This window comes from Tachypleus tridentatus, chromosome 3, assembly GCF_004210375.1.
Source record: "Tachypleus tridentatus isolate NWPU-2018 chromosome 3, ASM421037v1, whole genome shotgun sequence".
NCBI lineage: Eukaryota > Metazoa > Arthropoda > Merostomata > Xiphosura > Limulidae > Tachypleus > Tachypleus tridentatus.
In genome coordinates, this window is record NC_134827.1 from 108,255,303 (window position 1) to 108,377,487 (window position 122,185).

At 34.9% G+C, this 122,185-nt stretch overlaps 3 protein-coding genes across 3 annotated transcripts; 1 reads left to right on the forward strand and 2 right to left on the reverse strand.

Annotated features, from left to right (window-relative positions):
* Positions 1-10,868: 10,868 nt before the first annotated feature.
* Positions 10,869-35,771, reverse strand: LOC143247714 (clotting factor B-like). The gene is given in 9 exon segments (XM_076496131.1): positions 10,869-11,591; positions 12,941-13,104; positions 14,703-14,861; positions 14,864-14,961; positions 16,059-16,171; positions 16,659-16,813; positions 18,683-18,943; positions 21,713-21,806; positions 35,545-35,771. Coding segments are annotated over 8 exon segments (1,200 nt in total). The 5' UTR covers positions 21,783-21,806; positions 35,545-35,771; the 3' UTR covers positions 10,869-11,411.
* Positions 35,772-41,785: 6,014 nt separating this feature from the next.
* Positions 41,786-65,292, reverse strand: LOC143247715 (protein SLC31A2-like). Its single transcript, XM_076496132.1, has 4 exons — positions 65,171-65,292; positions 52,212-52,298; positions 48,618-48,825; positions 41,786-48,120 (listed from the first exon to the last, which is right to left on the reverse strand). Exons 2-4 carry the CDS (start codon positions 52,294-52,296, stop codon positions 47,913-47,915), a joined length of 501 nt encoding a protein of 166 aa, XP_076352247.1. The 5' UTR covers positions 52,297-52,298; positions 65,171-65,292; the 3' UTR covers positions 41,786-47,912.
* Positions 65,293-66,857: 1,565 nt separating this feature from the next.
* LOC143245944 (uncharacterized) lies at positions 66,858-121,343 on the forward strand. Its single transcript, XM_076492194.1, is given in 34 exon segments — positions 66,858-66,985; positions 69,115-69,685; positions 70,545-72,507; positions 73,279-73,374; positions 73,906-74,055; positions 78,529-78,768; positions 79,376-79,443; positions 79,892-80,033; positions 80,334-80,464; positions 81,985-82,160; positions 82,390-82,526; positions 82,834-82,916; positions 84,174-84,398; positions 85,121-85,316; positions 87,718-87,791; positions 89,156-89,356; positions 90,549-90,743; positions 90,904-94,203; positions 94,205-94,503; positions 95,717-96,005; positions 96,241-96,350; positions 97,421-97,610; positions 98,908-99,100; positions 100,506-100,660; positions 102,277-102,429; positions 103,091-103,263; positions 111,506-111,614; positions 113,686-113,886; positions 114,637-114,831; positions 115,045-116,605; positions 116,608-117,341; positions 117,735-118,636; positions 120,311-120,602; positions 121,188-121,343. Coding segments are annotated over 33 exon segments (13,593 nt in total). The 5' UTR covers positions 66,858-66,985; positions 69,115-69,181.
* The last annotated feature ends 842 nt before the right edge of the window (positions 121,344-122,185 follow it).

Below are 122,185 nucleotides of genomic sequence, written 5' to 3' on the forward strand. Positions count from 1 at the left end.
ACATGACTCCAGTCTGTTGAATCAGGTCACAAGTCAGTGACATAACTCCAATCTGCTGAATCAGGTCACAAGTCAGTGACATGACTCCAGTCTGTTGAATCAGGTCACAAGTCAATGACATAACTCCAGTCTGCTGAATCATGTCACAAGTCAGTGACATAACTCCACTCTGCTGAATCACGTCACAAGTCAGTGACATGACTCCAGTCTGTTGAATCAGGTCACAAGTCAGTGACATGACTCCAGTCTACTGAATCAGGTCACAAGTCAGTGACATAACTCCAGTCTGCTGAATCATGTCGCAAGTCAGTGACATAACTCCAGTCTGCTGAATCAGGTCGCAAGTCAGTGACATGACTCCAGTCTGTTGAATCAGGTCACAAGTCAATGACATAACTCCAGTCTGCTGAATCATGTCGCAAGTCAGTGACATAACTCCAGTCTGCTGAATCAGGTTGCAAGTCAGTGACATAACTCCAGTCTGTTGAATCAGGTCACAAGTCAGTGACATAACTCCAGTCTACTGAATCAGGTCACAAGTCAGTGACATGACTCCAGTCTACTGAATCAGGTTGCAAGTCAGTGACATAACTCCAGTCTGCTGAATCATGTCGCAAGTCAGTGACATAACTCCAGTCTGCTGAATCAGGTTGCAAGTCAGTGACATAACTCCAGTCTACTGAATCAGGTCACAAGTCAGTGACATAACTCCAGTCTACTGAATCAGGTCACAAGTCAGTGACATAACTCCAGTCTGCTGAATCACGTCACAAGTCAGTGACATAACTCCAGTCTGTTGAATCAGGTCACAAGTCAGTGACATAACTCCAGTCTGTTGAATCAGGTCACAAGTCAGTGACATAACTCCATCAGTGACATAACTCCAGTCTACTGAATCAGGTCACAAGTCAGTGACATAACTCCAGTCTGCTGAATCAGGTCACAAGTCAGTGACATGACTCCAGTCTGTTGAATCGGGTCACAAGTCAGTGACATAACTCCAGTCTGCTGAATCACGTCACAAGTCAGTGACATAACTCCAGTCTGCTGAATCAGGTCACAAGTCAGTGACATGACTCCAGTCTGTTGAATCAGGTCACAAGTCAGTGACATAACTCCAGTCTGCTGAATCAGGTCACAAGTCAGTGACATAACTCCAGTCTGCTGAATCAGGTTACAAGTCAGTGTCATAACTCCAGTCTACTGAATCAGGTTACAAGTCAGTGTCATAACTCCAGTCTACTGAATCAGGTTACAAGTCAGTGACATAACTCCAGTCTGCTGAATCAGGTCACAAGTCAGTGACATGACTCCAGTCTGTTGAATCAAATCACAAGTCAGTGACCTAACTCCAGTCTGCTGAATCACGTCACAAGTCAGTGACATAACTCCAGTCTGCTGAATCACGTCACAAGTCAGTGACATAACTCCATTCACTTTTTTCAGGGATCTTGATCCGAATGCTTCATGTGGTAGCTAATGGTGCTACCTTCATCAAGGTATACAGCTGACAGTACTAAAATCTCTAACCCTAATACAGCTAGCCTAGAAACATGCACCTCACAGTTCACCTTTTCAAACTGTGGCCTGCGGTCATTTATATCTTTTAGGATGACTTTCACAGAAATTTCAGATTCTCGCGCAAATGGTGAACCCTAGTCTGATGCACGGACTTTTAGTAAGTACTCTCTCCTCATGGTTTCGTAATCCAGAAAGTCCGTTGTTGTAATATGTCCCGAAAAAAGATCGATGTCAAATGACACAGAATTAATGTTTGCTGGACTGTAGGAAACGTGACAATTAATTAATGTTTGCTGGACTATAGGAAACGCGGCAGTTAATTAATGTTTGCTGGAATATAGGAAACGCGACAGTTAATTAATGCTTTCTGGACTATAGGAAACGTGACAGTTTTTCTCTCTCGCCAGACTCTAACACATTAACTATATACACTACACTTCCAATGGGCCAATTTTCTTTAAAATCAACTTTTAAACCTGACGAAGAATTAAAGATGGGGTCATTGTCGTTACTATCAAACAATGTTGACAATTGTGGTTCCCTCCTTTCTACTTGTTTTGGAATACTGGTCGGTGGTCGTAAGGAAAATGGAGTATTTGGATTTAGTTTCTCTGTCCAATGGCTATCAGTCCTGTTGTCCAACTGGTATTGAAAACCTCAATGTAATTGCCACCTTTAAGGTTATACTTGATTTGAACGTTCTTAACATCACTGTAAGCTTTGACTTTTAGTATTGGCGAGTTCACGGGTGCCACCTCATCACCTCAACCCCGTAATTAGGCTTTTCAAAGATGAGTGGGTCATCACTGGCATCCATCATCTGAGCAGTTATAACCTTTGTGGATGATTGCGGTGGTGTTTCTCTACCCGTGACCTTTAGAGTCAGATTGAAAGTAAAGGGAACCTTCTTGCCAACGAAATATCCAGATCACTGAATGTTAAAATTATTCTGGAGACGTGAAAATATCCATGTGGATCTCCATAAACAATGTAAAGACTCCCAACCTTTCCATTAACGTCACTGTCTTCATCTGTGACTCGAACAATGGCTTATATGTTAGACATGTTACTTTCGGTCACTACTGGAAAGTACCCTACAAATATTTGTGGGACGTGATAATTAACGGACGTTATAGAAATCTTCAAGGATGTTATGCTGGTTTCACTTGTTTGTCCAGTTCGTGGTTTGGGTCCCCTCTCCTGGGACACGATGGTTAACATTCCTGCTGCTTCCTATAGTCTAACGGACGAGTTAAAGAGACAGTCCCAACTGTTGGATGGATGGCATAGTCTAAAGCGTGAGTTAAAGAGACAGTCCCCACTGTTGGACGGATGGCATAGTCTAAAGGACGAGTTAAAGGGATAGTCTCCACTGTTGGATGGATGGCATAGTCTAAAGGACGAGTTAAAGGGATAGTCTCCACTGTTGGATGGATGGCATAGTCTAAAGGACGAGTTAAAGGGATAGTCTCCACTGTTGGATGGATGGCATAGTCTAAAAGACGAGTCAAAGAGACAGTCCCCACTGTTGGATGGATGGCAAACTGAAACGTGGGGCTCTTGAAACTAAAGTAAACCTCCCCACTAACACCTACGTCTGAATCACAAGCGTCATACTTTACAATATTTTGGTGCGATGGGGTATTCTCGGGTACGGTTATGTGATACTTGTTACCAGTAGGAGGGAACCAGAATCCTAATATGAACTTCGGCTGTAGCTTTCTGTCTAAACCTTACGTATTCCTAATTACTGCTTTCACTTTCAAAATATAATAGTCAATATTTTCCTCTATTAAGTATATTACTTCCGGTCCTTGTTCGAATACGAGGGAACCAGAAGTCCTCAATGACTATTTCCTCTGCTTTAAAAATGTTATTCTTATTTCTCGATATTATTTTATATTTAACACTCAGTTCAGGATCCGAAATAAATATACCAATTATTTTCAGAGGAAGTGACGTAAACTTTTCCAACTACATTTTCCGGAATTGTTGTATTATATAATTCTGGTGAAACTTTGTTTTCGCCAATACTCTTTAGTACTCCGGATCCAGTTAACGCAAGATATGTTATCCAGAAGGATAGCTTCACACGATTCTCCTTCATGATCGGCTAGAAAAACTGTATGATGGTATTGTTTAGTTACCAAGTGAAACACCTACAATCTCTACACCTACAGTCTCTTATCTGTAACTTGAAAAACAATGAACAAACACGATGACAAGAGTTCACGCAACTTTTGTAAATTATAAATACAAAACCTTATATGCGTGACGTCACGGAAATTAACGAATTTGTGGGAAGAAAATTCATTTGTCTTTTGAATTTTCCGCAGTGTTTTATTTAACCTTGTGTAAATACTTTTTACGACAACGGACAGTTCATAGACCCACAGGAGCAGACAACTGGAATTATATGAAAAACAATGCTGGTATTGGTAACTCATGTTCTTATAAACTGATAAAAGATTCAAATCCTATCGATTTGAGTGTTTGTTTTGAATTTCGCGCAAAGCTACTCGAGGGCTATCTGCGCTAGTCGTCCCTAATTTAGCAGTGTAAGACTAGAGGGAAGGCCGCTAGTCATCACCACCCACCACCAACTCTTGGGCTACTCATTTACCAACGAATAGTGGGATTCACTGTCACATTATAACGCCCCCACAGCTGAAAGGGCGAGCATGTTTGGTGCCACCGGGATTCGAACCCGCGACCCTCAGATTACGAGTCGAACGCCTTAACTCGCTTGGCCATGCCGGACCCAATCCTACCGAAGAGGAAATCTTAGAAAGCGCACAGCGTGTTCTGTTAGTATAAAACAAGCAACTGAAAGTGTGGTCCAAGGTTAGAAATGAAAAGAACAAAGTGCCTTTCATATTGAATAAAAATCTTCAGTGAAGTCGAAATCGTTAAATGAAATTAAAGCTTTACAAACATTTCCGATATAAATGTAACAAAATGGTCAATTTGTCAAACTGCGGAGATAGCTCACGTAAAGAACGTTTATAAAGATGTTTTGTTTTTAGAAAGTCTAAAATCAGTGGCGGTGCCAGGGGGACTTGAGCCCCCCAAATGAGCCAAGACCCCCTCAGCCCCCCAATATTGTTACCTACATATATTCATAAAGTATGGAAAACACTTCCTCTTTTACATATACACATATTTTCATAAACAGATGATTTCTAATTTGTAACAATGAATTATTAATCACAGTACGAGTTTCCAATGAAAACTGCATTGAAAACACAGTTCAAAATAGCACACCTTTCTGAAATGTACCTTGGTATTTACATTATTATAATTTACCATCTATACTTCATATTGATGGCATTTGGGGAAGCCCCTCCACAGTTTTCCTCAGCCCCCACCCGACTGTCTAAAATCAGGCTAGCTGTCATGAACTTACCCTTACACTCAGAATATAAACTGGTCTAATAATAACAAAAAGTGTGTGGCATATAGTGAAAACAACCCACGGTATATAAAACAAACAGTCATATGTCTTAATATTATAAGAGATAACTATGACACACTCGTGTATCCTCTTCAGACAATGTGGCCCCAGTTGACCGTATTCCTGTTTTCCAAAGCCGTTGGATACAAGAGATAGCTCTGTCTTGAAAGATCCAGATCTGAGGCTATCCTCATGATCAGGGTGAGTGAATATTTTGCGTCTGTAAAGCTAAAACGGAACTTACAGTAACAACGAAATGTTCAACAATGTAAACATGTAATTCTGATACATTCTGTTCCACTGCGACTTTATATCGGCTATGTTTGTCCCATGACCTTGATTTACATATTCGAAATTATTTAAATAATTACACAATAATCGACATTCTGTTATTGTTTTAAATTACAAATATAAATATATACAGGGGTGGACAAAAAAGTGAACCCTCATTGAAAATGTTATTAATTTGTTAAATATTTTATTAGATAACATAAACATATGTAGCACTATATGTTTTTAGAATGCACCCGACGAGATCTATTTAAATATGATCCCAAATCATAACTTTAACACTGATTTAGTAAATATCTGAGCTTTTCATGATTTTAAATTACATTTTCTCATACAAACTGTTGTGTTAAAACTTTAGTTAAATTTATGTATTATTTTAATAGTGGCAGCCATTTTAGTTTATCATTGAAATAACACGTGTAATAAGATTAGACTGTCGTAGCTAGCCCACAAGACACAAATATTGCATGTGTACTTTAATCCAAAGGATTGGATTGACTGCATATTATTAGCCACTATTTTTATGAAACTTACCGTTGAATTGTTTAAACGGACGCCTATTGGTATAATACAAACACAAATATTTCAGTTGTAGTATTCTCCAATCTCAGCTTTACATGTAATACTACACTAGCTCCCTCTAGGAGCACTTACATGAACGAAATTATAAAAAAAGGCGATTTCATGCGTTTTAAAAAATTAATCTTCAGAATAACATCTTTCCTTTGGACATTAACTCATTTTGATGGTCATGGGAAATTAAAGGCAATTTTGCAAAAAAGTGAGTTGTGATCTTATAGTTGAACTGCGTTTCGTTTCAAAATAAGTTTGTTTGTTTTTTCAATTTGAAATTAGCTTCATTACAGACCATGTACTGGACTGCTACTGACTCATGGCTTACTTAGATTTACACGTTCATTAGTTTCGGAAGCGACTCCCCCTAAAAAATTATAGTTGAGTCCGTGCTTGATACACAATAATTCTGTACTGTTCAATTTTTCTCAAAAGTAGGCGCTATGTGCAGATTTGGTTTGAATTTCGTACAAAGCTACACGAGGGCTATCCGCGCTAGTCGTCCCTAATTTAGCAGTGTAAGACTAGAGGGAAGGCAGCTAGTCATCACCACCCACCGCCAACTCTTGGCTAAAAGGGTGAGGATGTTTGGTGTAATGAGGATTCGAACCCACAACCCTCGGATTACGAGCCGAGTGCCTTATCTACCTGGCCATGCCATGCCAGGCCCTCAGAATTTAAAATAAACTGGAATGTGGTTGTAATGTTGCAGCCAGTAGCATGATTACTAGTTGCATTTTAAAGCTAGCAAAGCATTAAAAACAATTCTGTATTGTTAATACATGGAGGTCCGTGGGTAGATACCCGAGGACTGGGGAAATAGGAATTCAACTTTGTTTTTCTTTATAGGGATGGCAGAAACTATTGTGAAAATTAGGCCTATCATATTACTTGTTTGGACAGACAAATTCTAAATATTCTAACAAAATACACCTTCATTAAGGAAAGCGTGTGCTTTTCTTGTAGTAAAGCCACATCAAGCTATCTGCTTTGTTCACCAAGCACCTAATTTTAGCATCGTAAATCTGAAGACTTACTACTGTCCCATCATTGAGGAAAGTAAAAAAGTTGTGTCCTCTAGGCAGTGCTCTATTGCTAGTAGCAAAGATGACAAAAAGTGTCCAAAGAAGTAATTATCTATGTATAGAAATCATTGATCAGTTCTCCTAGAAATTATATAAGAAAGGATATTGACTTATTGAAAAGAGTTCAGAGGAAGGAAACCAGATTGATTCCAGGAATGGAACATTTTCTTATAAGGATAAATCATGATTTTTTATCTTTGTTCTCTTGCAAAGATAAGGTTAAGAGGTGTTCTTATTGGCATTCACGAGATCATTTGGGGAACCAATAGGACACTTGACTCTGATTGTTCTGTGTGACGTTTTGAAGACAATAAGACAATGGACTCTGATTGTTCTGTGTGACGTTTTGAAGATAATATGACAACGGACTCTGATTGTTCTGTGTGACGTTTTGAAGACAATAACACAACGGACTCTGATTGTTCTGTGTGACGTTTTGAAGATAATAAGACAATGGACTCTGATTGTTATGTGTGACGTTCTGAAGACAATAAGACAATGGACTCTGATTGTTCTGTGTGACGTTTTGAAGACAATAAGACAACGGACTCTGATTGTTCTGTGTGACGTTTTGAAGACAATAAGACAATGGACTCTGATTGTTCTGTGTGACGTTTTGAAGATAATAAGACAATGGACTCTGATTGTTCTGTGTGACGTTTTGAAGATAATAAGACAATGGACTCTGATTGTTCTGTGTGACGTTTTGAAGATAATAAGACAATGGACTCTGATTGTTCTGTGTGACGTTTTGAAGATAATAAGACAATGGACTCTGATTGTTCTGTGTGACGTTTTGAAGACAATAAGACAATGGACTCTGATTGTTCTGTGTGACGTTTTGAAGATAATAAGACAATGGACTCTGATTGTTCTGTGTGACGTTTTGAAGATAATAAGACAATGGACTCTGATTGTTCTGTGTGACGTTCTAAAGACAATGGACTCCGATTGCTCTGTGTGACGTTCTGAAGACCATAAGGCGCGAACACACAAGTTCCATTTTAAAAATAAAGAGAGGCTCCTCTTTAAGAAAACATTTTTAACAGATGGATTGGTTCATTAAATTAATATACAGTCCAGAATGTGTTGCACCGTCCTTATTATTAGATATCGTATATCGCTGATTTAAACATTTAACGCGCAGATAAACTCATTGCTTTGCGCCATAAAACACCAAACCAAACATTTCACACCAGTTGTCCATTGTGAATATTCTATTACCACGGACCCTCTCTCCTACACCAGGTCAACGTCCACTGAATCTCTTCTTCCTCAAGTAAACATTCTCTATGTCCTTATGGTTTCTAATAAAGACGGTTGACAAAACAGAAAACATTTTATTTATAAGTTCGAAACAAATTATCCCTTCATCATTATTAAGAAACTTGTAATTAAAATGTTCTATCGGCCGTCTTTATTACCAAACTTCTTACAGCTAGAATGTCCAATTAAATCTGTACCTGTCCCTTCCACATGCCTGTTTTCACAGTTTCCTTCAGTCGTCTAGTATGATTTCTGCTTTCCTAGTGTGCAAGTTCACTGGCCTATATCATTCAGAGATCTCAGCAGGTCGCTGAAAGGTTACATCTAACCAGTTATTATTATTATTATTTTTTGGTTCAAGGATAAATACTAACGTACGTAAAACTTTGTTAAATAACGTAACAGTACGACCACGGTACTAATGTTTATTTATCTCTGAGCAAATTACTTCATAAACAGTAACAAAACGTGATAGAAAGACTGTACTTATGTCACGTGAAGGATTGAAAACTACCAACAGTTTCGGTAGTAGAATTTTCCATGGGAAGGACTTAATTAGTAGAATGAAACTATGCTCCACGGAGTTCTCTCATAGTTTCGTTTCTAAACAGGCCCCGGCATGGCCAGGTGGTTAAGGCATCGACTCGTAATCTGAGTATCGCGAGTTCGAATCTCCGTCACACCAAACATGCCCTTTTCTGCCGTGGGAGCTTTATAATGTGAGAGTTAATCCCACTATTCGTTGGTAAAACAGTAGCCCAAGAGTTGGCGGTGGGTGGTGATGACTAGCGGCCTTCCCTCTAGTCTTGCACTGATAAATTAGGGACGGCTAGCGCAGGTAGCCCTCGAGTAGCTTTGCGCGAAATTCAAAACAAACAAACAAACTGTTGGTAAAAATAGTCCAAGAATTGGTGGAGGATAGTGATACTATCTGCCTTCCTCTCTAGTCTTAAACTGCAAAATTAGGGACACATAGCCCTCGTGCAGCTTTGCGCGAAATTAAAAACAAAAGTTTCTAAACATACTTAAAAGAACGTATATAAAAATGCTAAATAGATAAATCTTGTTACAAGTTATTTCTCTTATCTTTAACACGATATTCTTTTAATGTTCCAACTGAATCAGAAATAGCAGAATAATTCAACATATTATTACAGTCCGTTTCGAAATGTCGATGTTGCATTCCAAATGTTTGTCGGTTTTCGAATTTCATCAATATTGTTGACAGTGCAACGGATTAATGTAATGGGTCCTTATTTGGCAAAATAAGAAAGAAAAAAAACAACAGTATTATTAGTTGTTTCTTTAGGTGATGTGAATATAAAAACATTATTCTCAATGCATTTCTAGTAACCTCCCCTTTTAGCCGAAGCAGTTTTTAGATAGAAGAATATATAATCACACATCGACGAAAGACTTGTGATAATTATACAAAAATTAGATTTGTCTTCGAACTTCGCACGAAGCGACTCCTTATTAGCCGTTCTAAATATAGGTAATAAACAACAGGGAAGGCACACACACACACACCACCACCACCAATTCTGAAGTTACTCTTTAAGTACAATATGATTAACCATTACATTATACCATCCTCACGACTAAAAGGACGAAAAGGTTTAGTTTTGTCTTGAATTCCGCGCAAAGCTAGACGATGGCTATCTGCGCTAGCCGTCCCTAATTTAGCATTGTAAGACTAGAGGGAAGGCAGCTAGTCATCACCACCCACCGCCAACTCTTGGGCTACTCTTTTACCAACGAATAGTGGGATTGACCGTCACATTATAATGCCTTCACGGCTGAAAGGGTGAGCATGTCTGGTATGACGGGGATTCGAGCTCGCGACCCTCAGATTACGAGTCGAGTGCCTTAACCACCTGACCACGCCAATCCAACAGGTTTAGTGAATGAACGTGAAGATGTTATACATGGATTGTAATACCCTAACCATCATGAAAAAAAACAACAAACATGTTTGTTTGAAGTTAAGCACAAAGTTACACAATGGACTATCTGTGTTCTGTGTTCCGATTTCTAGCGTTGCAACTGTACAAAACGCGTCGCTGTGCCACTTGGAGCTGGAAGAGTTAGGTTAAAGACAGTTAAGGTAAATGCTCGACTTGTCAGCATTTCGTTTATATTCTGCTAGTATTAATCTTCTTTTTGTTTGTTTGTTTGGGAATTTCGCACAAAGCTACTCGAGGGCTATCTGTGCTAGCCGTCCCTAATTTAGCAGTGTAAGACTAGAGGGAAGGCAGCTAGTCATCACCACCCACCGCCAACTCTTGGGCTACTCTTTACCAACGAATAGTGGGATTGACCGTCACATTATACACCCCCACGGCTGGGAGGGCGAGCATGTTTAGCGAGACGCGGGCGCGAACCCGCGACCCTCGGATTACGAGTCGCACGCCTTACGCGCTAGGCCATGCCGGGCCAATTAATCTTCACACAGCTTAAGAAAATTTATTCACGAATTATAAAATACAGTACGGGTTACATTCGTATAATTTAAACTCTAAAAGGAGTTCATTATTTGACGATTAATAATTATAAGTTTGATTCTAAAGGGCAATACCATTGTGAAACACTTAATCAAAGTTAAGTTCTCATAAGAACAAACTCTGTGTTCAAACCTTTGTTCAATAAAAAAAACAACCAACCACAACTGTACAATGTAAACATTTCAATCAAACTTTAATCAATTATAATTCACATTTACATTACTGGCTAAACACGCTGAACATTAGAGATAAATAACTACAGTCAGTAAAGATAAAATGTTTAGGTGTAAGATTTTTCTTCAAAATTCACGGTCAGATCTTAACGTACACTCTACTGATAATATAACTTATTAAACAACCACGACTTATTATACAATTTACATGGCAGCCCAGAACAAAAACGTTTTGAATTAATGAAATATAAAATTAAATATTTTCATTCCGGTACTTCAAAGTTAAAATAAAAAAACAGATCACACAAAAATTGTAAAAACAATGAGAAAATTACGAATAACTATTATCTACAAGTTTCACAAGCTTATAGGTGCGAAAAAATATTCTTCAAAAGAAATAAAGCTGTTGGACAATACGAGCATTTGCGTCATCTAGTGGTTGAAACCAAAACTAGAACTTATAATACGTTAATACATAATACAAGTTCAAAAGTTACGTTTGGACAGTATTTCTTCACAACAAAATATGTTGTTTAACGCACAATCAGTTAGTGACGGCATGATCTAACGAGTTCGTAACTTTCGCGATCCAGTCTAGGTAACTCGCTACGCGCGAGTACACACCAGGATATCCTTCCTCGGCACACTTGTGCCCGAACGACACAACTCCTACTACTATCCACCTAGTGTTGTTCACTAGCATCAACGGTCCACCAGAATCGCCCTGCGTTGGAAAGAAAAAGTTGTTACGTAGGAATAAACTTGTTTGTAGTTAAGATCAAAGCTACCCGAGGAGCTATCTTCGCTCTACCCACTATGGTTATCAAAACTTTAATGAATATGCAAAGGATTTAGAGTTTATCTAGAGAATTTATATCACACGCATACATAAACAGCACACACACACACACACCAAAATGGCCCGGCTTTACCAGATGGTTAAGACACTCGACTCGTAATTTGAGGATTGCGGGTTCGAATCCCCGTCACACCAAATATATTCGCCCTTTAAGTCGTGTCGGCGTCATAATGCGTCTGTCAATCCCATTATTCGTTGGTAAAAGAATAGCCCAAGAGTTGGCGGTGAGTGATGATGACTAGTTCCCTTCCCTTTAATCTTACATTGCAAAATTAAAGATGCTAGCACTGATAGCCCTCGTGCAGCTTTGCGCGAAATTCAAACCAATACACACTAAACGTTTATAAATATCAACGGTATATAAATTCTCCATACAATAAGTATTATTCTGGAAAACTTCTTAAAACAAGAATATTCGCAGTTTGTTTTAACAATTTTCTAACCATACGTTTCTATATACAAGGTTTAACAAAGAAATATATTATCCTTTCCCTACCTAGCTGGTTGTTGCTCATACTCGGTCACTTTTGTTAGTTAATGTGGGCTTATAATACAGTTCCACATAATTTCGACCACTGGTCAATAAATTACAATTCTAAGTATTCTTTGCTTGGGTTCTTCTTTTTGTTCTTTTAGATATTATTTTAAACGCAGCGTTTATTAATATAATTTATATTCCCTTCCAAACAAATAGATACTTTATCCTGTTAACACAAAAGTTATTTCCAACAATGTGGTTGTACTCTAACTTCAAAAGCTGGCTTATTAAATAATTCAGAAAATCAATTTTATAAAAATTATTATTAAGTGAATTATTTAGACCTTGAATCACATTACAAGATAGGATTCTCCAAAAATTAGATTTAAAAGCGTTAAATGAATCGATAAATGTAATGTAGGCTTAACTCACATTAAGCCTATTTCACACTCGTTAACGGCGTTTAATTTGCAAGTACGTGAGTAGCTAATTCAAACCGAATTTATGGCGCATCGTTAAATAATTCTGATTAACCAAGTGAACTAAATAAAGAAGGCACCAGGTATCTCAGAAATAACTTTAAACGAACGTTGGGTTTGGAGCATGTTTACGAAACATTTTCCATTAACTGTGCCTACTAAAGTACATTTAAAATGCATAAACTACACATTTGTAGGCCTTTTCAAGGTAACCAATGACTGTTCGCCTTAACTATATTTACAGTTAAAACACTTACTTGGCAAGCGTCTTTCCCTCCTTCTTCCAATCCAGCACAAAGGAAGTTATTCGTTATCCCATTTTTTAGTGAAGGGGTGTTGAGTTTCTCATAGGCTTGATCACATTTATCAACTGGAACAACTGGGATGCTTACCTCACGTAGAACTTGGCTCCGTGGACCGGCTGTGCGAAATTACAATTGTGTTAAAAATAATTAAAATAAAAAAAAAAACGATTACATTTTTAATTACAACTCTTAGAGCTAAAATTAAGATAAAACATTTGCCAAGCATTTGAACGAAAAGTTACATCGTTATACTTAAGACATTAGTACAAGGCCTATATTTTATAACACTATTATATTAATATAGGCCATTAGAGATTTAAAGTATACCAACAGTATTCCAGTCACATTATATTTGCCTTGCCCAATGCCGACAAAGCGTTTCTCTGAATCCAAATCTCATTAGACCGGTTAGTACAGAACATACATTAGTGGTCGAAACACTACATTGAGCTACTTGTTATTTACCTATTGGGCCCGGCATGGCCAAGCGTGTTAAGGTGTTCGACTCGTAATCCGAGGGTCGCGGGTTCGAATCCCCGTAACACCAAATATGCTCACCCTTTCAACTGTGGGGAGTTATAATGTGACGGTCAATCCCACTATTTGTTGGTAAAAGAGTAGCCCAAGAGATGGCTGTGGATGGTGATGACTAGCTGCCTTCCTTCTAGTCTTACACTGCTAAATTAGGGACGGCTAGCGCAGATAGCCCTCGAGTAGCTTTGCGCGAAATTCAAAAAACAAACAAACCGGATGTTTGGCACAGATAGCCTAGCTGCTTTGTGCCAAAAAAACACTAAACTAACCAACCAACCCGCCCTGGATATTTCATTTCGGATGACCAAATCATTCGACAGAAATAATACAGAAATGGCCACTCGATAATCAATAAATCCACTTTCAACAAACAACGCGATAAATTATGAAAATACGAGAAAAGAGCGTAGCCGGTGTAACAAAAAGATAAGTGTCATGAACTGCACAGGTCTTCGACCGAAACCTTGACCTCTTATCTCTCTTTCAGTGCGGTGATCTCAGCAGATAGCCAGATGTGGCTTTACTATAAGAACCCACACACACCCTTTGACATTTTTTGTTGTAACTGTTCAGGGTGTGGGATACTGTAGGTCTTACTTCTGTTACTTAATATAAATAACACAAACAAACTCTCACTTTTCACGTCAGACTTAGACAGCTCCACCAGCAATTAGTAGAATTAACTAATATTTTGTCGTTCATTTCGTACGTTACTAGAGATACTGTAATATACAATGTCATGCACTAAGAAGTAACAGTGTCCAGTGGTCAGGGCGCTGGACTAGAGGTATCGAAACCTGGCGTTGAACACATGGGCGTCCGAAAAGGGCAATATGACTAAATGATATCAAAGCTACAACGAGGGAAACAATTGCGGGCGCCCATAGCTGAAGAAACTGGCAATTACATTTTTGAGGGCGTCACCATCTATCTCACTATTCAATGACACAAAGTAGCCAATGTGACGGCAATGGGCGATGGCGGCTGGTTGTCGTTCATGTGGTCAGTATTTTAAAATTAGGAACGGTGGCCAAAAGCCATAGTTTTACCATAAATGAAGAGAAAGAGGAGATTTGAATAAAAATTGATAAAAGGGAACGTTGTGTATAAGTCCTATCGGTAAGTAAGTTTACTACAGTGTTACCATCATCTGCTTCCTTTTAAAGTTATTTGGACTTACAGAAATCCAGATCGCCCCATCCCGCTGCAGTCACAATTCTGTCTTTTAATGGATCCGTTACTGTCTCTGGATCAGGGAGACATATAGGATTGACCAAGTCCGTAAAGTTCAGTTCCTCTTTTAACTCGATTATGGCTATATCATTGTAGTTCTCCTTTCTACATAATGAGGATGGATAATCACGTCTTTCACTGGATACTCTTGACCCCTCTTTATGTAGTGGCCTCCCACACGGACAGCTAAGCGAGTTGGGGTCAACCTATGTGGATGAGGAAGATAAACATTACAGTGAATGTAGATACGCTACAGCAAATTTATAACGTTTAAGGAAAAAGACAGTTATTTAAATATAATATTAATATACGGTCGCTTTAAAAATGAAATAGGTGTAGATTCTAGGTAGTTAATGTAACTGGTTGAATTATGGCTAAGAGGAGCGACACTTAAAAATAATTACTCTTTTATTAGTGTAATTCAAACACTAAGCTGTTCATATAAAAAATGGCAATTAGTTTGTTTTTTAGCTAGTATACAATGTAGTGATATGATTTTGTGGTTTAAGTACTGGGGGGGGGGTAGAAATGGAGGAATAGTTTATTAAAAGGCTCCAAATAATCAAATATCATGTTGGATCTTAGACGACCCACACAAAGAACATTATTGGCTGTTGGTTTGGGGGGGACATCGAGAAGGGGAAGAAATCAGACAATGCAGATTCGAAACGAAGCACCCGACCACTGATTACTTATTTTTCTATCATTTTAGGGCAAATAAATCTCTAAATTAATTTCAAAAAGATAAGAAAATTGTTATAATAGGCGTAATTCTCATGTCTTACGAAGAGTATACTTAACTATTGTTTTATCAAAATTACACATTTCATAATAATAAAATGAGTTTGTTTCAAAATGTAACTTAAAGCACACAGGAAAAAAAAAACAACCGAATACAGAACAGAAACGTAACATTATGACAATAAGAGGCCCGGCATGGACAGGTGGGTTAGGGCGTTCGACTCGTAATCTGAGGGGCGTGGGTTGGAATCCCCGGCGCGCCAAACATTCTCGCCCTTTCAGCCGTAGGGGCGTTATAATGTGACGGTCAATCCCACTATTCGTTGGTAAAAGAGTTGGCGATGGGTGGTGATGACCAGCTGCCTTCCCTCTTGTCTTACACTGCTAAATTAGGGACGGCTAGCGCAAATAGCTTTCGAGTAGCTTTGCGCGAAATTCAAAAACATAACAAAACAATGACAATAAGTAAGAGCAGATAGCCTAGTTGCTTTGCGCCATAAAACACTAAACCAACCAACAATAAGAAATTAAACGGAATAACAAAAAAATGTGAGTGACTTACTTTCGACCTCCGATAAGGAAGGCGTGGGCAGCTGACAAAATGTACTTGTTACTGATTATGCTACCAGCACAGTGGAATCTGCCAATGCCAAAGTTTTTCACAAAAACAGCTGCCTATGAAAATGTCAAAACGTAAGTTAATTAATGAAAAATTATCTTAACTTAAGATTAGGCTTACACACTGCCAGTAATTTGACTTCAGGCCACTACTTGTTCAACTGTTAAATTACCCTGCGTTTTGTTAATATTACAAAATATAATAACAGTAAACGAATAGAACATTATTAAAATAAATAATTTTCGTACTTTTTTAACGTGTATTATTTTCACGTGAGAACTTGATAATACCGTATAATAGATGTAACAATCAGTCGTGCACTGTAGCAGGTTTAAATATACTATTTTAAAAGTTAGTGAAATATAATTATAACCGACATTTATAGAATTAAAGTATTTCATAATTTGTTAATGTGCCTCAGCCTCATTTCACTTGAAGAGCAACACTTGCTGTTAAAAGTGGTTCACATTCTCCCTGCACTGATTCCAATTGTAATATTTATTTATTAAAATTCAAGGCTTGAAACATAAAAGAGCGACTCACCATCCAAGGCCACGCGCCAATTTTGGCTTCTACGCCTCCAGCAATAATTCCTCTCCCACCTGTTGAATTTTGAGGAGTAGATATCGGAGGAAGTATTGGTGATCCAGAGCGTCCAACAGTTGTAATATCTATTTTGACTTTTCTTTTTCCACAACCTGTTGAACCAACAAACAGAGTACAAAGTTAGTGCTTAATTTGGTTTGAATTTCGCGCAAAGCTACACGAGGGCTATCTGCGCTAGCTGTCCCTAATTTAGCAGTGTAAGACAAGAATGAAAGCAGCTAGTCATCACCACCCACCGCCAATTCCTGGGCTACTCGTTTACTAATGAATAGTGGAATTGATCGTAACATTATAACGTCTCCACGGCTGAAAGTTAGGAGTAGAAAAACAACCGACATTCAAACCTTTTTTTATGTGTGGATTTTTGACAAAGAATTTCTCAGGCCCGTTTTCGTTTATTAAAATATGTAACAAATACCGTTAACTGAAAGTAATATTAGCAAGAAAGAATGTAACGTCATCTATTACACACAATAGGTGAAAACTAAACGTTGACCCCTTGGCTATAAGTCTGGCCTAATAATAACTTAAGAAGTTGTAGGCTTGGCTCAAAAGTTTAAATTAGTCTTAAGTCATAGAACAATGAAACAATGCAAAATGAAATTACGCAGGCGAAAAACAACAAATAAATATATTTCGTGTGTCATATTAATACTCAATAGTCAAGTGAAATAAACCAGACACAAAAGTAATGCATGCGTTATAAACAGTGAATTCAAACCTATGACTACTGATATTTTTAATAAGCCTAAATAAAAATATTTTGACTGATTTAAATATCTTGGCACTACTTTTATGCGGATTAACACCTTATCGCATATAAAGGCTTATTTAGAGTCTGAAAACTGGTAGTTACAGTGGACTTAATGTGTAGTGGTTGGGAGTTATACCAGTTAGTTTAGGTAACTTGATTGGAGCCTTTTATTACTAGTATAAAGTGGGTACTGTGCTACTAATTAGGGCCTTGCCGCCATAAAGTAGGCTACAATGCCAGCTTCAGTTGGTAAGTATCTTACCGCGAATGGTAGTACCTTATTATTACTCCTTTCCTTAGAAGGCAGTCGCCTACCTACAACTGTCTGCAGGCAGTGAAGGTTGATATAGACGTGGAACATTGTGGGTTTGAGAACACACATATCACGTACCTAATTTCTATTTGTTTTTATTATTTAAGAATTTTTTCATGCGATATTGGCGAATGGAGGTTAAAACTGATAGATGGTGTATCCCCATCGCAATGTGGGTCTTACTTCGAGAGTCACCTCCAAACCCTAGGATACATTTTTACACGCCCCGTTACAACATGTGGGCCGGGAATCCTTTTGATTTGTGTAGAGCTTCTGATTTTTTGTTTAGGCTTGTTTTCGTTCATTAAAATATATAACAACATATACTGTTAAATGCTATATTAGCAAAATATTAGTAATATTAGTAAAATAGAATGTAACGCCATCTATAAAACACACAAATTACATGTCGTATATTGCGAATTGTATTTTATTTCTTTATAACAACGTGTTACTTCAGTAAAGAAAGAAACTTCATAAATGATTACAGGTCCAGGTTATTCTTGTATACCGACTTACTTTGCAGTAGACTAGTTTCGCCGAATTCACGTCTCATCAGCACTGTGTATGGGATAACAAGTAAACAAATACATTAGGACTTACACAAGCCTAAAACACTTGCTGCTTTGGTTAATCACGAAATATTTTAGTTAGAAATTAAACGCTAATTATTATTCAACGTCATTATGAGTCACGTACCTGATATATGTAATATTGGAAGCTTTGATTCTTACGTACCTGATATATGTAATCTTGGAAGCTTTGATTCTTACGTACCTGATATATGTAATCTTGGAAGCTTTGGTTCTTACGTACCTGATATATGTAATCTTGGAAGCTTTGGTTCTTACGTACCTGAAATATGTAATCTTGGAAGCTTTGGTTCTTATGTACCTGATATATGTAATCTTGGAAGCTTTGGTTCTTTTGTAGATATTACAGTTACAGCTGTTGTGGTTACAGGTGGTGGTGCTATTGCATCAGGACAGCAGACAATAGGCTGAAATCGACCATTCCAAGAGCAAACGACAGGAAAACTGTCCTTCAACGTAGCCAAGACACTAGGACAGTCTATGAGGGATTTGCAGGATCCTTTCAATCCCCCTCTTGCTGTACACTCATTGTCGTTCCGTGTCTTGGGGAAGAGGACCCCCACTGTAAAGTAATGAAACGTTACTAATACGAGACGAAGGTTCCTCGCTACATGTAGTTGTTTAAAAATATATAAAAACTGATGAACATTAATTTCTCCAAACTCTTATGATCCTAAATAATGTATCATCGTAATAAATCTTGGCCACTGTTTCCCAAGCGTCACAAGATCTTGGTCACAAAGCTACGAGATATTTATCCAAGTTTGGTCCATGGTATCTTAAGATTTTGGTCACAGTGCTTTAATGTGGAGTTTACAGTGTTCCAAAAGGTTTGATCCAAATGTCCAACTTAAGTCAACGATGCTAAAATATTGGTTACGTTGTCCCAAGTGTAAAGCCTGCAGTGTCCTAGAGATCTCGTTTGAACTAAAACTAAACTAACGTGGCAGGGGTTCAGTTTAGAGAGAGAGAAATCAGAAGAGTTCTCTCTCCAACTGGGGTGTTCAGGAACTTTGTAGTTCCTCTTCGTCCCCTTAAGTGAGAAATGTTTTAAAATATCCATGGAATTTTTACTTTATTTTTAACATTTCAAAAATATTTGTGAGTGAGAGGAAGGACGGGAGAACTGGACGAAAGCAGCGAAAGTGAAGTGAGCCAGACCTTGGCTCGAGGATGGAGAACCCTGGCGGCTGGCGAATTGGTTTTTAAAATTTACTGTAATTGATTAGATACCCTTGACTGGGTAAACGGCCCTTTTCAGAATGAGGCTGGGACCTACAGGTCCGATGCCAGAGATTTTGCTGTGGGGGGAAACGGGAGTACCCCGAGAAAACCCACTTTCACGGCCTGGGCGCCGAATAATCTACCCAGACCGTGCCCGGAAGTAGCTAGGAAGAAAAAACAACAACAAAAAAAACAACAAAAACTGATGAACTATGTTGGTGGTATACTTGGAAACTGTTAGCTGCAGTCTTGTAGATCGGGTGGTAACTTCATCATGAACTTGTTTCCACACTTGAAGCCCATTGGTGCAACTGAGAAACGTGGTCTTGCTGGTGGAACTACTGGCTGTTCTTCGGTGAGTTGTTCTTCGCTGGTCTGTGATGCTTTGTTTCTTCTCGAGATTTTGGTTTGAGTTTTCTGCGCGGAGGTAGATTGTTTTTCAGTTTGTGCTGTCGCGTCGATGGTTATCTTCGTAATGGTTTGAGTCTGGCTGGTTGTTAAATTCTGTGGAACTAGGATTGAAGTCTGGCAGAAACTGTCCTTTTTTTTTTCTTGAACTACTGGAACTTGGCGTGTTGCTAACAATGGGTGTTGTCGTCTTCTGAGTTGGGTTGTCTGAATCCGTCTTCATGTTACTTTTAATACGGTCTTGACTCGGCGGTATTTTGGTATTTTCCTGTTGGAAGATTTCCGTTGGTTGTTTGCGATATCTGGGTGCTTGGTTTGAACCATTCTTGAGTGGTCGTCGATGTGGGTGCTCGGCTCTAAAATGAAATATATGATAATAGCAGCCATCTCGTAAAATACAGTCGGCACTGTACTTCGATGTTGTCACTATCTTCATGAAGTGTGTGGGATGATTACTGTTCTTAGAATAAATTCGATGAACTGCGTATACCTTGGCTTGTATTTGTGCATGTATTAGCTCTTATACTATCGGTCTCGTGGACGTATTTAGCCTTAGGTGGAGTTTACCACCCACTTAGGGCTGCACTCTCAAGCAACCCGACTCCAGAGAGGCGACCTCCGCCGACGGCACCGGCAACTATGGGCCTTGCACCCGCTACGGGGTCGCCGCCGACCGTAAGCACCTCCTCGCGGAAGCTTCGCCAGACCAACGCCGCCAACCTTACACAAACCACGCGCTGGGTGGTTAGTCTCGGGTCGACGACTGCCGACGAGATGCCGCTCCACGTTTTACGGGAAGGCACGGCCAGGCCCGCACAGGGCCTAGAGTAACCTCGGTTGGGTGGCGCGTCCGTTCGGACGGGCTGGCTGTAACGCCATCGACGGAACGTGCAGCTCCGACATATTTTTTTTTTTTTTTGTATTACGAGGAAAGCTAACTGAGGGCTATCTGCGCCAGCCGTCCCTAATTTAGCAGTGTAAGACTAGAGGGAAGGCAGATAGTCATCCCCACCCACCGCGAAATATTGGGCTACTCTTTTACCAAAGAATAGAGGGATTGACCGTACCATCATGGTACCTCCACGTTTGTTTGCGTTTGTTTGTTTGTTTATATTGAATTTCGCGCAAAGCTACACGAGGGTTATGTGCGATAGCCGTCCCTCATTTTGCAGTGTAAGATAGAGAACTAATCATCATCGCCAACTCTTAGACTACTCTTTTAACAACAAATAATGGGATTGACCGTCACATTATAACGCCCCACGGCTAAAAGGGCGAGCATGTTTGGTGTGACGGGGATTCGAACTCGCGACCCCCGGATTACGAGTCGAGTGCCTTAACCACCTGGGGCCACGGCGGGCCCCCTAAATATCTTGATTAGTGTCCAAGTTTGGTCAATAGAGTATTGTAACAGCTATGTGATAACGTCAAGTGAATCTTACTTAGCTCGTCGAAGGCCTTGAGAGGATAAAGTTAAAGGATTCGTGTGAATACACACTGCATTAATTTTGTTGAATAAAAAAAATTCCTTTAATACTTGTAACTACTACAGCCCTCACACGGTATGAAACGATTACTCATAAATATTAAAACTTATGTTGTAGATACCACTGTTATAAAATGTATTGTAATACGCTAATATCTTTCTCGAACAGAGAAATCGATTGCAAAAGATTTCAGGTGCCAAGGTGTGACTTACCTCTACTGACTTTGTTACCCAACGTAGCAGAAGCCAGAGCAAACAACGTTATCACACATATCCACGTCATTCCAGAAAATGGTTAGTTGTCTGGCTACAAAAGAAGGAACATGATCAAACTTCTAAAAACCACATCAGTGGCAGAAGTGTTAAAGAAAATCAAAAATACCAATTGTACTTCACATATACAACCTGATTAACAGTAAATTAAAACAGCACGTGCCTTACTGTGATAAGATATATGTTACTGATTCGTGTAAGTTTTGATGCTAGTCATAAAGCAACACAATTGGCTATTTGGGTTGAGCTCAGTAAGGCTATCGAAAAGTTTTCTTGTAGAGGACTGGTTTGTGATTGTTCTTTTATGGCTATTGGTTAAAATGACACATTTAAGAAGTGCTAAACTAGCAGTAATGTATTCGAATAATTAAGTAAAGTAATTTTGTTTATTTTGATAAAGTTACAGGAATATTGTAAACAACATAATAAATATATAAAAATAAATAAATATAAAAATATAAGACATGACTCTTAAGCGTCAATTCTTGATGACGAGAAACCCACTTGATATATAAATGTATCTCAGAACGGCTGGTATTAACACTTATTGATACCCATACCAGCCGTTCTGAGATACATTTATATGCTTTGTAATTTATTATCCGTCACGGATCATTCACACACGAAGACCGAGACTTCAAGACCTCTGGTCACCATAAGATTTAGTTCTTGGATATATTTCCAAGAGGAATATAGATTCCTTACTTCATTCGTTTTCTCACTTAAGAATTTTGACAACCAATAGAATGTCTACTGGAATGGCATGCAGGGGCGGATCCCTCCCCAGAGGACCCGGCATGGCCAAGCGTGCTAAGGTGTTCGACTCGTAATCCGAGGATCGCGGGTTCGAATCCCGGTCGCACCAAACATGCTCGCCCCCTTTCAGCCGTGGGGGCGTTATAATGTTACGGTCAATTCCACTATTCGTTAATAAAAGAGTAGCCCAAGAGTTGGCGGTGGGTGGTGATGACTAGCTGCCTTCCTCTAGTCTTACACTGCTAAATTAGGGACGGCTAGCGCATATAGCCCTCGAGTAGCTTTGCGCGAAATTCAAAACAAACAAACAAATCCTCCCCAGAGATATCAGGGTTTCTCTTTCAAGGTTTTTAAATTCTCCTAAGACTTCGATTCCCACTGACACGAACGTGTTGGAGGTATGTGGAGGTATTATATAATATATAATATTATATAAATTGAATTGAAAGACTATTTTTTCAACCAGACGAGAACTATGAGGCACTAAACCACCGTGAACATTCTTGATATAACAAGTATCCAACAAGAAAATCAGTTTTGTGCTTAGAAACATGGTTTTCTCAACTAACTCTTTGCTTCCTCACATTCCAGCAACTCAACTTTCGCAGCTATTTCAATCTAAGGGCCGGTTTGTTTTTGAATTTCGCACAAAGCTACTCGAGGGCTATTTGCGCTAGCCGTCCCTAATTTAGCAGTGTAAGACTAGAGGGAAGGCAGCTAGTCATCACCACCCACCTCAAACTCATGGGCTACTCTTTTATCAACAACTAGCGGGATTGACAGTAACATTATAATGCCCCCACGACTGAAAGGGCGAGCATAACTGGTGTGACGGGGATTCGAACCCGCCAACCCTCACCTGACGAGTCGAGTGCCTTAACCACCTGGCCATGCCGGGGCCTTTAGGCCGGTGACTTAACTATTTATTAACTACTCCCCACCCCCTTCTCTAGCCAGCCAATTCTAAGTTTTAAGTAATCCTTGTTTGATTATAAAGAATTCTTTCAAACAATAAAGATTGGAGATGGTTTGAACTGGTGGGAAAGAAGCGTTTGGAGGCTTGTTAAACTCGCAACAGTTTTCTTTGTTGTCCATTCTACCACTCCACAAATCCTTGTCCTAGATACTTTGCGAAGTCGTTAAGTCAACAGGCCTAGTAGTTTTCTTTAGCAAGCATACATTATTATAATGAAACCGGACTGTTTAAATAACTAAGTTATTTCGGTAAGAAAATACCGTTAAGGAATTACTTGTTGTTTAAAAAAACTAACCAATTGCATTTATAACGTCACCACACTGTTTTGTCAAATCCTGTAATACGCATGCGTGCAACATTAAGGTTTATACGTTCAATAATATAGGATAACATGCCTACAACCTCATTGACGTACATAACCTGTTTGGTTAGATTGAGAAGTTCCATAAGGTGTTAACTATCGTCATATTATTATTAGAATTAATAAGAATGGTTAACATCTGTCAGAGTTACATAACAATGACATATAGGTAGGATTTTACGACGCAATGTGCGTTTACTTTAACGTTAAATAATTTAATCGCGACTGTATTAACCTATTACCCGCTTCCTCTAGATAGCACCATCTGGTGGTATATCAAGTAAACATACTACTATATTGTTCAGTTTCGTTCATTTATTATTGTATTCCGTGCTATGACGAAATCGTCAAATATGAACATAACCAACGCAGAGCGTAATTTATAAAAGATACGAGGACAGAAATAGAGAGAACATAGTTTTGAAATACGAAACAAAAAATGAACACGTAATGAAACTCACTAACATTACGTCATTGTTAACCGTACACGCTCGTGCGACCCTAATGAAACTAAAAAACTTAAAACCAAAAACCATCAATAGAAGCAACGACATTTACTCCAACCAACAGTGAAGAAAGGAAAACTAATCCATAATTTTGTGAAGATAAAACTATCCAAGAATTTTAATCAGTGCACAAACATTATCCATAATTTACAGAAAAAAAACAAAAACTACTAAAAGCCACGTTAAACTGGAAATATAAAGAACTAAGTGACTTACAGAAATATTTGTTTGTTTGTTTGGGAATTTCGCACAAAGCTACTCGAGGGCTATCTGTGCTAGCCGTCCCTAATTTAGCAGTGTAAGACTAGAGGGAAGGCAGCTAGTCATCACCACCCACCGCCAACTCTTGGGCTACTCTTTTACCAACGAATAGTGGGATTGACCGTCACATTATACACCCCCCACGGCTGGGAGGGCGAGCATGTTTAGCGTGACGCGGGCGCGAACTCGCGACCCTCGGATTACGAGTCGCACGCCTTACGCGCTAGGCCAATTACAGAAATAAAGAATGAATCTAGACTATCAATTGGCCTCTGTATTCAACCAGACTTGTACAACGCAACATCAACCAACTCAATAGTATGAATGACAAGGAAAGTAAAACCCGTTACAAGAAAGATGGCGACAAACCACCCACCAACTTTGTAATTAACTAATCAGTGTTTGCCTGGCATGGCCAAGCGCGTAAGGCGTGCGACTCGTAATCCGAGGGTCGCGGGTTCGAATCCCCGTCGTGCCAAACATGCTCGCCCTCCCAGCCGTGGGGGCGTTATAACGTGACGGTCAATCCCACTATTCGTTGGTAAAAGAGTAGCCCAAGAGTTGGCGGTGGGTGGTGATGACTAGCTGCCTTCCCTCTAGTCTTACACTGCTAAATTAGGGACGGCTCGGTGGAGTGGGCTAACAACCTACTCACTTAATTACTTGTCGAAGAATCCGCAAGCGATTGCGGCCCTATGTTCCAAGATGGAATCTAATGGTGATAGTTAACCAACTAACTAATCAATGTTTGGTATACTAGTTTATAAATTATATACACTAGAAGTCCATGATTAATGAAATAAAACGTCCTCAGTATGTGCAGAAAGAGTTGGAAGACCGTGTCGCCAACTGGCTGTATTTCCAAACAATTACAAAAAATCCTGGCCATCTTATGAAACCACAAGCTCACTTGTTTATTTGCTGTACGACTAACAAAGAAACTGCAGTTTCGTCTTTGCAACTTGGTAAATCCCCCTTAGACAACTTTTACCGAGGTATTTACCTCAACAGTCATGGGTACTGCAAAGATTATCTTCGTGGTGGGGATTCCTTCGTGGTCATTTCAGGTACTTTGTTTATTTGTTGTTAAAACACAAAGCTACACAATGGCCTATCTGTGCTCTACCCACAACGAGTATGGAAACCCAATTTTTAGCGGTACGAGCTCTCAGACTTACCGTTGAGCCACTGACTGCACTCAAGGTTCAGCTACTTTAGGTATAGGTATATATACATATATAAAACTGCACGTCTTATGGCGAAAACACCACGAGAAATAAGTTAATATTTAATTGTATACGTCACAATTAAATGTATGCAAAGACCAGTTTAATACAATTTTACACTTTATTATAAAGGTGGACATAAGATCGTTCATTTATTCATTTTATGCATCCCGTATTGAACAGGTTAGGAGTAGCATGCAGGTGAGAGCAGAGAGCCACGAGTCTCTAAAGCATGTTTAGTTGTCCTAGTCACGTGAAGATACAGAACGTGATTTTATAACATGGCGTCTTCCTCGTTAGTACCACGTGGAATGCTATGGTACTTGGCCCAATTCACGTTGCACTGAGAAACAGGGCCACAAACCTTTGAATACGGTTTACCTGTATTGTTAATTAAGCTGCAAGTAGGTACAATTTATTGTTGCTACTCGGTAGATGGCGCTAACTAAACAATTATCTCGTTCACTGGTCTAGAGTTTTCCAAGAACAAACTGTTAAGTACAAATCACATGTTTGTGTAATAATGTGAAACTGACACTATTATTCTGATCTGCTGGGACAGTCTATCGATTTAACAGGAATTACCTAGTTTCGAAACAGGTTTAGAAGGAAATTCAAAACGTGTCAAGGTTACAACAAATGTTTTGAAGTTTAGGGGGGCACGACCTTATATTTAAATTGAAATAACGTAGCGTCTGTTTCCGACGGCAGTTTAGAAGAAAGTCGTTTAATTGGTTCCATAATAAGTCCTAAACCGCATCTGGGTTCTATTACAAAGGAGTCAGGGAGGGCCACATACCTCAAGTCTGAATCTCAAAGAAGACCTCCGATTTAGATAATATTTATTTCTCTTGCATTTCTTAAGTTTCTCGTCTTGTTCAAGGACGTGTACAAGTATACGTTAAGTAAATAACAATGTTATCGTCTTCTCCTGTTTCATGTTTCTTTTTATTATAACCAGGGTGTGTGTAAAAGGAGAGAAATTGTCCGGTTTCTCTGAACCAACGAAAAGACTTGACCTCACGAGTTCTTTATTTATATCATCCTAGTGGCACAGCAGAAAGTTTGTCGACTTCTAATGGTAAAAACCGGGTTTTGATTAACGTGGTTGTCAGAGCACATATAGCCCATTGTGTAGCCTTGCATTTGAAAACAAAACAAATTCACCTAATAAATATTAAAGGGGGGCAAACTGTTAGTAATGTCCAAACTTCGAATGAAACTTACCGAGTTTTAAATTGCCTCGTACTCCTCGTTTCTTATGTGAATTCTCTCTTTGGTATTTTACCAGCAAAGTCATAACCTCAATACTTGAGGTCACTCAGTGTCAGAGAAGGGTTAATTGGTTGATTCGACGTTTTATGGCGCAAAGCAACTAGGCTATCTGTGATAAACATCCGTCAGAAAGTTAAAATTAAAAGTAAAATTATTAAACTTCGTGGCCCGGCATAGCCAGGTGGGTTAAGGCGTTCGACTCGTAATCAGAGGGTTGCGGGTTCGAATCCCAGTCGCACCAAACGTGCTCGCCCTTTCAGCCGTGGGGGCGTTATAATGTGACAGTCAATCCCACTTTTCGTTGGTAAAAGAGTAGCCCAAGAGTTGGCGGTGGGTGGTAATGACAAGCTGCCTTCCTTCTAGTAGCTTTGTGCGAAATTGAAAAAAAAAAAACAATTAAAATTATTAAAAGGAATCATGGTAAAAACAAAGTTTATTTTTTAAATTAAAAACATAAATAACATTAAAACCTATTTTTATATCTACCTTACAACAGTAAGAGAGAAACTACAGTAACACAACTTGTAAAGGGCTTTCTGTGGCGTCATTGTAATTACCATAACTCGCCAGGATGACTAACGGGTAAGTTCAAACATCAGCGTTAGTCACCTGAAGTTGGCCTTTCCAGTCCTGGTTTCGAATTATTTGACGTCACGACCGTTTTCTAATTTCAAATCGAACTAGTTTTACGTGAATTCTTAAAATGGAATCATATTTAAAATAAGGTCTAATTTATAAATAAAAAACTTAAATAGTGTTAAAAAGGTCAATGGCCTTTGAAAAACTAAAAACATTTTTAAGGTTCACAGTGTCACCATCACCAATAACACCGTCTAACGTTATGGATATATCTTGAGACAAAACAAATTTAAAATGGTGCCGTTGTTCCGAGTGTCACACAGACAAGCAACACACTGATGCATCAATTCCTGATAAAAGAAAATGATAAGTTAAAAAACTGTGACCAATGCATTGTCTAGTTAGGACAACCCTCTATTTCTGATCCCATCTGAAGCAAGATGAACAAAGTCCAATAGAGGGTTTTATTTGGAAAAGCTTGTTTTCACGTTGCTCACTCCAAATCGACTGCCATTTGGGGGGGCTCAAGCCCCCTGGTACCGCCACTGATACAGGACCATAGTCCATGTATGGAACAGGCATAGTAGTGATAGTGCCAGAACAGACAGATTTAGCTGCGGTGCCGGCGAGCTCGTTCCCGCGAACACCAACGTGGATTGGTATCCAGAAAACCTGAATAAAGTAAGTGATAAATAGAAATGAGCCAGTTAGGTTTGAATATCGGTGAGAATATGGTGTGAACTAACATGAAGCGATTCCAGGGTCAGTAGAGAACTAAGCGAATAGTTATAAATAGTGCAATTTGAGTACTGCTTAGCTTTTATGTGATCCAGGGCAAGATAAATGGCGTATAGTTCAGCAGTGACAGAAACTGTAAACCAAAACAAACAATGGCAGAGCCCACACAGTCATCTTATTTCGAACAATCTGTATAAATTGGAATGGAAGGGTGTTTCGAAAGATGTTCAGAAAATAAGACAGTATTTCCAATCGGGAGTGTCTGCTTTTCTCAGATGACTTAAAGATAAATCACATTTGGGGACTGTAAGAAGCCATGGTGGGATGAACTGACCAGTGGACACAGCAGTGTTATTCAAGGACAGACCCACTTCATCCAACTGCACCTGCATACGAAGACCGAAAGGAGCAATGGCAGATCATCTGTTTTGAAATAGCATGGCCCACCGAGGGAGGAAAACACAACTTCAGGTAGGATGCTTTGGTAAGGAACGAAGTTTTGAAGCATATAGTAAAGATAGTTGTAAACAGCAGAGGTGCAAAGAAGGTTCATGAGACTCTATGTATAAGCTCTGAACTAGGGAAGTGCAGAAAGCCCCAGTGCAAAGCCGAAATTCTTGATGATAAACAGGGTCCAGCATCTTTAAGGCCGAGGTCCTGGTAGACTAGGTAGAGCCATAGACCAGTGATCCATATTCTAGTTTTGATCGACTAAGAGCACGATATATCTTTAGCATAGCACATCAATCCGCTCACCAAGTGATGGAAGAGAGGACACGGAGGATGTTCAGTGCTCTTGTACATTTGACCCATAGCTGCTTGATGTGTGGTATAAAGGTCAGCTTACAATCAAAGATAAGCCCCAAGAACTTTGTGTCAGGGACCACAGGCAGCACAACTTCACCGATACAAAGTTCAGGATAGGGGTGAATATTCCGTTGGCGGCAAAAATGCATGCAAATGGTTTTAAAGAGAGACAAGTTAAAACCGTTTGTTGTGGTCCACTTCAGTAAACGATTGAGGGCAGTTTGTAGCTTCTTCTCAGTATACCTCATGTTTGAGATCTGACGTGAGATGTGAAAGTTCTCGACATAGAGCCCGTTTGGAACAATAAGAGGGAAGTGTTCAGTGATGGCATTAATCTTTATACTGAAAAGTGTGACACTCAAAACACAGCCCTGAGGGACTCCCGAATTTGGAATCGCCTGTCCATTAAATATTTAATAAAAATGGGCAAATGGCCACGTAACCCATATATATGGAAGTCTCGCAAAATGCCATACCTACATGTTGCATCATAAGCCTTCTCAAGGTCAAAGAATATTTATACAAGATGTCGTTTGAGAAAGGCTTCTCTGATTGACATTTCAAGTCGAATCAGGTGGTCCATGGTGGAACGCCGTCGTTGGAACCCACACTTGGTGGGCGAGAGGAGGTTGTTTGATTCGAGGAACCAAACAAGATGAGCATTAACCATCCTCTCTAAGGTCTTACAGAAGCAGCTCGTCATAGCAGTTGGACGGTAGTTTGAAGGAATCTTGAGATCCTATCCAGGCTTAGGAAAGGTATGACAATAGTCTAGCATCAGGAGAAACATTCTTCTGCCAGATCCAGTTAAGAACAATCAGAAGAGAAGCGAGAGACAGATGGCGCAGCATCTCGTAGTGTATCCTATCAGGTCTGACCAATGTACTGTGCCAGAGCGATAAATGTCCAGTTTGAGTTCCACCAGTGTAAAGAGGCAATTACAGTCATAGAGAGAATCAACTCGAAAAGAAAGAGGTGATAACTCTGCCCAAGTCTTGATGGCTAAGAAGGTGGAGGATGGAGCAGAAGTGATAGATACCTGGCAAAAGCTTTCACCTAGAGTATCGGTGATGTTCTGGATATCAGCTACTTCCTGGCCATCAGAGAACAAGATCGAGAGGGGGGACAGAATTATATTGCCCACTGACCTTTCGAATCTTGCTCCATATGACTTTGGAACTGGTGGTAGAAGATATGCTGGTTGTGAACTTAATCCAAGATTCCTTCTGGCTTTGACGTCTTACCCACCGAGCATGTGCACGGGCCTGCAGGAAAGAGATGCGGTTCGAGAGTGGGGGATACCTATGTAAGTATTCCAGGTCAGTTTTTTGAGCATCCAGTGCCACGTGGCAAACAGAATTCCACCATGAATGAGGATATCGTGGAAAACGTGTCGAGGTTTTAGGAATACATTGAGCAGCTGCTTGTACGATACAGTCAGTTACTGTTGCCACACAGTCGTCTACTGGTGGCTTACAGACAAAGAATCAAGTTATGCGAGAGCAGTGAAGAGAGCCAGTTTGATTAATCCAGCTTCCACCGGGGCACGCGGGTCAGGTGGCATTGACCACGGCCCATCTCTCTCAAAATTATAGGAAAATGATCACTGCCTCGTTGGATATTGTCAACCCTCCATGAAAATGGGAGAATAATGAAGTGGAGCAAATTGAGAGATCAATATCAATAAATGACTGACTAGTTGCATGAAAATAAGTAGAAGAACCAGTATTGAAAATAGAAAGGTTGTGATCAGAGAGCATACACTCGATGGAATGACGCCTCCTATCAACATCAGGACTTCCCTAGAAGGAATGATGTCTATTAAAGTCCCCCAGGATTATAAAGGGAGACGGCAACTGTTCAATGAGAGCATCAAGGTTTAATTCATCATATGTCTCTCCAGGTGACAGGTAGAGAGAACAAAAAGTGATGGTAGAACCCAAATAAACATGGATGGCTACGACCTCCAAGAATGTGTCGAGTGGCAAAGACAGGGTGGGCACATGCTGATCAACCAACAGTGCCACCCTTCCATGGACTCGTCCATCACACAACCTGTCATTTCTGTATAAAGAAAACTGCCGAAAGGTGACTGTATCGGCAGGTTACAGAAATGTTTCCTGCAAGGAGAGACATATAGGTTGGTAGGAAGCAATCAGTGTTTTGATGCCATCCAGACTAGAACGTAAACCTCGACAGTTCCATTGTATCAAGGTGGACATTTTTATGTATGTGCACACGTCAAGGAGACACGACATAATGTTTACGAGTGATCTAACTGGAAACATCTGAGAAGGTTTGTGTGACTGTACCTTGCAATTCAGATAACCTGCCTTGATGGTGGCAGGTGGACGCGGTGATGTAAATGTCAAAATGAGGACACTGGTCAGCATCATAATTCCACCCTTGCGAGTGGAGATACACCTCACTGCAGAAACTCCTTGGGTAGAGAAACCAGTGAGGATCTCCAACTCGGGGATTTTCTTCAAATCCCTCTCAACAATAACTCCTCATGACGAATTCAAACCAGCATGAAGTGTAACCTCACTAGGTATATCCACAATCACCTTTGATTGGAAGAGGAGTTCACTGTCTTTACATATGGATGGTTCCACCAATATGACACCAGAGCGAAGCTTTTTGACTGACTTTGGAGAGCCAGCGAGTCCTTCTAGTCCCTTCTAAATAAAAAAGGGTACATTTGCCCTAAAGGTTTGTCTGAAAGAGAATGTAATATAAGAAAATGAAGTACAGGTGTTAAAGCTGTTGATGGTTGCTGCTCAGAATCTTCAAGAAGTGGTCGTTTACCAATGGACTGTTTTTTCACTATTTTATTTAGTTTTTTACCTGGTGGATCCATAATACAGAAATAATGTTTTGGTACCCACTGACCTTACCCACCATGGAGCCCTACGAGGGGACGCACTACAATGCCAAACAAGGATTGTGCAACAACGCTAGGGTTTCGTGAGCACCATACCCAAACAACAGCATCAGATATAATGTCCACAACACCTGTTGAGAAATCCAACACTGGTACCTGGTCGACCCTCGCCCAAGTGGACCAGCAGATTGACCCTATGGGCCACTCCAAGGCCGACCGTCTTGCTACAGGAATTCAGAGCCAAAGGTGTATGTGAGGGTTGGCCCCTCAACCACCAGGATCCTCCCCTCCCTTTCACGGGTCACCACGCACGGCAAACACGTGGGTGGAGGTTTAGATTCTAGAGGAGGTAAACTGAAAGAACAGAAACTTCCCACATACAGAAATCCACACGAGAATAGATGGACATCATAAAACACTAAGTGTGAAATGGTTCACATCAATTGTAATTATTCATATGCACAAAGAAAATAAGCTAGAAAAACAAAGTAACGCCGTGTTGATCAATGCTTTGAGAAACGCCAAACGTACATTATATGGACGGTAATACGAACTATTGGCTGAGATTTAATTTGAATACCAGGTGAACGCTTTAATACCAGGTGAACGCTTTACCCCCCTATGCTTTGACACTTTGTGGTAATACATTTTGATTACTGTACCACAGTTGAAGAAATAACGTAACCATGAAAAATATTAATGGATATGCGTGGATTAAACTTCACACTAGGGGGGTAGAAGTGGGTAAGAACAAAGAAAATTGTTACAAACTTTGCATAAAATTACACGAAATTTAGCACAGATAACTATAATTTAGCAGTGAGAAAGTAGAGGGAAGGCAGCTAGTTATCACCACCCACCGCCAACTCTTGGGCTACTCTTTTACCAACGAATAGTGGGACTGACCGTCACATTATAACGCCCCCACGGCTGAAAGGGGCGAGCATGTTTGGTGCGAGGGGGGTTCGAACCTGCGACCATCAGATTACGAGTTGAACGTGTTAACCCACCTGGCCGTGCCGGGCCAAGTCCCTGATGTGTAGCAATGTTTTATAGTTTTCAGAAGTAAGTGAAGATAAGTAGTTTTGTTAGCACGTGGTTTCAATTGTTCTCAGAATTAAAACTTGACGGTGTCTACTCGCATGACTTACACAATACATACAAAATAAGGGCAAGCTGAATAGAAGGTATTTTCTGAAGGGTTGGTTTCCAAGTTTCGAATTACCTGTAATTAAATACGGTTCTGACGTGAGAGTGATCTTTTAAGAGGAACTACAAACATTTTGTATTGTGAAACAGTGCGTTTCCGTTACTGGCCAGCATCAGGTGTGACCTCTCAGTGACCACGCGAGCAGATTATAAAACTAGTGCAAACTGAACCCATTCCCTCTTCCAAAGTCTGAATTCCAAAAGGAACAAAGCAGGCGTAGCTTACTGCACTCTGTGTACGGTAGCTACTCAGTTGTAACATGGACACTAATGGAGGGAGGGGATAGTATTGTTTAATTCATCCTAAAGTTTTTATATTCAGATTATTTAGTAAAGAAAGAGTGCATCTCTCAGTTTCATTATTGTTAAAATAGCCACAAACCTTAAATATAACTATGAGCAGCTATAAATGTAAGTTAGCCTTATACGAGATTATACGTTTATTATAAGGTTATTTATACGGTTATCTCAGCTTAGAGAACAGATGAACGCGGAGTTGGTCATCACGTGTTGTTGTTTTTATCGACAATCATTAATCTTGCTAAATGTAGCAAATGCCACTCACAGCGAAACGAGTATTTTTATTTTCACTTCGAAAGTGACTGCAGTTCATTGTACAAGTTCAAAGTGACATCCTGTGTAGTAAACGGGTCATTAAAATCAGCCTTTCTTTCGAGCCGTAGGAATTCAATCTACCTTTTAAAATACATTTACTTAATTATTATAAATAAATTGGCCTGTGAGATCAAGGATCCACTGGTTATAAGGTTTCTAATAACACACGAGTGACCCGGCATGGCCAGGTGGTTAGGAATTCACACCAAACATGCTCGCGATTTCCGGAGCAGGGTGATCAGTTTTACACTGTTAAATTAGGAACGGCTTGGTGTAGGTTTGCGCGAAATTCAAAACCAACCACTAATACACGAATTATATAAAACAACAAAAATACTTGGTTTGTATTAAGTTAACCCTATAAAGGTAGGTTTGTAGATTCCCCTAACATATTTTACACAGAAAATTACTGATTTATCCACAGTGTCTGGTTTGTTCTTTATAAATTACTCGTTACGATGACATATACGGATCTCAGTAATTTGAGGATTAAACGCTGTCCAATTATAGTTCACCCGGCTTACTGAACAATTGACATCTTCAACCAATGAAATTTAATAAATATTACGTTACCATAACAACTTTCCTAATCAATGCCCTCTGGTGGAAGCAGATAATTTTGCCGTTGAAGCAGGATTTTTGCAATAAAGTCATCGTTTCTACTTTTTAGGTTTGTTTGTTTTTCTGATAGCAAAGCCACATCGGGCTATCTGCGGAGCCCACCGAGGGAAATCGAACCCCTGATTTGAGCGTTGTAAACCCGTAGACTTACCGCTGTACTAGCGGGGGGCCTACTTTTTAGGTAATTTACGAATTAATGGACGAACCAATAAAACCAAATCTCAGTGATAACACTGAGAAACTTCCAGAGACAGGCTGCTTTAGCCTTCACAACAAACACAATCTCCTCAGAGATATAGGTTGTTAAAAGTTTCAATTGGACATATTTTTTTAGAAATTTCTTCTTGAAAGTCGATACAGAAAAAAAATGAAATATTACAAATACACTAGAACGTAACGTTAAAATTTATTCACTAGATGGCGCTTTAAAAAGCTTTGCTTCATTTTTATTCTAGTAAAAAATCTATACAATATGTTGTTCACATCACTAAAAAAATCGAGTTTCGATATGCTTGGTGGAGACAGCACAGCTAGCTCATTGTGTAACTTACGGTTTAACAAAGAAAACAAAACAAACTCAAGTTATATGTGCTGTGCCCATCGCTTAAAACGAACACAAAATTTTAGGGTAATAAACCCTCAGCCTACTGCCGAGCTACTATATAACGTTTTAAAAGTAAGAATAACCTAAATGATAATTGTTAAAATAACAAGAATAATGATTAAGTTTAAATTTGAACTTTAAACAGACCACGAGGTCAGGTAAGAAGAAATAATCATTTCCTTTCTGATCAAAAGTAAGTTCATTGAGCAGGACAAAAAACGAACACAAAAACTAGATTCATTACCCATATCCTATGCTAGCAACTGACTAGAATGTCAAATCGATATACAATCAATTATAAAATTAAAATCTATCATAATTAGTTGCATGGCATTAATAGTTGGATACACTCACCGTTAACGATCCAATTAAATTGGGAATACGTAATACTTATAAGATACTGACGTCAAAAAGCTTCTGTTAGTGTAACTTTTAAAAATGTGTTTACTAATTCTTACCGGTAAGATTCAACATGAAAACAAACAACGTCTAAAATATAAGTGGAACATTCTATTTGAGACAGTTATATAGGGTTGTTTTCGAGCAGTGTACAGGCCGGGTCAACTGACGTCAGCGACGTAGGACTCCCTCTTGTGTGTAATAACAGGAACCGGAATTTCCCGAAGAGGGAAGTCATAAAAAAAATACAAGAAAATAACGAACGCTTTGCTTTGTAACCTGAGAGGACAGTAATGTGAAAAGTGATGACAAACCTTTTCACCCGAATGGTTATATATACTTATATTTGTGTGTACACTCATATGGTCTTTTCTTTCAAGTTTGTTTCTCAGAACAAGGTCGTTTCTACTCCTTACGTTCTGTTACGCAACATCCTAAGCCTATTGCTTCGTGTTTATATCATGCTGACATTCCTCACTGAAGTTTGCTGTCTAATCTATTTTACCATCCAAGTGGAGCACGTGGTATGAAACGCGAGAAGTTGGTTATGAAGAATCAAGGACGGTTGTTATTAGTTGTTGCTCTAAAAAAATAATTTGTAAATCCATTATATAAAACATATAATAATTACAGTTCACTCAGTTAACCTTGGTCGCATCATTAATTATAAAAATTAACTGTACAAGTAACATCAAGACTATTAATATGTCTGTCTTATTCCAGGCAGGCCTGATGGGTTCTGGTATTGGACGACAGGTATTGTTCGGCAATGGACATAGCAGATACAGTGTGGTTGACGTGTGATAACATGTTCGTTTTACTTTCATACAGTTCTTAAACATCACACCAGATAGCGCTTTCTGAACAAGTGTTTGGCTTTGGTTCTTGCTGGGCCATAGCACAACTCGTAAAATAGTTACTTGTAATGAAAGATATTATATTGTGGTTGAAATTTGAGAGGGACAATCCTCCCCTTTAAAGAAAGAGTAAATAGGGGGCATGTTCCTCGTGTGAAGTACAAAATACGCCTCTTCTAGAATTACTGTTAATCACAATTATTGTTTTAATTACGTCTTTCCTAGTGGGAAATACGGCTCGGCATGGTCAAGCATGTTAAGGCGTTCGACTCATAATCTGAGGGTCGCGGGTTCGAATCCCAGTCGTACTAAACATGTCGCCCTTTCAGCGGTGGGGGCGTTATAATATTACGTTCAGTCCCACTATTCGTTGGTAAGAAGAGTAGCTCAATAGTTAGCGGTGATGACTAGTTGCCTTCCCTGTAATCTTACACTGCTAAATTAGGAACGGCTAGCGCAGATAGCCCTCGAGTAGCTTCGCGCGAAATTAAAACAAAACACACGTCTCAAATATACATATTTTATTTAATAGATTATTATCAGCACAAATGGTCATTAAAACATGTGACCTTAATTACGTCACTGCAAGATGAAACTTAACATCTATTTTATAACTATAAATTTAGCACAGATTGTTAAAATATTGGTAGAGTTTCATGTGATAATCACGTGTAAAAATACAAAACATTTAAATTATAGATATCTTTAACTAATATAGTATATATGTGACGTATCTAATACATCAGTGTTAGTCTGAGACGTTGGATTTGGGTTTGTTTGTCGTTGTTAAACATAAAGCTACAAAATGGTGTTCTGCCCACCACAGGTATTGAAACTAGGTTTCTAGCAATATAAGTCTGCAGACACACCACTGGAGAGCGCTGATTTTAGTTTGGCTAATCTACTCTCAAGAATATAAAAGGTCATTAACGCCTTAAGACAGGTTACTGTGACGACATCTTTCATATGTTTTCTGAACTATTTCAGATAAAATGAGAACTGTCGTAATCTGAGGGTCGCTGGTTCGAATCCCCGTCACACCAAACACGCTCGCCCTATTGGCCGTGGGGGCGTTATAACGTGACAGTCAGATTACAAGTTGAACGCCTTAACCTACCTGGCCACCTGTTTTCGTTTATCTTTGACAATTATTGAGCCTTAAATAAATATTTTAATTATATTTTACAATTATTAAACCTAAAATAAATATTCAGCCACTAGGTGGGTATCTATTTTAGTTATTGTTAATTATCTCTAAGGTAGTAAGTTCTTATTTATTTTTCAGTTCAAAGCAAGCCAGTAGTTTGTTTGTACTCTGTCTACCACATGGAATCGAGTCCCGTATTTTAGCTTTGCAAGTCCGGTACTCTCACCGCTGGTTCGTAATAAATTATATTACTGTGTGTATTTCTCATGATCACTCACATTTATATTTACATTAATTCTATTTTATTTTAGAAAACACATGACGACAAACGACAAAAGGAAAAATGATAACAGTGTCTTAACAAACATGGTTGGTTGGACGAAAGTGTATTTCCCCTAAACAGGTCAACCCCACCCAAGTAAAAGGTGTGAAAAAATCGTGTTAGTGAGAAGACGGTACTTCGAAAACAAATCAAAGCGCTTAAAGTTGGCCAGTGTCTCGTGGAGTAATATGTTACATAGAACTTACATATGTATTCAAACCTACACGGATCTCATGCTGAAATAAACTTCCACATGATGACTGCGCATGCCCAACCAACATTAAGTCGGCTATTGTGTTTTGAAGCAAAAAAAAAAAAAGAGAGAAGTAATACTTCGTGGCATAAAATATCTACTGTCCGCTGTTCACAGAGAACACCAGTGTAGTGACCAAACTCCGCAAGGGGGAGCTGTAACTGAAAATTAAATTTTGTTAAGGACATCCGACATCGATACCTGAACCTGTATGTTATAACTATTTCAGTGGGGGTCTTGCAACCGAAAACAAAATTCTCGTGGGGACTACCCTCATGGTGCCTGTACACTAAAGTTTGATCATGGTGGCTTGTAAGTGAAAGTATTAATACATGTTGCCCCGACGAGGGTGGTGGAAGTCAGGAACGGTAATTCGATTTCAAACGACCATGAAAATATAATCACAGACTCCTTCGTATCTGTTTCACCCACCTTGCCTTTCCCAACATCTCAAATAAACAAGGCCCCTCCTTTCCGAATCTCCCATGTCTGGTCTTGCTAGCTAGGAAACTGTGGAAGCGGTATATTTATAAAGACAATTAATATAACATGTTGAGTAAGAGCCTAGTGAAGTGAATAATTATTTTAAAACTTATAACAACAACAACTGTTACAAAATATGACCCCTGCCATACGATGACTCACTACCAAGGGTCAAAACTTTGCGATTATTAAAACCAGAACTTGCCCATTGTGAGTTACTTTTATTATACTTTGGAATCAAACAGGATTTGTTTTATATTTAACAAGGAGTTCGATTCTAAACTTTGTTTATATATGGCATATACTTGTCATGTCTAATTGTTCTGAGCAGAAACCGAATTTTCTGTTATTTTTTTTATCAAGAAAACATTACCGGATGTGTAAAATCGAACTAAAACATACATATGTGTTTCAACTGAGGTGTCAAACATACACTCACAACACCATAAAATATCAATGACTCTTTACGAATCTGTCTGCGTTGTGCTTCGTCTGTTTCCGGTGTTCTTTCGCATCTTTCTTGCTAAGTAATGTTCTAATATACTTAACTCGAAACAATTGGTTTCCTGTGTGATTCGGGGTATATTGGAACAGTAAGGTTTAGATAAACATATATTGTAATTTGATCAAATCAGCACCGAATTAGTAAGAAATGAATTTCATGTAATAATAACTTGTCATAATTATAATTAAGGGATATTAAAAACGAAAACAACAAAATTCATTTCCGTTGTGATATGAGCTAAGTGTAGACTACGTTTCTTTTATCTAGTGACGTAACTGTTAGTTGGATTACACAGAAATAAAACAGCTAAGACTAAAGGTTTCCAAAGTTTACGCGTTTGAATAACATTTAAAAACGTCTCATTTATGGTGAGATTTTTTTTAAACTCAATTTTTCGTGCGGGGGAAAAATCTGTTAATCGATATCAGAATGAAATAATATAAACTCCATGACAGTTATAACATGCTTACATCCTCCATAAAGAATTCTGAATGCAATACTGCGACATTTTGTAGATGTTGATATGGTCCCTTACGAAAACCTGACGATTATTATGAAATATTTCATAATCACATTTGATTCTTCGTTAACTCATGTTTACGTTTTTTTCTCTGTCTTTCATGAGGTGACAATCGATAAAAGGCTTAGCTTGAATCCAAGACCTGTTTAACCCGTATGAGCTGCCAACATCTAGTACCATAAACTGTCTGTAGGGTCATTCGAATATCACATAAAGCTATTTGAGGGCAATTTGCGTTATTCGTCCCTAATTTTGCGTTGTCAGACTAGAGGGAAGGCAATTAGTCATCACCACCCACCGCCAACTCTTTTACCAACGAATAGTGGGATTGACCGTAACTATATGACGCCCCCACGGTTGAAAGGGCGAGCATGTTTGGTATGACAAGGATTCGAACCTGCGACCTTCTGATTACGAATCGAGTGCCTTAACCACCTGGCCATGCCAGCCTCCAACCCGTTATAATGATAAACGATTATCCGAACGGTAACTTTAATCATGTAGTTCAAAACCTACTCGTTTCTTGTACCTCTAAAGATTAGTTTTTACACCGCAAAAATACACACGTAACAGTTATGACGTGTAGTTTGTTACAATCTGGGTCTCCTGCCCAGTTTGTCCTACACTTTTCAACTGCTCCTGTTGAACTACGACTGTTGGTTTTTAAACTCAACTGTTTAAAAATGTATAATTCTGAAAATGAAACAAGTATTGCTAAATTCGTTTGTTATTTTAATACATGTAACTATTGGATATATTATACAGCAATCTACATCAGTTACATATTTATGACGTTTGTACATTTGCGAAACGAAAAAATCAATTTTTTGTGCAAAAATATTATTTTGTATGTATCTGACGTCACGAGGGAAAGATTACTCAACACAATAAGAATGAAGGGTTAGAATATTTCTTAGGTCCTGGTAGTTTTCTTCCTCTCTCTTTCAAAACGCATTTAGGAAATATTTACCTAATTTAAATAGCATCACTTTGGTTTTCTGTTAACTTTTCCCCATATAATTATTTTACCGACAAGTTTTTACAATTTACCTACTTTTTAACATTAAAAAACCTGTTACATTTGTAGCTTCGTAACTGTAAATTACTTATTTGTTGATGTTATAAACTTGATAATTTATTTAGAAACAAACTATTTATACACAGGTTGGGTACTTCTCACATTAAAATTAATCTGAATACGGAAATAAAAAAAATCATATAGCAACCACAATCTATATAAAAATGCGATGGAAGAGTTTGACAACGTTTTGGGTGCCACCGAAAATTTGGGAAGATATGTGGACAAACCTTTCTGATGCAAAGCATTCAAACACTCAGATTGTACAGGTGTGCTTCGGGCAGGATATCCTTTAATTGCTTTGGAAAACAAATGAATATGGATCAATTTGAAGCACCAGGACCATCCAAAAACGAGATCTGCAACAAGGTGTAACCCAGTTATGATAAGCAAAGTGCACCATCTAGTAACAGGTAAGAATCCAAGAACACAAAAGCTTAATGGTAAAAGTCACTCATTTGCTCGAGATAACAGTACGCAACATAATCAAAGACGTGCGACTCAAAAAGTAGCACAATATGCATGTACATAAACTGTTTTCACACAACATATCTGCTTAACCACCGCATATCTCAAGCAACTGGAGAACAGTTGTTCATGTTACTCCAGATGACGACATATTAGTTGTCACTGGACACAGTCTCCATATATATATTTTTTTATGATTATACTATTGAAGTGGGTGCTGCAAAATCAACACCCTCACACATTTAGACAGTTTGTGGAAAGCACCAGGAAGGAGAGATGTGCTTTGGACAAGCCAACCAGCCATAAAATATAGCAAATTTTGTAGCAGAAATGACACCACTTAGTTATTTTAATAATGCACAGTGGTCATAAAGAGTATGACCTAATGAGGCAACATTGTGAGGTCACAGAACAGTTTTCACGAAACATATTCAACCTCTGTATGATAGCTCATCTACATTATAAAGTTTAAGGCTTTAAATACGCAATTTGGAAAGATGGTTTTGGAAATTATCCAAAATTTCGTGTGTGGCACTAAATTAAATAATCCAAACAAACAAACAAACAAACAAACTCATTTTATTCAAAAGCTTGCAGCATTTGATAATACAAAAAATATTTTTGATTGTGAGACACAAACTGTAGACATATCTAAAACTACTTCTAATATTAAAGCTGCACATAGCATGAAAACAAATAACCTGTATAAACAAACTCATGTTATTCCAATATCCTAGAGCATTAGATGATACAAAGAAATTTGTTTGACTGTGCTTTACGTCTTATGACTTAGTTATTTCAACTGGCATCCACCACATTGTTTTCATTATTTTACTATTCAACAATTTGAAAACTTGAAATTATAAGCATGCTCTATATCACACTAATATAATATAGGAGAGTCCATGGATCTCTACTGTTCTTACTAGATAGCACAGAAACAGAATTTGAATTAGACAGCTCAAACCTTCGATAAGAGGTCTGGACATACTGCTATGAGCTATAGGATTAGGATTAGAATCCAAAGATTTGGTGCTCCAAACCAGATTAATGATTAGAATCATTTTACATTTTGGAGCCCCAAGTCATAGATTAAAGATTAGATTCATCTTATAAGTTCGAGCTAAAATCATAGATTAATGATTAGGATCATCTTACAAGTTGAAGCTCCAAGACATAGATTAAAAATTGGAATCATCTCACAAGTTGGAGCTCCAAGCCATAGATTAAAAATTGGAATCATCTCACTAGTTGGAGCTCTAAGCCATATATTAAAATAAGGATCCATAGGTTTGGAGCTCCATCCCACAGGTAAGGATTACAGTCCCTGTCAATATTTTATGGCACAGATCAAGAAATCAGAATTTTCACTTATGATCTAAATCTAGAGGTCAAAGGAATAGTTCTGATCTAAGATCCCACGACAGAACACTTCAGGTTATAGGATTAAAGTATATGATTTTGAAAAAGAACTGTTTTGATAACAAGGCTGACTTGGTATTTACTCAAGTAAACAAAGAAAGTAAAATGCCAGCACAAAATACAGACCACATGTCAATCATCCTGTTAAAATGTCCACACTTTCTTTATAAGGCTTTTTAATTATGGAAGACAAGGTCAGAAAACATAAGATCTGTTTTGTCCAAGTTCCATCTCACAGCTTTAAATATCAAAAAACAACAACAAACTTCCATTCCTGTGTTAGACCAGAGAAATAACACATTCTTTAAAAACAGTTATACATATAAAGCCCTGGATAAAGACTGGACTATAAATGATTACCCTACCTCCACCTCCCAGAAATAGAAACAACACATTTACAAAGTATGCCTGTATGGTCCCTGGAAGTAGAAATAATGGGTGTACCAAGTATACCCATATGGTCTCTGGGAATAAACATAGAACACATACCAAGCCTATAGTAAGCAAGGTATTTCAAAGGGGAAGTTTATGCTTATAAGAAGCACTCTCTGGACAAACCTTATTTGACCATCACAGTGCTAAGCCTAAAGTTAGCTGACTTGATTTGTTAAGAGCATAAAAAAACACAATATTCCTAAATAACAAAAACTTGTTAATGCAAATATTTATGCACCAATATAAGAAAAAAAAACACACAAAAAACGTAACAACAGAAACAGAACACATCAGGAAATATTTTACACTTGGGAACACATTTTTCTGTCTCTCTAAAACAAGACTTACTTTGAGCAGCTGTTGTTAACACGTATTAACGAGCTGTAAACTGGCAATACATTTCTTTGTTATAACACCGAATGTAATACTCTTACTTAACAGGAAATCATTCAGTCAAAATACTTGAATAATACATAAACTACAGAAAAAAAAAACCTCAGTTGCTTGGATAACTGTATAAGAAAATATATGAAAGTTTTCAAACTTTAATATGAACAAAAAGTTAACAATGCTTGTATTTTAACCAAACAATTCTTTTAAAATGTCCTGCAATTTAAGCAAGAATTTTGTAACTATATATATACACACACACACACACACGTATTCTCTAAAGTAATATAGCTCACACCATTAGACAACAGTATTCCAGATTAAATACAATATTTAATGTTACAGCAACAAATGTTTTAAGGTTCACATTCTACACAATTCAGAATCAAATGTTAACTTGAAGACAAAAATGATTACACATTGAAGATACTCATTTTCATTTGTATAATAATACATAATTATTGTATTTATCTTAGAACCAATGTGAAAGGCAACTAGATTCTATCCCATGCAGGTGCACATTCAAAGAAAAATAGCCAATGTGGCCCCTGGAAACAAAAATAATGGTATTCTTTCTATGCATTTTATGGATTAAATATTAGATTAAGATTAAGGCTACTACAATAATCTGCAAAACTGTTAACCTTAAATTATGCAACAAAACAAATATATTCCCTCTCAAATAAGAGTTCTAAAGGTATGGAGGCTTTAGTGGTTTATATTAAAATGATTTTTAACATTCAAATCAACAACAACAACCACAGCTGATATTAATACACATTCAAATCAACAACAACAACCACAGCTGATATTAATACACATTCAAATCAACAACAACAACAACCACAGCTGATATTAATTCACATTCAAATCAACAACAACAACCACAGCTGATATTAATACACATTCAAATCAACAACAACAACAACCACAGCTGATATTAATTCACATTCAAATCAACAACAACAACCACAGCTGATATTAATACACATTCAAATCAACAACAACAACAACCACAACTGATATTAATACACATTCAAATCAACAACAACAACCACAGCTGATATTAATTCACATTCAAATCAACAACAACAACCACAGCTGATATTAATACACATTCAAATCAACAACAACAACAACCACAACTGATATTAATACACATTCAAATCAACAACAACAACAACCACAGCTGATATTAATACACATTCAAATCAACAACAACAACAACCACAGCTGATATTAATACACATTCAAATCAACAACAACAACAACCACAGCTGATATTAATACACATTCAAATCAACAACAACAACAACCACAGCTGATATTAATTCACAGTAAAACAAAATGTTTAAAAATAACATTTTGATTCTGTTTAGTTATTGCACCTTCCTGATCGTGTTTTTTACAAATGAAAGTATATCACAGAGTTTTTGTCAAGATGCAGGGTCATTAGAAACAGCATGACGGGGTGTGGCTACATACAGAAGCATGTTCACCTGGTTGTAATAAGACAAACCCCATCAGAGAGCATTCCTCACCTAAGATATGGTCTTTTAATATTTCTAACTTCTATATATTGACTTCCACTCATACGAACATGTTATTTTCTGGTCCCCTGGCAACATGGACTATAAAAATATGGTAAGACTAAAAATGTTAATACAAAGTAACTTATCTCTGTATAAGAATTTCTTAGAGTTATTGGTTTGTTCATCCAGAGATGATGAATTATTTTTCTCTAATACTCAGCTGTGTAACAAAATGTAACAGTCAGCTACATTTTTAACAAACACCAATACAACCACACAAAGATTTACTGTTTGAGATTCTTTTTTCTTTCACATAATTCTGGTAATATTAACAATTATTAAACTTTTCTTTACACAAAGCACAAATAATTCATTTAACAAATTACGTTAATTTATCTGGAACTAAGATTTACAGATATAATATCAAAATAATGTTCAGTTTTCATGTTCAATACCTACTGGCCATGCAGCTTGTGCGTTACATTCGAACATTTGTCGTAAGGCCTAAAGTAATACAAGGCACGAGATTAAATGTGTCAACGTAAATAACTGGTATCAATACATGCGAAGAATTATTTAGAATTTGTTAGTTCATTACTCATTGAGCAAGTTATCAGGAAATGACTAAAAAACAACAATAGAATTCGATTCTATTACACAGTTGAAAATCACAAGGAAACACGAAGTCTCAACCCAAACAACATGAATATTAAAATATCATTTTCTTTCATGGCACAAGCTTTTCCCATTTTTTTGTATTCAATTTTATAGTACCAAAGCTCAAGTTACCCCCCACAGTTCTAGTCAGCGTAACAGATAATCAAAGGCTTTCAAGCCAAGCATATTTATATAAACTATTTGTTAAGTGTTTAAAACATTTTGAGTAACTACTTTAAAGGTATTTCAAGCGTACACAAAGATCCGTCCACGTATCTTTATTTTGGTAAGTAGACATCATCAATTGCCTTATGTTCAAATCTATTCCTTCAACCAAATTCACAGTTAAAACATGCACTTAGTTAAATTACGTAATTTTGAATATTAATCAAGGCATAATTCATACAATCCTCAAATATTCACAAGTTGGAGTGAGATTTTTGAAACTTAGGCCACTTGTCAATAGTACTATTTTAGTTGAAGACACAGGTGTAGGCCTACTGAAGTGATAAAACAGTTATGAACTTTATTAATAACCCCCGTTCTCTAGTACTTAAAACTTACCCATGCAACGGACAATACTAATGTGAAATGCTTATAATGCTTGTAGTAATTTGTAAACATATCCTATAATACCTTAAATGAAAAAAATAACTTTCAGCTTTGGATCTGCAGCCTTGTATAAATCTAGGAATTTTGAAACACAAAAATATTAGTTTATTTACATGGTTTCTAAACTTACCCACATTCTCTGTAGTTTTTTAAACCTCTATGTGCAAAAATTAAGGTATTTAAGAGAAGTTTTAGTTTAATTTGTGCTTCATAAGATCTGTTATTGGTGAAAATCTTTTAAATTTCCACAATTATTTCCAATACAAGGAACATTACATTTGACAGTCCACATCTACTATGGCTGCCACTTGAAAGCCACAAGAGCAAGGCTTAGAATGATCATCATTATTTGGGACATTATGAAATTGGTTTTGAAAGAATTGCTTGCAGCTGTCATGGTTCATTAGATAAGTTTGTAATTGCTAGTTAATTTTAGTAGACTTGGTTTATATGTAAAGCTTACACAAAATGACTACTTTACAATAATTCCACAAAGTGACCAATAACAAGAAACATTTGTATCACTACAATACAGCGTAAGTTTGGCACAAAAATTTTCTGATAAATTTTTTAAAATCTACTTTTGTAAACTTAGATTTGTTCGGTTACCTCAAAAACAAATACAACATACACTGCCACAAATCATCTGTACATCTTCAGGTGTAAGCTGGATGTCTCATCTGGTTGTACTACAGTAACTTATTTGAATGTTGCACAAGCTCAGGGAATTTTTAGTTGGTCATTGCTATGTACAAGTTTAAATCTATCTTAAAGTCTGTAAAATGTTGGTCTAAAGTAACCTTTCACGTACCACGCACGATCAAATTACAAAAGGTTCCCTAAACTGCAACATATTCATGAGAAAGGTTTGAAACTATATTTCTTCCTAGTAGAAAATAAAAACCCCACAATTGAGCACTATTTCAGACTTGAGAATACAGCAATACAAACATCATAAACCAGTGTATGCAAGATGCCAAGTATTTACAATTCTCTCCTATATTTGTAGACAACCTACAGCAGACAGGAAAACAATAACACCTGCTCATGGTTAATACGTGCTAAATAGCTCATTGGGGGATACAGTTACCTATCACATGAAGGACGTCAAGGCACATATTTTACTGTAATGACATACGACAGGAAGGAATATTGAAGAAAACGTAAATACATTGTTAACCGATATGTTATAATGAATGGGGAAATTTCTATACATATTATGACAATATACCAGCAAAGTTTCACAAGATACAAATGGGCACTCAACATTATCTTCCAATATTGTCAGAGGCACAGTTCTGTAATATTGTCAGAGGCACAGTTCTGTATTTTGTGGCTATGATGTGCCTTTTTTTCCATAAACACATGCTGTTTTATATCTTGTATAAACAGTAACAAAATAAAAACACTCTAAGTACACACATACATATATATACTGTAGTCTCTAATAACAACATTTTGTTAATATTGTACAGTTAACAAAGTTTACAATGTCATCACTACAACACAAAACTTTAAACTACAGTGAATAAATCAAAGTATTACTCACACTTCTGTTACAGTAACAAAATTACCAGTTTCTAATGGTTTTTTTTAAAGTCCAACAACCAAAGAACCTAGAGGTAATGGTGTACAGATGGAATCATTCTGAGACTTTATTCACCACTTCAACTGGTATTAAAACAGGTTGGTTGAAGACATACACACTAAACAAGTGGTAGCTCAGAAATGAAGCTATAAGGATGGACAGGCAAAGCCAAATGTTGAAACTCATGACCACCAGCATTACCATGTAGCCCATTATAACCTGCACCATGTGTAGGACAGTCTGTATCAGATGGTATCTCAACCTGAAGATAAAACAATAATAACACGTTGGTATCTCAACCTGAAGATAAAACAATAATAACATGTTGGTATCTCAACCTGAAGATAAAACAATAATAACATGTTGGTATCTCAACCTGAAGATAAAACAATAATAACACGTTGGTATCTCAACCTGAAGATAAAACAATAATAATACGTTGGTATCTCAACCTGAAGATAAAACAATAATAACAAGTTGGTATCTCAACCTGAATATAAAACAATAATATTACACAGTTCATATCTCAAATTAAAAATAAATGCATGAACCACAACTCCACACAAATATAAAATAATGAAGTTTAAACAACACTACACCCTAAACAATACACACAAAGGTTAAGAAATTAAATCTACAGAATGAGTTATAAAGTGAAACATATCAGACCTCTTTGAAAACGACTTACTGAGGAATGTATGAACTTGTCACTTGTGTGATAAAACTGTAAAAAATATTAGTAGGATGTATGCATCTTACCAGAGAGAGGTAAAAACATCAAAAAACCGTCTGTGTACAAGTGGAACATCTGATTTGTTAGCTGCAGATTCGTGACTACTACATCGGCTCACGCTGGCATTCTGAGGTGGGCTTTTCCTCAATCTCTGAGTGAGGTAATGGCGAAGAAGTTTCACTGATTCGTAACAGACAGTAAAAATTGCAACACCAACACATAATCCAATAAATCCTGGGAAGAAGTGGGCATAATAACATAAAATTAGTTAACCAATTATTATGAGTAATAAAGCAACAAGCATAAAGCAATAATTTGTTAGCTTTCTCTCATTACTATTCATGTTTTATGTCTACATATATTCGGTACTTTCTGTTTGGTTGAAAACACGAGACATTTTATAAAGATATATTTCTAATAATGAATAATGTAAAATGTGTTTCAATGGGGGTCATCTAGGAATATCCATTTATTGATGGTTCTTTTTCCCTTGCTGACTGAAATCTATATGAAGGGGTTGTCCTACAAGTGCTAAACTGTCCCAAATTCAACATTTTGAAGACAGTGCAGCAACACCAGCACCAGATGTAATGATCATAATACACATTGAGAAAATTATACACAGATACTAAGGTGACACTAGTCATAATTGATGAACCAACTAGCTCTAAGGGAACCCCACCACAGCCTCATTTAGAGATAATCAAGTTCAAAGTTCAACTACCAGGGTCTTTCACTTCATTTCATGGATTGCCATGCAAGTTAGACACATAATGAATGAAACTTGTTTGAGTTAGTAAGACACCAGGTTCAAAGTTCAAGTGTCAGCCAAAGGTCCTGAGTTTAAGCTGCCTTCACAAGAATTTATTACAACACTGGTTTCTTATAAAGCAAACAAATAAATGAACTAATCAATAGGTTGAAAAATATATTACAAGCCAACAAAGACACAGGGTGTTAATTTATCTGTAAATATTACACCATACAAAAATGTCAGCAATTAGTTTGGTAGTTTTAAAAGCATACACCAGTCATAAAGAAATCTCAATAACCACTTATTTTCTGTGATAGAAAACAGGTATTCAACTGATTCAACTTTCATGAGTAAATTCATTATGAATGTTTCAAGAAAGACTGGGGTTTAGAGGTATTTTTTTAAGAACACCTAATCAGAACAGTATACAATTCTAGTGCATTAATCAATAAAAACAGGATTGATTGTTTTACTTTCTTACAGATTTCTTTCTGAAGGTATATTAGAAAATTTTCAATTAAAAATTAATAAAAACAATGCTGCATTTAGGTTTCAGTTAATAACTCACCATTAAATATAAAACTAAAAAGCAAAATTAATAAAAATAATAAAAACAGTACATAATTAGAATTTTATGTCTGTGAAGCTGTAAGTGATCATAGTTAAGACTGTGTATGCTAAAAAAGTGACAAAATATTCACTGGTTAATGATTCAGTGTTCACTGGTTCTGCACAAAGTTACACATAATGTTCTGACTGTACTGTGGCCACTGACAAAATATGCACTGGTTAATGATTCAGTGTTCACTAGTTCTGTACAAAGTTACACATAATGGTCTAACTGTACTGTGGCCACTGACAAAATATGCACTGGTTAATGACTCACAGTGTTCACTAGTTCTGTACAAAGTTATACACAATGGTCTAACTGTACTGTGGCCACTGACAAAATATGCACTGGTTAATGATTCAGTGTTCACTAGTTCTGTACAAAGTTACACATAATGTTCTAACTGTACTGTGGCCACTGACAAAATATGCACTGGTTAATGATTCAGTGTTCACTAGTTCTGTACAAAGTTACACACAATGGTCTAACTGTACTGTGGCCACTGACAAAATATGCACTGGTTAATGACTCACAGTGTTCACTAGTTCTGTACAAAGTTACACATAATGTTCTAACTGTACTGTGGCCACTGACAAAATATGCACTGGTTAATGATTCAGTGTTCACTAGTTCTGTACAAAGTTATACACAATGGTCTAACTGTACTGTGGCCACTGACAAAATATGCACTGGTTAATGATTCAGTGTTCACTAGTTCTGTACAAAGTTACACACAATGGTCTAACTGTACTGTGGCCACTGACAAAATATGCACTGGTTAATGATTCAGTGTTCACTAGTTCTGTACAAAGTTATACACAATGGTCTAACTGTACTGTGGCCACTGACAAAATATGCACTGGTTAATGATTCAGTGTTCACTAGTTCTGTACAAAGTTACACACAATGGTCTAACTGTACTGTGGCCACTGACAAAATATGCACTGGTTAATGATTCAGTGTTCACTAGTTCTGTACAAAGTTACACATAATGTTCTAACTGTACTGTGGCCACTGACAAAATATGCACTGGTTAATGATTCAGTGTTCACTAGTTCTGTACAAAGTTATACACAATGGTCTAACTGTACTGTGGCCACTGACAAAATATGCACTGGTTAATGATTCAGTGTTCACTAGTTCTGTACAAAGTTACACATAATGTTCTAACTGTACTGTGGCCACTGACAAAATATGCACTGGTTAATGACTCACAGTGTTCACTAGTTCTGTACAAAGTTATACACAATGGTCTAACTGTACTGTGGCCACTGACAAAATATTCACTGGTTAATGATTCAGTGTTCACTAGTTCTGTACAAAGTTACACATAATGGTCTAACTGTACTGTGGCCACTGACAAAATATGCACTGGTTAATGATTCAGTGTTCACTAGTTCTGTACAAAGTTACACACAATGGTCTAACTGTACTGTGGCCACTGACAAAATATGCACTGGTTAATGATTCAGTGTTCACTAGTTCTGTACAAAGTTACACATAATGGTCTAACTGTACTGTGGCCACTGACAAAATATGCACTGGTTAATGATTCAGTGTTCACTAGTTCTGTACAAAGTTACACATAATGGTCTAACTGTACTGTGGCCACTGACAAAATATGCACTGGTTAATGACTCACAGTGTTCACTAGTTCTGTACAAAGTTACACATAATGTTCTAACTGTACTGTGGCCACTGACAAAATATGCACTGGTTAATGATTCAGTGTTCACTAGTTCTGTACAAAGTTATACACAATGGTCTAACTGTACTGTGGCCACTGACAAAATATGCACTGGTTAATGACTCACAGTGTTCACTAGTTCTGTACAAAGTTATACACAATGGTCTAACTGTACTGTGGCCACTGACAAAATATGCACTGGTTAATGATTCAGAGTTCACTAGTTCTGTACAAAGTTACACATTATGGTCTAACTGCACTGTGGCCACTGAAGAAATATATACTGGTTAAGTGGAATTACGTTCTAAGTGTTTTAACCATCATATTTATCCTTCACTTAGTTTTCACCATAGAACGAAAGTTTCACTGAAGCAAAGAAGACAAGAAACAGCATCCAAGTGATTTAGAAGATGTAAACTCATAAAAGTAGACCACTTATATGTTGTTTGGACCTGAGGGCTAATTTAACTTTTTAATCTATTTTTGAGCATAAAGAATTGAAATACATGAAAAATTTACTTTCAATGTCAGTATCTTTGTTACAATCTGTTTATCTTTTATGTGCTCACCTTCCACTGTTGAAGAACCAAGTCCTTTAAATAGCAAGTTTTCTACATGGTATGAAAATTGAAAATAAGACCCGTGCATGGCCATTTCTAAAACAAAGTATAGATAAAAATTATACACTTAAGTAGTGAAAACTAACATTTATTTATTGTTAAGTACAAAGATACACACAGTGGTCTAACTGTACTGCAGCCACTATCAAATATCTGAATGAAGTTTTAGTGTCATAAGCCTTCACAATTAATGATGTATCTCTCGGAAAGCATCAGAATTACTGTTGGTCTAATATGGAAAGCATCAGAATTACTGTTGGTCTAATATGGAAAGCATCAGAATTACTGTTGGTCTAATATGGAAAGCATCAGAATTACTGTTGGTCTAATATGAAAAGCATCAGAATTACTGTTGGTCTAATATGGAAAGCATCAGAATTACTGTTGGTCTAATATGGAAAGCATCAGAATTACTGTTGGTCTAATATGGAAAGCATTAGAATTACTGTTGGTCTAATATGGAAAGCACAAGAATACATCATTAAACTACTATAAATATGTAAATTCTGCCAGTCCATTGTGTAGTCTAGAATTTCAATTTTCCAAGTTACCTTTTAAAGGACTACAAAGATATAGTGAGAATATGGGGTCACTGAAAAGTAAGAAAACTGCTTAGAAAGTTATTTTAGAAACTGAAAAATGTTTTTAACATTTTCAGCCACAAGGAACTTTTTAAAATGTCACCACATGTAAGATAACTGCTTAGTAATCACTTAATCTGTAGTTTCCAAGACCCTCAACCTTTCTCTAAGTAAACATTTCTGTCAGTCAGCACTGCAACAGGTTGAAGACTGAAGGTGACCTGTACATCAAATATTTACCAGATCAGTTTACTGGTTAAACCAATCACATGTTCCACATCTATGCACAAGTAATTACAAAAACATTTTATAAATTATACAGAATTGAAGGGGAGTTTGCAAATCTTATCCCTGGAAGCTAATAATTGGACATTTTTAATATCTTGGTTCGTTACATTCTCAAATACTTAACTGTTAAATACTGTACACTTACAGAAGTGGAACATGTTACATGAAGTTGAACAGAGTTAGAAGCTATAAATATTTTAAACTACAAGAAAGACAATAAAGATTTTCTGCAAAATAATCATATTAAAACACAAAAAAACTGACCTATGGCTGTGCATTTATCACAGTATAAAAATGTGAATTTCTTTGGGAGATTAAAAATAAACAGTTTTTCTGTAAAACCTGTCAAAGTTTCAAGTTTAAAATGAATAATCCATTATAACCTAATTAAAGTTATAAAAATATTAATTTAGGCTTAACTCTCTTATGTACAGATTAAACTTGCATAAAAATAAGAAATTATCAGTTTCTTTATAAAAATATTACTGTATATAACATTATCACAAAAACTAAAAAACATTACAAAACTGCTTTAATAGTAATAATTTATGTTTCATGCTTTCAAATATCTGAATTATTAATTCATAGAGTTCTCTGTTTGTAACTTCTTTAAAAAAAAACCTCTTGCAGAAACGTTCTAACATGAAGTTACAGAACATTCTGGATGTTAGTGTTTTCACTAACAAGTCAAACACATGTTTGACAGAGTTTGTTGCAGGAAGATGTTGTAGGAAAAAATCATACTCAAAATCTGGGAAAAAATTGTTTTTATAAGTGGAAGATAAAAATATTTTTCACATAATATAAAAAGAAATATGCTTACTCTAAATTATTACATCCCATAATGAGTCTTCCAAATTACAGAAGTGGCTTTTAAGTAATAATATGAATAACAAGGAACATTCAAGCTTGTTAGAAAGTAAAAACTTAAATCCATCTTTCATTACTACAAAATAATGACAGTAAGTGGATTATGTCACACACAAACTTGTGTCGAGTGAGAAGCGAGTGATCCAACCCCTATTTTTGTGTTGTAAAAAAGTACACTTGAATAATTATAGTGTAAGTACTTGTAGAATTTAATGTTTCCTACATAGTATCTGTTCTTCTGATGGAACATTAACACATTTTGGCTTGCTATAGTCTCATATCCCTGCATCCCCATATTCTTAGCAGGCTTATTGTACACTGCACAGTATCTAACTCCTGATCTCACAAATCAAAACCCCCTTTCAAATACTCTGTGTACAGAAATGTGTATGTATGTACATGTGTTTGTGTCTACAATAACATGTGTTAACCATATGTGTGTATTTTCCATTCCATTATAAAACACTGTGTACAATACAATGCTGTGTACAATACAACGCTGTGTACAATACAACGCTGTGTACAATACAACGCTGTGTACAATACAACACTGTGTACAATACAACGCTGTACAATACAATGCTGTACAATACAACGCTGGTACAATACAACGCTGTGTACAATACAATGCTGTACAATACAACTCCTGTTGGTACAATAATACAATAATAACTGTATTAATTACAATACTATACAACGCCAGTGTATAATACCAGGTACAATACAGGTACAATGCTACCAGGTACAATACAACAGTGTACAATACAACACTGTGTACAACGCCTGGCAACGTGTGTAAATACAACGGCTTGTGTATGTACAATACTGACACTGTGTACAATACAACACTGTGTACAATACAACACTGTGTAATACCAATACAACGTGTGGTACAATACAACGCTGTGTAATAATACAACAGTGTGTAATAATACAACACCAGGTAATGCATACAACGCTGTAATAATACAACGCTTGGCTGTACAATACAACACTGTGTACAATACAACAATGTGTACAATACAACATTGTGTACAATACAACAATGTGTACAATACAATGCTGTGTACAATACAATGCTGTGTACAATACAATGCTGTGTACAATACAACACTGTGTACAATACAACACTGTGTACAATACAACACTGTACAATACAACGCTGTGTACAATACAACGCTGTACAATACAACAATAGTCCAACAAATATATTTTTTTCTTTCTTCCTTTCACATCGGTTGAAACTTTCAAGAAATAACAACAAATATTGTACAATAACATACTTTATGTTGGTGTATAATACACTGTAGAATAACATACTTTATGTTGGTGTATAATACACTGTATGATAACATACTTTATGTTGGTGTATAATACACTGTATGATAACATACTTTATGTTGGTGTATAATACACTGTACAATAACATACTTTATGTTGGTGTATAATACACTGTACAATAACATACTTTATGTTGGTGTATAATACACTGTACAATAACATACTTTATGTTGGTGTATAATACACTGTACAATAACATACTTTATGTTGGTGTACAATACACTGTACAATAACATACTTTATGTTGGTGCATAATACACTGTACAATAACATACTTTATGTTGGTGCATAATACACTGTACAATAACATACTTTATGTTGGTGTATAATACACTGTACAATAACATACTTTATGTTGGTGCATAATACACTGTACAATAACATACTTTATGTTGGTGCATAATACACTGTACAATAACATACTTTATGTTGGAGCATAATACACTGTACAATAACATACTTTATGTTGGTGCATAATACACTGTACAATAACATACTTTATGTTGGTGTATAATACACTGTACAATAACATACTTTATGTTGGTGTATAATACACTGTACAATAACATACTTTATGTTGGTGCATAATACACTGTACAACATACATACTTTTATGTTGGTTGCATAATACACTGTACAATAACATACTTTATGTTGGAGCATAATACACTGTACAATAACATACTTTATGTTGGTGTATAATACACTGTACAATAACATACTTCCTCGTAACATTACCTTTCTCTTGATGTATAATACACTGTACAGTAGTATATACAATAACATACTTTCTTGTGTATGTTACTTTTATCTTGATGTAAATTACACTGTACAGTAGTATATACAATAACATACTTTCTTGTGTATGTTACTTTTATCTTGGTGTATAATACACTGTACAGTAGAATATACAATAACATACTTTATTGTGTATGTTACTTTTATCATGGTGTATAATACACTGTACAGTAGTATATACATAAACATACTTTCTTGTGTATGTTACCTTTCTCTTGATGTATAATACACTGTACAGTATTATATACAATAACATACTTTCTTGTGTATGTTACTTTTATCTTGATGTATAATACACTGTACAGTAGTATATACAATAACATACTTTCTTGTGTATGTTACTTTTATCTTGGTGTATAATACACTGTACAGTAGAATATACAATAACATACTTTCTTGTGTATGTTACTTTTATCTTGATGTATAATACACTGTACAGTAGTATATACAATAACATACTTTATTGTGTATGTTACTTTTATCATGGTGTATAATACACTGTACAGTAGTATATACAATAACATACTTTATTGTGTGTGTTACTTTTATCTTGGTGTATAATACACTGTACAGTAGTATATAGAATAACATACTTTCTTGTGTATGTTACTTTTATAATGATGTATAATACACGGTACAGTAGTATATACAATAACATACTTTATTGTGCATGTTACTTTTATCTTGGTGTATAATACACTGTACAGTAGAATATACAATAACATACTTTCTTGTGTATGTTACTTTTATAATGATGTATAATACACTGTACAGTAGTATATACAATAACATACTTTATTGTGTATGTTACTTTTATCTTGGTATATAATAAACTGTACAGCAGTATATACAATAACATACTTTCTTGTGTATGTTACTTTTATAATGATGTATAATACACTGTACAGTAGTATATACAATAACATACTTTATTGTGTATGTTACTTTTATCTTGGTGTATAATAAACTGTACAGTAGTATATACAATAACATACTTTATTGTGTATGTTACTTTTATCTTGGTGTATAATACACTGTACAGTTGTATATACAATAACATACTTTCTTGTGTATGTTACTTTTATCTTGGTGTATAATACACTGTACAGTAGTATATACAATAACATACTTTATTGTGCATGTTACTTTTATCTTGGTGTATAATACACTGTACAGTAGTATATACAATAACATTCTTTCTTGTGTATGTTACTTTTATCTTGGTGTATAATACACTGTACAGTAGTATATACAATAACATACTTTCTTGTGTATGTTACTTTTATCTTGATGTGTAATACACTGTACAGTATTATATACAATAACATAATTTCTTGTGTATGTTACTTTTATCTTGGTTTATAATACACTGTAGAGTAGTATATACAATAACATACTTTCTTGTGTATGTTACTTTTATCTTGGTATATAATAAACTGTACAGCAGTATATACAATAACATACTTTCTTGTGTATGTTACTTTTATCTTGATGTATATAATACACTGTACAGTGTAGTATACAACAATAACATACTTTCTCTGTGTGTATGTTACTTTTATCTTGATGTATATATGTATAATACACTGTACAGTAGTATATACAATAACATACTTTCTTGTGTATGTTACTTTTATCTTGATGTATAATACACTGTACAGTAGTATATACAATAACATACTTTCTTGTGTATGTTACTTTTATCTTGGTGTATAATACACTGTACAGCAGTATATACAATAACATACTTTCTTGTGTATGTTACTTTTATCTTGGTGTATAATACACTGTACAGTAGTATATACAATAACATACTTTCTTGTGTATGTTACTTTTATCTTGGTTTATAATACACTGTAGAGTAGTATATACAATAACATACTTACTTTTATCTCTTGTGTATGTTACTTTTATCTTGGTGTATAATACACTGTACAGTAGTATATACAATAACATACTTTATTGTGTATGTTACTTTTATCATGGTGTATAATACACTGTACAGTAGTATATACAATAACATACTTTCTTGTGTATGTTACTTTTATCTTGATGTATAATACACTGTACAGTAGTATATACAATAACATACTTTCTTGTGTATGTTACCTTTCTCTTGATGTATAATACACTGTACAGTAGTATATACAATAACATACTTTCTTGTGTATGTTACTTTTATCTTGATGTATAATACACTGTACAGTAGAATATACAATAACATACTTTATTGTGTATGTTACTTTTATCATGGTGTATAATACACTGTACAGTAGTATATACAATAACATACTTTCTTGTGTATGTTACTTTTATCTTGGTGTATAATACACTGTACAGTAGTATATACAATAACATTCTTTCTTGTGTATGTTACTTTTATCTTGGTGTATAATACACTGTACAGTATTATATACAATAACATACTTTCTTGTGTATGTTACTTTTATCTTGGTGTATAATACACTGTACAGTAGTATATACAATAACATACTTTCTTGTGTATGTTACTTTTATCTTGATGTATAATACACTGTACAGTAGTATATACAATAACATACTTTCTTGTGTATGTTACTTTTATCTTGGTGTATAATACACTGTACAGTAGAATATACAATAACATACTTTATTGTGTATGTTACTTTTATCATGGTGTATAATACACTGTACAGTAGTATATACAATAACATACTTTCTTGTGTATGTTACCTTTCTCTTGATGTATAATACACTGTACAGTAGTATATACAATAACATACTTTCTTGTGTATGTTACTTTTATCTTGGTGTATAATACACTGTACAGTAGTATATACAATAACATACTTTCTTGTGTATGTTACTTTTATAATGATGTATAATACACTGTACAGTAGTATATACAATAACATACTTTATTGTGTATGTTACTTTTATCTTGGTGTATAATACACTGTACAGTAGTATATACAATAACATACTTTCTTGTGTATGTTACTTATTATGGTGTATAATACACTGTACAGTAGTATATACAATAACATACCCTCTTGTGTTACTGTTACTTTTATCTTGGTGTATAATACACTGTACAGTAGTATATACAATAACATACCTCTCTTGTGTATGTTACTTTTATCTTGGTGTATAATACACTGTACAGTAGTATATACAATAACATACTTTCTTGTGTATGTTACCTTTCTCTTGATGTATAATACACTGTACAGTAGTATATACAATAACATACTTCTCTTGTGTATGTTACTTTATCTTGGTGTATAATACACTGTACAGTAGTATATACAATAACATACTTTCTTGTGTATGTTACTTTTATAATGATGTATAATACACTGTACAGTAGTATATACAATAACATACCTTACTCTTGTGTATGTTACTTTTATAATGATGTATAATACACTGTACAGTAGTATATACAATAACATACTTTCTTGTGTATGTTACTTTTATAATGATGTATAATACACTGTACAGTAGTATATACAATAACATACTTTCTTGTGTATGTTACTTTTATCTTGGTGTATAATACACTGTACAGTAGTATATACAATAACATACTTTCTTGTGTATGTTACTTTTATCTTGGTGTATAATACACTGTACAGTAGTATATACAATAACATACTTTCTTGTGTATGTTACTTTTATAATGATGTATAATACACTGTACAGTAGTATATACAATAACATACTTTCTTGTGTATGTTACTTTTATAATGATGTATAATACACTGTACAGTAGTATATACAATAACATACTTTGATGTATAATACTTGTGTATGTTACTTTTATCTTGGTGTATATATACACTGTACAGTAGTATATACAATAACATACTTTTGTGTGTATGTTACTTTTATCTTGGTGTATAACACACTGTACAGTTGTATATACAATAACATACTTTCTTGTGTATGTTACTTTTATAATGATGTATAATACACTGTACAGTAGTATATACAATAACATACTTTCTTGTGTATGTTACTTTTATCTTGGTGTATAATACACTGTACAGTAGTATATACAATAACATACTTTCTTGTGTATGTTACTTTTATCATGGTGTATAATACACTGGACAGTAGTATATACAATAACATACTTTCTTGTGTATGTTACTTTTATATTGATGTATAATACACTGTACAGTAGTATATACAATAACATACTTTATTGTGTATGTTACTTTTATAATGATGTATAATACACTGTACGGTAGTATATACAATAACATACTTTATTGTGTATGTTACTTTTATCTTGATGTATAATACACTGTACAGTAGTATATACAATAACATACTTTCTTGTGTATGTTACTTTTATCTTGGTGTATAATACACTGTAGAGTAGTATATACAATAACATACTTTCTTGTGTATGTTACTTTTATCTTGATGTATAATACAATGTACAGTATTATATACAATAACATACTTTCTTGTTTATGTTACTTTTATCTTGGTTTATAATACACTGTAGAGTAGTATATACAATAACATACTTTCTTGTGTATGTTACTTTTATCTTGGTGTATAATACACTGTACAGTAGTATATACAATAACATACTTTCTTGTGTATGTTACTTTTATCTTGGTGTATAACACACTGTACAGTTGTATATACAATAACATACTTTCTTGTGTATGTTACTTTTATCTTGGTGTATAATACACTGTACAGTATTATATACAATAACATACTTTCTTGTGTATGTTACTTTTATCTTGGTGTATAATACACTGTAGAGTAGTATATACAATAACATTCTTTCTTGTGTATGTTACTTTTATCTTGGTGTAAAATACACTGTACAATAGTATATACAATAACATACTTTCTTGTGTATGTTACTTTTATCTTGGTGTATAACACACTGTACAGTTGTATATACAATAACATACTGTCTTGTGTATGTTACTTTTATAATGATGTATAATACACTGTACAGTAGTATATACAATAACATACTTTATTGTGCATGTTACTTTTATCTTGGTGTATAATACACTGTACAGTAGTATATACAATAACATACTTTCTTGTGTATGTTACTTTTATCTTGGTGTATAATACACTGTAGAGTAGTATATACAATAACATACTTTCTTGTGTATGTTACTTTTATCTTGGTGTATAATAAACTGTACAGTAGTATATACAATAACATACTTTCTTGTGTATGTTACTTTTATCTTGGTGTATAATACACTGTACAGTAGTATATACAACAACATACTTTCTTGTGTATGTTACTTTTATCTTGGTGTATAATAAACTGTACAGTAGTATATACAATAACATACTTTCTTGTGTATGTTACTTTTATCTTGGTGTATAATACACTGTAGAGTAGTATATACAATAACATACTTTCTTGTGTATGTTACTTTTATCTTGGTGTATAATAAACTGTACAGCAGTATATACAATAACATACTTTCTTGTGTATGTTACTTTTATCTTGGTGTATAATAGACTGTACAGTAGTATATACAACAACATACTTTCTTGTGTATGTTACTTTTATCTTGGTGTATAATACACTGTACAGTAGTATATACAATAACATACTTTCTTGTGTATGTTACTTTTATCTTGGTGTATAATACACTGTACAGTAGTATATACAATAACATACTTTCTTGTGTATGTTACTTTTATCTTGGTGTATAATACACTGTACAGTAGAATATACAATAACATACTTTCTTGTGTATGTTACTTTTATCATAGTGTATAATACACTGTACAGTAGTATATACAATAACATACTTTCTTGTGTATGTTACTTTTATCTTGGTGTATAATACACTGTAGAGTAGTATATACAATAACATACTTTCTTGTGTATGTTACTTTTATCTGGTGTATAATAAACTGTACAGCAGTATATAGAATAACATACTTTCTTGTGTATGTTACTTTTATCTTGGTGTATAATACACTGTACAGTAGTATATACAATAACATACTTTATTGTGTATGTTACTTTTATCTTGATGTATAATACACTGTACGGTAGTATATACAATAACATACTTTATTGTGTATGTTACTTTTATCTTGATGTATAATACACTGTACAATAGTATATACAATAACATACTTTATTGTGTATGTTACTTTTATCTTGGTGTATAATACACTGTACAATAGTATATACAATAACATACCCTTCTTGTGTATGTTACTTTTATCTTGATGTATAATACACTGTACAGTAGTATATACAATAACATACCTTCTTGTGTATGTTACTTTTATCTTGTGTATAACACACTGTACAGTAGTATATACAATAACATACTTTCTTGTGTGTGTTACTTTTATCTTGGTGTATAATACACTGTACAGCAGTATATACAATAACATACTTTCTTGTGTGTATGTTACTTTATCTTGGTGTATAATACACTGTACAGTAGTATATACAATAACATACTTTTCTTGTGTGTGTTACTTTTATCTTGATGTATAATACACTGTACAGTAGTATATACAATAACATACTTTCTTGTGTATGTTACTTTTATCTTGATGTATAATACACTGTACAGTAGTATATACAATAACATACTTTCTTGTGTATGTTACTTTTATCTTGGTGTATAATACACTGTACAGTAGTATATACAATAACATACCCTCTTGTGTATGTTACTTTTATCTTGATGTATAATACACTGTACAGTAGTATATACAATAACATACTTCTCTTGTGTATGTTACCTTTCTCTTGATGTATAATACACTGTACAGTAGTATATACAATAACATACTTTCTTGTGTATGTTACCTTTCTCTTGATGTATAATACACTGTACAGTAGTATATACAATAACATACTTTCTTGTGTATGTTACTTTTATCTTGGTGTATAATACACTGTACAGTAGTATATACAATAACATACTTTCTTGTGTATGTTACTTTTATCTTGATGTATAATACACTGTACAGTAGTATATACAATAACATACTTTCTTGTGTATGTTACTTTTATCTTGGTGTATAATACACTGTACAGTAGTATATACAATAACATACTTTCTTGTGTATGTTACTTTTATCTTGGTGTATAATACACTGTACAGTAGTATATACAATAACATACTTTCTTGTGTATGTTACTTTTATCTTGGTGTATAATACACTGTACAGTAGTATATACAAAAGAAAGAAAAAATTCCAATATCCATTAAGGTTCAGGTCTGTTGGCTGCCAGATTTGTGATGGATAACTACTATATTCAACTTTATGTCTAAAATATGAGAAAAAAATGAAAACAAAATGTATAGAGCAAGCTACAAATTATAACATGTTGTATAGAAATCTAATGAAATGCTAGTTTTGAGATAAAATATATATCTGAAATCAACATCTACTTCTGCAAGGATACACAAAATTAGAAATCATAATTTCTTTTTATAATTTCCCATAGAGAAAGGAGTACATATATGAATGTTTATGTGTGTTTACATACACAGATTATCCTTCTAAACATACGCTGAAACAAACAAAATTTACAATATCTGTAAATAACCGTGAACTTCCTCTTTTCCACCAATAACATTCTATGTGAAACAACTGTAACAATTTTTTCTCAGTTCCTTCATCTCTGTATGAGAGGGAAGATCATATAATAAAATGGTTGAATAATTTAAGTTAAACGGTCTGATTGTTTATCTAAATTGTTATATGGTCGCCAAAAACAACATCACCGATACAGAAAATGAATAATTTTGCTTTTAAAAACTGCAACTTTTATAAAATAAATATGAAAAACTAGCTTAAACACCAAATTGTATGTAATTATCATACTTGGACATTTTAAGTTATATACTGAGAAATGAAATTTGCTGGTTTACAGAAAAATATTGAATTTAAAACGTGGTAAGACTGTAGAAAACATTTTTTCCAATTAATTATACTGTGCTTCATCATTACTGTCTACTTCTGTCAGAGAAATCTAAATTAAGGTTGTTTTTGAAGAAACAGTCTCTACATAACAGACAAAAGAAAAATAGTGTCCCTTAGTAAACAGGTTTATACAGATTATTAAGATATCTTCAATGAACAAAATTGAGCAAGTTCTAAATATGGATAGTTTATAGTAATTATCCCAAACATTGGACACCTACTATTGAGAACATCATCTGAGATTACAATAAATGGAAACAGGTAAGGAAACTTTTACTGGGGGTCCAGGAGTTAGTCCCCTAGGCAATCATATCCTTTTTTGTGTCTTTATGCCCCTATTTTAGTGTATATTACACTGATTATAGCCTATATTATTTAATAACAGCATATAAATTCTAAATGTGCACCATTCTCAAAGTAAACAAATGAAATTAAAAACAAGAAAGGGCCAACTACCCTTACCCCATCTGTATAAATGGGACCAATACCTACAATAACACTTTAAAAGTCAATATGTATGGCTTTGCATATCATTCTAGACTCATTAATGGTAAAATTGTAACTACAAAACTGCTGTAGTGTTAAGTGTTTTTGTCTGTGGTATCGTCTTTCACTTAGTTTAAAGTTCATTCTGGATCGTATGAGTATGTGGCTTAAATGCACATATAACATTGAAAATAAGTTGTTTTTCATATTATCCATAATAATGATTTTTTTTTCATTACGTCAAACAGTGCATTTAATAATATTTACTACATATTTGGGTTAAATACAACTTTAGTAAATTGCTCCTAACACAGCTTTATCCAACCCCCACAAATAGCAGTTTAAAATAGTAACGTGTCGACAAGCCCCATTCATCCAATCCGTAGTTGTAATACTATTAGTATTAATAACAAGTCTGAGTGAATACCCTAGGTCAATGTAGAATAAATTATACTTCTAATAAATTCTACCTTCCCGCACACTTCACAAGTATCATTACAACAACTAAAACTATGTATGCTTACAAATGCACTTGATATAATATATATATATATGTATACTTTGAATTTCACATTAAACAAACACATAACAGCCGAACCTTACCTTCTAAACTACAGCATTAAATGTTCTGCTAAGTTACCATAATTGTTTCCAATGCATAGAGGTCGCTTCATCCAAGTTATTTTCGAAGATTTGAATATGCAATACAAACATTTAGATTCGTGAAAAAAATAATTAATCTGAAGTAGCTCTTAGATTAATCAGCAGATGGCTTTATATAATATTATTTTAAGATTTCAAAAGTCTAAAGGTTATGTAAAGTCAAAAGTGCAGTAAAGACAATATTGCGACGATGTTTAAGATAATAATTTATTCTTAAACGGTTTTACGTGATTTGTTATATTATAATTTTTTTCAAAATAAACCTTTGGCTCAGAATCACCAAACGACAAAAACCAATATGATGTTCAAGACTTTAAATAATTTTCCATTATGCAACATTATTAGTGTTATTTAATATATCCAATTTATCTTTTAAATGTTCTTATATATGAGAACTAAGAATACGGGAAAATATTTCCATTCTTAGACAGCTACACTTTCTTGTTAATTTACAACTTGATTTTGAGAGGTAGAGTTTGATATTTGCTATTTCTGTATCCCAAAAGAAAATTCATGAATAAAATTCCTTATCTATGTGATAATTTAATTTAGATTTATTTCCATTCTTACATATTTCTTGCATTAGAAAGTATAACTGTTGGTGACATACAAAGTAGTAATGATATTCAATATTTTTTATCAGCGGAGTACTGCATTTTAAAGCTTAGTCGGTTCTCATCAATCCAGCTAGATCACCAGTGAATAATGTTATCTAAATTAGTTTTATTTTATACATGTATCGCGTTTGGATTGGTATGTTTCATAGAATTGTATTTTTTTATGCCTAATGAGAAAGTAAAAGAGTCCTCATTATCCTTCGGAATGAAATGATGCAATTGTATGAGAATAAACAAAGTTCATAACAGCTGATACGCAGCTTTGATACACCCTCAAAGCTTATTTGGACAACGCTGTAACTGGGAGATGACATAACTTAAAACTGATACATAATACCTTAAATAAATAATTGCATTTTATATTAAGTAGATTGAGATCACTTCCTGGAGTTGATAGTTCTTAAAATTAAGCCAATCTCCGGATATAATCTCAAGTTGTTGTTTTTAATTAATGAAATATGTTTCTCAGAATCATTATATTTTGAACAATTATATAACTATTCTTTCGGATTTAAAACAATTAAATTCCCATTCGAATAATACCTCTCAATCAAGTTTATAAATCATTAATTAAAATGAAATTCGTTTGTAACGCATGTCTTTAATTTGAAAGTTATAAAGAAAACGGCCCTTATATATTACATTCATAGCCCAATAAATCTGAAAATTAACTAACCAAACACGAATCACGAAGACAAATGAGAAACAACTCATTGTATATTTGACCAACCTTAAAATAGCCCGTGTAGAAATAGATAACGGATATAGTACATTTTTTTGATATTACGATCAGGATTATGACACTTGTTGGTTGCATTAATATTATACCATATTTAAAATTAGCTCTGTACTGATATTTTGTTCAGATTAATTTTGTTTTAAAATTTGTTATTACCAAATACTTCAAACTGTCATTTGATTTTATAAAAGGTTAGCTTGTTACCACTAGAGGGATAAATCTTCTGATTGGTTGACTGTTTAAACGGTTGGACGTTTGTAATAAAAGTTAACGAAAAGCGGTGATATTAAATTGAGGGAAATCAGCATACCGAAGGTTTAGTTAACGATTACGTTATATTTAATAATTTACTTCCATTACCCTACGATTCAAATCATGTGCATTTTATAATTTTAAAAAGTAAATATTTTTTGTATTCATATATTATGGTTATATTAATAATACTAGTTATTCACAAACTTGAAATTCAGTGACTTAAAACCGAATTTTCGTTGCAGTCATGTTTATTATTATTATTAATTTATTAACATAATCTTAAAAACTTAATGTGAAAATGAAGTAGGTAAACATTAATTTAATTTTATGAAAAAGTTTTTAATTATGCGATTAGTAATTATTAACGAGTAAGGTTAGTACCATAATAATTACTTGTAAGTAGTACTACAATTAATAACGATAAATACTGTATCTAAAGATGAGATGTTAGGTATGGAATTTTACCTGGAACATAGAAGAAATAATTAAATGTTCAACTGCTACTAAAAGTGTTAGCGACTTGGAGAATTTTCGTAGGGTGATGTGTTTGGGTGGAACGAGAAGTTGGCAATGCTAAGTAAAAATTTATACAGGCTTAGTGTTGAAAGCTCAGGTGCATATTTGTTCTTTGGTAGAATTATATATAAATCAAGAGTTAAGAACTTGGAAATAATATTATTGGACAACATAGGACTTGTTGGTCCATCTTAGTTGTTCCAGGCTAAACTGAATTAATTTTAAAAAATTAGACTTTAAATCTAGCCCTTAACATTCACATACTTGTCAAGCTTTATTTTAAACTCATTTAAATTTGCACAAAATCTGAAGGCAACCCATTCCAAAACCCAACCACCCTGTTAAAAAAATAAAATCGCATGTTAGATTTGTTCCCCAGTCCAACTATTATTGTTAAATATGAAAAAAGATGATGCCTAAATGCTGTCAATATCTTTTTACAGTATTAAACACCTCAGTCAGTTCTAACTAACTCTCCTTTTTGCAAGAAGAAAAAACAAAATTTAGTAATCCAGCTGTCTCTATTGTTTTGTACTACCCTTCATTTATCATTCCTCGAGAATCCTACCCTGATTGTAATATTTTGTTTACTTTCATTGTATTCAAATAAATCCTTACTGTTAATATTTACATTAACCTTTTCTTGTACATCCTTTTTGATATTCTGGTTTCCCATTTCTCTAAATTTCTTAATCTATATTTTTCTAAGTCTCCTGTCATACCATTCAATTTTATGTTAGTGATGTTTTTGTAATTTTACTCTTAAAGTTAAACTGTTTGTTAGCTAGCTTGTTTTTCTTTTACTTGCAACTACTGTTTTCTTTCTATAGGAATGTGTTTACTTTGAATATTTAAAAAATATCTTTTAAAAAGTTTCCACCTCTGATCAGTATCTCCATATAACTCGGCTGCCAAATTCACAGCAGCTAATTCTTTTCACATCCTTTCAAAATTTGTTTTTGAAAATTCTAACTGACCATTTGTTCCTTATCTCCAAGTCCAACAAAACATCAAACCATAATCATGTGTACTCAGATTTCCCACAGTTTCTACTCTCTGTCATTTATATATTTATAGTTAACTATAAATCTAATATAGTGTTGTTTGTAGTAAGTTCCTTGAGTAATAGGTGAATTGAGTCATCTTGAAAACTTTTCACCCTCATGGTTTGACTCTAAAATTTCTCAACCTGTATGCCTGAAATCAAAATCACCCATAACTATGACATCATTAATAGCTGAAATCTTAATATCACTGTAGGGTTTCTCACTAATTTCATCAGTAACATCTGGTGGTATGTAATAAATTCACACTAAAGGCCTTTTCTCTTTGTATTCACTAATAAAACCAAAATGGATTAAATATCTTTGCTATTATCTTTAATATCCTCGACAGGATGCAACTCACACTTTACATATGAAGCCTTTCTTTAATACTCTGTCTATTAAATAATCTGTAACCATGTATTTCAAAGAAACTTTTGCCACCAAAATCATCTGTGTTTAACCATCTTTTATTTCTTCTTATTACATCAAAATTGTCCATTCTTTTGATTGTCATCTGTTTTATTTCTTGTACTCTTAACATTACAACAGTTAAGCCTATTCTTATAACTACTTCTGCACTCATTTCTTGTGCTACTTTTCTGAGGATTTGTGTTTTTAGTGTACATTTTGCTTATGAACTTGTTAGATAGGTATATGGAAACAAATGTCTGATTTTAATGCTTTACTTTGTTTATTTTGATGGGTGAATAGATGAAACCGATTTCCTGAAGGACATTTGTATTCTTGTGCTATTTTCATATGAACCTAGATTATCAAGATGGACCAAGCATTTCAAGTGTTACCAAAAGGGTTTGTAATAATGGATCCACCACCCTTGAAGAAGGCATCACCAGTGAAGAGTCTTCGTCCAGTGCGGTCCACGTGGTTCACAGTTAAACCTCCTACACCACCAAAAGCACAGAAAAATAGCACAGAGGAAGATGAAATACCTGTGCTAACACTTTCTCACTTTGCTCCATTTCCAAGAGTGTGTTTTGATGAAGTGAATGTTGGAGCGGAGAAAGTTCGCCGACTTGTATTTAAAAACCCCACCGAAGACTTACAAGAGGTGGTAATTGAGAAGTTTCCAACTTCCAAGGGTTTTTCCTTGGATTCAGACGTTATCTTTGTGGAAAGTGGGAAGGAATTAGAAACCCGTATCACTTGGATACCGCGGGAAAGAGGTAGTGTTAGAGAAGTTGTAATTTTCAAGACCAGTAGTGGACACAAAGTTCAAGCCATTTTTCTAGGAACAGCTGTAGTTCCACAGCCAAAGAAAAAAGTAAATTATTACTCTATATTTAATATTATTTTCAATTGTTTAAAGTGTTTCAAAAGTTCTTTTTCCAGTTTGAAATGTTCAGTTTAAGCCAGGGTAACACTGTAATGATAACACGGTAAAGATATATTGTAAACAGAATATTTATCAAGTTTGAGCACTTTTGTTTTAGGTTTTTTTTCAGAGATGGTATATGTCATTTAAGTGTTCAGGTAGTTAAAGGAGAAATAAATCTTAAATATATTTTTTATAATTAAAAGGAAAAAAAAATTAACTTGTGACAGGTAAAGAAAACTTATGACCTCCAACAAGTAGGAATTAGCATGATACTGTGGTGGAATGAGCAGAAAGATATGACACGCTAAGACTGTGTGACTTGGTTTTTTTTTTTCGAGATTAAACACCCAAAATCGAAATTACTTAAAAAATACACTTGAGGGATGACACCTGTCTGTGTATTAAAGACAGTTTAAAATAGGTTTGATGTCGTCAAGTTTTGTTTACAATTCTATTTGTCATCACAAATACAAGTCTCTTCTGTTTAACATCTTCAAAGAGTTTGAATCCAACTAACTTACATAGTGAATAGTAATGGACACACACTAGTTTATGTTGAATAAGATTCTGTAATTTAATAACATGTTCCTGTTCAGTATAGTAGTGTATGACTAATGATTTTAAATTCTGTTTTGAGTATTTAATGTTTTAGTAAATTGTCTTTGTGAAGGAATACCAAACAGCATTTAATAAAAGGACAAAAAAACAAATTTCTTTGAATAAAATTCTATTGACGTGTAATTTAAAATGTTTATTTGTTGCCCTATTATTAAATACTTGTATTTTTTGGTTTTTTTAAATATAGAAATCCCGGAGAACATGGGTGCCTCAGCAAAAGAAATCCATCTGCACATCTTCAGCAATAGGACAGCCTAAGTCATCTCCAAAGAAAAGGCCATTTTTGGCTCAAGAATTCATCCTGAGTGAAAGCAGTCAAGTAATTACTCAGTCCCAAGCATTATTGTCATTTGGACAGATAAAGGAGCCAGAGTTAATGTGCTATGATGAACTTAACGATGAAAATGTTGAGAGTCCTGCCAAGAAAATGGCCTTGGACCCAGTAGCCAGGAGGTTTGCAGAAAAGGATGTTCAGTTTCCATTACCTGGAACCCCTCTGAGAAGACAAACTTATCTCTTAGACTCTCCTGGTTACGCTTCTCCCCGACAGGTTTTAAAGGACCTCTCTTCAAATCAGAACTTAGGACCTTTGGAACAAAGATCTGATTATTTCTGTAGAATTAAATCTAATAATGCTTGTGGTTTTTCAAACATTGATGTTCAGAAGATGAGAAATGGTATTAGAAATAAAATAGTTACGAGAAGAGGCAAGACGCCAGACTTAAGAAGAGCTACGTTTGTAAAACAAAGACATAACAGTTTGCAAGACAGTTTGAACCAATCCCCATCAAGTGGTGAAGATAGTCCTCTTCTTGATGATTCCTTGAATACTCCTTCGTCCCGTGTCACAGATGGCAGGATGGAGGGTGGGAAGAGAAAAGCAACTGTCCAGTCTCTAGAGCACAAGTCATCACGTGGAGAAATGAGAGAATTCACTGGTAGTTTATTTGAAGGAATAAATTTTCAGTGTGGTGCCACTGAACCTAAACCAACACGAGAGTGTAGTGTCATTCAACCTGCTTTAAATAAAGACAAAAGCGATTCTGTAACTATAGTTAGTCCAAGTATTCCAGAACAAGGTGTAGTCCATAAATGTTATGAGTTTTCTATGGTACTAGAAGAGAGATTAAGTCAATATTTTAGTACACAAAGTTTGCACCAACTGAACACTCAAGTGAACACCCTAGCTGCTGGTTCATCTCGTGAAGATAAAAGGTTAAGTTCAGGAACTGTGGTTCTTTCATCTTCTGAGTATGTTTCTTTTCCCAACTTTCCTGATGTCAAAGGACCATCTTTTACAGATCAGAATGTGAACTCTAACACTGGCATGTTGTCAAAGTCTACTGAAACAGAAAGTTTTGACACTTCAGATCAACAACAAATTAACTCTGAGACTGTAATCCTCACAGAACCAGCTCTTTCTCCGAGAGTTTTACCACATTGCAATCAGTTGTCTACCACTGACTTCAAGGAACAACCTGAATCTGAAACATACTTGAAAGAGGAGAAAGATGGTCACTTCATGAAACCAGTAATGGCTCCATCGTTAGCAGAAACCCAGATAACCGAGTTGTCAGATTCAGTATCAGATTTCAGTTTTCTTAAATCAGAATTGTCCGTGAACTTAAAACGGTGTAGCACAGGGATAAAACTAAATCCTCCTTCTTTGGTTATCAATTCTCAGCTGTTATCTTCTGATCCGTCTGCTTGTGAATTGTTTCCTGCTTCTGAAGACTTAGAGGACGTATCTATTGTAAAAAATACTCTTCACAAAAATACTTCAGGTGACAAACATAGAAAAAACTATTCTGAAGAACATCTGAAAGCTAAAAGAAATAATGTAAAAAAAACAGAAACTCGGACCATGAAAATAAATCCAGTAGCTGAGAAAAAACAAGGAAACAATGGGAAAACCAGCTCAAACTTGGTAACTCTTAATTCAGGCCAGAAGGCTAATAGTAATAAGTTGGTCAGAGTAAAAGGTCGTGAAGGGTCAGCTGGAGGCTCTCATGCACCTAGACCAATTTCAAAATCTCAAAGGATTGCTTGTGAAACTGATGTTAGTTCTCAGCTTAAAATTTCAAGGCCTAATAATAAAATGCCCAACATTAAAACACATAAATTATCATCTAAGGCTCAGCATGACAATGGTAAGTAGTCATGTTTTCTCCCATTTATTTTTTTCAACATTAATATTTACATTACCCTTTCATTAATGTACAAGTCTTTTTTATGTAATCCTATTAAATTGATTCTACTCATGTGAATTGTATAAATAAAATTATTTAATAACTTCCACACACTTGTTACTCCTGTTAGGACTCGCGTTTCAACACCCTTGTAGGAATTTTCCGTTGCCCATGTTTAAACAATAACCCGGAGTAATAAAGTTGACACTATTAACACTGAAAACTAAACAAGGTAGCTCAGTAAATTTGTAAATAAATGAGTGTCATTCTTATTTGCAGGTTGTATACAAAATGTAAGCTACATTTGAGTCCTTAAGTATAAATAAAATTACATTCTTTGTTATTTTGTGGATGTCTCTAGCCAAGTGGTGGTCAAATATCTATGTAGAATTGCATCTAGAGTATTTAAATTTGTATGTCACATTGGACATTTTCAAGTATGAAAACATGCCCCTATATTTAACAACCACATGGTTGACATGCTTAAACCAGGGCTGAATGTATACATGGTTCATTCACAGTTAGCAGTAGTTTTACTAACAGTTAACTCAGATATACATTTAATACCACATGCTATTCTGATCAGGAGCGTGGTGTACCATGAAACTCTTCTGATGATTCATTGGTTTGATACGTAGCATGATTCAGTTTGGTTCTGTGTACTAAGTAACACGGGAACGTTGGTTCTGTGTACAGTTATTGTTACAACTGTTTATATTTATTTCCTTACAGGAAATCAGAAGTCAAGGATGAGTGCAAGTTCTGCACTGCAGAAAGTGAAGGGTGTTCCTCAATCCCAGCTCTCCTTAATTAAACCAAGAAGAACGGGTTAGAAGAAATCTATTTCAGTTATTTAAAAAAAAAACTATAGTTTAGGATAGGGGGAGCCATAGTCTTATGTTTTGAAATCAAATAATTATTTCAGGAATCAGTTTGTATAAATGCTGTTTTTCTAATTTCAGTTACAAATTCAAGTAAGGCTTACATGATAATTTAAATTCCCTTCAAATATTTGAGATTTATTCTGTTTTATTTAAAAGTTAAATATTCGTTAATTACATGATGCAAAACGTACTGGGGAAATCTCTGACAGTTGTGTTAAGAAACAGTGTTATATCTAGATCTTCTCAAAAAGTACTACAGTTATGATAAACACTGGTGCAATTTGTTTTTCTAAACCTTAAATTATGAGATGTGTAGGAGAACAAAGGTGTTAATTACAGCAGTTTGTTCCTATCAGGTGAATTGAGTAAACATGTCAAACTAGAAGTCAGTGTATTTTTTGTTTTACATGACATTCAAGTAGAATTTAAAACAAAAAGATTTGGTATTTAATTGTTCATTTTATTGTTTGTACAGAAATTGTTCATCACCCTAATCCTTTTGCTGCCAAAAACACGTACTACGATGAACGTTGGAAGGAAAAACAAGAACTTTGTTTTTCAAGGTGGCTCAACTTTGTTCTCACCCCACCAGAAGGACTTTCTTCTTCTGAACAGGTTGTTAAAGGCAAGTTTGTTTGTCAGAGAAAATGTATTTTTTTATGTTTCCCAGAAACTAACTGATTCCTCATAGTGACTGAGAATTACAGGGGCAGTTATGAGCAGCATTTATTGTTTGTTTGTTTTATGCAGACAATTTAGAAACATATTTATAATAGGGGAACTTTGTGAGACTGTTTTCCATAGTTTTCAAATTATCAAACAGCACAGAATACTTCTCTGTACTGTACATTTAACATTAATTTAATTTATTGTCTGTCAAAGTTATGCAAACTTAGATTCATGGCTGTCTTTAATAAGGGGATAACATGGGTTTTTATTATCTGTTTTCTCATGCTGGCTGAAGAGCAACAGATATTTATAATAAGGGGATAACATGGGTTTTTATTATCTGTTTTCTCATGCTGCCTGAAGAGCAACAGATATTTATAATAAGGGGATAACATGGGTTTTTATTATCTGTTTTCTCATGCTGCCTGAAGAGCAACAGATATTTATAATAAGGGGATAACATGGGTTTTTATTATCTGTTTTCTCATGCTGCCTGAAGAGCAACAGATATTTATAATAAGGGGATAACATGGGTTTTATTATCTGTTTTCTCATGCTGCCTGAAGAGCAACAGATATTTATAATAAGGGGATAACATGGGTTTTTATTATCTGTTTTCTCATGCTGCCTGTAGAGCAACAGATATTTATAATAAGGGGATAACATGGGTTTTTATTATCTGTTTTCTCATGCTGCCTGAAGAGCAACAGATATTTATAATAAGGGGATAACATGGGTTTTATAACATGGGAGCAACAGATATTTATAATAAGGGGATCTGTTTTCTCATGCTGCCTGAAGAGCAACAGATATTTATAATAAGGGGATAACATGGGTTTTATTATCTGTTTTCTCATGCTGCCTGAAGAGCAACAGATATTTATAATAAGGGGATAACATGGGTTTTATTATCTGTTTTCTCATGCTGCCTGAAGAGCAACAGATATTTATAATAAGGGGATAACATGGGTTTTATTATCTGTTTTCTCATGCTGCCTGAAGAGCAACAGATATTTATAATAAGGGGATAACATGGGTTTTATTATCTGTTTTCTCATGCTGCCTGAAGAGCAACAGATATTTATAATAAGGGGATAACATGGGTTTTATTATCTGTTTTCTCATGCTGCCTGAAGAGCAACAGATATTTATAATAAGGGGATAACATGGGTTTTATTATCTGTTTTCTCATGCTGCCTGAAGAGCAACAGATATTTATAATAAGGGGATAACATGGGTTTTATTATCTGTTTTCTCATGCTGCCTGAAGAGCAACAGATATTTATAATAAGGGGATAACATGGGTTTTATTATCTGTTTTCTCATGCTGCCTGAAGAGCAACAGATATTTATAATAAGGGGATAACATGGGTTTTATTATCTGTTTTCTCATGCTGCCTGAAGAGCAACAGATATTTATAATAAGGGGATAACATGGGTTTTATTATCTGTTTTCTCATGCTGCCTGAAGAGCAACAGATATTTATAATAAGGGGATAACATGGGTTTTATTATCTGTTTTCTCATGCTGCCTGAAGAGCAACAGATATTTATAATAAGGGGATAACATGGGTTTTATTATCTGTTTTCTCATGCTGCCTGAAGAGCAACAGATATTTATAATAAGGGGATAACATGGGTTTTTTATTATCTGTTTTCTCATGCTGCCTGAAGAGCAACAGATATTTATAATAAGGGGATAACATGGGTTTTATTATCTGTTTTCTCATGCTGCCTGAAGAGCAACAGATATTTATAATAAGGGGATAACATGGGTTTTATTATCTGTTTTCTCATGCTGCCTGAAGAGCAACAGATATTTATAATAAGGGGATAACATGGGTTTTATTATCTGTTTTCTCATGCTGCCTGAAGAGCAACAGATATTTATAATAAGGGGATAACATGGGTTTTATTATCTGTTTTCTCATGCTGCCTGAAGAGCAACAGATATTTATAATAAGGGGATAACATGGGTTTTATTATCTGTTTTCTCATGCTGCCTGAAGAGCAACAGATATTTATAATAAGGGGATAACATGGGTTTTATTATCTGTTTTCTCATGCTGCCTGAAGAGCAACAGATATTTATAATAAGGGGATAACATGGGTTTTATTATCTGTTTTCTCATGCTGCCTGAAGAGCAACAGATATTTATAATAAGGGGATAACATGGGTTTTATTATCTGTTTTCTCATGCTGCCTGAAGAGCAACAGATATTTATAATATAAGGGGATAACATGGGTTTTATTATCTGTTTTCTCATGCTGCCTGAAGAGCAACAGATATTTATAATAAGGGGATAACATGGGTTTTATTATCTGTTTTCTCATGCTGCCTGAAGAGCAACAGATATTTATAATAAGGGGATAACATGGGTTTTATTATCTGTTTTCTCATGCTGCCTGAAGAGCAACAGATATTTATAATAAGGGGATAACATGGGTTTTATTATCTGTTTTCTCATGCTGCCTGAAGAGCAACAGATATTTATAATAAGGGGATAACATGGGTTTTATTATCTGTTTTCTCATGCTGCCTGAAGAGCAACAGATATTTATAATAAGGGGATAACATGGGTTTTATTATCTGTTTTCTCATGCTGCCTGAAGAGCAACAGATATTTATAATAAGGGGATAACATGGGTTTTATTATCTGTTTTCTCATGCTGCCTGAAGAGCAACAGATATTTATAATAAGGGGATAACATGGGTTTTATTATCTGTTTTCTCATGCTGCCTGAAGAGCAACAGATATTTATAATAAGGGGATAACATGGGTTTTATTATCTGTTTTCTCATGCTGCCTGAAGAGCAACAGATATTTATAATAAGGGGATAACATGGGTTTTATTATCTGTTTTCTCATGCTGCCTGAAGAGCAACAGATATTTATAATAAGGGGATAACATGGGTTTTATTATCTGTTTTCTCATGCTGCCTGAAGAGCAACAGATATTTATAATAAGGGGATAACATGGGTTTTATTATCTGTTTTCTCATGCTGCCTGAAGAGCAACAGATATTTATAATAAGGGGATAACATGGGTTTTATTATCTGTTTTCTCATGCTGCCTGAAGAGCAACAGATATTTATAATAAGGGGATAACATGGGTTTTATTATCTGTTTTCTCATGCTGCCTGAAGAGCAACAGATATTTATAATAAGGGGATAACATGGGTTTTATTATCTGTTTTCTCATGCTGCCTGAAGAGCAACAGATATTTATAATAAGGGATAACATGGGTTTTATTATCTGTTTTCTCATGCTGCCTGAAGAGCAACAGATATTTATAATAAGGGGATAACATGGGTTTTATTATCTGTTTTCTCATGCTGCCTGAAGAGCAACAGATATTTATAATAAGGGGATAACATGGGTTTTATTATCTGTTTTCTCATGCTGCCTGAAGAGCAACAGATATTTATAATAAGGGGATAACATGGGTTTTATTATCTGTTTTCTCATGCTGCCTGAAGAGCAACAGATATTTATAATAAGGGGATAACATGGGTTTTATTATCTGTTTTCTCATGCTGCCTGAAGAGCAACAGATATTTATAATAAGGGGATAACATGGGTTTTATTATCTGTTTTCTCATGCTGCCTGAAGAGCAACAGATATTTATAATAAGGGGATAACATGGGTTTTATTATCTGTTTTCTCATGCTGCCTGAAGAGCAACAGATATTTATAATAAGGGGATAACATGGGTTTTATTATCTGTTTTCTCATGCTGCCTGAAGAGCAACAGATATTTATAATAAGGGGATAACATGGGTTTTATTATCTGTTTTCTCATGCTGCCTGAAGAGCAACAGATATTTATAATAAGGATAACATGGGTTTTATTATCTGTTTTCTCATGCTGCCTGAAGAGCAACAGATATTTATAATAAGGGGATAACATGGGTTTTATTATCTGTTTTCTCATGCTGCCTGAAGAGCAACAGATATTTATAATAAGGGGATAACATGGGTTTTATTATCTGTTTTCTCATGCTGCCTGAAGAGCAACAGATATTTATAATAAGGGGATAACATGGGTTTTATTATCTGTTTTCTCATGCTGCCTGAAGAGCAACAGATATTTATAATAAGGGGATAACATGGGTTTTATTATCTGTTTTCTCATGCTGCCTGAAGAGCAACAGATATTTATAATAAGGGGATAACATGGGTTTTTATTATCTGTTTTCTCATGCTGCCTGAAGAGCAACAGATATTTATAATAAGGGGATAACATGGGTTTTTATTATCTGTTTTCTCATGCTGCCTGAAGAGCAACAGATATTTATCAGGTGATTTTTGACAGTACCCTTCATCTGCCTGAAAAATAAATCTGAATATCCAGTGTGAAGCTCAAAATGATGCATTTTGAGAGGTTTGTTTTTTCACGTAGCTTAATATTTTTTTGGTTTAGTGGATGCTGCAAAACTGTGGGTGGAAAGTGTGAGAGACACAACTTTAGTCCGGGCCCCAACCAAGGAAGACATGTCCTTAAAAGCTTACACTGCTGTGAGACAGCTGAATCGCCTTCGTCGAGCAGCCTGTCTACTTTACCAGTCAAGTCCAATCATTCTTGTAATATCTCGATTGGAAGTAGAAATAGAGACGGGAAGGCTTATCATAAGAAAGGACAAAGCATTACATGCTGATGTTGGTGGGTGAAAGAAAACTATGTTTTGAGTTTCTTCCTATTTACTTAGGGAAGCTTGTGAAGGTTCTATGATATTATCATTCAATAATTAGTTAGTAAAGTTCAGTTATCTTTCAAATCACAAGTTCTATGAAGAGAAACTTAATCCTTACACTTGTTTATAAGTGCATCTGAAACCATCTATATTATGACATACCTATAATAATTGGTTCCAGACTATGCAGAGTCAAATACCATTTTCACACAATGCTTTCAACTGATGTGAACTCTTTCAGTGCCATCTTTCCAATGTGACAAATGTAATGTTCTCACCACACTGTGCTTTATGTGATATGTGAACTTTATTTATTCCTAAGCATAATTGTGGTTTGTAATGGTTGAGAGGGAAGGTAACCCTCATTAGTCTTAATACATCAATATTGTTGTGAAACAATCTTTGGTTAGTTCCTTCAGGTTAATTACAAGGTAAAAATATTTAGTTTTTTTGGTTATGTTGCACTGTTTCTTGTTAGACTGTATCATAGGACATTTAATTTATTTACAGATTGTGAATAAAACATCTTTTGTTTTAGTTACAAGTTTAAATATTGTTTTTACATTGTGTTTTCAGGCATTAAACAAAATATATTGGACATGTTGTTGTGCTATAACCCACTCTGGCTGAGAATAGGACTTGAGGTTGGTAAACAGTACCATTGTTTATTGTACTTCTATTCATATTGGGTAATTTTAGTTTGCTGGAATTCATTTATTTCGGTAAATACGATTTCAGGCTATTTAGTATTCACTTGAATTGAGACGGTTTCATTAGTAGGAGTAAGAAGAATTGAAAATAAGAATCGGAACAGTTTTCTGAAGGTTGTCACATTTTAATGGATTAACGAGACACTTTATAAAACAAACTCTTGTAAGTAGAAACACATTACAAATAATCTCTGTAGGACGTGCGTGTTTTGGAATGTCTGTCTGTGTTAGCTTCATAGATCCTAAATTCAAAATTTGTGGTAGTAACAAAACAGGAATAGTTATTAAAATAGATTTCTAGTTTTATCATATATTTTAGGCAAGAGTGTAAGGGCAATTAACTTTCCTGTAATTTGTGTACAAGATTTCTTGGTTTTTACAGACCGTGTATGGAGAAATTATCAATGTACAGTCAAATTCTGATGTGGTGGGACTGTCTCGTTTTATTGTGCACCGTTTGTTGTGTAATCCAGACATAGCAATCAAGTATGCACACCCAAAAGTACCACATTTGTACAAGCCAGGTAAGAGTTATGTGAGATTTCTGGATGTGTTCTGTGCTATCCTGACAAGTTTTTAATACTGACAGGTACTTAAAATGTTTGTATAGATGGTCTGTCCTCTACTTACTGACTGGAGCTATAAACAACAAACCTGTATGGATGGTCCTATGAGGGGACAGATGATATTTTGCCCATTTTGTAGCTTTGTATTTGACAGTAACTTATCTCAACAGTTACTGTTTTTAGTGCATGCTTGGGATTTAAGTTTATTGAAAGGTTAAATGGTGTGTTGAAGTTACTCTTAAACTGTTTATGTTTCAGGTTATGAAGATGAACTTAAAAAGTTTTCTCTCAAGAAGTTTCTACTCCTGGTTTACTTTCTTGACCGAGCAAAGGTCACTCGTCTTATATACCACGACCCTTGCCTTTTCTGCAAAAATTCACCATTTAAGGTTAGATACAATAATATATTTTGACCAAATACAGTTTTAATAGTATAATAATGATTATTATATCTGTTATGTCTCTTAATTATGTTCTTGTTTGTCTGTTTTAGTTGTTTTTTATTATGAATACTAACTGCCACTGTCTGCACTCACTTGTATGTGAAAACCACAAAAATGTATTTGAAATTAATATAATTTAAGTTTCAACCTAAGTGTCCAAAGGTGCTGGTCCTACACATGTAAAAGTATCGGCTCAGTGTTTAGAAAGCCAGTCATGTCCAGATGTATAGGGATTGTACTTTTAGTTGTTTTAAATGTTTAAACGTCTATTTAACCCTATCCTGATTGTAGAGAACCTTGTTAAGTGTTAAGTGTACAGCTACATATTATATTTGAATATTTAAGCAAAAATAATTCTACCTTTTACAAAAATCTTTAACTGAAAAATACTTAATAATTGATACTTTGCCTTCTTTGTAATGTTTAGGTAATGTTATTTACAAGGTAAAATGCAAAAATTATTGAAATTTCAATTTCATCTCTGTTCCAAGGAGCCATGCCAATAAACAATGCACTTTCCTTTTTAATAATTTCTCTGCACATCCATGAGCACAGGTTTATATTTGGTAAGAAGCTATAATATGTTAAGAATACAATTATCCATGTCTTGTTGCTTCAATGATTTTGTTTCTCTTTCTATAGTATTATTTTTATTGCATCCTTTCATAGCCTTTTGTTTTTAACATTTCATCTAAGTATAATTAGAGTAGGTTATAAATTTCCCACAGCAGTCTAGAGTGAATAAGGTAGTGTAAGAATTAACTTCTGATTTTCTGGAAGATTGGTTAGACCAAACTTCTGTAAAAGAGGAATAATGAAATGTGATAGGAAGTTGTGAAGAAATCGTGGGTTTGTTAGATATTCTTAAATGTTTGAAGGAAAGGAAAAGTTTCTTCTAATATATCAGGTTTAGTGAGTGCATATGGTAACAGGAAGATGTTAGAATGATGCAAGTCCTTATTTGTGGAATATTACTGTTGTGCTTAACTCATTACTTATTCAAGAGTATATTTGGTAGATGTATAAATTAATCACAAGCAAGGATTTTTTTTTACCCAGCTGGACCTGATGCTATTTTGATACGCCAAATCCAACGTTACTGATAAATCAGTTTTTATGGTGTTTATTAAGTTGTAGTTGGAAGTACCAAAAATTAATGTTACAAGAAATACCAAATTTTGTGAAGGCTTAAAAAGTAAACAGAATTTAACATGAATACATTACGCTGAAGCTACAAGGAATAAGATGATATCAGTGACACCTAATTGAATACTATTAGGAAAAATTTACCTTTTTTAAATATAAATTTTTTTTAAATTTCTGATGGCACACATACTCTGTCACAAATTTGCCATTAACGAAGATATTTTATGAGAACATTCATTGTGTGACTTGGTCTTAAAAATGTTTAATTTGTTCCATTCTTTGTATAACGTTTATTTATGCCCAGTTGTTTCTTCTGTTAGTCAAGTCGAGATTTGCTTATCAGCTTTTCCCGAGATTATCTTAGTGGTGAAGGAGATGTTACACGCCATCTGAGACACTTAGGTTACACTGTTAGCTACCATCAAAGAGCCTTGGAAGAGTTTGATTTTGCTGTTACCTGTTTGGCTGTTGATTTGAGATGCGGTCTTAGGCTGGTGTAAGTTTTATTTCCGATTGTTAGTATTTCTAAACATATTAAACAAAAAGTATATAGTATTGTAACTGAACTTTTCTTCACTAGAAACTTTAGTACTTATATTTGCCTTTTGTTTTTCTTTCTAATTACGTAACTAATAACCAGGGTTGTTCTTTCACAGACTTGGGAGAGGGTTTTAGCTTTAATGTTTTTATCCCATTCTAATTAAACCACGACTATGATTTTCCAGACGAGTACTCGAACTCCTGCTACAACAGTGGAGTTTGTCTAATCAAGTGCGAGTACCAGCTATCAGCAGGCTTCAGAAAATTTATAATGTTGGATTGGGGTTACAAGCTCTCACTGATTCTGGGATGATTCTTGATGGTAAAATCAACTCGTTTCATTTTCTCTTAGGAAGGAGAGGTTTTGTTAAACCTACTGCAGTGTTAAGATATTAAACTATGAGATTAACAAACATCTTACTACAAGTAGTACTGGTGAATTAACATACATGAAATTTGTTTTTTAGTATATAAATAGATACTAAGATGTACACCTGAGTGAAGATATATAACGCATTTCTAGATATTGGTAACATTAGGTTTTTCGTATTTCTTGTACGTGTATGTAGATTTACTTTACTGTTATGCACTTTGGTGATATAAGATTATTTTGGCCCTAAATATCTTAGAGAGCATCACTTCCCGAGATATTGTAGATGGAAACAGAGAAAAAACTCTCTCACTGTTGTGGCAGATCATATTCAAAACTCAGGTGGGTGAGATTTTCTGAGTTTATTTGTGTAAATACAGTTAGGCTCAAATTTGTTTAATCATGCAGCCATGGAGAAAATAAACTTTCTACATTTTCCAATCCATCTGTAAAACACCAAAGGTCCATCTGGCACGGTTTTCTTTAGTATGTTTCATACCCTTCAGGAAATTTCAACATGTAGGAATTATCTTTTAATCCTGGTGTAGGTTCTGTACTGCTATATGTATTGGAAGTCCTAAAATGTCTGATCAGTTACATTTCCTCCCATTGATGATCTCATGTTATATTGTAAGCCTCGTTATACTGAGCCATTAAATGTAAGTAGAACTGTAATAGTTTGAGTTGTTTATAGTTGCCAGGACTAACATAGAAATAATGGGCTTAACTTTTAGCTCAGTTGTAGAGCATTTCTCTAATTTTGTAATTGAACCAAATTGTGAAGAAATTACAAATAGATTACCACAGAAAAACTTATCTAACTTTTGGTTGCCCAAAATTTTCAGGATAAGGCTTAGTAGTGGGTCTTGTTTGTTGAAGGGGAGAAATTGTGGTAGTTGTTAAACAGTAGGTTACTTTAGGAGTAGAATGTTGTAGTTGTTAAATAGTGGGTTAGTTCATTAGCTCGGATGGTAAGCTACTCACCTTTTGGTTTTGGAGTCGATACCTTTCACAGGTGGTACAAAAATGAAATGAGCAGTTAACACAATTAACAAATATTTGTGGAACAGTTTTAGAGGAATAATTAAATTTTTAAATTTGTAAGTAGACGTAATAAATGCCTTTTGAACCCACATGCGCAGTATTGATTCCCTCTCGAGTATAGAATCAATCAGCACAAATCTTTCTGTTCTGTCTCACTTAGTTACAATTAAATTAAAATAACTTCTGTTGAATTTTCAGCATTTACTAAACTTCTTACTAGTAGTTAAATATAAATTTAGTAATAAAGTAAAAACTATAACCCAAGGACTTTTGAAAGGTGGACCTTTCTTCATGGGAAGCTGAAGAAGAAAAGTCTACCTTTCATAAACACTCAGGTTGTAGGGTTTTTATTGTATCTTTATTATTCTTGAACCTACGTTTTTTTGGTTTATTTTAAGATCACGAATATAAACTTTGTGTTATCTTGTAAGAAAAGAAAAACAATTTTTCTTAAGGATCTAATATTTTATACAGTATAATGTCCTTTCCATTTAAAGACTTCTAGTAACCAGTACTTCTTACTCTTTAAGTAACCTTTATTTTGTTTTGTAATAGGTTGAGTGTTTGATCAAAAAAGAAAAAATGAGAGAAGAAATACTGTATCATGAGAAAAGCCTCAGCACGAGGAACCAGCTGTTAGCTTTGGTTCAGAATTCATCAGAACTAACTGAGAAAATAGCAGAAACTAAAAATGAAGAGAACGTTTTTAACATGGAAAACGAAAGCCTCGATTTTCTTCTGAAGTGGTGTCAAGCCGTCTGTACGCAGTACAATGTTCCGGTACAACGTTCTATCTGAAACATACTTTACAACTAGTTTTGTTTTCAATGGTTAACTGTTATATTTAAGGTGGTGTAACATATTACAATATTCTATTTATTCCCATAAGTCAATCAAAACAATAATTCTCTGTAAGAATTAAATACATCTTTCCAACTATTACTATTCTATAAGCTAGTCCAAGCTTAATATCTTACATTTTGTGTTCATTTCAACTGTCATCCTCTTGTTGAGACTTCCAGAAGATCCTGACTTTAAGATTCTCTAAAGTATTTTATCATGAACAACTTTGTGTTGAAGGATCTTTCCTGTTTCAGTGAAGTGGGAAAGAGTGGACCACATAACAAACGTGTGGTTATTTTGAAATACGTCTATAGTAGATATGACTCAGAAAATAATTGTCTTGCTTGTAGCTGAATAAAATGATCAGTTTTTTCTTTCTGTAATTAATGTTAACATTAAGCACAATGCCTGAAATATTCCAGATGTTTAGTGGCAAGTTTTCAGGCTCATACTGCTAAACATTAATTTGTTACCCACACAGTAGACACAGCAAAAATACAGGTGTAGCTTTGCATTTAACAACAAACATACAAAGTGTGTTAAAGCATTTATGCCTTTAGGGGAGATTTGAATTTCTCTTCAAGAGTTTAGGAGAAAAAAGTTCTTAGACCTCACTTTTGAAAATCTGTAAAATCTGTACTACTTTCTCTGAATCTCAGGTAGAGAACTTTACTGTGTCATTCAGTGATGGAAGAGCCCTTTGTTACCTGATACATCATTACCATCCTAATGTACTGCAGGAAAAAGACATCCATCAGGAAACATCCCAGAGTATATTGCAAGTTCAAGAGGGAGAGGACAGCACTACATTAGAAGACAGCTTTGATGAGAATTGGACATTTACAATGGGGGCTGGTGAGTTGGGATAAATAGTTATGATCTGAAATATTGCATGTCAGAAACTAGGTTTCACTCAATTTAATTCATTTTAAACATTCAGTATTTCGAAAAATCTAATTTAAACTGCTGTACAAATTTTTCGTACTCCTGGAAATCAAAACTTTTATGAAGTTAAGAATATTAACCCTGTCAACAGAAGTTAAAAGTCATCATCACGTTAATAGACTTTTTATGAACGTATGTCAGTGACTTTGTGGTGAAATTTTAGTATTGCACATCAGTTAATTTATTAATTTAAGAAATAACAAAAACACCTAAATATCAATATTTGTATATATCTGTTGAATACAACAGTGGTTAAAATTAGATATTTATGATTTCCAAGTACAAAGTTTATAATTTTTTTATGAATTAGATATTCAAATTACTGATATTGAAATGTCATAAGTTATAGTACAAGTCTAAGTTGAAAAATACAACAATCGTTTGAATACACTTCATGAAGAGAAGCCCACTTGAAATAAAAAATACCTCTCGGAACGGCTGGTATGGGTATTAACACTTTTTTACTGATAAGGAGAGAACAACATTTTAACCTGAAGATGACCATGGAAGGTTGAAACGTTGTTCTCTAATTATCAGTAAAAGTGTTAATATTCATACCAGCTGTTCTGAGATATCTTTTGAACAGCTGCTAAACAAAGTTTAGCCTTTACTACAAACAAATGTGAAACTCATTTGCACAGGATCATCTCTTCTGCTTGTGCTAAAATGCTCAGGAGGGCAAAACTCTATCTATTACCTAAATTACTGACAGAAAAGGTCACCATCTATTGCTGAATATCGTGCTATCTTCCCTCAAAGAAATATGGTTAATTGCCAATTAGCAGACAAGTGGCTGTGAAAATTTTCTCCATTGCACCTACCTTTTCGTTTCTAATGTATTGAGGTTATAACTTAACCTGACCGATCCAAATGTTAACTTCTCTTTTATCATTTTACCAACACTTTTAATGTAACCATAATAATAGCATAACTGAATGTGATCATTCGTGCATCACTAAATATAAAAACTTGTGTATACTGTTGCATTTTTTTTCCCATCTTATTTTTCCTAAATGTGACTTCAACTATTTTTTTTATGAAAATGCCCCATATTTTCAACAAGGACCCCATTATTTTTCTGTTTAGAATGTCAGGGAAGGCCTATATTTGAAAACCTATAACATTGTAGAACAGTTCTTATTTTGTACAAATAACCTCTGACCTTTTCTGTGTTGGTACTGGTCATTGCCTGGTGTTTTGTGTATATATTGAGAAAAATGCTTTATATTTCACTTTTAGAAATGAAATAATAAAAAAAAAAGTCTAGGTTAATAAACTGTAACTGTTAAAACTTTGGAATCCCATGTTGCTGTTACTTCATTATTATAAAAATAATGTATAGTTTTCTTATGTATGTCACATACAATGTTTGTCTATTTTAAACCACCTTTAATACATGCCAGTTAATTTGTGTTTGTAGCCTGATAGGTAAAAAACATCATTAACATTTGGTACTGTTACTTGCTACTGAACATTACCTTAGGTAACTTAAAGTTTCAGAAAGCATTGTTTGTGTATTTTTCCATTCACTCCCAGTTTTAAGTAATATTTCACATCAAGTAGCCAGAGATATTCTACATGTTTTCAACTAAGTTTCACTGTTTCGTTTCATACACTGAAGTCAATATTAATGATTGTTTATAGACTCAACTTTTGCCCTTTAAGTGAGTGGTGATCTTAAGGACTTGTAACACTAAAAATCAGGTTTTGATTCCTCAAGATGAACAGCATGCAGCTAGCTCACAGTATAACTTTGTATCAAGTAAACACCACCAAAATTGTACTTTTATAATTAAAATGTATTCTAGTGGTGTGTTGGACTACTTTACTTACTTGCACTTCTGTAAAAATAAATTACTGAGTGAACTATTATTGTAGGTAAAGAAGTTGATACTTAATTACAACAACTTAATATTCCATTACAACTTTACATGATTAATTATGCTCTAATTTTGTAGTTGAATAAATCCAAGAACTTCATTCTTTTTCTAGATGAGCTGTGAAGACCTGACCAGCATAAGTTAATTTGGTCAGTGTAGAATTGAATATACTGTCACTGTTAAATGATACAAATCTGTAAGTTGTGATACACAAGAGGTTGGCTGTGAGTTGTGTCAAGTGTCTTGTTCAACATTGTAAGTACATTAATAAACCTTGCTCTTTGACGCTCGGGTTACTTAAAGACATACACTTGAATTTAGACAGTTTGTTATATTCAGCTGATATTTTTGTCTTAACACACAAACATGATTTCTTGAATCAGTGGTGGTCAGTTTATTACTCTAACTATCCTTTTACATCTTTATAAAAGGTGGTACAAAGTCTCGTATGATGGATAAACTACTAGCCAATGAAAGAGATAATCTAAAGCTAGCATTTGAAAAAGTGAGTCAAACAGATTTATATTTACGTATATATATGTATTATAAAGATAAATTATGTAAAAATACTATATTAAGAACGTTATATCTGTGTTTTAGGTGTAATAAACAAACTTGGCCTGTAACAGTTTTTACTACAGATCTAAATTTTAAAAAATAGTATTTCATAGTCATACTAATAATTTCTTTATCAGTTCTTTTCATTATATTATCACAGGTGAATTAGAAGTTATTAAAGTTAAAGACCTCAAACATATTTTGCCAAAAGGTCCTAAAATTTAAATTTTAAAATGTTTGGGAAAAATTTAAGTTTTTAATATTTGATAAATCTCTCAGTGCAAGTTACGTTTTCCTTTTGATAGATAGTTATTGAAACTCAAACAATTCATTACCCTAACAGATAGAGAAGATTGGATATTTAAATTTCATCTATAGAATTTAATTAATATTACTATTCTTCAGTAAATTAATATGAAATAACTGCTGGTTTTATATATATATATATATATATATAATTTTCTGAGAATTATTTGGTTATTGAATATCTAAACTTTAGTTAATATGATTTAGTTACCGTATTGATTAACAAAAATCACATTTTAAAGGGTTAATAAATTTACTTTTGTATATAATTACAATATTCTTTTAAAATGTGGTTGTCTTGTAAATTAATAAATACTGTAACTAAATCTGTCATATCACATTTAATGACTTAAAATAATTCTTAAATTATTTTGCCATTGGTTTTCGCCTATTTAGGAATACGGTACAACAGTTCTACATTGTTGAACTACTTTCTATTCTCTTGAATGAATTTTTAATTGTCCTTCCAACATACAACTTTACTATTTCATGTATTAAGTTTTACAAGACTTGAGTATTATTAATATTTAATTAATTTGTTCTTTGACACTGATATGTTTATATAGAAGACGAATATGCAACTTAACTCTTATAACTATGTGACCTTTGAAAAACGTTTAAACAGATCACTGGCATACCTGTGGAAGCTGACTTTTCATTCAACATGACTTATGTTTATCATTAGTTCAACTAAAATTTGTTTTCAGAAGAGTGATCCTTGTCCCTGTACCTTTGCTTCATCATATTAGAAGCTTAATTTCTATTAAAAAACTTACATTGACTCATCTGACATTTATCTCACAGAACTTAAATTATAACAAAGTAATAACACTAATTATATTGTAAATAATTTAAATTTGAATATTATTTTTCTGGAAGAAAAAAAATGAATTGAATTTTTTCATACTTGGTTTATTAATCAGTTGTGTAGAATGGTTCACTTTTTTATGAAACTTAGCACTGACATAAAAATGTCGGTGTTTAAGAAGGTTTAACTCATTTTAGATGCAAGAGCTTGGAGGTATTCCCATTTTGACTAAACCAACAGATATGTCCAATACTATTCCTGATGAGAAAGTGGTCATCACCCTGGTAACGTATCTCAGTGCACGACTGATTGATCTGAGTGAAGAAATTCGTGCAGCCCGAATTTTACAACTTGCGTGGAAGAGACGACAAATTAGGAAGGAAGAAGCCAAGAGGAAGGTAGGTTCTGGTCGTGACATTAAATATCATTTTGTTTGTTTTAGTTACCCTACATAACTGTTAGTATGACATCTCACTTTCTTCTAATAACAAATGTTATGGCACAAAGAAATAATAAACTTTGTGTAAAGTCATGATATGGTAGATCTAGACAGACTGAGAATTACTGAAGGTCAGGGTGTTATGATACTGGTAAGAATAACCAACAAGGGACCCTCAGTAAGACAGTGTCTACTGCATCTTTATGATGAGATAAAGATTGTGACGTAAATGGAATATCTGTAATAAGGCTTAATGTACCTTGTAAGATGGTTTCTGCTCTCTCGTGTTGAATAAAGTTTTAAACAGCACTAGCATTGCTCTTGGTTCATTGGAAGACAAAATGTACATTTAAAATAAGGGTAAAATATAAGCCAAAACACAATACTTCAAATGTAAACAAACCTGGTGCCTCAGTGCTGCTAACAGTGCTGTCCTTGTAGCCAATTTGCAAACTAAAGTTTCAACTGTATTGAGTACCTCTAGTTTGACTCTTAAATTGAAAAACGTTAGATGTACCCTACAAACATTTGGGGAATCTTAATAAACATTTTCCTTATCTAAGAAAACATCTTATTACTGTATTGAAACATACTTTAAGAGAGAGAGAATGTACATTTAATACAAAGCAGGATGTCTAAAAAAAATGCAAGGAAAAAATATCATGTATATCAAATGTTAAAGTACATTTTGTGCTTAAGTCCATGGATTATTTCTCTTGTGATATTTTACATGGCAGTAAGATGTTTAACAAATCTTTATCTATATAAGCCATTTACAAAGTTAGAGTTTACATAGAGTATTTTGGGTGTTAATCGAAAGGCCATGATGACAGAGGCATACACCTCACAAATGGTTCCATTATTATTACTTATTAACCTCTGGTTAAGAAAAGCCTGTCACAAATTATCACTTGCATTGTTTTGAAAGTCTTTCTTATGGTTACAAGCTATCCTGACACCGTTTTCTATATACTGTAAGCGACTTTTATTCCAGTTTAGCAGTTTGAGCGTATCATGTGGAGACTATTAACTTGTAACAGTGATAAGTAAGTAACCAAACTGTTTTCATAGTGTGTTGTACTTTTGCTTTATATGTATACATGTATTGTCAGTATTTGTATTGTTTGGTAATATTGTACTTTATGTTGCAGGCCAAAATTAAAGCTGCAACAGTAATTCAAAGAGCTCTTCGCAAGTTTTTACACCGGCAACAACTGAACAAACAAAACAGGGCAGCGACAATCATTCAGTGTGCCTTTAAGTGTTTTGTAGCAAGGAAACGTTTGCAAAGCTTGCGTATAGAGAAACTATTCCAGCACCAACAGCTGATGGCTGTTGTTATTCAGGTTTGTAGTAATATATTGTGGTAGAGTACTTAATTAAGGAAAACTTAACATCTTTACCTGTAAACAGCATTGAATCTGCATTTAAACAACTGAGAAAATTTGTTATGTCACTAAAGTTATGTGCTGTACATTTTCCGATATCTTGTTTGTTTCTTTCCAGGCTGCTTATAGAGGCTTCAGAACAAGGAAGGAAATGAAGGAAAGATTAGTTGCTGCTGTTACCTTACAGAAGTATATCCGCTCCTGGAAGGCACGGAAATCTTACTTGAAATTCCGACTGGCTGTTAAAACAATACAAAGCCAATATCGTGCCCACATAATAGGGTGTACACAGAGGAGAGAATATCTCCGTATAAGGTGTTCCATCATCTTCATCCAAGCTCTTGTTCGTGGTTGGTTAGTCAGGAAAAGACTGGAAAGACAGCAGCGAGCAGCTGTGGCCATTCAAGCTGTTGTGAAAGGGTGGTTAGCTAGACTAAAATACCATCAATTGTATGCTGCTATTGTTAGACTTCAAAGAGTCGTGAGAGCTATATATCATGGTCAGCAGTGTAGAATGGCTTATCTGAGAATCCGTTATGCAGTAATAAACATACAACGATGGTACAGGATGAAGAAAACTCGACGGAGTTTTCTCGCAAAAAGAAAAGCTGTCGTTATATTGCAAGCACACGCAAGAAGTTATTTGGCAAAAAATTTCTTTAAAAAACAGAAAACAGCAGTAGTTTGTATTCAGAAGTGGTGGAGGAACACTAAGACGGGACAGAAGGTTAGGCTGGATTATCTTGCTCTGAGAAAAAGTGTTGTCATATTACAATCTTATATCAGGTCCTACCTTCTCCGAAAGAGGTACCTGACCCACAGGTCAGCTGTAATAAAGTTGCAGAGTTACTTTCGTATGTTAATGGCTAGAAAACGTTTTCTTCAGATAAGGCATGCAGCAATCACTCTGCAGCAACATTTTAAAGCTACGTTAGCAAGAAACAAAGAGAGACTGAGGTTCCTTCTACTCCTAAAACTAGTGGTTAAAGTACAAGCACAATTCAGAATGAAAAAAGCTCGAAAAGACTTCCTAGCTTATAGACAAGCTGTATTGATTTTACAAGCCAGAATGAAAGGGTTTATTGTACGCAGGCATTATTTGTTAATCAAGAATTACGTTAAGAAAATAGAAGATAGACGCATTGCTACTCTAAACTGTCGGAAGGAAAGAAAAGAGTATATTCTGAAAAGAAATGCTGCAATTCTCATCCAAGCTGCATATCGAGGATACGTGGAAAGACGAGAGTTCTGTATGCAAAAGATAGCTGTGATAAAACTTCAAGCATGTGTACGAATGTACCAACAAAGATCACGATACATGGAACTCTGTTTGGTTACCTACAAAATGCAGGAAAGGGTGCGTGCTTGGCAGTGTGGAAAAGAAATTCGGAGGAATTTCTTGAACTTAAAACAAGCCACGATCACTTTGCAGACACAGTTTAGAAGAATGAAGTCCAGGAAACGTTATTTAGAGCTTCAGGTAGCTTGTAGAAGGATCCAGAAGCTGATACGAGGATTTCTAGTTAGAAAAAGGTTTAGAATTTTAAAATGGGCCACTCTTGTAGTCCAAGAAAAGTACAGAGCAAAGAAACTAGCTTTGGTTTGTCGTAGAGAGTATTTACTTGCTCAAGGAGCTGCTATCACTCTGCAAGCTGGAGTCCGTGGCTGGAAGGTCCGGAAAGAAATCCGAATTCAGTCTCGTGCATGTATTTTGATCCAAGCTCAGTACAGAATGTTTCAGCAGAGAAGTAAATATCTGCTAATGCGAAGATCAGCTGTAATAATACAATGTCGTTACCGTGCTTGGAGTTTGGGGAAAAGAACCATGTTACAGTACCACATCAGTAAGGGAGCTATTCTAACAATACAGGCTTGGGTACGGGGGTGGATATGTAGACGATTGCTGCAGAAGTATTGCAATAATATTGTGACAGTGCAAGCATGCATCAGGCAATATCTGGTTAGGAAGAAATACATTCAACTGAAGCAAGTGGTCATCAACCTACAAAGAAGATACAGAGCTGTCAAGGCTTGCAGGTCGGCAAAACACGAGTTTCACAAGGTTAAAACTGCAGTCGTAACAATTCAAGCGGGTTACAGAGGCTGGAAAATTCGGCAAGAAGTTCGTCAGTGGCATTTTGCTGCAACAAGGATTCAGACTTGCTTCAGAAGATACTCAGATCGCAAGTCTTTTCTTAAACTTAAACAAGCAATAGTAGTTTTACAGAAAGCTATCAAAGCATATTTGATGGGACAAAAAGATAGAGCTTTCTACTTGAACTTGAAGGAGTCTGTGATAAGAATCCAGGCAGCATATCGGGGTTGGAAGCTTCGATCAGCACTGAAACGCAGACGAGATGGTGCTGTAATAATTCAAACTCTTTACAGAGGATACAGAGAGAGAAAGAAATATGCTGCAAAAAGAAGAGCAACATTGATACTTCAAGCTCATTTCAGAGCTTTTCTGAACGGAAGAAGGGAATTGGAACGTTACTTAGTAATGAAGAAAGCAGTGTTGGTAATCCAGAGCTCTTGGCGAGGGCACCGGGTAAGACAACACTTGAAGAAAGAGCACCATGCAGCCATAATCATTCAGAGATACATCAGGGGATTTTTTGCTAGAAAGAACTTTCAGAGAAGAAAAAGTCTGTTCATCAGGATCCGACAGCTAGTAACTGATGTTTTAATACTCCAGAAACTCAAAAAGAAAATTCTGAGGAAGAGACGGGCTACCACATTGGTACAGGCTTGGTTTAAGGGATATTTAGTCAGGAAAAAAATGAAGGAAGAAAAGGCTTCAATTATAATTCAGTCCTACATGAAAATGTTTATAGCAAGAAACAAGTTTCTGGAAATGAGGGCTGCTTGTGTTACTTTACAAAAGTATGTCCGTGGTTTGATAAAGAGAGCAGAATTTTTACAGATGTGTCGTGCGGTTACATTCATTCAGCAAAAGTTTAAAGCAAAGCTCTCTGGACGAGCTGAGTACAGAAGGTACCAGTTGCTACGTAATGCTTGCATCAAGGTGCAGGCTTGGTGGCGAGGTTACGTTGTAAGGAAAACGGTTGGTCGTAATCGTTGGGCTGCTACCACAATACAGGCTGCATACAGGACACATAGGACAAGAAAACAATTTGTTCAACTGAAAAAGACGACTGTACTTCTTCAACAGAGATGGAAAGCAAAGTTACAATGCAGGTTGTATCATCAGCAATTTGTGCAATTTCGTCAGAGTGCCATAATAATCCAAAGCGCTTACAGAGGCTTCGTGGCAAGGAGAATTACGAAAACCATGGTTTCTGCACGTATTGTTCAGTCTGTCATACGTTGCGTCATTGTAAGAAAGAAATTCTTAGTAATGAGGTCCTCGGCCATGAAGTTGCAGTCTTGGTATCGCATGGTGCTGGCTAGGGGGGAAGTACCAAAAGAAACTCAGGGCAGTATATGAAATACAGAAATACTTTCGAAGTTGGTTGTTAGCAAAAGAAGTGAGAAAAGGCTATCTTGAGCTTCGAAAGAGTGTTGTGATAATTCAAGCGTGCTTTAGAGCAACAATATATAGAAAAAGGTTTCAGGTTGTGAGAAATAGTGTTGTTTACATTCAAACCTCATATCGAGGGCGAAAACTAAGACAACAGTTTCTTCTCCAGCGAAGAGCTGCTGTGGTGATTCAACGTTGGTTTCGGGCAATACGTGAGGATCGAACACAAAAGATTAGGTTTGTTATACTTCTGTGTTGTTTGACCATTGTAGCTATTGTTGCCTGAAAAAAATTAATTAAATTTGCTTGTATATATTATTTGTTAAGTGAATCATTTAAAGTTTTTCAATTAAGTTTGTTAAGCATATCATAACTTAAAATTTAGTATGCACTGCTGAATTGTTAACAAAGTGTTGGTTTTATAGAATAATAGATACAACTGTATTTTATGTTAAATAATGCATGTTGAACAACGTGTTGAAATATATACATCAAGATTTGTTTGGATTCAACAAGTGATTTAATTGGAATATGATGTGTACCTGTTTGCTTCTATCAATAATTTGTTTTACTATAAAATTTAATGTAACACATAAAGTGTATTGGTAAAGTTACTTAGCCAAATAATAGTAATGATTTATAATTTAAATAGATTAAACAGATGAGGATCCCACTGGGTGATTAACTTTATCACGAATATCTTTAAATATTTATTTATTGTAATTAAAATCAACATTTCTCCCTATAGAAGCTGGCTATTTTGAGGCATTTTTTGTGATTAACAACAAATCTTGCAGTTCATGGAAATTTCTTTTGGCCTTAAATGGTGCAGTTTTAATTACAAAAATAAAGATTTCCACTGAAAAAGTGTTCATGATATCACATTATATCCAGTTTGTTTCTCACTTGGTAATGTCTTCATGATATCAAATTATATCCAGTTTGTTTCTCACTTGGTAATGTCTTCACGATATCACATTATATCCAGTTTGTTTCTCACTTGGTAATGTCTTCATGATATCACATTATATCCAGTTTGTTTCTCACTTGGTAATGTCTTCATGATATCACATTATATCCAGTTTGTTTCTCACTTGGTAACGTCTTCATGATATCAAATAATATCCAGTTTGTTTCTCACTTGGTAACGTCTTCATGATATCACATTATATCCAGTTTGTTTCTCACTTGGTAATGTCTTCATGATATCACATTATATCCAGTTTGTTTCTCACTTGGTAATGTCTTCATGATATCACATTATATCCAGTTTGTTTCTCACTTTGTAATGTCTTCATGATATCACATTATATCCAGTTTGTTTCTCACTTTGTAATACTTTTATTCTGAATTTTTCTTCCAACTTGAAGCGAAGATTCATTTCAGTTGCATGTATTACAGAAATTGTAATTAACAGTTTGTGTGAAATAAGTTTAAAAAATGATTACAGGTTTGAGAGATTACAAAGCAGCACAGTGAAGCTTCAAGCAGCTACAAGAGGTTGGTTAGTACGTCGACAAGTGAAAAGGTTAAAGGCTGCCATTACAATTCAAAAATGGTACAAAAGTGCTCTGATTAAAAGACGTTATCTGAAAATCTATCGGCCAGTGTTACTACTCCAAGTCAAGGCACGTAGTTGGTTACAATGCCAGCAACTTCTTCAGATGGACCAGCAACTTGAAATTAGAGTAAAATTACAAGAAGCTGTTCGTGGTTTCTTGGCTCAAAAACACCTGGATGTAAGTCTGACCTTTCCATTTACTTATCACAAAAAGTAATAAAACTGAATGTAATATTTAGATTAATAATTAAATAGGGGTGTTTGTGTGAACTTGCTGTGTTAATAACAAAGTTTTTATGCTAAACATTTCTGAAATGTTGAATTTCTTGTTGGTCATATTACTGTAGTATATTTTGTATTATTGAATATGTTAACATTATAAATAATTATCTTTTGTTTATTTTAAATTATAGGCTTTACTTATGGCAAGAACTGTCAAAGTGGAATGTTTTGTAGCCATGGTATTACGTCATCTATCGGCTTTACGAGTTCAAAGGTTTTACCGACGAATATTAAATTTGAGGTTATGAAGAAACAACTGGATGCAGTTGTTGTTATTCAGGCTAGTAATCTTAGTTTTTAAACATTAAATGTTCATACTGGTCAAAGTATATGGGCATTATTTTTATGCATAAAGAGTGCAACTTGATACACATCTGACCCCAGAAATTTGGGAATAAAATCACTTGTAAGCTACCATAATTTCCACACTGCTCTACAGTTTTTCAATTTAAGTTATATCACTCAAATCACAATCTGTTGGTTGTGGCTTGTGGCTTGAATCTTCATCCCACCAAACACGCCAGCCCTGGGGGTGGTTTTTGTGATGGTCAATCGTATTGTCTGTTAGTAACAGAGTAGCCCAAGAATTAGCAGTGGGTGGTGATTACAAGCTCCATTTACTCTAGTCTTTCACTGCTAAATTAGGGATGGCTAACACAGACAGTCCTTGTGTAGCTTTATGCAAACTTCCAAACAAACTACAAGAAGTGTGTGACAAGTTCAATTAATGTATCATTTATGTTTTTAAGATAATGATTGGTTGAAAGGTGAGGTTGAAAAAAGTTTGTCATGTGAAAAGGTGTGGAAAACTATCAAAAGGATTGTGGAAATATGTGGTAGGGGGGTTACTTACATTAAATGTTTTTTTTAATGTTAAATATCAAATTAACTCATCAGTGTGAATACTGTGTGATAATCCCTACAGGTATGACTTACACATTTTAACGTTTTTCTAAACAAAGATAACTTATGAAAACAGCACAATAACTGTTGTATAACCTAGAACAAAACTAATATTTTGTTTTTGAGTGTTTATGAAAAATAAAGACAATTTTGTTATGTTTATTTTATTACTATTACTGTAGTTAAGAAGTTTCCTTATTTGAGCTAATATGGCATATTTTAAATTATAAATGTGTTTCTCTTTGAACAGTGATATACATCTTAGTGGTTTTGGAAAGTCAAACAGAACATGCTTCTATTTTTATAAGTACTTCTGATTTTTGTAAACTTGCTTTTGCCAAAATTTGATTTATTGTAACTGTACAACTTGTGATGTCTTACATTAAGTATTTCATGACTTCTCCAGAGGTGGATGAGAGGACGCTTGCAGAGACTGTGGTTTTTACGTCTGCGACAGAACGTAATACTGTTCCAGAGAGCTGCTCGAATTTATCTTCTTACACAAGAAAAGGCAGCAACTGTGATACAGACAAAAGTGCGTTCATGGTTGGTTTATAGGAGGTTGGTAAAGGAACAAAATGCAGCTACAGTCATACAGGTTTGTACAATCAAGTGTAGACTGGAAGGTAAAGTGTGTACACTGAAGTTTAGCATAAATATTGAGCTGACCTGTTAAGTTTTAGTGGTCAGATTTTTTATAAGGATTATTAGAGCTTGCATAATTCATGTGTGAATAAAATGTTATCCAGATCTTAAGTCAAGAATGGAACCAGTTTCTTCCTGGTCTGTGTAGAGGACAAGATAGAGATTGATGGGCTATGTCTTGTAGGTATACATGCTTTAATATTTAGCAGCTGGAACAATAAAACTGTTTTTTGAATGCAGGGGCTACAGAGGAGTCGAAGGCACGTTTTAGGATGGCTTTAGCCCTAGAGAGCTGAACCAATTTGAGTTGTGATAATGGAATTTTTGGTAAAACCAAATAGGAGGCTATTTTTCACCCAAACTTGTGTGTAGTGTAGCCATAACAGATTTGCCCTGTGTCTAATACCTTTGACCTTGAAGCTGTTTTAGGCCTGCCATTCTTGTTCTGATGTTTCCTGCAATGAGACCAGGGCGTTGCAAGTTTATTGGTTTTCTACTGTGATATGTCTACAGTTATCTGTTAACAATGTTTATTATTGGGTGGTATTTTATCACATAAGTGAGAAATAGATCTGTTATTTGTTGTTCATTTCCTTCTACAGGGATTTTTTGTTGTTGTTGTTGTTGCAATAATCAGATTTTTGCAGCTAACGAATCATGCTCAGAAAGTGCCTGTTAAATTGGATTTTGTAAAATGAATCTTGACTGGTCTGAGCAGGAGATTAGGGTATGTTCGTGTGGCACCATCCATACAGAAGAGAAGATATATTTAAGATGGCTGACCATTGTGTTGATCCATAATTATTTTAGTATAATTCTGCTCATATCCAAAAGTTTCTTGCAATTATTTTATCATATCAGATTATTTGGTCTGTTTTATAACCATCAGTATAACAATTTCAGGTTTGTTATAGTCTTTTCCTCTGGTTCAGTAGATTTAGTTCCTAGATTTTTCGAATCGTGTTGCCTAGTTCAATCGTGTGATATGTCTGTTAACGAGTCAGGTGGTTCCGGGAATTTCAAAGGTCATGTTTCTGTTATATTACTGAAAATGTTAAAATCACTTATCTAGTTGTAGTGGTTAGATTATTATTAGATGTGCAAATTAATCTGTTTTCTTTAGATATGTAACAGAGAAAAATTAGAACTCTGACAACATGTAGGTAAGTGTATCAGTTTCTCTTATTCTTTGTATATCATTTGTCATTGTTTAAAAAATTAATATTGTAGTAATGTTTCTTTCACATCAGGCTGCTTGGCGAGGGCACGTGCAGCGTTGCAAACTCAAGAGTCGTCAACTGAAAACAATAAGAGAAAGATTGAAAACCGTTAATGCGAACGCTACTGAAGATAAGAAATTATGTAATCGAACAACTTCGGCTCTAGATTTCTTATTACGTTGCCGAAATCTATCCTACATCTTGTCTGCACTGATGCATTTAGGTGAGACTGAAATTATTTAGCTGTCATGTTACGACACCCACTTGTTTTAATTACTCTCAAGATTTGTAATTAGAAAAACAGGAGAGAAATAATTTTTCAAGTTTTATGTATGACCAAACGTTCTTGTGGGTCTTAAATCCAGGAATTTTGTTTTTTTAGAACAAACTTAACTAAATTTCTCAATGTTGACGGATGACGTAGCGAAAAATGTCAAAGTTTCACTTGCTTCGGACACGGTGTTGGTTTATCTTTGCTGATGGTTTAATGTATTAAGTCTGTTACCTTTTTAAAAAAACAAATTAATCATAATAGTACTAATTTCTGCTTTTATCTCTTCCATTCTGGTTATGAGAAAGTGCAAAGTGCTACTTTTATTATCTTATGGATTTCTCATTTTCTTGGAAATACTAACATATTCAATACATTTCTGTTATATTCTGATGCTCACATTCTAGTGTGACCACTGAGAAAATGTACTGGAAAACTAAATGAAACATTTTGTTTAGTAAGAAGCCTAAGAGTGTTAATAAAATATTGTGACAACTTTTATCACGAACACGTGCATGTTGTATAATGCTCGAGTGTTTGTGTATGTCGTTCTATTCTGTGCTGCTAGGCAGTGTCAGATCCTTTAATATATGGCTTACAAAATGTTTGTTTTGAATATAAAAGTTGAGATTTTTGTAAGTTTAAGAAGAGTTGTACATGTGTAGTAAGTATTTAATGAATTACAAACGATTTTGTTTGTTGCATTTGCCCTCTGTCTTTATATCTGAGAGTGCATACATTACATAAAAAGTAATTTTTGAGACTAGCAATTACACAAGATTCCATCTGTTGTTGGAATCATTTTTGGAATCACTTAAACGCGAGAGTTAACATTTTAAATTCATGAACATTTTTCTGTTTCTGGGACCAAGAATAATTTTTTTTTTACATTCTGGAAAAACTGTTAAAATGTTTTTATTCTGCGTAAAGATTTTAATGGTTTTACCTTCACTTGAACTAAATCAGGAAAACTTATTAAACACTGGTGTGTGATATAATAACCATCTGAGGTTGTCTGTTATAGAATGAGTATTGATGTAGAATGTCTAGGATGGAAAAATATATTTTAGGCCTAACAAAAGTGATAAATTCATGTTAGACTGTAGATATTTTTTCTTCACGTTTCTCCTAGTAAGTTCCCTTAAGAAATGTAGGTGGAATTTTAAAATGAAACTTTTGTTTAACCAAAGAAAACGATTGTTTTAATTATTTCACTATTAATCTTTCTTTCTTCTAAAATTTTTAAATTTCACTTACTGTGTTTATACCAAAGCTTTTTACGTTGTCCACAATATCCTTGTAAGGTTGTTTTACATTTTTTGAAAGTTGTGCTAAACCATTTTATGTAATTGCCCAGATGTTGTTACCCGGCTCTCGGCGTCATGTTGTGAGAAGATAGCAGAAGGCAGTGCAGTAGAAATCCTTTTTCAGTTGATACGAAGCTGTAACCGAAGCTTGCCTCACATGGAATTGATTAAATATTCCACAAACATCTTGTTAAATCTTGCCAAGGTTTGTATTCTCCAACAGAGATTCTGTTTCACTTGGGTTGTTACCATGACAACATAGGTTCTGCTTCAAATGTATTATTGTTCCTTGATCATTTTATTTCTAAATATGATCTAGGAAGGTCGAAACGTTGGTCTTTGCTTATCAGTAAGTGTTAATACCAGCCGTTCTAAAATACATTTTTATTTCAAGTGGGTTTCTCGTCATCAAGAAAGGCGAGCTGTTTACATTGTGTGACGTTTAGCTTCTTCAATCTTCCTCTTATCCAGTACTGCATGTTTCTGCAACACCTCTATAATACTGAGTTATTTTTTGTTGCAAGTTAACCTTATTTTATTTCATTTCTAAACTGGTTTTTATAAACCAGATGCTTCTGTAATGACAGTTTAACACCCGGCTTAAAGCATTATATATTTTCTGCTATTTTCCTTAATTTGTTTTCATGAAATCTTTGCATTGTTTTATTATTACCATAACAAACAGACCTTAACAAAAGAACTCTGAGAAAGTCATTGTTTTATTATTACCATAACAAACAGACCTTAACAAAAGAACTCTGAGAAAGTCATTGTTTTATTATTACCATAACATACAGACCTTAACAAAAGAACTCTGAGAAAGTCATTGTTTTATTATTACCATAACATACAGACCTTAACAAAAGAACTCTGAGAAAGTCATTGTTTTATTATTACCATAACATACAGACCTTAACAAAAGAACTCTGAGAAAGTCATTGTTTTATTATTACCATAACATACAGACCTTAACAAAAGAACTTTGAGAAAGTCATTGTTTTATTATTACCATAACATACAGACCTTAACAAAAGAACTCTGAGAAAGTTTGTGTGTGAAACTGAAATCCTAACCATTCACAGAGCTTTAAAGGAGTATTATAGGTGGGGGCTAGGGTGAAAAAAAAAAGCCCATTTTGTGGTTTCACTTTTTTGTTTTTTCATTATGGGCTCTGTATAAAACGTTTAGCCTGGGACCTAACTTACCCTTAATTTGTTTCCGTATAAAACGTTTTTCCTCAGCTATTACTATAAAAGACCAACTTAACTGCATCATTTTGTGACTTAAGTTTTAATTTATACCATTTTCATGAGAGTAAGAAGTACAAGGGATTAAAAAAACACTTAAATTGCATTGAAATGAACTTGTAAATGTGTTTCAAACTTTACTACTGAAGAAATGTGTTAATTTCTTTGTTTTATGTATGCATGTGCAGGTATTACTCAAATATTGTATATATCTTATAATACTGTTGTTTAAGCTACATTATACAATGTTATTGTATTTAAGATAAGTGTGTCATGTATTTATGGCCTAAGTTATCTTTAATAGTGAGAGTACCCTTGTCTTTGATGAAACAAAGCATTATAGTTTATATAATTACACATGTAAGAAAAGCGTACTTAATTAGCTGTATTCGTTATCAAATTAGATTTCAGTTTTGATGTAAGTGGGCATCTGGTTCTTATCACAAATTAATAAGTGTAACTTGATAGCATTCTCTCTCTCTTTGTGTAATAGATGCACAGTGTGTGTTTCACTTGATTTTCTCATCATATTGTAACACAATCTCAATGAATTGTTTTCTTTCCACATCAACAGTATGATAAAACGGTGGATTCTGTGTGGACAGTGACTGGTTCTCTCGATACTCTGCTGGACCTCTTGCGAATCTACAGAGAGAAGGGTGAAACTATTTTTTCGAAAGTCTGTACACTGTTATGGATCTTCTTCCAGGATCCTGGGAAGGCCTCGGTAATAACGACTATCGACCAGCTAGTAGAAATTAAAATCTAGATAGACTTTATCTTTGTAAACTTGTTACAAGGAAGACAGTTCTAGGAGCAGCCAAACAGAAATATCCGAAAATTATGGTGTCTAAAATGTGTCAGATTTGTTGTGAAGTGAGATGGTAAAAATGTGATTTACATTAATAGGGTGGTGATGGTATACAATTAATTCTTAGTGTTTTAACTACACTGTTGTTTTAATAAATGTAAAACAAGAAATATATTACAAAGGATACTGTTTGCACACTAGGCTGTAGAATGGCACAGAGGATATTCATCACAGTTATTAACAGTCTAACAAAAGATTATTTTAGTGTTCCTTTTACCTCTACAGTGTTTATATTTTGTGTTCTTAAGTGTTGTAATACTTTGGTTTTTTTCTAACCTGAATTTACATGTGGTATACTTGCAAATTTTCTAATTTAGGTTAGCTTTGATATTGTCCTGGAGAGAACAAACTGTGTAATAATTTTGGTTTGTTTGAAATGTAATTAATTGTGAATTTCTTGTGATGTCTTCTGTCATATTTTTATTTTTGCAACTGTCAACTGTCTTTATTATCTGAAACCTATATTATTTGAAAGAGTGTATGAACTGAACTGAATGCTGACTTGACTTTGTTGTAGGTGATGAAATCTAACAAGAATGTGATGGAGAAAATCAAAAGTCTCCATTATCTTACCTGTCGGCGACACAAGATGGAAGAGGAAAGGAAACTGACCAAAGCTCGGTTGTCCACCACTCTATCGTCTTCATTTCTTTCATCTTCTGTGTGTTCCAAGAGCGTGATTTCCAGCATGTCTGTCTGCATTCCCCATGTCACCAAAACCAGCCACAAATCCAACCAGACTGGATACTTGGACACAAACACATGCGAGAATTTATTGATCCAGTTGATGCTATAGTTGCAGTGATGAATATGTCAAAGAATTCCAAGCACTAGGACCGTGTCTTCCTTGTACATTCTTATGATTTTATTCGTGTTGTATGTGTGCTGTAGTTCATACACCCCTCATTTTTATCATTTTTTTTAACCTGTATAAAAAAAAAACAGAAAAAAACAGATTATCATGTACGTTTTTATATTGTATAATAATAAAATTGGATTAAACTCAAAGTGGGAAAATTTTGTCAGTTATTAAAATTAATAAGTTACATTTTTATTTTTGGATTACCTCGTAACACTGTTTTGTTTCTTTTATTCAAAATAGTAGTTGTATAAAGTATGCATTATGGTACTGAAGGAAGTGATTTACATAAAGGCCAAACAAAATTTTTATTTGCAAGTTCTAACAGTTTATATCTGAATGTGAGAAAAGAATGTTGTATGTAAACCACAATATATCTGTAATATCTAGATATATCTGTATATCTGTAATATCTAGTGCTAACAATACCTGTGCCTGGCATGACCAGGTGGTTAAGGCTAATACAAACAAAAGAATGTTGTATGTAAACCACAATATATCTGTAATATCTAGTGCTAACAATACCTGTGCCTGGCATGACCAGGTGGTTAAGGCTAATACAAACAAAAGAATGTTGTATGTAAACCACAATATATCTGTAATATCTAGTGCTAACAATACCTGTGCCTGGCATGACCAGGTGGTTAAGGCACTAGACTTGTAAACCGAAGATCGCGGGTTCGGATCTCCGTCACACCATGCTCGCCCTTTCAGCTGTGGGGGCGTTATGATGTGACGGCCAATCCCACTATTCGTTGGTGAAAGAGTAGCCCAAGAGTTGTCAGTGGGTGGTGATGATTAGCTGCTTTCTCTCTAATCTTACACTGCTAAATCAGGGACGGCTAGTGCAGATAGCTCTTGTGTAGCTTTGCGCGATATTCAAAACAAACCTGATACGTGTATTTATGAGGCCAACTGGAATACGACAGACATATTTTTAGATTTCACAAACAACAACTGTTGTGGTGTGAATTAGATAAGTGAATTATTATTAATTCTATTTACGTCAGTTACAAATCAGATTGGTAACTTAAGGATTAATAACATAATTACTTGTTTTTCTAACGTCACTTTTTATTATTTTATTTGCATTAATTTTACTGTCCCAAAAGAACTGGTGTTTCTGTACAAATACACGAGATTATAAAAGGCATCAGGCTTAGCAACTGTTTTGGAACAAATATGAGGTTATTAAAAAAGTCATTAGGCATAGCATCTGTTTCGGTACGACATGTAGGCTTAGAAAAAAAAAAGTTAGGCTTAGCAACTGTTTTGGTACACAACCATGAGGTTATTAAAAAAAAGTTGTTAGGCATAGCATATGTTTCGGTACGATATATAAGCTTAGAAAAAAAATGTTAGGCTTAGCATTATTTTCAGTATAATACGAGAGTTTGAAAAACTTGTAGGCAAATGTTACACGAAGTGACTAAGGTATTGCTTTGTTGTTTTTGAAGCAGACTTGAACCGAGGTGGGGGCAAATAAGATGACACATTGATTCTCTACTCGAAATTCTTCAACGAAACTAAACGTTTTAGGAAAGAAAAGACAAAACAAAAATCACATAACTTAGTATCCACTCCGCTGAATAATAATGAATGATTAATTGTGATGATACAATCACATATTAAAATACCTGAATAATTTTAGGTTACTAGTGGTTGGTAGAGGAGTGCATCAGAACCTATCTTACGGTTGTTAGTAAAGAAACACATTTCAACCACTATATGTTCCTTAAAGGTGTAGGGTTGTTCGTAAAAGGTGGAACACTTTTATAAACTAATGCGTTTTTTATTTGGTTTTTTCATGGAAATTTTCTGTAGGTTTGTTGATAATAAAGTGTCAACTGCCGCTTTTCAGTTGACTTAAACTGTGATGGATGAGTTAATGATGCTATAGCCACGGTCTTTTAAATGACTGCGCTTTTAACATGATTGACTTTAGAAAAACCATTTCCTTAATTACGTTGTCGTGGAAGTTGACACTTGTTTTCTTTCTTATTTCAAAAAAACAAAATTTGCATCCATTATAAGTTTTGAAAACCCTGTTGTGGGAAATCCTTCATGAAAATGAATCATAGATTCATTGAGAACAGGAGTGATGGAACCTTTCCAGTTCATGTATGTGATGTGCCTATAAATCTGCAGAATGTGTTAAAATTAAAGGAACAAAAAAAAATTCGATTCTGAGTTTGCCCTCATTCATCAAATTGTCTTAATACAATGATACTGAAAGAAAATTTCGTGCTCGGCTAAACAATACAAGTATCAAACATTCCGGTTCACAAAAGTTAATTTTATTAACCGTTCAGTGCCGTAGACGAGATAACTCGTCCAAGCCGATCGGTAACACAGTGCCACGGACGAGTTAATTCGTTCTAAATAATACCTAACTTCAACGCTAAATGTCAGCACCATACATGCATTTGATCTACTTAGAAATTGTTTCACTTTCGATCCAAAATGAAGAAGCATTAGAGTTGTATTGTAGCAGCTGAAATACTTGGCAGTCAACAGGTTAATCTAGACATTTTATATTCTTTATTTTGTATTGTATTGTTTCTTATAGCAAAGCCACCTCGGGATATCTGCTGTGCCCACCGAGGGGAATCGAACGCCTGATTTTAGCATTGTAAATCAGTAGACTTACCGTTGTACTAGCATGAGGCTTTATATTCTTTAACCTTCATAAATCAGTTAGGTTTCTGATTGTTACGCCTCGTTCTATGGTTAAAATATGCGACGCTACAGTTAGGCTTAGCATATATTTGTTATTAGGGCTAGTATTCGATTTTTTTAGGCCTAGTTCTTACGCTAAACTGCAGTGTGTTAATTATTGTGGGTTTGCTAAATAGTTTATGGTTACTGTTGTTGGTGATGTCTCTAGACGGACATACCTATCAAACCAGTACTCGTGCACATGTCAGGGTTTTAAGACGGATTATTTTGGTTTGCCTCCCAAATCTTTGCTTATTGAATTACTCCGATAGACCAACGGTGATTTTACAGATTCACACATAATTCCGAGGTTCGATTCCTGCCGATGGTAGACAGATATGTCATTATTATTTATTTATATACATTCTAATTAATGTACAGTTTTATTCACTTTAGTACTGTTATATGTATGTAGTATATACTCTTCAATGATACATTTATCAGCTGATGTATTCACTACTTGCATGATTGAGAATCGAACATGTTGTGCTCCCGCTTACGGAGTAAATTTACGAGTGTGATTTAGCGACTGTCATCGCCGTTTCGGATCTCTGGGTAAACTCTGAGAATCCACCAATACTGACTAGAGCAGCAATCTTCATTTAGTTGTGTTTAGATTCAGGTTCCAATTGTCCTCTGCTGGAACAGCGGTAAGTCTTCGGATTTACACCGCTAAAATCAGGGGTTTGGTTTCCCTCGATGGACACTGATGACCTGATGCGTCTTTGCTATAAGAACACACACACGCACGCGCGGTGGTTCCCACTTAAAGGTTCAAGTTGTGAAATGACTGACATTATTAGTTTTAACTTCCACAAGTAGCTTCCTGTTTAGTTTCCGACCACATATCTTTTTTCACGAACTCCTGACGAAAGTGACTGCTTGTCACGTTGGTAAGAGAGCAAGCACGTGGATGTTAAATATAATTTTCTTTTCTGATATAATTTTTGCGTGTCAAAAAGAACTAGCTGTCTTTCTCAATTTTCATTAATAAAAATCTGAAAAATAGAGTTGTTTTCCCTTCTGGTTTATCTTTATAGGTCAACTCAGAAATGTCTTAACTTTTTTCTGAAATAAAAAAAAATCACACACTTTCAGATAAAAAATAGCCTATTTTCTTTCCGAATAAATAAAACATCAATAATGATATGCTACCACAAATTCTACATCAATACAGGTCTCAAGTTACCAAAACATTTTCTTAATTTATTTTACAACTTCAGAAAGGAAGGAAAGAGCCAAAATAAAATTTAAAAGTTTTTTTTTATTGAATGTGATTTTTTCTTATAAAATTCATACAAAAAGAGAATAGTTTCTTAGAAAGTTTATTATTTTAAGTTTTTTTATAAAATAGACGGACTAAAAAATTTCTTCTGTGTCAAGAACAAATCTGTGCAATGGATTATTTCTGCTGTGCCAACCATAGATATGTATACTTGATTTTTAGCATTGTAGGCCTACATGTTTCCCGTTGTACCATTTTACAACAGCTAATAAAAGAAAATATTAACTAAAAAAAATAACTAAAAGAAAACATTGGGTGAGAGAGGCTTTGATTGTTTGTTTTTGAATTTTACGTAAAGCTGCACGAGGGCTATCTGCGCTAGCCGTCCATAATTTAGTAGTGTAAGATAAAAGGTAAGGCAGCTAGTCATCACCACCCACCGCCAACTCTTGGGCTACTTTTTTACCAACGAATAGTGGGATTGACCGTCAGATTATAACGCCCCCATGGCTGAAAGGGAGAGCATTACTCGAATTATGAATCGAACGCCTTAATCCACTTGGCCATGCCGGGCCCAGGTGAGAAAGGTGGAATTGTAATAAGGAATATAACATTCCAACTCCTATAATGAAAGAACAAAGCAGTAAAGCTAGATTGATATATTGTGTTATTAGAATCGTGAAGATCTCATATTACATTAATGGATATGGTAGTTTTCAACATTCTTAGCCAATGTAGAAAATATTTGGTTATTGTAAGGTTTCCCTTCACTGTATCTTCATATGCCTAAACGACATCGAATTGTATGTTTGTTTTGAATTTCGCGCAAAGCTACTCGAGGGCTATCTGCGCTAGCCGTTCCTAATTTAGTAGTGTAAGACTAGAGGGAAGGCAGCTAGTCATTACCATCCACCGCCAACTCTTTTACAAGCGAATAGTGGGATTGACCGCCACATTATAATGCCCCCATGGCTGAAAGAGCGAGCATGTTCGGTGCGACCGGGATTCGATCCCGCAACCCTCGGATTACGAGTCAAACGCTTTAACCCACCTGGTCATGCCGGGCCGCTCTGATAAGTAAGTTCTTTTTAAGCAAGAAATCTGCCGTCGGCAATGGATGTGACGGACAACAAATGGTTGAAATGCTATTAGACACTTCATATTATTTGTTATCTCTAGTGGACTAAATAAAGAATACAGTATTATAAACTACAACAGGCCTAACTAACACTGATGACTAGAGTTTTCCAATCTATGCAGTTTAATGACAAGCGTAGATTATCTAATACACCAGATATAGCGTGCTCGTCAAAAATGCTGGATCGGTTTAACAAATTCGACATAAAGAATAATACATCTTGTGTCAGAGAAACTATCAGACGTTTTCCAACAATACTGAAAGAACATTTCGAAGCTCTTTCTCATAAGTTGAACACATGGTTAAGCATAATCACTTCTTTGATTTTTCAGAGTAGATTGTTTGTTTGTTTTCTTATTTCGCGCAAAGCTATTCGAGGGCTATCTGCACTAGCCGTCCCTAATTTAGCAGTGTAAGACTAGAGGGAAGGCAGCTAGTCATCACCACCCACCGCCAACTCCTGGGCCACTCTTTTGCCAACGAATAGTGGGATTGACCGTCACATTATAACGCCCCAACGGCTGAAAGGGCGAGCATGTTTGGCGCGACGGGGATGCGAGTCGAACGCCGTAACTCGCTTGGCCATGAAGGGTCCTCATGGAGCAGAAATAACTGGCAAAAACAATATAAATTATATAAAATTTTCTTTATCAAAAAGGCCCGGCAAGGCCAAGCGTGTTAAGGCGTGCGACTCGTAATCTGATGGTCGCGGGTTCGCATCTCCGTCGCGCCAAACATGCTCGCCCTTTCAGCCGTGGGGGCGTTATAATGTGCGGTCAATCCCACTATTCGTTGGTAAAAGAGTTGGCGGTGGGTGGTTATAACTCGCTGCCTTCCCTCTAGTCTTACACTACTAAATTAGGGACGGCTAGCGCAGATAGCCAGCCCTCGAGTAGCTTTGTGCGAAATTCAAAAAATAAACAATCTTTATCAAAAACAAAAAAAACAACTTACATTAACAAATATGCAAGTGTGTGTTTATATTTATTCTTATTTTTACATAATTGTGATATTGTAGCACGTGAAAGAAAGTATTGTTTAAAGTTTTTTTTAAATATGTACATTCGATTTTCCGTTACTAACTAAACAACGTTGTTAAGGGTTAGTTTAAACGTCACTGTAAGATATTGTTGTAATAGTGTTACAATTCGGCATTACTATGACAACAGAATTTTACATTGAAAATAAAAATCTTGTGAAAGGCGATTAATTGTGAGCAATCTACTAATTTGATTTAAATATGGGCAAAATAGGGAGATATGTGAGGAGAAAGTTACGAAAATTGTTTTTGTGTTTGATTCCATCTTGGTACGTGGTTTTTTATGTGATCTAAAGTGCGTGGATACTCCCTAAGCCTTCATTTGCGAGATAACCCTATTGCTTAATTATGCCTTTCTTGTTATTATTACACATATTATTATTATATATTAACATTTATTTTCACAATTCAAAGATTATCGCATAGTTTAATAATTTAATACAAAATATTATTGCAAGAGTAATTAGAAAACAGTGGACGATGATAGCTATAAAAAAAGATTTTATTATTGTAATTACGTGAAACACTATTTTGTATTAAATGCAACAGTCATTTCTTGTTAGACCTCTACATATTTTGTCTGATACAAGCTTAAAGGAAACATCAGTAATAGCATTAGGGTATTATTATTATTTTCTTTTTCGAATGAAATTACCGTGCTCGGTTTATCTAATTTTTGGGTCTATAAGTTTGTCAATATGGTGATACTGTACTAGCTTTCTTTGGAACAGACCAATACACTTTATAAAATTTTGTTAACATATTAAAGAAAGCAATAATATAAGGAATTAATAGATGACCTAACCAACATCTTTCAATAACACTAATATATTTAAATTTCGTGTTTTTTTCATATTTTTACACATTTGTTTTTTTTGTTTGTTTGTTTTTTTAAATTTCGCTCAAAGCTACTCATGGGCAATCTGCGCTAGCTGTCCCTAATTTAGCAGTGTAACACTAAAGGGAAGCCAGATAGTCATCACCACCCACCGCCAACTCTTAGGCTACTCTTTTACCTAGTGGGTAAAGAATAGTTGGATTTACCCTTACATAATAACGCCCCTACGGCTGAAAGGTCGAGCATGTTTGATGCAGTCTTCTGGTTACGAGTGGAACGTCTTAACCCACTTGGCCATGCCGGGCCATTTATATACATTATTATGTGTTTTTTTTGTATTGTTTTAATTTCGCGCAAAGCTACTCGAGGGCTATCTGCGCTAGCCGTCCCTAATTTAGCAGTGTAAGACTAGAGGGAAGGCAGCTAGCAATCACCATCCACCGCCAACTTTTGGATTACTCTTTTATTAATGAATAGTGGGATTGGCTGTAACATTATAACGCCCCACGTCTAAAGGGGCGAGCATGTGTGGTGTGACGGGATTCAAACCCGCGACCCTAAGATTACAAGTCGAGTGCCGTAACCACTTGGTCATGCTGGGCCCATGATTATGTGTGCGTGTGTACATGTTTTTCTTATAACAAATCCACATCGGGCTATCTGCTGTATCCACCGAGAGTAATGGAACCCCTCATCTCACCGTTGTGAATCCAAAGACTTACCTCTGTCCCACAGGGGACATATGTGATTAAAAGCAGTCACTTCTTTAATTTTCCGCATGTTTATATCAAAGGGAAAAAAATAACAATATGCATTGTGGACAAAATTAGATTTCTATGTATTAAACAACTTACATTAATAAATGTACATTTACATTTATATTTAGTCCATCTTTTTTGTTTTGTTTAGCTGTTTTTGATTTTTACTAAATTATTTTTTTACATACGTAATATTAGTCTCATGCCCCAAGTGACTCAGTGGTAAGTCTGAAAGCTCAAAACGCCAAAATACGGGTTACGATATTCGTGATGGGCACAACATAGGTAGCCCATTGTGTAGCTTTGACCTTAATTCCAAACAAACAAACAAAATACTTTTACTAATTTATTTTATAGCTGCACTGGAAGATACGAAGAAAATGAAAGCTACGTTACAGAGGTAGAAGAAGAGATAGATGATCTTGTCGAAGAAGCCGAATTTGAAAACTTCAAAGAAATAACCACGGTTAGTCAACCACAGGAAAAAGAAAAATATAAGTTGTTCTTTTATGAAGAAAGCTTGTTGCGCAACAGTTTCTGTTCACTTTATGTAAAAGGCACTCAGTTTTTCAGTCCAGTAAAGAATTAGAGGGCAGCTATAAATAACTAGAAAACATGAAAAGTATTTTACAATTTGGATATTCAACAACTCAGTCAGCCACTGTTGACAGTGTTCCAATAAGAACCATGATAAACAGTCAATTACAGGAATATACAGTTACCTTCCTAAAAATAAAAATAAACCTATGGTACAACGGTGGGTATTCCCTTATTCAAACAGCACAGATACTTATAACGAAACCCGAAATGGAAAGAAGTCTGACACATAAAATCGGTAAGATAATTTTAAATTTGATGAAATGGAAATTATTACACAATATTTTTAATCAAAGATTAAACCTCTGTAACATTTTGTTCAAAGATTTCGTTGTTTTGCTAAAACAGTTTCTGTTAATCTAGTTTTGTTTTTGTTTTTTTTCAGCATCTACATCATCAGTGCAACCGTACAGTTCTTTCCTCAATGTCAGCAACTTGAGAAGTTGTTCTTTATTCACACTCCCAAATATCAGCAAAAGTTTCATTTACAGCAGCATCATTTTCATTCTCTTCTATATTTTGGCTTCTTTCATAAATTATCTCATATCATAAACTTTACAAGACTGAGGATCAGCATGAAAATTTATTACTGTACTGAATGCAGTACCTTACATTGTTTTCCATTCCTTCCTGTACTACTTTATATGTTTTAGAAATTGTACATATTTGGTTTGTTTGTTTGTTTGTTTTTGAATTTCGCACAAAGCTACTCGAGGGCTATCTGTGCTAGCCGTCCCTAATTTAGTATTGGAAGACTAGAGGGAAGGCAGCGAGTCATCACCATCCACCGCCAACTATTGGGCTACTCTTTTACCAACGAATAGTGGGATTGACGGCCACATTATAACGCCCCCTCGTGTTGCTTTCAGCGAAATTCCAAAAACAAATGAATTATTTTAACATTTTGCATTTATCCACAAACGTTTGTGACTCGTGGTTTAAAATGTACATCTTTAATGAGATAGAGATTATAAAACAGATAGAGAAGATTGGATATTTAAATTTCATCTATAGAATTTAATTAATATAATTAATATTATTACTAATCTTCAGTAAATTAATATGAAATAACTGCTAATTTTATATACTTTTCTGAGAATTATTTAGTAATTGAATTTCTAAACTTTAGTTAATATTATTTAGTTACCGTATTGATTAACAAAATCACATTTTAAAGGGTTAATAAATTTACTTTTGTATATAATTACAAAATTCTTTTAAAATGTGGTTGTCTTGAAAATTAATAAATACTGTAACTAAATCTGTCATATCATATTTAATGACCTAAAATAATTCTTAAATTATTTTGCCATTGGTTTTGGCCTATTTAGGAATACGGTACAACAGTTCTAGAATGTTGGACTACTTTCTATTCTCTTGAATGAATTTTTAATTGTCCTTCCAACATACAACTTTATTATTTCATGTATTAAGTTTTACAAGACTTGAGTATTATTAATATTTAATTAATTTGTTCTTTGACACTGATATGTTTATATAGAAGACCAATATGCAACTTTAACTCTTATAACTATGTGACCTTTGAAAACGTTTAAACAGATCACTGGCATACCTATGGAAGCTGACTTTTCATTCAACATGACTTATGTTTATCATTAGTTCAACTAAAATTTGTTGTTAGAAGAGTGAACCTTGTCCCTGTACCTTTGCTTCATCATATTAGAAGCTTAATTTCTATTAAAAATTTACATTATGACTCATCTGACATCTATCTCACAGAACTTAAATTATAACAAAGTAATAACACTAATTATATTGTAAATAATTTAAATTTGAATATTATTTTTCTGGAAGAAAAAAATGAATTGAATTTTTTCATACTTGGTTTATTAATCAGTTGTGTAGAATGGTTCACTTTTTTATGAAACTTAGCACTGACATAAAAATGTCGGTGTTTAAGAAGGTTTAACTCATTTTAGATGCAAGAGCTTGGAGGTATTCCCATTTTGACTAAACCAACAGATATGTCCAATACTATTCCTGATGAGAAAGTGGTCATCACCCTGGTAACGTATCTCAGTGCACGACTGATTGATCTGAGTGAAGAAATTCGTGCAGCCCGAATTTTACAACTTGCGTGGAAGAGACGACAAATTAGGAAGGAAGAAGCCAAGAGGAAGGTAGGTTCTGGTCGTGACATTAAATATCATTTTGTTTGTTTTAGTTACCCTACATAACTGTTAGTATGACATTTCACTTTCTTCTAATAACAAATGTTATGGCACAAAGAAATAATAAACTTTGTGTAAAGTCATGATATGGTAGATCTAGACAGACTGAGAATTACTGAAGGTCAGGGTGTTATGATACTGGTAAGAATAACCAACAAGGGACCCTCAGTAAGACAGTGTCTACTGCATCTTTATGCAGAGATAAAGATTGTGACGTAAATGGAATATCTGTAATAAGGCTTAATGTACCTTGTAAGATGGTTTCTGCTCTCTCGTGTTGAATAAAGTTTTAAACAGCACTAGCATTGCTCTTGGTTCATTGGAAGACAAAATGTACATTTAAAATAAGGGTAAAATATAAGCCAAAACACAAGACTTCAAATGTAAACAAACCTGGTGCCTCAGTGCTGCTAACAGTGCTGTCCTTGTAGCCAATTTGCAAACTAAAGTTTCAACTGTATTGAGTACCTCTTGTTTGACTCTTAAATTGAAAAACGTTAGATGTACCTTTTTCTATATATTGTAAGCGACTTTTATTCCAGTTTAGCAGTTTGAGCGTATCATGTGGAGACTATTAACTTGTAACAGTGATAAGTAAGTAACCAAACTGTTTTCATAGTGTGTTGTACTTTTGCTTTATATGTATACATGTATTGTCAGTATTTGTATTGTTTGGTAATATTGTACTTTATGTTGCAGGCCAAAATTAAAGCTGCAACAGTAATTCAAAGAGCTCTTCGCAAGTTTTTACACCGGCAACAACTGAACAAACAAAACAGGGCAGCGACCATCATTCAGTGTGCCTTTAAATGTTTTGTAGCAAGGAAACGTTTGCAAAGCTTGCGTATAGAGAAACTATTCCAGTACCAACAGCTGATGGCTGTTGTTATTCAGGTTTGTAGTAATATATTGTGGTAGAGTACTTAATTAAGGAAAACTTAACATATTTACCTGTAAACAGCATTGAAAATATGACGTGCATTATGTTTTTATATTGTATAAACAATGAGGTTTTCATACATCTGCATTTAAACAACTGAGAAAATTTGTTATGTAACTAAAGTTATGTGCTGTACATTTTCCGATATCTTGTTTGTTTCTTTCCAGGCTGCTTACAGAGGCTTCAGAACAAGGAAGGAAATGAAGGAAAGATTAGTTGCTGCTGTTACCTTACAGAAGTATATCCGCTCCTGGAAGGCACGGAAATCTTACTTGAAATTCCGACTGGCTGTTAAAACAATACAAAGCCAATATCGTGCCCACATAATAGGGTGTACACAGAGGAGAGAATATCTCCGTATAAGGTGTTCCATCATCTTCATCCAAGCTCTTGTTCGTGGTTGGTTAGTCAGGAAAAGACTGGAAAGACAGCAGCGAGCAGCTGTGGCCATTCAAGCTGTTGTGAAAGGGTGGTTAGCTAGACTAAAATACCATCAATTGTATGCTGCTATTCTTAGACTTCAAAGAGTCGTGAGAGCTATATATCATGGTCAGCAGTGCAGAATGGCTTATCTGAGAATCCGTTATGCAGTAATAAACATACAACGATGGTACAGGACGAAGAAAACTCGACGGAGTTTTCTGGCAAAAAAAAAAAGCTGTCGTTATATTGCAAGCACACGCAAGAAGTTATTTGGCAAAAATTTCTTTAAAAAACAGAAAACAGCAGTAGTTTGTATTCAGAAGTGGTGGAGGAACACTAAGACGGGACAGAAGGTTAGGCAGGATTATCTTGCTCTGAGAAAAAGTGTTCTCATATTACAATCTTATATCAGGTCCTACCTTCTCCGAAAGAGGTACCTGACCCACAGGTCAGCTGTAATAAAGTTGCAGAGCTACTTTCGTATGTTAATGGCTAGAAAACGTTTTCTTCAGATAAGGCATGCAGCAATCACTCTGCAGCAACATTTTAAAGCTACGTTAGCAAGAAACAAAGAGAGACTGAGGTTCCTTCTACTCCTAAAACTAGTGGTTAAAGTACAAGCACAATTCAGAATGAAAAAAGCTCGAAAAGACTTCCTGGCTTATAGACAAGCTGTATTGGTTTTACAAGCCAGAATGAAAGGGTTTATTGCACGCAGGCATTATTTGTTAATCAAGAATTACGTTAAGAAAATAGAAGATAGACGCATTGCTACTCTAAACTGTCGGAAGGAAAGAAAAGAGTATATTCTGAAAAGAAATGCTGCAATTCTCATCCAAGCTGCATATCGAGGATTCGTGGAAAGACGAGAGTTCTGTATGCAAAAGAAAGCTGTGATAAAACTTCAAGCATGTGTACGAATGTACCAACAAAGATCACGATACATGGAACTCTGTTTGGTTACCTACAAAATGCAGGAAAGAGTGCGTGCTTGGCAGTGTGGAAAAGAAATTCGGAGGAATTTCTTGAACTTAAAACAAGCCACGATCACTTTGCAGACACAGTTTAGAATGATGAAGTCCAGGAAACGTTATTTAGAGCTTCAGGTAGCTTGTAGAAGGATCCAGAAGCTGATACGAGGATTTCTAGTTAGAAAAAGGTTTAGAATTTTAAAATGGGCCACTCTTGTACTCCAAGAAAGGTACAGAGCAAAGAAACTAGCTGTGGTTTGTCGTAGAGAGTATTTACTTGCTCAAGGAGCTGCTATCACTCTGCAAGCTGGAGTCCGTGGCTGGAAGGTCCGGAAAGAAATCGAATTCAGTCTCGTGCGTGTATTTTGATCCAAGCTCAGTACAGAATGTTTCGGCAGAGAAGTAAATATCTGCTAATGCGAAGATCAGCTGTAATAATACAATGTCGTTACCGTGCTTGGAGTTTGGGGAAAAGAACCATGTTACAGTACCACATCAGTAAGGGAGCTATTCTAACAATACAGGCTTGGGTACGGGGGTGGATATGTAGACGATTGCTGCAGAAGTATTGCAATAATATTGTGACAGTGCAAGCATGCATCAGACAATATTTGGTTAGGAAGAAATACATTCAACTGAAGCAAGTGGTCATCAACCTACAAAGAAGATACAGAGCTGTCAAGGCTTGCAGGTCAGCAAAACACGAGTTTCACAAGGTTAAAACTGCAGTCGTAACAATTCAAGCGGGTTACAGAGGCTGGAAAATTCGGCAAGAAGTTCGTCAGTGGCATTTTGCTGCAACAAGGATTCAGACTTGCTTCAGAAGATACTCAGATCGCAAGTCTTTTCTTAAACTTAAACAAGCAGTAGTAGTTTTACAGAAAGCTATCAAAGCATATTTGATGGGACAGAAAGATAGAGCTTTCTACTTGAGCTTGAAGGAGTCTGTGATAAGAATCCAGGCAGCATATCGGGGTTGGAAGCTTCGATCAGCACTGAAACGCAGACGAGATGGTGCTGTAATAATTCAAACTCTTTACAGAGGATATATAGAGAGAAAGAAATATGCTGCAAAAAAAGAGCAACATTGATACTTCAAGCTCATTTCAGAGCTTTTGTGAACGGAAGAAGGGTATTGGAACGTTACTTAGTAATGAAGAAAGCAGTGTTGGTAATCCAGAGCTCTTGGCGAGGGCACCAGGTAAGACAACACTTGAAGAAAGAACACCATGCAGCCATAATCATTCAGAGATACATCAGGGGATTTATTGCTAGAAAGAACTTTCAGAGAAGAAAAGTCTGTTCATCAGGATCCGACAGCTTGTAACTGATGTTTTAATACTCCAGAAACTCAAAAAGAAAATTCTGAGGAAGAGACGGGCTACCACATTGGTACAGGCTTGGTTTAAGGGATATTTAGTCAGGAAAAAATGAAGGAAGAAAAGGCTTCAATTATAATTCAGTCCTACATGAAAATGTTTATAGCAAGAAACAAGTTTCTGGAAATGAGGGCTGCTTGTGTTACTTTACAAAAGTATGTCCGTGGTTTGATAAAGAGAGCAGAATTTTTACAGATGTGTCGTGCGGTTACATTCATTCAGCAAAGTTTAAAGCAAAGCTCTGGACGAGCTGAGTACAGAAGGTACCAGTTGCTACGTAACGCTTGCATCAAGGTGCAGGCTTGGTGGCGAGGTTACGTTGTAAGGAAAACGGTTGGTCGTAATCGTTGGGCTGCTACCACAATACAGGCTGCATACAGGACACATAGGACAAGAAAACAATTTGTTCAACTGAAAAAGACAACTGTACTTCTTCAACAGAGATGGAAAGCAAAGTTACAATGCAGGTTGTATCATCAGCAATTTGTGCAATTTCGTCAGAGTGCCATAATAATCCAAAGCGCTTACAGAGGCTTCGTGGCAAGGAGAATTACGAAAACCATGGTTTCTGCACGTATTGTTCAGTCTGTCATACGTTGCGTCATTGTAAGAAAGAAATTCTTAGTAATGAGGTCCTCGGCCATGAAGTTGCAGTCTTGGTATCGCATGGTGCTGGCTAGGGGGAAGTACCAAAAGAAACTCAGGGCAGTATATGAAATACAGAAATACTTTCGAAGTTGGTTGTTAGCAAAAGAAGTGAGAAAAGGCTATCTTGAGCTTCGAAAGAGTGTTGTGATAATTCAAGCGTGCTTTAGAGCAACAATATATAGAAAAAGGTTTCAGGTTGTGAGAAATCGTGTTGTTTACATTCAAACCTCATATCGAGGGCGAAAACTAAGACAACAGTTTCTTCTCCAGCGAAGAGCTGCTGTGGTGATTCAACGTTGGTTTCGGGCAATACGTGAGGATCGAACACAAAAGATTAGGTTTGTTATACTTCTGTGTTGTTTGACCATTGTAGCTATTGTTGCCTGAAAAAAATTCAGTAAATTTGCTTGTATATATTATTTGTTAAGTGAATCATTTAAAGTTTTTCAATTAAGTTTGTTAAGCATATCATAACTTGAAATTTAGTATGCACTGCTGAATTGTTTACAAAGTGTTGGTTTTATAGAATAATAGATACAACTCTATTTTATGTTAAATAATGCATGTTGAACAACGTGTTGAAATATATACATCAAGATTTGTTTGGATTCAACAAGTGATTTAATTGGAATATGATGTGTACCTGTTTGCTTCTATCAATAATTTGTTTTACTATAAAATTTAATGTAACACTTAAAGTGTATTGGTAAAGTTACTTAGCCAAATAATAGTAATGATTTATAATTTAAATAGATTAAACAGATGAGGATCCCACTGGGTGATTAACTTTATCACGAATATCTTTAAAATGTAAATATTTATTTATTGTAATTAAAATCAACATTTCTCCCTATAGAAGCTTGGCTATTTTGAGGCATTTTTTGTGATTAACAACAAATCTTGCAGTTCATGGAAATTTCTTTTGGCCTTAAATGGTGCAGTTTTAATTACAAAAATAAAGATTTCCACTGAAAAAAGTGTTCATGATATCACATTATATCCAGTTTGTTTCTTTGGTAATGTCTTCATGATATCACATTATATCCAGTTTGTTTCTCACTTGGTAATGTCTTCATGATATCACATTATATCCAGTTTGTTTCTCACTTGGTAATGTCTTCATGATATCACATTATATCCAGTTTGTTTCTCACTTGGTAATGTCTTCATGATATCACATTATATCCAGTTTGTTTCTCACTTGGTAATGTCTTCATGATATCACATTATATCCAGTTTGTTTCTCACTTGGTAATGTCTTCATGATATCACATTATATCCAGTTTGTTTCTCACTTGGTAATGTCTTCATGATATCACATTATATCCAGTTTGTTTCTCACTTGGTAATGTCTTCATGATATCACATTATATCCAGTTTGTTTCTCACTTGGTAATGTCTTCATGATATCACATTATATCCAGTTTGTTTCTCACTTGGTAATGTCTTCATGATATCACATTATATCCAGTTTGTTTCTCACTTGGTAATGTCTTCATGATATCACATTATATCCAGTTTGTTTCTCACTTGGTAATGTCTTCATGATATCACATTATATCAGTTTGTTTCTCACTTGGTATTCTTCATGATATCATTATATCAGTTTGTTTCTCACTTGGTAATGTCTTCATGATATCACATTATATTGGTAATGTCTTCATATCACGTTATATCCAGTTTCTCACTTGTAATAATGTCTTCATGATATCACATTATATCCAGTTTGTTTCTCACTTGGTAATGTCTTCATGATATCACATTATATCCAGTTTGTTTCTCACTTGGTAATGTCTTCATGATATCACATTATATCCAGTTTGTTTCTCACTTGGTAATGTGATATCACATTCATTTGATTGGTAATCATGATTATATCCAGTTTGTTTCCAGTTTGTTTCTCACTTTGTAATTTTTTCTTCCAACTTGAAGCGAAGATTCATTTCAGTTGCATGTATTACAGAAATTGTAATGAACAGTTTGTGTGAAATAAGTTTAAAAAATGATTACAGGTTTGAGAGATTACAAAGCAGCACAGTGAAGCTTCAAGCAGCTACAAGAGGTTGGTTAGTACGTCGACAAGTGAAAAGGTTAAAGGCAGCCATTACAATTCAAAGATGGTACAAAAAAAGTGCTCTGATTAAAAGACGTTATCTGAAAATCTATCGGCCAGTGTTACTACTCCAAGTCAAGGCATGTAGTTGGTTACAATGCCAGCAACTTCTTCAGATGGACCAGCAACTTGAAATTAGAGTAAAATTACAAGAAGCTGTTCGTGGTTTCTTGGCTCAAAAACACCTGGATGTAAGTAAATCATTGTTTCAGATGTTGTTTTTTTTATCAACTACTTTATGTATCTATATTAGTCGAAACATTGTCGAGGTCTGTTCATTAGTTGAAATTGTAGATTATGAAATGCTCTAAGATCTAGGTATACTAAATGTGGCACAGTTTACCAATGAGTTTAAGCTACTTTAGGATGCTAAATGCTGGAGAAAACAAACATTAAAACGTTTGATATTTAGTCCTAAAAATCTGTATTGATATCAAAACACTGATTTAATAAGTTTTCATTTTAATCTTTAAATGTTTTGTTTTGAAACTTGATTTGTTGAATATGTTACTTATGGATATCACTGAGTACCTCTAAAAGTAATAAATAGAATGTCTGACCTTTCCATTTACTTATCACAAAAAGTGATAAAACTGAATGTAATATTTAGATTAATAATTAAATAGGTGTGAACTTGCTGTGCTAATAACAAAGTTTTTATGCTAAACATTTCTGAAATGTTGAATTTCTTGATGGTCATATTACTGTAGTATATTTTGTATTATTGAATATGTTAACATTATAAATAATTATCTTTTGTTTATTTTAAATTATAGGCTTTACTTATAGCAAGAACTGTCAAAGTGGAATGTTTTGTAGCCATGGTATTACGTCATCTATCGGCTGTTACGAGTTCAAAGGTTTTACCGACGAATATTAAATTTGAGGTTGGCGAAGAAACAACTGGATGCAGTTGTTGTTATTCAGGCTAGTAATCTTAGTTTTAAACATTAAATGTTCATACTGGTCAAAGTATATGGGCATTATTTTATGCATAAAGAGTGCAACTTGATACACATCTGACCCCAGAAATTTGGGAATAAAATCACTTGTAAGTTACCATAATTTCCACACTGCTCTACAGTTTTTCAATTTAAGTACATTGAAGAAAATTTTTTGTGGTAAGACTTTTTTTCAGACATTTCATTTTAGAGTTTATTTTTTGTGTGTGGAAGATTGAAGTGTCTTTGCACTATATATAGTTTTCTTCCAAAAGTGAAAACTAAGATATGTTTTTGGGTGAAAACTATTAAAGTTAAACATGTTTGACTTGAGTTGCTTTTATTTCGTTTATTATTAAATAGTGATTTACAGGTTTTGTCCAACTAACATTTAATACAAGTTTTTTGTCTGTCACAAGTTGCTATCAAGAAAACTTGTCATCTGTACCAGATCTCTTCAACAGAGCTGGACCTGTGAAAATCAAACGTATATGGGAATTCTTATTGTCTGTAAAACAAAAACACGTAACAGTTTTGTAGAAGTATTAAAATGATCTTACCAGTCTCAATGTAAGGCATTGTTGTGTTTCAAAAGAAGTGGGTGGACCTCACACTTCTAGGCAGTTATAATCACCAAATCACAATCTGTGCTTTGTGACTTGAATCTTCATCCCACCAAACATGCCAGCCCTGGGAGGGTTTTTTTGTGTTGGTCAATCGTATTGTCTGTTAGTAACAGAGTAGCCCAAGAATTAGCAGTGGGATGGTGATTACAAGCTCCATTTACTCTAGTCTTTCACTGCTAAATTAGGGATGGCTAACACAGACAGTCC

Bases quoted from the DNA above. Each gene is read 5' to 3' on its own strand.
- LOC143247715 (XM_076496132.1), bottom strand. From the start codon at position 52,296: ATGGCCATGCACGGGTCTTATTTTCAATTTTCATACCATGTAGAAAAC. The intron at 48,826-52,211 runs GTGAGCACATAA...ACTTCTTCCCAG, and splicing joins TGGTTCTTCAACAGTGGAAG to GATTTATTGGATTATGTGTT. The intron at 48,121-48,617 runs GTAAGATGCATA...TTTTATCTTCAG, and splicing joins GATGTTTTTACCTCTCTCTG to GTTGAGATACCATCTGATAC.